At 34.8% G+C, this 144,179-nt stretch overlaps 1 protein-coding gene across 1 annotated transcript; it reads right to left on the bottom strand.

Moving 5' to 3' along the window:
• Positions 1–35,514: 35,514 nt before the first annotated feature.
• Positions 35,515–139,604, bottom strand: LOC139900516 (uncharacterized). Its single transcript, XM_071883283.1, has 3 exons — positions 139,172–139,604; positions 35,939–36,739; positions 35,515–35,654 (listed from the first exon to the last, which is right to left on the bottom strand). Exons 1-3 carry the CDS (start codon positions 139,602–139,604, stop codon positions 35,515–35,517), a joined length of 1,374 nt encoding a protein of 457 aa, XP_071739384.1.
• Between the last annotated feature and the right edge of the window lie 4,575 nt (positions 139,605–144,179).

The raw sequence follows: 144,179 nt of genomic DNA, 5'->3' as shown, positions 1-144,179 counted from the left end.
TGTCCGATCGAGTGTATATGGTAATTTATAGGGACGCCCAATTGTAAATCTTTATATTAACATTAACAAACTATCATTTAGTTAAATAAATATAAAGCCCATTAATAGCCCATAGTCTAATTTCCACAAGTGTCGTTCTTTTGTCCAAACCCCAATTATGGTACAAAGCCCAATTACCCAATTTTAGTAATTAGCCCAACATCATGATTACTTCGGATTAAATAAGCATAATAATAACTTAGCTACGAGACATTAAATTAAAAAGGTTGAACATAACTTACAATGATTAAAAATAGCGTAGCGTTACACGGACAGAATTTCGACTTACACCCTTACAACATTTGCTAACATACCCTTATTATTAGGATTTAAAATTAAAATTAAAATTAAAATATAAATTATATATATATTTACGTATATATTGAGAGAGAGATAGATTATGGTTTTTTTGCGATCAGAATTCGTTTGCTTTTATAGGGAGTTTTAGTTTTTGGGGCTCCGCGACTCGCGTCATTTTTTGCCTTCAAACTCCGCGAGTCGCGGAGTTTGAAATTCCAGCTCACTCCAAATTGGATCTTAGTCTGCCGACGGTTTTAAATATTAATATAATATATATATAATTTTTAAGAATTATTTATATATTATATTATATTCATGTGCATAGTTGACTTGTAATTTTTAGTCCGTTGCGTCGAGCGTTGAGAGTTGACTCTGGTCCCGGTTCCGGATTTTCGAACGTCCTTGCGTACAATTTTATATTTTGTACTTTGCGTTTTGAATCTTGTACTCTTGTAATTTCGAGACGTTTCTTATCAATAATTGGAACCTCTTTGATTGTATTTTGTACTTTTGAGCTTTTTGATCGTTTGCGTCTTCAATTCGTCGAATCTGTCTTTTGTCTTCACCTTTTATTATTTAAACGAATATCACCTTTAAATAGAACAATTGCAACTAAAAGCTTGTCTTTCTTGAGGAATAATGCTATGAAATATATGTTCGTTTTTAGCATTATCAAATATTCCCACACTTAAGCGTTGCTTGTCCTCAAGCAATATCGTCTTGAAATACTAGAATCACTTCTTTATTCTTCACACTTTGTACATCAGTGATTTCTATACGGCGGTATAAACAATGGTAGTAACGATATGGTTTACAGTCCCACATGACTATAAAAATTTAGATCCATTAAGGAAATTGGATCTTTATGAAAACATTTGATCTTTTGAAAATTAAATCTAGTTTTTACCCTAGATAAGTTTTCGGGAATAACCCTTCACCGGTGTTTGCAAATTCTTTTTGTGGGTTTGGTGGGTTTCAGATTTGAAAATTTTAGCTCAAAACTTATGGTTTTGTGTCACCCACTCGCTAACCTTGTATTTGGAAAGCAACACGTCCAGTTTACTTGTCCCGTATATTACCTTTCGGTAAACTACCGTCCGGTTGTAAAGGAAAGCGTTGAACAAGCAACTGTTAAGGAAACAAAATTTTAAAATATTATTCATTTAAATTGTTTTAATAAATAAAGATTTAATAAAAAATATATATAATAAAAATATTATGTATGTTTGTAGTTTATCTTATGTACAAAATAGGGTAAAACAACGCACTTTCAAAGATTAAGTTCAGCAAAAGCAACTAATTTTGACGATAAGACGCAAAACATATGTGAAATTACAACAAAAGAAATGAACGATGAGGCGCGCCATCTATCATTCGACGAGCTTAGAAATTTCAAACTGGGTATTTTTAATCACTTTTCTACACTAATCACCCTCATGAATTTATAATTATAGTCTAATTTCATGCAAATGAGGGCATTGCAAGATCTCAAGTGTGGGGAAGGGTTGTAAATTCTCTCGGGTTTACACTTAGTTTAATTGCCAAATTTTGTGAAAATTTGAAAAATTTTCAACTAAATGAATTCAAAATCATGTTTATACATATTTATGAAAGATAAAACTAGGTTATAATACCGAAATTATTGTTACCTCGGAGAGAACATAAATGGAGAAACAGCCCAAAACCTTAGAATTCATTTAAAATGGAATAAAGGAGAATAAAAAGGCAAATAAAAAAATAAATAAAAGCTAAGTGTGGGAAGAATTTACCAAGTTATTTAAAACACATATCACATATGTTTGTACAAGATTATTACAGGTGCTTTTGTTTTGGACGATTTTAATCAGTTTTACCTAATTTACTGTAATATATTTGAAAGAAAGATGGATCTACACGATGAATTAATTCCATCATTAAAAGGAAGTAAAGTCTTCCGAAAAATCTAGAAAAGTCATCTCTAAAATCAGCAGGAAATCCACGGACCTCAGCATCAAACAGGGTCGCCAAGTGGTCAGACTTATCCTAACCATGAGAGGATCTATCTCGTAAAATGGGGAGGGCGCTGTGCAAATTAGCTTGATAAGACTAATGAATCAGAACCCCAGAAAGGATAATCTCCTCAAAGATTAAAAATCAGCTTTTAAGCCTGATATTACTCAATCCTTGAGATTGACCTTAAAGATTGAGAATTCAAACTCATGGAATTCAATGATATCTAAACTCGAGCTTGAACGAGAAAATATTTTGATCAAAATTAAAACCGATTTGTTTTCTAAAAACCCATTTTCAATGCGTTCATTACCATTGAACGTAAAATCCTAAGAATTCACCGAAATTAATTAGGTCACCTGAACCAATTCGGGTGTCAACCGTAAGAACGGTGGTTGTATAGCATGGTCGAAGACAGGACCTTGTGCCAGACCGAAAAATTATAGGTGATCTTTAATATTGCTCTTACAAAGGATAGTAATTGCATCCGACACGTTTTAGACCATGAACAAAAGCATGTCACGAGACATTGCCTTAACAGTTGCTTGTTCAACGCTTTCCTTTACAACCGAACGGTAGTTTACCGAAAGGTAATATACGAAGCAAGTATACTGGACGTGTTGCTTTCCCAATACAAGTTAGCAAGTGGGTGACACAAAACCATAAGTTTTGAGCTAAAATTTTCAAATCTGAAACCCACAAAACCCACAAAAACATTTTGCAAACACCGGTGAAGGGTTATTCTGGAAAACTTATCTAGGGTAAAAGCTAGAATGAATTTTCAAAAGATCAAATGTTTTTATAAAGATCCAATTTCCTCAAAGGATCTAAATTTTCATAGTCATGTGGGACTGTAAACCACATCGTTACTATCATTGTTCATACCGACGTATCAAAATCACTGATGTATAAAGTGGGAAAATAAAAAAGTGATTCGAGTGAAGTGTGATTTAATTTCAAATTCTGTATTACTTGAGGACAAGCAACGTTCAAGTGTGGGGATATTTGATAATGCTAAAAAGGAACATATATTTAGTATCAATATCCTTCCAATATGTAAAGCTTTTAGTTGCAATTGTTCTATTTTTATGTAATATTAGTTTAAATAAATAAGTGCGAAGACAAAAGAAGAAAATGACGATTTGAAAACGCAAATAACCAAAAAGCTCAAATGTGCAAGATATAATTCAAGTGGTTCAATTTATTGATAAGAAACATCTCAAAATTACAAGAGTACGAGCCGCAAAATGCAAAGTACAAGATATTAAATTATACGAAAGGAAGTTCGAAAAACCGGAATCGGGACCTGAGCCAACTATCAACGCGCGACGCAATGGAGCTAAAATTACAAGTCAACTATGCACAAGAATATAATATAATATTTAAATAATTATATAAATTATTTATATATTATATATTATATTAAATAACGTCGACAAACTAGCAAACAAAAAATATGTGAGCTGGATCTGACGGCCATGCGATCGCATGGGAAATAGGCATAAAACTCACGCGAGTGCATGAGCCCATGCGAGTGCATGAGATTTGCACTAAAATCTCATGCGACCGCATGAGTTACTGTAGCAGGCCACATTCTTTAAATACAACAACTTCTAGACGAATTTTTTACACAAATATCAATCTTTTTCTTTCTCTTTACATGTAAAATATATATTTATAATTATAATTTTAATTTTAATTTAAGTTAATAATAATAAGGTTATTGTAAGAATGTTTTACGGGTTTTAAGTCGAAATTCTGTCCGTGCAACGCTACGCGATTAATCACCACTGTAAGCTATGTTCTTCCTTTTTAAATTAATGTCTCGTAACTAAGTTATTATTATGCTTATTTGAGCCAAAGTAATCGTGATGTTAGACTAAATATTAAGACGGGGTTATTAGATTTTGTACCATAATTAAGGTTTGGACAAAAGACCGACACTTGTGGACATTGGACTATGACTATTAATAGATAGGGGGTATTGTCTAATTGAGCGACAACTCATTGGAACATGTCAAACCTATCTTCAAATTAGTTAATCTAATAATTATTAAAATGATTATGTATGTCCTATTTAGTGACGTTTATACGACATCTTTTACGATTATTTAATTAATTATTCGGGTTGGGTAATTGATTATTCATTCTGATCAAGTGGGTAAATTAATATTCATATCTCATTAAAACATGAGTGGATTACATACAAGGATAATTGGTGTAATTGTTAACAAAGTATTAAAACCTTAGATTACGCGCAGTCGATAACCTGGTGTAATTATTAACAAAGTATTAAAACCTTGTTACTGTTCGAATCCATAATTAGTTGGAATATTTGACTTCGGGAATAAGGTTAATTTGAAGAGCATTTTATAATTATGACCGATGGACTATTATGGACAAAAACCAAATAGGTATCAAATAATCCAGGTCAAAGGACAATTAACCCGGGTAATAAATTAAAATCAACACGTCGAACATCATGATTACGGAAGTTTAAATAAGTATAATACTTTTATTTCATATTTCATCGAACCTTTATTTACTGTCATTTTAATTACTGCAATTTACTTTATCGCAATTTAAATTTTGTCATTTATATTATCATCATTTATCTTTATGCTTAAAATATAAAATCGACAAACCGGTCATTAAATGGTAAAAACCCCCTTTTATAATAATAATACTATATATAATTATATATATTTTGTATAAATATAGTTGTTAAAAATATAGCGTTAAACTCAGCCGTCTCCCTATGGAATGAACCGGACTTACTAAAAACTACACTACTATACGATTAGGTACACTGCCTATAAGTGTTGTAGCAAGGTTTAGGTATATCCACTCTATAAATAAATAAATAATCTGTGTAAAATTGTATCGTATTTAATAATATTTCGCAATAAAAATATAACTATTTCGTATACACCTCTGCACACATCAACAGGACATAGCAAGCGGTCTACCATCAATTTCTATACTAGCTCCAGACACATACGTTGTGACTGAAACCGTCTTACCATCAGCTACCTCTACTATAACAGGCTCAGGCAGCACAGTAGCAGGTAACCCTAACTTAGTACAGAAATCTATAGACATAAATGTCCTATTTGCACCCGAATCAAATAATACTCTAGCAGGTATTGAGTTGATTAAAAACATACCGGTTATGACGTCATCATTATTAGTTTCGGCCTTGACTATAATCTAAAAGTCCCTTGCTTCCGCAGTCGGTGGGTTCTTTCTCTTCTGTCCACTAGAGGCTGTAGAACCCCCGACAGATTCCGAACGCGCCCCTGACCCTGCCCCGGAACTTCACCCTTTGACGCCTGACAACTAGCTGAACGGTGACCCGGCTGATGACAACTCCAACAGGCATTTTTCCTGAAGGAACACCCCTGAGATTCATGACCTACCATTCCACATCTCAAACATCTTCTTGTTGCCTCTGAACACTGACCACTATGTGAAGACTTACAACCTTTACACCATTCTTTCTTTCCAGAACCTGAACCACCTTGATTACCCTTACCCTTTTGCCTAAACCCAAACGATTTCTTTGACTTAGAACCTGACTGACTGGTAGCCTGACAACCCTGCGGCACCACATTCCCTATATTCATACCCCTTGTTGCTCTAACATCACTTTCAACCATCTTTGCCATCATAAAAGCTTGAGACAACGTCGGCGCTGACCTCACAAAGGTCCTGTACTCTGGAAAGATCATATTCGAGAAAAATGCTGGATTCTTGATTGTTCATCAGGCACCCATTGTTGCACAAACCTTAACTTGTCCATGTACTTCTCAATTACTTCATCAATTGACATCTGCGGCGTCATCCACATTTCAAGGAACTCCATCTTAATTCTGTTCATATCAAACACATTGCAATACTGCTCACATACTTTTGCATAAAACTTCTCCCAGGTGATCATTGTAACTTGCTCTGGTGGAACACTAGCTATCACAGAATCCCACCACACCATTGCTCTATCTTTTAAAAATCTGCTCGCATAAGTCACCTTCAGTTCTGGCTCACACTGGCAAGCCTCAAATGCCTTTTCAACCTCCCGTAACCAATTGAGAGTCACAGTTGGGTCAGGACTTCCTGAAAACAGAGACAGTCCACAATCTATGAATTGTTTAAAAGTGCATCTCTTAGGTGGCTGGTACTGTTGTTGGGATTGTTGTTGTGGAAATGATTGGTGATACATAGGTGGCTGAACTTGGTTCATCATCATGGGATTTTGATACTGATTATAATTCTGTGGTGGCATGACATATTGAGGGAATTGATTCTGGAGTGGGTATTGATACTGGTTCTGGTGCATTTGCGGTACGGTGTGAGATTGAGCAGTAGCAAAACCCGATGGTATATCCTCATTACCCGACTGTCTAGCTAACTCAAGCTCAGTAATCTTTTCCTGAGCTTCTTTAAGCTTACTTTCAAGCTCATGCACATAATCAACCTCGTAAACTACCTCCTCATCCTCCACATCTGGAGCACTGAACGTTCCGGGGTGGATCGGGTTCGTAACGTTCGCATCCCTGTTATCTGCCATCTGTGTTACAAAACACTCGCACAAAAGCTTAGTGGATAACTGTTAGTTTCCTAAACACTAACATGCACAACATCCTACATTCACTTAGCCACACCCCACAAACATGTTTGACTTAACTCAGGGTTTAGGAACAAATACGCCCACGTACTTGCTGCTAAACCACGCTCTGATACCACATTTGTAACACCCTGATTTTTTTTATCACAGCGGAAGACTGAATTTACATAAATACGCTTAGATAACAATTACAAACCATAGTTATCAAATCAACTTAGTTAACGTTGTTACAACATTTCAAAACGACGGTGTTACATAAAACATTTCAAAATCAGAAAACATCAGAGTTAAGCTTGTAGTCAAACATATCTTCTAGTCCGTCCGTAACACCCTTCTAACCAGCAGTACCTAAACCTGCAAGGGGTGAAAATGTGGGGGAATTAGCACAACTGCTAAGTGAATGGATACTATCTAACAGACCAATCATAAGCAACTGAACTTGCAAGGGTCACAATTATGCTAACTTCCTGAACTAGCATATAACAACAACTGACAATATGAGGATCGACGGCTTGTACGAGCACACGACTTAGTTGATCAAGCTACAGTCAACCGATAGTCCACTTTACTGATTTCACTGCATAACCATCCAGATGAAACACATGCGTCCTTCTATGCTATACTGAACAATCAGTAACATCATGACCCGAGCAGGCTACCACAGTCGACCTCACATCAACCCTACCTTGCCACCTCAGTGGGTTCCCAACCTTGCCGCCTCGATTGGTGTCCAACTAACATTGCGCACATAAGATCACAGATAAACGGTCACGCAATCTTCCTAACTAGCATGGCAATATCTAACTACACATGGCAATCATGCAGTATATAAACATAAATGTAAAGAGTCTGAACAAGTAGCATGTCAGCTACTTAATACTCTATTCGAAGATAGACCCACTTACCAAATACCAGCAACTAGCTCAGATAATCTATCACTGAGCGGCTTCCTTATCCTTATCACCTAAACATAAGGCAAATCAAGTTAGTTTCTGTCCGTTAGCACAAAACAGCACAGTACAGAAAATCAGTCACAAAAAGCGTCGCTAAAAAGTCTACTTAACACTTATACATTTTCAGAATTTACATCCTGATAATCATAAGTCACGCGGACAGCATAACGGCTAGACATCAACACTTGGTAAAATATTCTGCCCTCAAAGACACACGGTCGACTGACTAACACGGTCGGTCGACTGTGTCTACATACTCGGTCGAGTGTCCACTCACACGGCCGACTTAGTAAAATAAATCATCTGGTCAGAACTCAGACACACTCGGTCAAGTGTGTAACTCAACCGGTCGATCGTCTACACGGTCGGTCGAGTGTCAAGAGACACTCGGCCGAGAGTGTTCATCTGATGAAGAAGATGAACACAGCTACAGGTTTAACCCAAAATTTGCCATTTCTTGCTCTAGAGCTCGTTTCTTACCTCAAAACTGACCAAATCGAATACACTAAACATCAATAAGCATAAACCCACAAGATTTTGACACAAACAACATCAAAATCAACCAATTTACACTAAAACCCACTTTTAACAAACTTAACACAAAAACTCCATTTTCTCAAAGATTAAATCTTGATACACTATGATTCTTACCTCAAAAGATTCAGTAAACAATAAAGAACAATATAATATGAATGATTTGAGCTCTAGAACACAAATTAGCAATCTAGGGTTTGAGATTGAAGAAGAAGTGAGTACGGGTGAGTTTGGGATTTTTTCAAGAAACTTTAAGAAATAGCTGGTCCAAGGCTTATATATGTGGGTTAATTACAATACCCCATCACACATGGGTATTTATCAGTTATCAGATATCGCATTTAATTTGACTGCCCTAACGAAGTCCAAATTAAATAAACGAACCTGTTCTGTGACCCTTGTCATAAACTGCTCTTAACTAAATAATAAAATAATATTACACATATAAATAAAATATAAGCATAAATAATCGCACAAATATGCCCAAGGGTATAATAGTCATCTTACTTCTAGGCCCGAACTGAGGATGTTACAGAGTGACTGATCAAGAGGATGATGCAGCAATCTAACTTGACGTATCCTTTCAGAAATAGCTGCTTATCTTTGCTCATGCAATTCAGGTACAGTAATCTCCAGTCTGTAAGCCTCTCTTTCGTCTGGATTCATCCTTTTTAGATCTGAACCTTGTGCAACTGAATCATCTTCCTAAGTTGTGTGTTTATCATGACATTTTAGGGAAGATGGAGGATACATCTGTGATTCTGGGATGCCAGACGAACCTACTGCATAAAAATCATTACGTTCATCTACTGTCCTGTCAAAGTAAGCAAGGGTCCGGGCAGAGACAGGTGATTGAACAAATAAATGATCTCCTCTGCCCCAGACTATAAAATCAGTAGGATCAACAGTATCAGCATCTTGTTTAGCACCCAGCTCATCCACCTTTGCTGGGTCTTCACCACTTGTTACACCCAGCCGCATACTTCTGGCAGGGTCTTCAATCACAGCACTCCTTGCTGTGTCTTCAGTACCAGCTGACTAATTAGTATCAGCTGACATAACTGCCACAGTATCTTCATCAGTTGCCTCAAATAAGGGTCCTTTCCTTAGGGGCTGGTTGTCCCTAGGAGAATATTTCACCCTTTGTTTATCGATAGGCATGGGTTCAGATGATGGTTCTTGTGTTGATACTGATTCTTGTGGAGGCAGATAAGGGACAATTGCTAAGTGCTCCACCTTAGCAGTAGACACATCAGTCTCTGATGGTTCATCATCATCATCAAGGTTGATGATATCTGCTGATGTGTCTGTGTAGCTAGCTGAGCAGTAAATGTAGATTGAGAGGATTGGCTGGTTTCTAGTATAGCATCAAGCCACTTCATAAATACGTCAGCCCTAACTCCTCCTAACTCAGTAGAAGCTAAGTAATCTTTCATCTCTTCAAGAGTCATCTTCTTAATTCTATCAGCTCGCTCAGCATACAACTTGGCTTTCTTTTTATCATATTTAATCATGAACTTAGCATTTCTTTTCAAGGTAGCCCTTTTATGTTCATCAATGCTGATTATTTCATCATCAATTTCACGCTTCTCCGGAGTGAGAGTTCGTCTACGCTCAATTTTAAGTCTTTTTAAAGCAGCATATGCCTCAAACTTAGCGTTGAAAGCAGCATCAAGTTCCTGCCGTCTCTTCTGATGTCTCTCCATTTTTCTTTTCATTTTCCTTTCAATAGTTTGAGAAATAATAAAAGATTCAGCAACAGCCAACTCAGAAACATCACTAGGCTTACTGTCAGAACCAATATCATCTACATATGTGGCAGACACACTGGGTAGAGATTCACCAGCAGTCTTGACACCTGCTTCAGTATGAGCTTTGCTGGGCTTAGTACCAGACCATCATCATCACCATCTCTCCTTTGCTGCTTTGGAGCCTTTTCATGCTCATGCTCCCCCTCAGATTGTTTTCTCTTTTTAGATTTCTTTTTAGACTTCTTCTCCCCCTTTTTGTCATCAGCAGGGTTAGAAATGGGAGCTGGGGAGACTTGTGCATCAAGATCACTATCTAACTCAGGAACAGATTAAGAAAATCTGCTCCAGTCAGCATCAGCAGGAGATAGATGGGCACCAGGATCCACACTAGCAGCGATAATAGGATTACCTTCATGGGGTGGTGGAGGTGGAAGGTCAAAATCTGACTCATCACCATGATTACCATCATTTTTACCTTCACCCGAAGGTTTAGAACCACTGGTATCCTTGTTAGTATCATTATCAGCATCATCATCGAGATCCACTAGTTGTTCTTTGGAAAAAGTCACATTATCATGAATGACTGGCTCTTCCTTACCAGTACCTTTATCAGCATTACCATCAGATGAAGAAGATGATGAGGAAGAAGCTGACGAATCAGAAGGTACTGGCGAATTAGGAAGTTTCTGCATGATGTACTTACCAGTAGCAGGATCTCGAATGAACTTGAGAGGCCTCCATGTACCAGGCCATGGAGAAGCAGCTGGAGCCATACCAAAGTAATGGTAGTATGGCTGTTCATTAACCTGTTGAAGAGTGGCCAGCCTCTCATAAACTTCTTCCCTTACTGGGCAATCAAGCTGAGATAATAGTTCAGTCAGCTCCTCTCAGGGTAGATTGCTGGCTGATACCAAGGCACTTTGAGGATCAATCGTCAGCTGATCCACCAGCAAGGAAATCCTAGGAGTGATAGATGCTCCCCTATAGATGAAGTTAGGTACAACTTCATCAGGATCTGGTACCTGACACACATATGGTTTCTTCTCAGTAGAAGCAGTAGCCTGAGAAGAATCATGGGTGGTAGTGGCAGAAGTACCAGCATCCAAAGTAGGTTCCGTAGAACCAGTAACAGTAGCTGATAACTGCTCAGTAGATGGAATAATAGGTGTAGAAGCACCAGTATCCATTTGAGGTTCCTTTGGAACATAGCCGACATCCTAAAAAAATGAATGCTAGGAAGAATCATCATCAGGATTTGAGCCACCACTAGTAACCACTTCAGTAGTAGTCACAGTCGGAGGAGTAACAGTGGTAGTGGCAGCAGCATCAAAATCAAGAACCTCCTTAACAATATTATCGATAACCTTTTCAAGTACAGGAGGAGGTTCCATTATCATCTCATCAACCACTTCAGAATCAGTGGTTGAAGTAGCAATACCGGAGACAGTAGGAGGAGTAGCAGAAATATTAGCAGTAGCTAGCTCCTCATTAATAGTAAGATCAGTGGAACCAGCAGCCACAATGTCTCCAGTAGAGCCAGCAACAGTAGAGGCAACAACACTAGAATCAGTACCAGTAGATAAATCAGTAGCACCAACACCAGTACTAGAAACAGAGAGCTCATCAGTAGAAATAATAACATTCTTTTCTTGCTCCCCCTCTGCATGTTCATCTACCCTGCTAAGAACTGAAACAAAAGAACATTTTATGTTAACAACTGTAGAACCAAATAAATTTGACTCAACAATTGCATCTGTTGTTGGTCTCTGAGGACAGACTGGTGATTTAGTTAGCCCTTCGATTGAGACATAACTATGTGTCTGTAAGTATAGCTGTGACTCTGCTGACTCACTGGCAACACATGTTGACCCAGATTGTGTAAGAGTTCTGGCTGGTAATGATTTAGGAGTATGACTCTTAGCATGATCCAAGTAACATTTGGATTTTACAGTAGCCTGAGCTAGTTCAACATGATGAGGAGCCAGTTCAAGTCTGCTTTGGGGGTCAATTATGTTCTTTGCTGGTTGTACTGTCAGCAGAAGATATTTTTAATTAAGTTAGAAATTTCTGCTGTTTGGTCTAGAGACGCACCAGGTTCCATAGCAGCTTTTTTTTCAGAAGCAGCAGTTGAGACTGGGGTAATCCCTCCTGTGGTGTGCTTGGAGCCAGCTTTAGCTCGTTTGGATTTGCCTGTTACCAAGAAATAGATAAGCAACGGATTCCAATACTAGAATTGGGTAGTCAGTATATAAGACTAGGGATGTTCTTTATTATCAGAGCGCACTAGATTCTAATACAACTACTGCTTTACCAGTATGTGAGACGGTGGCTGTACTAGTTGAGGTAGCTGGCTTCTTCCTTTTCACAGCTGGCTTACACTGAGGTCCCTCCCCCTCAGCTGGTGCAACACCAGAGGCAGTCGTTTGGTGAACTCCACCCCGAGCAACAAGATACTCGAGCATGCCTGGTGTTAAACCAGTATATGGAGTAGCAGGATCATCTTTTGGCATTCCCCCTTGTTTCAGAGGCAGATCAAATGATTCATCAGCAATCTGCTGGTAAGCTTCACCCAGCTCATTTTTGAAAACAAGGCTCAAGAACCTTGGAAAGGGGATTAGGTGTGTTCGTTTGGGTGCAAACACCATTTCCCTTAGCCTTAAGTAAATTTCACCGGCATAATCGATATTATGGTTAAACAGCAACCCGTGACCACTCTTTAGCTCAAAATCTGAGCACTGGTCAAAACTCCCTGACTTCTGGCTGATGCACTGAGTCAGTAATCCAAAGAAGTAATACCATAGAGGTGGCATATGCTTCCTTAAGGGCGTATGAGCCACTGGTCGATTGAACCCTATAATTTCCAGTACCTCCCTTCTAAACTCATCACTGGTATTAACAAATGGTCCACTTGGCAGATGAAGAGCTCGTCAGATGGCATCAACGGTGATTGAGCCAGAGCTAATGGTGGCAGTATACCAGAATCTGGCCAAGCAGGCTGGATAAAGATGTGAAGGTACACCTGTAATTGCTCGATCCAGAGGTGATTGCCGTATATAATCGATTAACGTTTTATAGCCCATGTTGGCTTTGGATTTGGGAATGGACAGGGCATGAGCAGCATTGCCTCTCCATAGGCGAATGGTTATGTATTCTGGAGCATTTGCAGCCCTAACAAGGTTGGGGTACAGGTTGAACAGAGGACCCTATACAACTTGTTCCTCTATGACGGTTTGTGGTTGTTGTTCTAGTTATTGTGGTTCCACCAATTGTTGTTGCTGTTATTGTTCTTCTGGCTGGTTCTCAATAGGAGGTGATTGGTGTTGTTCTGCCATTGATGAATTGTTGAAGATGATTGTATGAAAGATTTGAAGATTTGGGATTTTAGAGAGAAGAGTGTGTATTTGAAAGGTAAATCAAAGAGTTAATAACCAAAGGTTATTATGTGAAATGGATCGCCTTATTTAACCTTTCGGATTAGTGGAAAAAGTGCAGGAGAGAGAAAGTGGCAACTATCATCTGCAGGCGCGTGGGCAGATGTGACAGACTGGCATGTTTTCGAGGGGACACAGACTGTTGACATGACGTATAATCGACTTAAACACTCGTACCTCCTATTAAGCATTAAATGCAGCAGGTTTAAATTGAAAAAATGAAGTTAAAGACCAGAAAATAAAATTTGTATTAAATACAAAAATTCTTTGTTACATTTAATATGTCATGAATTTAATTTTAAATCATTGGGAGTAAATGAGTTGTTGTTTTAAGGTATCATTAAATGTTGTGAGCTATTTATTATTTCATTTTGACATTGAATAACCATGATATAGAAGACCTTGTTGTGCTGATTGTTTGACATGTAGGCAATAAGTAAGAAATATGTGACTTACTGGTTTGCCCTACATATTGTAGAACCAGCACACCAACAAAATTGTCTTTTATTTTAGAGTTCAAGCATACCCAGCTCAGAGATGAGATAGTTAAAACATTTCTCATCTAAGGGCTTTGTGAAGAGATCTGCTAACTGCTGGTCTGTTAAAATAAAGTGTAGCTCCACATCTCCTTTTTGAACATGATCCCTTATGAAATGATATCGAACGTCAATATGCTTTGTTCTCGAGTGCATCACAGGATTGTTGGTAATAGCAATTATACTGGTGTTGTCACAGTAGATTGGAGTTTTTGTAACATGAACACCATAGTCCTTCAGCTGGCTTTGCATCCATAGTACTTGAGCAGTACAACTACTAGCAGAAACATATTATGCCTCAGCACTAGATGTGGACACAGTATTTTGCTTTTGCTCATCCAGCTGACTAGCTTATCACCCAGTAACTGGCAACCACCAGTAGTACTTTTCCTGTCTATCTTACACCCTGCAAAGTCAGCATCTGAATACCCAATTAGCTCAAAATCCTGGTCTTTGTGATACCAAAGACCACGTTTAGCAGTACCTTTCAGATACCTAAATATCCTTTTTACTGCTAGCAAGTGTGACTCTTTAAGATCAGCTTGATATCTGGCACAGAGGCATGTGGCAAACATAATATCTGGTATGTTGGCTGTGAGATAAAGTAGGGATCCAATCATACCTCTATATTCAGTGATATTGACTGGTTCACCATTGGAATCAGCATCTGTTTTTATGGATGCTGCCATTGGAGTCCCTATATCTTTTAAACAGGTCAGACCAAATTTCTTTAACATATCTTTGATATATTTATCTTGACTTATAAAAATTCCATCATCAAGTTGTTTAATCTGCAGTCCAAGAAAGTACTGAAGATCTCTTTGTAAACTCATTTCATATGTCTTTGACATAAGTTTTGAAAAATCTTGACAATGTGTTTCATTTTTAGAACCATAAATAATATCATCCACATATATCTGTACCAGCAAGAGATCACCATCTATCTCTTTTGAGAACAGAGTTGTATCAATTGTTCCAACTTTAAAACCTAAACCAGTGAGATACACAAGAAGTGTCTCATACCATGCTCTTGGAGCCTGTTTAAGGCCATAAAGGGCTTTGTCTAACTTGTAGACATGGTCTGAATATTTACTACTTACAAAACCAGGTGGCTGCTTGACAAAGACTTCTTCTTGCAGCTTCCCGTTGAGAAATGCAGATTTAACATTCATCTAGAATACCCTAAAGTTCATCTTAGCAGCATATGCCAAGAATAATCTTATAGCTTCCATCCTAGCCACTGGTGCATACGTTTCTCCGTAGTCCAATTCTTCTTCCTGTCGAAACCCTTGAGCTACTAATCTAGCTTTGTTTCGAATCACAATCCCATCTTCATCCATCTTGTTCTTAAACACCCACTTGGTACCAATGATTTTCTTTGATTTATCTTCTGGTTCAGGTACCAATTTCCATACTTTATTCCTATCAAACTGAGTAAGTTCATCTTGCATTGCTCCTACCTAGCTAGGATCTTTAAGTGCTTCTTCAGGTCATGTGGGCTCAATGGTAGACACAAAGTTTACATGCATACAGAAATTGCTGGTTGCATGTATTCTAGTTTTAACACCACTAGTCAGATTACCAATAACTTGCTCAATAGGATGCTCCTTTTTCCATCTATTGTTATGAACATGTGAGCTTATCATGGAACACACAGCATCTTGATCATCAGCTGGTTCAGAAGTATGAGCAGCAGTTGGAGACAGTTGTTCAATATGAGTGTAACCAGTACCAGCATGTGATCCTTCAGAACTAGTAGACCTATGCTCAAGTTGTAAGACTTCGGTAGAGCTAGTAGGTCCACTTGGTTTGGACACAGATGAAACAGAGTGTTCCATCTCATCATCAGATTGGAGAGGGATTTGCTACTGGTTCTTCTTCATCATCTAGAGCATGCGGAGTGGGCTCTTCAAACAGTAACACTTCATCTTCTTGACCAGTAGATGAAGTAGGGGCAGTTTCATCAAATGTAACATTAATGGATTCTTCAAAACAACCCCTTATTTTATTGAAAACCCTATATGCCTTTGACATGTTGGAATATCCAAGGAATATACCTTCATCAGCCTTAGCATCAAACTTGCCTAGCTGATCCCTATTGTTTAGAATGAAATAGGGAGTGCCAAATACATGAAGAAATGAAATTGAGGGTCTTCTTCCTTTGAGAATTTCATAAGCAGTTTTCTGATGTCTTTTCACTATTAAAGATCTATTCTGGGTAAAACATGCATCTGTCCAGTATGAATTTTTCAGCCCAGACTCAGCCAACACAGATCTTGCTGCTTCAATGAGAGTTCTGTTTCTTCTTTCTGCAACACCATTCTGTTGAGGTGTTCTCACAGCAGAGAAATTCTGTGAAATACCTTTGTTAGCACAAAATTCTTCCAATGTTGCATTTCTGAATTCTGTACCATGATCACTTCTAAGTTGTTTCACCAGTTGCCCATTCAGTAGTTCCATTCTTTTGATAAAATTGATAATTTCATCAGCAGCTTCACTCTTTTGCTTCAAAAAGAATACCCATGTGTATCTGGAATATTCATCAACAATCATCAGTGTATACTTCTTCCCACTGCAGCTGGCTATATTGACAGGACCAAAAAGATCCATATGAAGTAGGTGAAATGGTTTCTCAACAGATGAAATCTTCTTTGATTTGAATGAGGCATGGTGATGTTTCCCTTTTTCACAACCAGGACACAATCTGTCCTTCACATAAGACATTGTGGGTAGCCCCGACACCAAACTTTTACTAGATAATTTGTGAATATCTTTAAAGTTGAGATGTGAGAGTCTCTTGTGCCATAAACATTTGAGGTTGTCTGCTGCCTTTGAATAAAAACAAGTATCAGTTGTTGTGACGACTGTGTTCATGTCAATTTGATACATGTTCTCATGTCTTTTTACTGTCAGCAGTGGCTTCCCTGTCTTATCAAAAATAGTGCCAATTTTTCTTCTGAATTGGACTATCTTACTTTTACTTGTCAGTTGGCTTATGCTGAGTAAATTATGTTTAAGCCCAACGACATATGCTACATTTGTAAACCTAACATTCCCATTTGTTAAAGTACCAAAACCCTCTGTGTAACGCAACTGAATTATCTCCATATGATACAACTGGACCATCTTTTTCTTGATAGTCCATTAGCAGGGACTTACATCCGGTCATATGTCTCGAACATCCACTATCGAGATACCAGATTTGCTTGTTTTGAATGCCCTGCACAGTAGCTTAGAGATTAGTTCTTTTTGGGAACTCATCCAAGGATGGGTTTTGGAAGAGTCATCTTTGATGCTTTCTTCCATGCTGCTTCGTTGGTTTGAGGGGTAGCAACATTGGGGTTCATAACATGGGTACATTGATGGGACAAGTGAGCTTTGCTGTCATATTTGTAGCATTTTCTCACTTTTAGTCTCGAGCTTCACAGTCAGTAACTTAACAATGGATGTTTCAGTACCTAACTCTAATGTTTTAGCTTTTCCCTTATGGGCAGCTTTTGGCTTGGAACCAGTACCATTATCACGATCTGCTGCCTTGCCTTTGGGGTTTGACTTACAAGTGTGGGAAGTTACTGGTTTATCATCAGCTGCTGATTGACCCGCAGAATTTACTTTAGACTTCCCAGCATTTTGATTTGCTGGTTTGTCTTTCTTTGCTGGTTGGTCAGTATGACTTTCATCAATAGGCTCAGCAGGTAGACAGCTAGAAGTTGTAACTGACATAAGGTTTCTTTTGTTGTTCTCAGTTATTTCATTCTTGATTCGTCTTTCTTTGGGAGTCATATAGTAAATGCTTAAGGGATCAGTAGTTTCATCAATTGAAGTACTGGTTTCCTTAGCTTTTACTTCACTCACCAAGATCTCTTTCATGGACGGTGGTGGGGTCACTGTAGGTCTGACAAACTTATTTGATAAGACCTTTTTACCCTTAACTATCTTAGCAAAAGTATTTGGTAAGTGTTCATGCATATTTTTTCCAAGGGAAAACATACAGACGGACATCAATGCGAAAGGATTTTTTTAGGCGTCAACGTCGTTGTTCTTCGGTCCGGTTACCGTGAATAACCCGTACCCGAGATGATGATCTCGGGAGGGTGGCCAACGAATTGCCCGCCGGTCAATAGTCGGACCCTATCAACGGCAAACGGAGAAAAAACCCTACAAGACCCGTAGGTAAAAACCCTAGAGTTGCGATCGTGAAGACGATTGTGGAGAAGATCCGGCGATAACTACCTTGTGCGTTGCGGACTTGCGGTGGCGGCGTTGCGGTGTGATCGAATGATCGTATGAGGTGGTGCTTTCATTGAGAGAGTAAGAGTTGTATGCGATTGGGAGATTGTGAACTTGATGTAGGTTTTGCCCCATATTTATAGATGGGAATTAGGGTTAATTGACTTGGGGCCCAAGTTAATTGTGTAGACCCTAATTGGGCTAAACCCTACGTCATCAAGTCCCCCAAGTTCGGTATGATATTTTTTTCAAGTATCTTATCGAACTTCTCATTATGCTGCGGAAAATAAGTTCACATGAGCCTGCGCAAACAACTGTGCGTAAACCCGCGAACAGATGCGTAAAGAACCGCATGCAGAGTGCGCAGGGAAACCGCGTGAACTACCATGCGTAAAAATGCATGAAAATTGGGTCTAAAGTCGCGGACAACTGTGCGCAAAGTGTGCGTTGCGCAAGCGCGCGAACATCTGCGCTAAATATTCATGTACTTAAACCGCATATAACGAATTAAAAGCTCCATAAGAAAAGACAAACCTTCTCAAACCGAATGATAGACGGTAGAAACACAAGACATAATGCATCGTGCCCCACGGTGGGCGCCAAATGTTCATGCATATTTTTTCCAATGGAAAACATACACACGGACATCAATGCGAAAGGGTTTTTTTAGGCGTCAACGTCGTTGATCTCCGGTCCGGTTACCGTGAATAACCTGTACCCGAGATGATGATCTCGGGAGGGTGGCCAACGAATTGCCCGCCGGTCGATAGTCGGACCCTATCGACGGCAAAGGGAGAAAAAACCCTACAAGACCCGTAGGTAAAAACCCTAGAGTTGCGATCGTGAAGACGATCATGGAGAAGATCCGGCGATAACTTCCGTGTGCGTTGCGGACTTGCTGTGGCGGCATTGCGGTGTGATCGAATGATCGTATGAGGTGGTGCTTTCATTGAGAGAGTAAGAGTTGTATGCGATTGGGAGATTGTGAACTTGATGTAGGTTTTGCCCCATATTTATAGATGGGGATTAGGGTTAATTGACTTGGGGCCCAAGTTAATTGTGTAGACCCTAATTGGGCAAAATCCTACATCATCAGTAAGATAGCTTCAGGATCAGTTTCAAGAATGGGGTCCATAAAAGCAACTTCTGCTAGAGCAGCAGCAGCAGCATAATCACCAGCAAAGAAGGCTTCAACTTGGGCAGGCACCTGCTCATTTACACATTTAGCTGTGCGTTGAGCATATGTACACCATGAAGCAACAACCTTTTTGAGATCGTTTAGCTAGTTCTTAACATCTGCTGCCTCAACGTGAAGAGACTTTAAAGCAAAATTTTGTTTTTCTAGTTTTGAAATTTCATCCTTTAAGATTTTAATTTCATCAGTTTTGCCTTTAAGTTTTTCATTTAAATATTTGTTATCGTTTTTCAAAACTTCTTCACGTTTACTGCCTCTACATAAATCAAGTCTTAGGTAGTCAAACATTTCAGCTTTTTCATCATCAGTATAAGTTCGAAAGTTATCAACCTTATACAGCATTTCAGATTTCCATTGAGGTGAATCCTTCTTCAGGTCAGCTTCCCTCATATCAGCCACAAATGTACTACCATTATCATCCTTATCAGACTCCTCGACCTCCTTGGCCATCAAACACAGCTTTCTACCAGAAGCATAACCAGCACCATCATCATCAGTATCACTGTCAGACAATGAAGAAGAGCTGGTTTCATCCCAATCATGATGCTCAGCAACTAAAACCTTTTCTGGCTTCTTTCCCTTCTTATCAGCCTTAGCACTTTCCTTAATTTGAGCCTTCATAGTTTTGTATTTGTTCTTGTACTTATCAGCTTTTGAGAAGGAGTTAGCATGTAAGGTTGAAGGTTTTCTGGACATGCATTCAGCAGTAAAATGTCCAACCTTCCCACAATTGTAACACTCAGATTTAGGACCCTTGACTGACTTGCTGCTATACCTAGCACTTGGTTTCTTACTCCCTTTGAATGACTTGTTGGTCCTATTACGATTGAACCTTTTGAACTGCATAGCCAGTAAAGCCATACCTTCGGCAAACCCTTCTACATCATCTTCATCATCACTGCTTTTTTCTGACCCAGTACCATTATCCACCTCATCCTCAGCTGACTCTTCTTCTGCCATCAACTTTTGAACCAGTAAAGCTTTCTGAGCTTTCTTTTTAGCAGCAGCAATAAGAGCAGTGTCATCTGACTTAGAATATTTTGAAGTGGTGGGGGCAGACTTAAAATTTTCTTTCAGGTTAAGTTCAAACTTTGCTTCTGCCTTCTCATGGTTCCACAGTGTACTGTAGAGAGAAAACATGTTGAAGTTCTTTAAGGTCTGAGTGGTTCTTAATGGGTCAGTAACAGGTTTCCATTTAGCAGGCAGTGAGTCAATGAATTTGTTTACTTGTTCAAAATCAGTATATGTGATTTGTAAAGTAATCAGGTCAACAATCAAGGAGTTAAACCTAATGAAGGTTTGCTTAAGGATTTCACTCTTGTAGGCAAAGAACATTTCATATTCTCTTTTCAAAGCAATCATCCTGTTATGCCTTACCTCACCCATACCCTCATAGGTGACATCTAGATAGTCCAACATAAGCTTAGCATTCAGCTTTCCCTTAATCAGTTTGAACAATGGGTTAGGTACAGTTATAGCTAACAAGGTTCTGATCTTAGGGTCAAGTCCAACACGACGTTTATCCTCAGCATCCCATCTAGAAGGGGTAACTTCTCTGCCAGGAATGGCAGGAGTGTCAGCTGTAGCTGGAACACTATCAATAGTCTCAGTAGGGATAAATGGACCATCTATGGCAATGCCATGCATGAGTGGGTCAATAGACTCAAAGTGAAGCATGAATCTTGCCTTCCAAGTTTCATACTCATCTTCATCGAATTTGGGTGGTCTATTGGATGAGACATTTTCAAGGTAAGCTGTATTTGAATATGCAGCCATGTGAGAATTCAGATCCAAGATATTAAATTATCAAGACTGAAGCTCTGAAACCAGTTGTTGGTCCCTTGATAAACAACAGGAGTATTGTAGAGGAGGGGGGGTGAATACAATTTCTTTCAATTAACTTAACAGTTAAACACCATTAGTATTCAAGCATGTAAATTAAATAGAGTCACATGTAAGTTTTCAACGGTTTATTCTTTATTGATTAAATCACAAAGAATTACAACTATCCTTGGCGGAATAATAGTTGGTTGATACAAATTTACCTAGATTATAGCTATGAGGATAACTTAAAGTTATTACACTTTTTGGACTCTAAATAATAAAACTCACACCACTAGTTGTTACAATAGTGGATACATTAATTTATACTAGTCCAATTATCCGTGTAATTGATCTATTATCCACTGGTACATAGAATGTCTGTACTTGTGGGGACAATTGCATCAGAGAGCGTGCTCTCCTCTTTCCTCTTTGGTAGCTATTTGCAGGAACACCCCAATTCGGTATGGCACCACTATTTGTTTAAACAAATAGAATGTTGTGTTCCCTAGGCATTGACAAAGTATAACATATGTCTGCACATGCGTTAAACTTCTGCATTCCCACGTGGTCTTGTAAGGTCATTTGTCAGCCGCCGACGCGTGTCCTTTTCTGTTCAACTTTGTCTTTGACTTCTGTTGAATAGTACACTTGATGTAGACCACTCAGGAAACCAACATGCTTGTAATGAAGCATGGTTGTCTTGTGTTGTATGCTGCTTACCAGGTTTACTGGTTCTTCTCATGCTGAGTTACTTGATATAGTTGAATTGCTGGGTACTAATCTTGTGCTGATTTGAAGAAAACTCTCTACCTTGTGCTGGTAGACTAGGCAGCATACTAAAACACTCGACACAGCAATATTTGCTGTCTATAAATAAACAAACTTGTGCTGGCTGCACATAACATTTTAGTGCAAATAAATTACAGTTTTGTCATAATTAAATCCTTAATTATTTTGGGGACTCAACAATATTATTATTATGACATTAGTATTACTACAAAGATTATTATTTATTATCAAAAGTATTATTATCATTAGTAAATATAAATATTGTTATTATTATTATTATTATTATTATTATTATTATTATTATTATTATTATTATTATTATTATTATTATTATTATTAAAATAATTAATATTATTATTATTATAAAATAATACAACTTTTGGTTCATTATTATTATTATCGATATTATATTATTTAATCAAATAAATATTTGATACAAATATATATTTATTACATGTAATACAATTATAATACATATCATTATATTTTTATCATTAAAATGATATTATGTAAACGTTATACAAATTATAATACTTAATATATAAAATCTATTTTTATCATATATTAACATAAGTTTTTTTTATCGTTAATACATTATAATAAATGATGAAATAATTTAATAAACATTTACTATATAAATATTAATTAGTTAAAATATGTAGAATAAATGTAAGTTATTTAATTATTAAAAAAACATAAAATTCAGTAAAATAACATATAGATTTCAAATAAATATATATAAACTAGTTACATTGATTTATCTAAAGATTCCGAATATGACAATCTAATCAGTTATGTGATAATTTGAATTTTGTAAATTATCGATTCATTCAACTATCAAGACTTATACTCTGGTAATATAATTATATAATAAACATGTATAGATTTTGAAAGTCATTTTTGAATTAGATGACTTGCGTTAACTTTTGCATGATAATCTCGAGTATTAGGATTGTGATACAATATGACCTGACCTAAATTGTTAGACAGATATTGACCAACATATAAATATAAATATACTTAATATAGGTTCGTGATTACGAGGCCAACCCTGCACTTGTTCAGTGCCGTCATATGCATTATTGCTACGAAATACAGTATTGTGAGTTTCATTTGCCCTTTTTAAATGCTTTTGCAATATATATTTTTGGGACTGAGAATACATGCGCTGCTTTTATAAATGCTTTGCAAAATAGACACAAGTACTTGAAACTACATTCTATGGTTAGATTATTATACCAGATATCACCTCTATTAGCTTGGTTTAGATAAGAATTAGTGTTTATTATAATTGCCACTAATTGACGCGAATCCTAAAGAAAGATAAATTCTCTACAGACGAGTGGTTCTGTCGATCTATTCTCTACAGACGAGTGGTTCTGTCGATCTATTCTCTACAGACGAGTGGTTCTGTCGATCTATTCTCTACAGACGAGTGGTTCTGTCTCTACAGACGAGTGGTTCTGTTTATCCTTGGGGATATTTTGATGCATTTTGTTAATATGGGTTATCAGGTGTTCAATTCATATGAATGATTTTTATACACAGTTTATGTGTATTGATTAAACGAAAATCTTGTGGTCTATTAAAATTATGAATTGATTATTGATAATAAACTAATGAACTCACCAACCTTTTGGTTGACACTTTTAAGCATGTTTATTCTCGGGTATTAAAGAAATCTTTCACTGTGCATTTGCTCATTTTAAAGATATTACTTGGAGTCATTCATGACATATTTCAAAAGACGTTGCATTCGAGTCGTTGAGTTCAACAAGATTATTATTAAGTCATTTATAATTTGAGTATATTATGAAATTGTATGCATGCCTGTCAACTTTCGATGTAATGAAAGTTTGTCTTTTAAAAACGAATGCAATGTTTGTAAAATGTATCATTTAGAGGTCAAATACCTCGCAATAAAATCAATTATTATGTAACGTTTATAATCGATATGAACGGGGCATTTCACCGAGTGTTCTTATGATGATTTGAAGCAACTTTGATGAAAAAATCAACATAATCCATAGTTATCACGTAATGAAGACGAGGATGGGGATGTATTGTAAAAAAAAATATAAAATTATCAGGTCATAATTACTATTTATCATGTCAAAAGTATAAAATTTGATAATAACACATAACTTATAAGTTTATGTACTACAATAGTATTATTTTGGGTATATAGCCTACAATGGAACAAAATAGAAAATATATGACATATTTATGGCTTAAACCCTACTATATATGTGAGAATTTAGATTAAAGGGTTTAAACAGTTAGGTTATATATTTTCTCAAATGTCCCGATGTCTCCCATTACTCATTTGCGTCTCACTGTCGGCTACATACTTTCAAAAGTTAAACCACTTTACGTTTTTTACCTACAACCCAAACAATTGATGACGTGCCCTATGAGTTGGCATTGAGTTATCATGACACGTCGATTGGTAGAATTTTATTTTATTTTTTATTAATGATATTTATATTTATTTCCCTATCTTTTTTATTTTTTTTTATTCCATGAAATTTTTTTAAGTTATTTTTTGTATTATTTGTTTTTCATCAAACACAAGGATATTACGAATGTGAATCCGTGATTAAATTAAATTACTGTGTTTTGAAAGGTATACAATGAGATGGAAACTATTAATTGCAAAAAGGAAACAATTATTGATGAACATCATCACTTAAATGCGATTACTAAAAGGAAACAGTTAATTGCAAATCAAACAAATGGATTTGCAAATCGTTTCCATCTTATGAACATCATCATCATCATCATCTTCTGAACTCTCGTTGCTACAAATGGGTTTTGAAAATCATCCTAATCATCAAACTGAACAAATGGGTTTTGCAAATCGTCAAATCGTCAAATCCGTAAATCGATTTGCAAATGGGTTTTGCAAATCGTCAAATCCGTAAATCGTAAATCGAACAAATGGGTTTTGCAAATCGATTTGCAAATCGTCAAATTGAACAAATGGATTTTGCAGGTTGCAGGTTAAATAACTAAACATAAATTCGTAATACCACTTACCATACGAGAACCATGGTTGAGTTTCAGAACTTTAATGGTTTAATTTGTTGTTCTAAAATTTAAAGGTTTGATTTAATTTTGAGAGTTAAGGGTTTTTGGGTTTTAGGGAAGAACATAATGGAGAAGAAGAGTATTCAGGCAAGTATCCATCCATCATCCATTCCATGTCATATTTAAAAGAAAAACAAAAAATTCCATATAATCATTTTTAACTAATTTAGCCGGTAACAAGTCATTTTTTGTTTACACTGGTACACTTTTTGAAAGTATATAGCTGACATGAGACATAAATGGGTATATGAGCGACATCGAGACATTTGAAAAAGTATATATATAGCCTATCTGTAACTTTAACCCATTTGTATATGTACTATTTGAAACATTTTAATGCTTTTTACCTACCGTTGTACTTACTATATATTTGACAATTTCGATTGAAATACTGGAAAAGTCCATTCAATTTTTAATGGAAATTATGTTTTGTGAATGCAATTTCTAAGTCGTTTTCACTGAATCAAATTAAAAGTTATCATCAAACAAGCACCTCCATATATCACTCCCCATGGTTAACGGTGACAAAAATCGAATTTTCTTACAAACCTTTCAGTATAAACAATAACAAACTTTTCAATATACACAATAACGTAGCTGACATTTCATCAGCTTTAAGTAGATGTCGTCTACGCTTGGTTGAAACGGGGCGTGTACTTCTCCCAAGCCTCCTACATGGCATACCAATGACGAAAATGAAGCCCTGATGAGGTTTTTTTTTTTTTTTTTTTTTTTTTTTTTTTTTTTGCTTCAAGTGAGGTGTCACTCAAGTTTAAAATGAAGACAATGAATTGACAGTGACATGTCACTTTTTGATTGGTGAAGAGATTTATTTTATAGAAATTAATTATAACCTTGACTCCTTGAGAGACTCTTGAACCGCCTTTGTGGTTCGATGGTTTAACCACAATATCTTGAGTATATTGGGCACGTTTGGAGGTCAAGGGTTCGACCATTGGCCCTGTAAAAGGTCTGTGAGGGAAGTTTTACCATTCTGACATTCTGTATACAGGAATTTGGCCCGATCCACATGCTTGTATGGATTGATGGATCATGTCTCTGTTATGCGGTTGGGACTTCCGCCCGGAAACGCGTGTGTTCGTGGAAAATGATCGAGTGAGTCAGGGGCGGAGCCAGGATTCTGAAGCAGTGGGTGTACAATATAAATATCAAAGTACACAATATAAATGTAATATAATGATAAGTATAATAACATGGTGAAAAAAATATACTACGTATAAGAAATAATTATCAACTGAAATCAGATTAATTATTGTTTATTTATATCTATATAAACTTAAATACGGAGTACTAGTAATACCTAAGTTAGAAAACAGAAAAGGGATAGAAAATGAAAATTATTGTAGAAAATGAGAGGGGTGTTAGACAAGGAGATCCACTCTCTCCCTTTTTGTTCATTATCACCCCGGAAGGTCTTAATTGGTTGGTAAAAAATGCGGTATCGAATAATCTATTTAGTGGGGTGGAAATTGGTCACGACAAAATCAATATTTCTCATTTTCAATATGCGGACGATACCATTTTCTTTGGTACTTGGAGTATGGATAACATTGATAATTTAATGAAACTTCTTAGGTGTTTTGAGTTGAGCTCCGGTTTAAAGGTCAACTATAATAAGAGTAACTTATTTGGGGTGAGAATTGATAAAGTAGAGGTTGAAGAGATGATGAATCTTTTTGGGTGTAAGGTCGGTACTTTCCCGTTTATTTACCTAGGCCTTCCGGTTGGTGCAAAAATTAGTAAAATGGCTAGTTGGAAACCGGTTGTTGAAAAGTTTGAAAAGAGGTTATCGGATTGGAAAGCCCGTGTGATGTCTTTCGGTGGACGTTTAACCCTTGTGAATTCGGTTCTAAATAGTTTACTGTTGTATTACTTTTCGCTCTTCCGTGCTCCGCCTACCGTGCTTAAAAAACTTGAGAATGTGAGACGTAAATTCTTTTGGGGTGGGGCGGGAGACGAGTCAAAAATCTCGTAAGTAAAATGGGATGATGTCATCCGTCCCTTGGCGTATGGCGGACTAAATGTGGGTTCTCTTTTTGTTAAAAATTTAGCACTAATCGGCAAGTGGTGGTGGATGTTTTATACCGAATCCGCTTCCTTATGGGTTAGTGTTATTAAAAGCATTTATGGGGTTTCGGGTTCTCTTATTTCGGGTGGGAATACTTCTATTGCATATACTAATACCATATGGAGCAATATTGTTAAAACAGGTGAAGACATCGATCGTCTCGGGGCAGACTTCTCCAAATCGTTCTCGAGATCGATTGGTAATGGCAACAACACTCGTTTTTGGGATGATTCTTGGGTTACGAAAGCTCCCTTGCGTGACGTTTTTAAAAGCATGGTGCGGCTTGAAATGAATCATAGTGCTAAAGTCTCGGATTGGATTGTTCGTGATGGTGAAAGATATAGGTTCGTGTGGAATTGGTCGAGAGAAGTAAGTGGACGTACGTTGTGTGACAACCCGGAAATTTCTAACCAAATTTAAACTTTAATCGTTATATGTTTCCGACACGATAAGCAATATTTGTTAAGTTAAATTTCAAGAATTTTAAACTATGTTCATACATTCATTCAACCTCGACCAAGTTCCAACAATTCACGAACCATTAAACGAATATGATTATATATGTATATGTGTATATATATTATAACTTGAAACGTAAACAAAATATTAGATTAAATACTTTATATGATTGTATCTGTTTCAAAATGTTTATCAATGAAATTAGAAGATAAGATCAAATGATTGAATTATCAGATATATTGAATTATGATTACAAGTCTCTGTTGAAAGGCCCGCGTTGATTTGAGAAATCTTTCCATTTTAACAATATTCGAAAAATGGTAAAGTGATTTATAAATAAGAACAAATTGTCAATCATTGAGAACTAGACAAAGGATAGTAGAAGATTGAATCTCATAAAGACTCGATTGATCTATTTAGTTTCAAACGTACAAAAACGTTTTTAGTTTAAAAAGAACTTTATTATTAAAACGTATATAACTTTTATAAATATCTAGAACCACTTTTGACAACTCATTACTTAACTAGTATGATAAAGATAACGATATTTATATTTTATTTTATTAAATATATATAACGATTTAAATTAATATTATATATATTTATACGCGTATTATACGTACATAGTTTTATACTTTTACTATACTTAAACTTTACCTTTACTTTATTTTTACTTTACTTTAATAATTCACTTTAATAATTCATACTTTAATAATTCATTTTAATAATTCATACTTTAATAATTCACTTTAATAATTCATACTTTAATAATTCACTTTAATAATTCATACTTTAATAATTTACTTTAATTTAATAATTTATACTTTAATAATTCACTTTAATAATTCAAAAATCTATTATAAATAGAATTCAATAGGTTTCATTATTTCATAGAAACTTGAAAATATTTTTCTCTAAACTCTCTCAATCGATTTACATATATATATTTACTCCGTATTATTTCAAGATATTATTAGTATACATAAAATATTACGACGGAGTGCTGTCCGATTGATTCCGAAATTGTTTTTCGAGTGGGATAGGATTAAGGAAATTATGGGTTATAGCTATGGAGGTGATTGAGTATGGTTCATGGGTATGCTCGTAAAGTCAATATAGTGTTTATCATTTCCGTTGCGTCTACGTACCTTTCCTGCAATATTGAATCTCAATATTGATACGTAAGCACTCATAATTTAACTTTTACATACTAATAGTGTATCCCTGACTAGTGCTCGAGTATTTAGGATTATGCATGCTTGTACTTTTGATATTGCCCTTAGACAGGTTAGGTTGAATCTTGAATTAGTTACATTTGCGGTTGAGATAAGGTATAAGATATGCATGTCCTTGGAAAGCTAGCGAAAAATTAAGAACTTTTCCTTTAGATATCGAATGGTTTCGATGAACGGATTAGAAGTTATAATCAATTGAATTTTTGATATTTTTATTAAAAATGATTATTATTATCGTCGTTTTTATCGTCGTTCTAGTTTTATCTTATTATTATCATTATTATTATTTTTATCAATAAAAGGGATTTATCATTAAAAATTGTTATTTTTTTTATTATTACTATCGTTAAAGTTATAATTAGTATTATTATTATTATCCAATTATTATTATTATTATTATTATTATTATTATTATTATTATTATTATTATTATTATTATTATTGGTATTATTATTATTATTATCATTATTAATATATATATCATTATTTAAAAATAGTTATTTTTATTGTTATTATTATTATTACTATATTATCATTAAGATAATTATTAGTATTATCGTTAATAATGTTATAGTAACTATCATTATTAATATTAATGTAATTAAAACAAATATTTGTAACACCTAATTATTTTGATTACTATTATTATCATTATTATGAACACGATATAAAAGACGATTAAAAGCTATTAAACGAAACGATTAGGAAATAATGGGTAAGAGTATCATGATGAAATTAAAATATTATAAGATATTGATTTAGATAAAATTATCATTCTTATTATTTTTATCATTACTATTATTATTAAAAGTATCGTTAGTATTAAAACTATCATTTTAACAAAAATTATCATTTTAATAGAAATGTCATTGTTACTATAAAATATCATTATTATTATTATTTTAAATAGAATTATTATTTTAAAGATAATATTAAAAATTATCGTAAATATTAAAGTTATCATAATTAGAATTATCGTTTTATCATAATGTCATCTTAGTAATTATAAATATTGATATTTTTATAATAATAATTATTATTACAAAATAATACAACTTTTACTTACTATCATTATAGATATTATTTTATCAAATAAATATGTGATACAAACATATTTTACTACGTGTAATAACTTACTTTAATAATACCTATCATACTATCTTTATGATATTAAATGAACCCTATAAATTTTATTACTTAATATATATAAAAGTATATTTTATTATATAAATTTAATATAAAATTTTATTTATTAATAAATAAATTATATTATTTACTCTAATAAATCTTTTAAAAATATTTAAAAATATAAAACGACGATATTTAAACTATATATTAATCATGTATAGATTTTTGGAAATTATTTTGAGTCAAATTTACTTTTGTTGACTTTTGCATATTAGTCTCGAGCATTAGGATTGTGGTACACTATGACTTGACCTAATTTGTTAGACAAATATTGACCAACACATAAATATATAATTAATTTAGGTCCGTGAATCCGAGGCCAACCTTGCACTTATTCAATGACGTTATATGTATTTTTACTACGAAATACAGTATGGTGAGTTTCATTTGCCTTTTTACCCTTTATATTTTTGGGACTGAGAATACATGCGCTTTTATAAATGTTTGACGAAATAGACACAAGTAATTGAAACTACATTCTATGGTTGAATTATCGAAATCGAATATGCCCCTTTTTATTAAAGTCTGGTAATCTAAGAATTAGGGAACAGACACTCTAATTGACGCGAATCCTAAAGATAGATCTATTGGGCCTAACAAACCCCATCTAAAGTACCGGATGCTTTAGTACTTCGAAATTTATATCATGTCCGAAGGAGGATCCCGGAATGATAGGGGATATTCTTATATGTATCTAGTTAATGTCGGTTACCAGGTGTTCACCATATGAATGATTATATTTGTCTCTATGCATGGGACGTATATTTATGAGAACTGGAAATGAAATTCTTGTGGTCTATTAAAATGATGGAAATAAATGATTATGATAAACTAATGAACTCACCAACCTTTTGGTTGACACTTTAAAGCATGTTTATTCTCAGGTGTTAAAGAAATCTTCCGCTGTGCATTTGCTCATTTTAAAGATATTACTTGGAGTCTTTCATAGCATATTTCGAAGAACGTTGCATTCGAGTCATTGAGTTCATCAAAGATTATTATTAAATCAATTTATAGTTGGATAGTGGATATTATGAAATGGTATGCATGCCTGTCAATTTTCGATGTAAAGAAAGATTGTCTTTTAAAAACGAATGTAATGTTTGTAAAATGTATCATATAGAGGTCAAATACCTCGCAATGTAATCAACTATTGTGAATCGTTTATAATGTATATGAACGGGTCCTTTCACGTTGGGTGAACAAGCTGAACTTAAAAGGGTCTTATCCTCGGTCATATTGTCGCACGAAAATGAGGATTCGTGGGTTTGGAGACTAGGTGGGTGTGGTAAGTTTTCTACTTCCTCTCTTACGAATCTTATCATGTCTACCATGTTTCCGAGCCATGCGTCCCCTCTTCCTACACAAGTTAATCGACTTATTCCAAAGAAAGTTAGCGTTTTTATTTGGAGGGCAAAACGGAAATGATTGCCCATTTTAGTGGAACTTGATAAGCGGGGTATTGATCTCAACACCGTTCAATGCCCCCTTTGCGATTACGACATTGAAACCGTTGATCATGTTACAAAGTAGGTATATACGAAACTGAGCATTGCAATATAATTGTAAACATAACAATAAGCTGAAACGTAAAAACGATCAAACCAAATTGAAGGGATGAACCAGGCTTGTGTTTCACACAATTCCCTTAAACAGGTTCGTTATCTGTTCCCAGGGCACACCGGTTCGAAGCAGCGTACTGCCAGACTTATAACACTTGCCTAAAAAAGAGTCGGATGCGTGAAACTGAGATGAAACAGATTCGTGTACTGTGTAGCTGCAGGTTTTTGTTGTGTGTTTAGTTTCTGCAGATTGAGGCACTATTTATTTACAGAAAAGTTGCAGCTTAATCATTCCAACAAGTGAGTGGGTAATCATTCCAGCTTAATGATATATATTATATCATGATCAACCATTCCACTCAATCATTCCAACAAGTGAGTGGGCATCTAATCAATCACTTGTTGTGGGTCTCTAACAGCTCATCACCAAATTGGACAATCATGATCCAACTACAACTGTATAGACCAAAAAATAAATCGTATTGCAAAAACAGGCCTCGCATGGGCCGGAATTTTCGGAGCTGCATTCGTGTCCCCAGGTCGTGCGGGCACGCCCATTGGATCACAGGAAATCCCAAGTTTTTGCACCCCCCCCCCGCCCCCCCGCGCGAGAGTAGGTGCTAGAGTAAAATATGGCATAAGGTCTTGACATAGGTTTGGAGATAAGAACTTATATACCTCTCATAAGTCTATCTCCACTCCTATGTGGGACAAGATGTATTCCACTAGATTTCCATATTCTTGCATCAAACACACAACATTGAGACTCGATATCTCATTCACATTATATCCGTTTTGGACACACTTAAGCTCGTTTTAAAGTCCTCGTCAAGGACTACAAAATCCACTAAATAGCTACTAATATGTATTACGTTATCATATATTAATATGTGTCCAAAGTTTGGTAAAAACCATTTGTTTTATCCAAAATTTCCAACAATCCCCCACATGAATGGAGATCGCTCTCAGAAACAACAATCTTCCGATTAAATTTCAGCAGTTGAATCTTGCATACGATAGGTAGGTGTTACCCTTTGAACCTTCGCTTATGAAATGCACTTAGTCTACTGGCTCTGAGTAGATGACGATGTCTTTGAACTCGTCTGCCGTTTGTGTAGGCGACAATACGCTTCACACAAGACTCTCCCTGACAAAGTCAAGTCCTCATAGTTATGTTCGTTATGGTGATGAACATTTGTCTGGTTCTGCGAGAGCTTATCAAATATTGTGCCCCAACAATACCCTTCGAAGCGACCCCACTTCTCTCTCACATAGGTGATTCACCACATCGTGGCTACTGATTAACCACGCATGGTTATTTCAGTTGAAACATTAAAAGCCATAGGCTTATCCTCTTACTTGTCACTTTTAGGAATAGACTAGGAAGTCTACTCTTAATTAGTAAACTCCCTTTAAAAGGTGTAGGGGTTGCTAGTTTAGTAATTAACTCCCCCACAGTGACTTCACCAGATCATACAAGTAGGTTGTCCTATTGAACTCAGATCTTGGGATCTCCAGTCAACTGAGTTAGGTTTTCCTTCATATAAACTTAGCCTTTCATGGGCTTTAGTCCCATTCCCACGCACGACTTATACACTAACTCTCTGCTTAAGCCTTTTGTCAGCGGATCCGCAATATTATCCTCTGACTTCACATAGTCAATAGTGATAATTCCTGTAGAGATTAGTTGTCGTACTGTATTATGTCTACGTCGTATATGTCTATTCTTACCATTATACATTGTGCTATGAGCTCTACCAATCGCCGATTGGCTATCACAATGTATACTTATGGCCGACACCGGCGTAGGCCATCTTGGTATATCTTCAACGAATTGACGTAGCCATTCTGCCTCTTCACCAGCTTTGTCTAAAGCGATGAATTCTGATTCCATCGTGGATCTAGCAATAACTGTTTGTTTAGACGATTTCCACGATATAGCAGCACCTCCAAGTGTGAGTACATATCCACTTGTCGCTCTGGAATCATTTGTATCAGATATCCAGTTTGCATCACAATGACCTTCGATCACTGCAGGATATCTGTTATAATACAACCCGTAATCCCTAGTGTATCTTAAGTACCGAAGTAACCTAGTCATACACCTCCAGTGAGACGTAGTTGGATTATTCGTGTATCTACTTAGCTTGCTTACAGCATATGCTAAGTCGGGTCGAGTACAACTCATTAGATACATTAAGCTGCCAACAATTCTTGAGTACTCTAACTGGTTAACAGTTTCTCCTCTGTTCTTAGCTAGATGTTGACTCGTGTCAATGGGAGTTCTAGCTACATTAGAGTCATTTACATTGAATTTCTCAAGTATTTTATCCACATAATGGGTTTGACTTAGAACAAGTCCACTTTGGGTTCGTGTGATTTTTATTCCCAATATCACATCTGCCAAACCGATGTCTTTCATGTCAAACTTCGATTTTAACATGTCTTTTGTAGATTTAATCATCTTCTCATTACTACCAGCAATGAGCATATCATCTACATATAGACAAAGGATAACATATCCATCTGGTGTGTCTTTCACATAAACACACTTGTCACATTCATTGATCTTAAATCCTAAATCAAGCATGACATGATCAAACTTCTGGTGCCATTGTTTGGGAGCTTGTTTTAGTCCATACAAGGACTTAACGAGTTTACAAACTTTCCTTTCTTGTCCAGGTGCTTTAAACCCCGCGGGTTGTTCCATGTAAATCTCTTCTTCGAGATTTCCGTTTAGGAAAGCGGTTTTCACATCCATTTGATGTACTTCCAAGTTTCTAATGGCGGCAATGGCAAGTACCAACCTGATTAAGGTTATTCGCATTACCAACGAATATGTATCAAAGGTAATCTATACCTTCTCGTCGTCTATAACCTTTGATCACCAACCTTGCCTTATATTTATCAATGGTACCATCTGGCTTTAACTTCTTCTTGAAGATCCATCGATAACCTAGTGGCTTTCATCCATCCCGGAGGAAGATCTACTAACTCCCAAGTATGCTTTTGTAAAATAGAATCTATTTCACTTTTAATGGCCTCCTTCCATTGAGGTCCTTCAGAGGAAGACACCGCTTTACGGTAAGTTGTAGGTTCATTTTCAACCATGTAAGTGTGAAAATTAAGACCGAATGATTTTTCTGTCCTTGCTCTTTTGCTTCGTCTCAGCTCAAGCTCTTCTTCCTCAGATTCTACTAGTTCCTCATGAACTTGTTCATGAGGTGTCTCAACTTTAACATGTTCATTTGCAATGCACGGAAATACATTTTCAAAGAACGAAGCATTTCTTGATTCCATGATCGAACCTTTATATATATCCAAAATCTTGGATTCATGCACAAGGAACCGATAAGCCGTACTGTGTTCAGCATATCCAATAAATATGCAGTCAAAAGTCTTTGACCCTATCTTTTGTGCCTTAGGTAGTGGAACAGCTACCTTTGCTAGGCACCCCCACACTTTGAGGTACACATATGATGGTTTTCTTTTCCACCATAACTCGTATGGGGTTTCATATCTTTTCTTTTGGGGTATCTTATTTAAAAGATAGTTTGCCGATAGGATGGCATCCCCCCACATTGACTGGCTTATACCCGAACTCACCAACATGGCATTCACCATTTCTTTCAAGGTTCTATTCTTTCTTTCAGCAGTGCCATTTGATTGGGGTGAGTAAGGTGCAGTGAATTCATGTCAAATGCCATTTTGCGCACAAAATTCAGCAAAAGGTGCAACATATTCGCCACATCTATCACTGCAGACAACCTTGATTTTCCGTTCAAGTAGATTCTCAACTTCATTTTTATAAGCAATAAATTTCTCAATTGCTTCATCTTTACTTTTCAATAAGTAAACATAACAATACTTCGTGCTATCATCGATAAACGTAATGAAGTACTTGTTACCATTCCTTGTTGGAATGGATTTCAAATCACACACATCAGTGTGAATCATATCAAGGGTTCGGTTATTCGTTCAACCGATTTGAAGGATGATCTTGTTAATTTGGCTTCAACACATGTTTTACATTTATAGTTTGAGTCAATGTGTAACGTTGGTATGCAATTCAATTTAATTAAGCAACGAATGGAATTAAAATTAACATGACCTAGTCTACCATGCCACACATTAGAAGACTCAAGCAAATAAACAGAAGTAGTACTTGTTTTATTAGCTTCAGTGTTAATAACCATTGCATTTAGCTTAAACATGCCATTAAAGGCATAACCCTTACCAACATAAACACCACTTTTGGTCAACACGACCTTATCAGACTCAAACACAATTCTAAAGCCAAACTTATTCAATAACCACCCAGACACAAGATTCTTACGAATCTCAGGAACATACAACACATTAGTCAAAGTAAGTTCCTTTCCAGATGTCATTTTCAGGATCACATTTCCTTCACCCTTGATATCAGCTGTAGCAGAGTTTCCCATAAACATCTTATCTCCACTAGTAACCTCTTTGAAAGTGTTAAAGAGGCTCTTATCAGCACACACATGACGGGTAGCCCCAGTATCAACCCACCACTCTCTGGTATTAGAACCAATCAGATTAACCTCGGAAATCATAATAGTAAGGTCAGAAATCATAGCAACCAAGTTGTCAGCATCATCAACCATGTTAGCTTGTTTAGAAGTGTATTTCTTTGGCTTAGTGCACTGATCAGCACGATGACCCGGCTGGTCACAATTAAAGCATTTTCCAAAGAACTTTTTCTTCTTAGCAACACCCCCTTTAGGTCCAAAATTGAACCCTTTTCCCTTGTTACTCTTCTCAGTCTTCCCTTTGCTCTTGCTACCTTTTGAGGATTGACCGTGTTCAACAATATTAACCATTGCTGAAACAGGGGTAATGCTCCTTTTAAGAGCAACTTTGTTGTCTTCCTCAATATGAAGACGGACCACAAGGTCTTCAACGGTCATTTCCTTTCGCTTATGTTTCAAATAATTTTTGTGTAACGACCCAACCCGTTATCCATCCAAAAACGTGCCAATAAAAAAAATTTCTGGGACAGTTCACCTGGACGGCGTCTAGTTGTGAAGACCAGGACGGCGTCCAGCCGTCTGGGACGGCATCCAGTTGTACTAAAAAGTTCTGATCAGTTTTTCAAACACACGCGAGCGGAAAACCCGCTTCCCGACACTTTTAAACCAAAACACATTCACAATATGTTATAATAATTAAAACTAAGAGTTTTCCATAATAAAACCGAGTTTTACAACCCCGAGCCCACATCGACCCAAATTACTACCAAGTGACCATTGCGACCCATTTAGTTAAATTCAAAACATAAACCGAGCATGGGATTGGGGATACGCTACCCAATCCTAAATAAATCCAAAAGAAAGTCTTCTAAAGCAACTACGCAAGTCCGCTAGTTCCCACGCTTACCCGAGCCACCGCTTCCATGCAAATCTATAAAAATGTAAACAACGAGATGGTAATCTAATGCTTAGTGAGTGAGAATATACTACATACATATATATATGTATAAAATGGACACGCCACACAAATAACCAAATACCGTATACCGGAGCATCCAAGCATAAAGGCAAGCTAGACTAAGCATACCATACGATCACTAAGCAACAAACTAAGATACAATGACAAATATAAGTTCACCCACGACGATGTGAACAATGCCAATAAGCTACACCCGGAGGGCTAGCTACATCACAACAATACATTTATATATATATATATATATATATATATATATATATATATATATATATATATATATATATATATATATATATATAAACGTCCAAGGTTAACCTCTTAACCCAATACCGAAAACCAAATACCACAATGAAGATTGGCCGAACTACACGAGCCTTAGTAAATCCGCATCCACACGAGACTACTATCTTCACTAACACAACATCGAGGTTGGCCGAACTACATGAGCCTTAGTGAATCCGAACTACACGAGATCACTACCTCAATAAGATGACCGAACTACACGCGTCATCGTGAATCCGAACTACACGAGACTCACTTCCGATAAGATGACCGAACTACACGCGTCATCGTGAATCCGCATCCACACGTGATCCACTTCTCCAACTCAAAACCCACGGTCACGGGATTATAAAATCCACCACATCGGGATTATCCACATCACAACAATATCAACCCTTCGCCATTGGGGTTATATACTCCACATCACAAACACGTGTGATAACGTACACACAAAACGTGTACCTCGCCAAAGGTGGTCAACCAAAACGCACAACCGTGCCAATTGGACCTAAACGCAAGTCCATCAAATCCATCTATATGTGAAGTGAGCTCTATAACCGAGAATCACTTCACCCGACCCGCACCCATCCTACACATACACATGTACATAGGATATTAACACTCACCTTGTCGCCTTGATGAATGTTACCGAATAATCCGCAACTCGCCGATGGAATGTACCTTTCCATTATCACAATTCAACAACATAATTAGGGTGTATTTACAAACCAACCCAATTTACACCTAGTGCAATTTCGACCCAAATGCACTTCCAAGCACAAACCGCGCTCAAACTAACCAATAAATCACTAACACGAGTGATAATGGTCCTAATACACCGATTAAACCCGAACACAAGTGTTAAACACGTGTCTTACCCATTTAGACACCAAAACCCTAATTTTGACCCATTTCAAAATTAGTCAACCAAACACACCCAAAAGTGTTCCCACACTTCCATAATCACTAAACCTAGTGATTAGACTCAAGATTAAAGCCTAATCAAGGCCAAATCGTCAACCAACCCAAAACCCATTTCATCATCTAAGAGGGCTTCACAACAAACTAGCTCAAAATCCTAACTTAAATATCAAATCTAACAATTGAAATTCGGAGTTTGAGCTTACCAATACTACCACAACGTAGCTAGGAGCGAGATGAACAACTTTAGAATCCGAGCTTTGGTGAGAATCCGACTCCTTCTTCTCCAAATTAAGCTCTCTCTATCTCTCTAAACCCTTACTCTCTCACTAGATACGGATGAGAGTGTTTGTGAGGATGAAATGTGATCCACAAATGACCAATGGATCAGTTTTGAGGGTTCCAAACCGACACCCAAGTGAAATTACCCATTTACCCCTTTTTAAAATCTAAAATATCACAGCTGGCCCGACAGGCCAACTGGACGGCGTCCCAAATATTGGACGGCGTCCCAAATATTGGACGGCGTCCAGCTCTTCTTTGCTGGACGGCGTCCCGAATCCTGGACGGCGTCCCGATCAACTGAAATGGAAACAGGGTCTTACAACTCTCCCCCACTTAGACATGATCGCGTCCTCGCGATCTGCGCCACTTAACCAAACGAACCACACTCAACGGTCCTCAAACATAAGTCCCAATCTGACTTTCCTAGACAATTCTTCCTAATGAATCGCCTTTAACAACCAAAATCGTTGATGTGGTAGCGGAGTGGTATAAAATAGTTATTAATTTTAGCAGAAAATACTATTAAATACGATACAATTTTACACAAGATATTTATTTATTTATAGAATGGATATACTTAAACCTTGCTACAACACTTATAGGCAGTGTACCTAATCGTACAGTAGTGTAGTTTTAGTAAGTCCGGTTCGTTCCACAGGGAATCTTTTTAAACAAAGCTTAACGCTATATTAGTTTACTTTTATAAAAATACAAATATATATATATATATAAGTAATATTATTATTATAAAGGGGGTTTTTACCGTTTAATGACTGGTTTGTCGATTTTAAAACTTTAGTCGCAGTTAAAACCAAATGTAAAATATTAAAAATAAATACAAGACTTAAATTAAAGCATAAAGTAAATAACGATAATGAAATTGAGAATAATAAAAGTGCGATAAAATAAACTTGCGATAATTAAAAAGTACGATAATTAAAAGTGCAATTAAATACAATAACAATAAAAATGCGATAATTAGAAGTGCAATTAAATATAAAATAAAGGAAATTAAATATGAAATAAAAGAATTATGCTTATTTAAACTTCCGTAATCATGATGTTTGATGTGTTGATTTTAATTTTATGCCCATGGGTTAATTGTCCTTTGTCCTGAATTTTTTAATATGTCCGTTTGGTTTTTGTCCATAACAGTCCATCAGTCATAAATATAAAGTGCGAGTGTCCTCATCAAATTATTCTTATACCCGAAGTTAAATATTCCAACTAATTGGGGACTTAAACTGTAACAAGATTTTAATACTTTGTTTAATAATTACACCAGGATGTCGATTGAGTGTAACCCAAGGTTTTAATATTTTGTTATCAATTATACCAAGTGTCCTTGTACATAATTTCACCCCTGTTTTAATTATTCTAGTGGCTATTAATCCATTCCCGTGTCCGATTAAATGAACGATTATTCGTACATATAAATACCCCGCCCATCGTGTCCGATTGAGTGTATATGGTAATTTATAGGGACGCCCAATTGTAAATCTTTATATTAACATTAACAAACTATCATTTAGTTAAACAAATATAAAGCCCATTAATAGCCCATAGTCTAATTTTCACAAGTGTCGTTCTTTTGTCCAAACCCCAATTATGGTAAAAAGCCCAATTACCCAATTTTAGTAATTAGCCCAACATCATGATTACTTCGTTTTAAATAAGCATAATAATAACTTAGCTACGAGACATTAATGTAAAAAGGTTGAACATAACTTACAATGATTAAAAATAGCGTAGCGTTACACGGACAGAATTTCGACTTACACCCTTACAACATTCGCTAACATACCCTTATTATTAGAATTATAATTAAAATTAAAATTAAAATATAAATTATAAATATAAATATATCGTATATATGGAGAGAAGAGAAAAATGGATGATGATTACGATCAGAATGCGCGAGCTTTATAGGGATTTTCTGAAATTGGGGCTCCGCGACTCGCGGCCTTTTTGGCCTTCAAACTCCGCGAGTCGCGGAGTTTGAAATTACAGCTCCGATACTTTGGAGTCTTTCTTGCCGACGGATTTATAAATATATATAATATATTAAATAATTATAAGAATTATTTAAATATTATATTATATTTATGTGCATAGTTGATTTGTAATTTTTAGTCCGTTGCGTCGAGCGTTGAGAGTTGACTCATGTCCCGGTTCCGGATTTTCGAACGTCCTTGCGTACAATTTAATATCTTGTACTTTGCGTTTTGAATCTTGTACTCTTGTAATTTCGAGATGTTTCTTATCAATAATTGGAACCTTTTTGATTGTCTTTTGTACTTTTGAGCTTTTTGGTCGTTTGCGTCTTCAATTCATCGAATCTGTCTTTTGTCTTCACCTTTTATTATTTAAACGAATATCACTTGTAAATAGAACAATTGCAACTAAAAGCTTGTCTTTCTTGAGGAATAATGCTATGAATTATATGTTCATTTTTAGCATTATCAAATATTCCCACACTTGAGCGTTGCTTGTCCTCAAGCAATATCGTCTTGAAATACTAGTATCACTTCTTTATTCTTCACACTTTGTACATCAGTGATTTTCTATACGGCGGTATAAACAATGGTAGTAACGATATGGTTTACAGTCCCACATGACTATAAAAATTTAGATCCATTAAGGAAATTGGATCTTTATGAAAACATTTGATCTTTTGAAAATTAAATCTAGTTTTTACCCTAGATAAGTTTTCCGGGATAACCCTTTACCGGTGTTTGCAAAATATTTTTGTGGGTTTGGTGGGTTTCAGTTTTGAAAATTTTAGCTCAAAACTTATGGTTTTGTGTCACCCACTTGCTAACCTTGTATTTGGAAAGCAACACGTCCAGTTCACTTGTCCCGTATATTACCTTTCGGTAAACTACCTTCCGGTTGAAAGAAAAGCGTTGAACAAGCAACTGTTAAGGCAATGTCTCCTGACATGCTTTTAATTATGGTCTATAATGTGTCGGACGCAATTACTATCCTTGGTAGGAGCAATAGTAAAGCTCACCCTTATAATTTTTCGGTATGGCACAAGGTCCTGTCTTTGACCACTATGCAACCACCGTTCTTACGGTTGACAACCGTTTTAGTTCAGGTGACCTAATGAATTCCAGGTGAATTCCTAGGATTTTACGTTCAATGGTAATGAACGCATTGAAAATAGGGTTTTCAGAAAACAAATCGGTTTGTAATTTTGATCAAAATATTTTCTCGTTCAAGCTCGAGTTTAGATATCATTGAATTCCATGAGTTTGAATTCTCAATCTTTAAGGTCAATCTCTATGATTGAGTAATATCAGTCTTAAAAGCTGATTTTTAATCTTTAAGGAGATTATCCTTTCTGGGGATCTGATTCATTAGTCTTATCCGGCTAATTTGCATGGTGCCCCCCATTGTACGAGATAAATCCTTCTCATGGTTAGGATAAATCTGATCACTTGGCGACCCTGTTTAATGCTGAGGTCCGTAGATTTCCTGCTGATTTTAGTGATGACTTTTCTGGATTTTTCGTCAACCTACAGCTGGCCTGGACGACAACTTCATGACCTAAATCAAGAAGCGCGTTTCTTTTTCGGAAGACTTTACTTCCTTTTAATGATGGAATTGATTCATCGTGTAGATCCATCTCTTCTTTTCTTTCATCGGGTAAAACAGTTTAGTTTAGTCCAAAGCAAAAGTATTTTCAGTTATTTGTTACAGATATATGTGACATATGTTTAAGATAACTTGGTAAATTTTCCCACACTTGGCTTTTATTTTCCTTTTTATCGTCCTCTATTCCATTTTAAATGAATTTTAACATTTTGGTTTGTTTCTCAATTTATGTCCTTTCCGAGGTAACAATAATTTCGGTGTTAAAACCTAGTTTTATCGTTCATAAATATGTATAAACATGATTTTGAGTTCATTTAATTGAAAATTTTGAAAAATTTTACTAGAATTGGGTAGTCAGTATATAAGACCAGGGCTGTTCTTTATTATCAGAGAGCACTAGATTCTAATACAACTACTGCTTTTACTAGTATTTTTAATGGTAACCAAGTGTATAAAGTAAAAAATTTTAAAATCCGAAAGAATTTAACCCCTTCCCACGCTTAAAATCTTGCAATGCCCTCATTTGCAAGAAATCAGGAATAATTTAAATTATTGAGGGTGATTTGTGTGAAAATGATTAAATTTTTACCAAAGTTTCCAAATATATTGGCGTTTGTTTGCTGAATGATAAATGGTGCACATCATTTGTTCATTCCGTCTTGTTGTTATTTCACATATATTTTGCATCTTGTCGTCAAAATTAGTTGCTTTTGCTGAACTTAATGCCAGTCTTTAGAAATGCGTTGTTTTACCCTGTTGTGTACATAAGATAAACTGCAAACATATATACATATTTTTGAAGTTTGGTATATTACCCCACATTCAAAAATTATTAAAATCTAAGAATAAAAGTTAGACAATTATAAAAACTATTACAATATTAACAAAAGTATTAAACGTATCAATCATTACAAATTACAAAATAAATAAAACTAAGTATACTAGGGATGATACTGGTACCAATAGGGGTTCCAGGCATAACCATAGGTGCTATAGAATGCTTCGGCAAGGTCATACGTAGGATACGGTGGCTGCATCTCTATAGACCAGGGAGGGAAGATGGGTTTCGGTGTAGGAATATAGTTTCTACCTATATGTTGGCAATGAGCTATGATTTGGTTCTGATGAACTTGCCAATCTTCAAATGCTCTCTGTCTAGCATTTTCGTACTCCTGAGAAGCTATAAACCTTTGCATTTCTTGCATCTCATTCCCCCCTCCTACATTACCTTACTGTTGGTTTCTCTCAACTTGTGGATGTCTACCATTGTATGGTACTGCGGCGTTATTTCGCCTTTTCAAAACTTTCGCACCATGGTATACATTTAAACCTATAGTATCGCGGGGTTCTGGTTCTTCTACTAATAATCCCCCCCGACTTATATCCACACCGAGATATTCACCAATCAAAGTAATAAAAATACCACCTCCTATTATGCTATGCGGTCGCATCCCCCGAACCATAGCTGATAAATAATAACCCACACAATACGGTATACTTACAGCGCTTTGTGGGTCTCGAATACACATATGGTAAAACAAATCCTGTTCATTTACCTTTTCCTTGTTTTTACCCCTTTGTGTAATCGAATTAGCTAAAAACCTGTGAATCACTCTTAATTTGGCTCTATCTATATCCAAATAAGAGTAATTTCCCCCTTTGAAACGGTGATGGCTTGTCATTTGACTCCACACACCGTGTGTATCAAAATTTTCATCTATCTTTCTACCGTTTAGTATCAACCCTCTACAATTGGCAGATGCTAATTCCTCAGGCGTATATATACGTAAAGCCTGAGCCATGTCCAGTAAAGACATGTGGCGCATCGAACCGCCTAACAAAAATCTAATAAAAGAACGATCGGTTAAACTAGCTTCCCGATCATTCAACTCTATACTACATAACAATTCTTTACACCATACTTTATATACAGGTCTACGCATGGTGAATAAACGTACCCAGTCATTAAAAGTAGAATTACCATACCTCTGTACAAGTAATTCCCTAATTGGCCCGGCCAATTCTACAGCTTCTAAGGGTCCCCATTCTATGACCCTTGGTACCTCAACAACCTTAGAATGAAGAGTATGCAAACCCCTTTGATATTTTAGATAATCTATCCAAAGTCTGTCAAATCTCAGGTTCGGGTGCAACTCTTCCAAGTGCATATCAGAAAAGGTCATGACTGGATGAGGTATATCCTGCTTGTAGTAGTTATCCACCTCCTGTTGTTCCGCATTCTCAGCAGGAGCATTGCGGGCTTGTGATGAAGATTCACCCCTTTCAGTCTGCAAAACACATCAAACACAATTTTTGTGCATCCAAATATGCATTAGTGTTAGCAAAATCATCAATCAAAATAATCACAATGACATGATCAATTTATATCAAACTTAAGCTCATTTTCACATTTTTATCAAATCTACACTTTTTCAGATAAGCATATACGAAAATGTTTGCCAAGTTCATAAGCATTCAACTCAAATAACATGTCAAAATAATCATTACTATCAATTAAACAAGTTTCAAATGGCATTATCTCTCAAAAATCAAATTCATGAATTTTTAGACTTGAAAAAGTCTACTTTAATTCTCAAAATCATGTTTAGGCTCAAAGTTTGGATCATTTAACTACCTAAACATGTTACACTACTTATTTTAGCAACAATTCATGACAAAAATCGGCCATAACCTGTTTATATCAAAAAGCCCCAAATTTGCTCAAGAACACAAACCCTAGATTACTCAAAATTTGAAGTTTAAGGCTTCTAATCATGTTAAATAGCATCAATCTAGGTTATACAAGCATAATACATAAACAATTTAAGCATAATTACACTAAAAAGCATCAAAATCAAATTGGGGAAAAAATTGCTCAAGAACACCAAATTTCGAATTAAATGGTGTTTAGGTGTAGAAATTTACCGTTTTTCTTGAGTAATTCCTAGATAGCATCCTTCTCAACATGATTTTAGTAAAAGATTTGGTGATTAACGGTTAAAAATTGTGATTTTTGGGGGTGTTTTTGGGTATTTTTTTCGGAGTATTTCGCAGGTTTTCGGTTTTGGGGAGTGAAACTGAGCTGTTTCAGCTCGTTTTATGTTTTTCTGTAATCCGGTCCTCCCGCGAGTCGCGGCCTATTAAGCCTTCAAACTCCGCGACTCGCGGAGTTTGCTTTTTTTTTTATAATCATTAACTTATAAAACAATTAAGTACTTAATTTTAAAATTTTGTTTCCCTTGTTATTTAGGACGAGGTCGTTTCGGATCGATGTCCTAGTCCGTCCCTCGACAAAATTTTAAAATTTGTCTTTTTGTAGCGATTGTTTTAAAAGCTAAGATTTTTGGGTTTTTTAATGTTTTTGGCATACTTTAATTCAATAAGATTAAAAACAATGATAATAAAAGTTCTCGTCCCTCCCTCGGGTAAAGCAATTTCGGTTCAAAGACCTAGTCTTCAACTTACGACGAATTTTAAAAATCATATTTTTAACTTAATGAGATAAAGTAAATTTTTGTTTTTAAATTCACACAACTTAAATATAAAATTCAAAATTAATATTAAAAATTCACACCAAACTTAAAATTTGAAATGCATAAAATTAAAAATTCATATTATAAATTCACACCAAACATATATTAATTTTTCAAATATTTACAATTTTAAATATATTGTTTTTACAAAGTTTACAATATTAATTTAAGATTTAAATATTAATTTTAAAAACATGGTAAAAATAAAATTAAAAATCTTTTTGTCTTTTTATCCCACTTTAATCAATCAAATATTATCAAAAATATGCGCCCCTCTTTTCGGTAAAGTAATTTCGGTTCCAAAACCTAATTTAACTCATGACGAATTTTTGAAATATTTTGGGTTGATTGTTTAAAGATATTTATACCTTAAGAATAAACGTTAAATTTCGCAGTGATGTAATAAATTTTTGAATGATATCAATAATTTCGGTCGCCAAACCTAATTTTATTCAATACCAATTTAATACTTTTTAGCGAACAAATTAGCGTTTATTATCAAAAGGTTAAAAATAAAAATAAAAATAAAAACTGTACAGACATACCTGTGAAATAGATTTCTTAGTTATATGATCTATCCCATTCATAAGATAGTCGGTTTAATTGGTTTTCCATGGCTACATAGGCGTAACCTCAAGCATTCAGTGTCTTTTCTTCTAAACATATGAACGGTCCGTCTCTGCATAAAGTAACAAATTCAGTGTTTGAATAGGTTTGATTATTTGAACATTTACCTCCATGTGACCATTTTCCGCATTTGTGACATCGTTCTAGGTGTCGTGCTCTTCTTTTCGCTGCGGATTTTGATTTTCCTTTACCAAATTGTAACATATTATCTTCGCATCTGGATTCTTTTCTAACTCCGTCCATTCTTTCTCTGATTACTGATACTAATTCACTCGGTAGTATGTCATTATTACGTTTAGTGATCAAAGCGTGTAGCATTAGACCATGGTTTAGTTCACAGGCAGTCTTCATTTCGTAAAAACCTAAAAAAAAATAAAAATTCAGAATGGGGGGAGAAGACTAGTTCTTTAGGGTCTGCTAGGGAAAGACCATTCGGGTTCCATTTTCGAGAACTACACGAAAACAGACAATCTAACTCTAACAGAAATACATATTATCCTTTAAAGACTTGATTCTCCCCACACTTAGTTAGCTGTGGTGTCGAAATTGTGATTAACTTCGTTGTCGACTTCCATCGGACCATGTATGTAATGTTTAACTCTGTGACCATTAACTTTAAATTCAATCCCATTTGAATTTATTAATTCTATCGTTCCGTATGGGAAAACTCTTTTGACCATGAATGGTCCAGACCATCTTGATTTCAATTTTCCAGGAAATAGCTTGAATCGTGAATTGAAAAGAAGAACTCTGTCTCCTTCTTTAATTTCTTTTGAACTTCTGATTCTTTTATCATGCCATTTCTTCGTTCTTTCTTTATAGATTAACGAATTTTCGTATGCTTCATGTCTTAATTCTTCTAATTCGTTTAGTTGACTTAATCGTAGACGTCCGGCTTCATGTAAATCAAGATTACATGTCTTCAAAGCCCAAAATGCTTTGTGTTCAATTTCTACTGGAAGATGACATGCTTTTCCATAAACAAGTCTAAAAGGTGTGGTTCCAATTGGAGTTTTGTAGGCTGTTCTAAAAGCCCAGAGTGCATCCTCCAATTTAATGGACCATTCCTTCGGATTTGATCCTACGGTTTTCTCTAGAATACGTTTTAAAGCTCGGTTGGTGTTTTCAACTTGTCCACTTGTTTGTGGATGATATGCGGTGGAGATTTTATGAGTTACTCCATATCTTTTAAGAACTTTCTCAAGTTGATTATTACAGAAATGAGTACCCCGATCACTTATTAAAGCTTTCGGTGTTCCAAACCTTGCAAAAAGACGTTTTAAAAAGTTGACTACAACTCGTGCATCGTTAGTTGGGAGAGCTTGTGCTTCCGCCCATTTAGATACATAATCAATGGCTACGAGTATATATAGATTATTATGAGATTTTGGAAATGGACCCATAAAGTCAATACCCCAAATGTCAAATACTTCACATACTTGGATGACATTTTGTGGCATTTCATCACGTTGACTTATTTTTCCGGCCCTTTGACATGCATCACAGGATTTGCAAAGAAGGTGTGCGTCTTTGTAAATTGTAGGCCAATAGAATCCAGCATCATAAACTTTTCTTGCTGTTAGTTGAGGCCCATAATGCCCTCTTGTTGGTCCTGTGTGACAATGGTTTAATATTTTACTAGCTTCATCTCCAAATACACATCGGCGTATTATTCCATCGGGACAACTTTTAAACAGATGTGGATCTTCCCAGAAATAGTGTTTTATATCACTGAAGAATTTCTTTCGTTTTTGGTACGATAATCCTTTTTCAAGGAATCCACATACTAAATAGTTTGCATAGTCTGCAAACCATGGAATTTAATTATAATCTATCTTCAATAGATATTCATCAGGAAAGTTGTCTTGTATGGCCGATTCATTTAGAACTTCTAATTCGGGATTTTCAAGACGAGAAAGATGATCGGCAGCGAGATTTTCTGCTCCTCTTTTATCTCGGATTTCAATATCGAACTCTTGTAAGAGTAAGATCTAACGGATTAATCTTGGTTTGGCATCTTGTTTCGAAAATAGGTATCTAAGAGCAGAATGGTCGGTATAGACCACCGTTTTTGCTAGAACGAGATATGAACGAAATTTATCAAAAGCAAAGACAATAGCAAGGAGTTCTTTTTCAGTAGTTGTGTAATTTGTTTGTGCTCCTTGTAAAGTCTTACTAGCATAATATATAGGTTGAAATCGTTTTTCAATCCTTTGTCCTAAAACGGCTTCCATTGCAAAATCACTTGCATCGCACATTAGTTCAAATGGTAGATTCCAATTTGGTGTTATCATGATCGGCGCATTAGTGAGTTTCTCTTTAAGAATATTAAAAGATTTGATGCATTCATCTGAAAAGATGAATGGAGCATCTTTTTCTAGGAGTTTATTCATAGGAGTGGCAATTTTAGAAAAATCTTTTATGAAACGTCGGTAAAAACCGGCATGCCCTAGAAAATTCCTAACTCCTCTAACATTGGTGGGATGTGGAAGTTTAGCAATTACATCTACTTTAGCTCTATCCACTTCAATTCCTTCTTTTGAAATTTTATGTCCAAGAACGATGCCTTCTTTAACCATGAAATGGCATTTCTCCCAATTAAGTACTAGATTTGATTGTTCGCATCTAATAAGCATTCGTTCCAGATTAACTAGACATGATTCAAATGTATCACCGAAGACTAAAAAGTCATCCATGAAAACTTCCATGCATTCTTCTATCATGTCGTGAAAAATCGCCATCATACACCTTTGAAAGGTTGCAGGGGCGTTGCAAAGTCCAAATGGCATGCGTTTGTAAGCAAAAGTACTATAAGGGCACGTGAATGTGGTTTTCTCTTGATCTTCGGTTGCTATTGGAATTTGAAAATACCCGGAAAATCCATCAAGAAAACAATAGTAACTATTTCCGGCTAATCTTTCCAACATTTGATCAATGAAAGGTAAGGGAAAGTGATCTTTTCTGGTGGCGTCATTTAATTTCCTATAATCAATACATACACGCCATCCTGTTACAGTCCTAGTAGGAATAAGCTCATTTTTCTCATTTGTAATGACAGTCATGCCACCCTTCTTAGGCACGCATTGAACTGGGCTTACCCATGGACTATCAGAGATTGGATAAATTAGACCTGCATCTAGCAGTTTAATAATCTCTTTCTTAACTACATCTTGCATATTAGGATTTAGTCTTCGTTGGCGTTGCACATACGTTTTATGACCTTCTTCCATAAGGATTTTATGTGTGCAATACGAAGGACTTATTCGTTTAATATCATGAATCTTCCATGCAATGGCTGGTTTATGAGCTTTCAACACAGAAATGAGTTGTGATTTCTCATTTTCAATAAGAGAAGACGATATTATTACAGGTAATTCAGATTCACCATGTAAATAAGCGTATTCCAAATGGTTTGGAAGTGGCTTTAACTCTAATTTCAGAGGTTCTTCTATCGATGATTTGTATCGATATCTGTCTTCTTCTTTTAGCATTTGAATTTCTTTTGTTGTTGGTTCATATCCATTAGCTATAAGTGTAGCTAACATTTCAGCTTCATCAATTGGTTCATTACCTTCTCCTAAAGAACATTCTCCTGTTCCTTGTAATTCTGGAAATTCTTCTAATAATTCTGCATGTACATCTATAGTTTGAATATAATAACATGTATCATCTGCAGATTGTGGTTGTTGCATTGCTCTATCAACTGAAAAGGTAACACTCTCATCCTCTATACTTAGGGTCAGTTTCTTACCGAACACGTCTATCATTGCTTTAGCCGTGTTTAAGAATGGTCTTCCTAATATGAGAGGAACTTGAGAATCTTCCTCCATGTCCAGAACAACAAAATCTACTGGAAATACTAAAGTACCAACTTTAACTAGCATGTTCTCCATTATCCCTCTAGGATATTTTATTGATCTATCGGCTAGTTGTATGCTTATTCTGGTTGGTTTCAATTCTCCAAGGTCTAGTTTAGTGTATAGTGAATACGGCATTAGATTTATACTAGCACCTAAGTCTGCCAATGCTTCTATTGAACTAAGACTACCCAGAAAACATGGAATTGTGAAACTTCCTGGATCAGATAGTTTTTCTGGTATCTTATTCAACAGCACTGCTGAACAATTAGCATTCATAGTAACAGCCGAGAGTTCTTCCATTTTCTTTCTATTTGAGATTAGATCTTTCAAGAATTTAGCATATCTAGGCATTCCTGAAATCACATCAATGAAAGAAAGATTTACATTTATCTGTTTAAACATATCCAAGAATTTGGATTGCTCGGCTTCAAGTTTCTCTTTCTTCATTTTACTCGGGTAAGGAAGTGGTGGTTGGTATGGTTTAACATAAGGTTTAGCCTTAACTGTGTTATCTTCATTAACCTTTTCAACTACCGGTTCTTTTTCCTTATCTTGATCAGGTTGTGGTTCTTGTGGAGTAGGAATAGCTTCATCAGAAGTTATAGGTATTTCAGGTGGTTTAAGTGTTGTACCACTTCTTGTGGTAATGGCTTTAGCTATTTCATTCCGGGGGTTGGCATTTGTATCACTAGGTAGACTTCCTGGCTTTCTTTCACCTATTAACCTTGCTAGGTTACTTACTTCTTGTTCCAGATTTTGAATAGAAGCTTGTTGATTTCTAAATGCTTGAGCATTTTGTTCATTGGTTTGTTTCTGAGATGTGAAAAACTGCGTTTGAGTTTCAACTAGCTTTGTCATCATATCTTCTAAATTCGGCTTTTTATCATCGGTTTGTTGTGGTGGTTTGTTTTGAAAATTCGGTCTTTGCTGATTGTAATTATTATTGGATACTTGTTGATTGCTAGGACCTTGTTGGTTGTTGTATGGAATATTTCTGTTATAATTCTGGTTTTGATTGTAAATCGGTCTTGGCGGTTGATAATTATTCTGATAATTATTTCCAGACCTTTGGTTTATGTATGAAATATTCTCTCTTTGTTCCATTGTTAATTCAATACTGAGACAATCTTTTGTCAAATTTGGTCCTCCACACTGCTTACAACTAATTCGTATTGAGTGAATATCCTTAGTCATCTTTTCCATTCGTCTTTCCACAGCATCTATCTTTGCGGAAATGGAATCTAAGTCATGGCTAGAATCGGCTCTAGCTGCTTTAGATGATCTAACGATGTCTTTTTCTTGGTGCCACTCATGTGAGTGGGAAGCAGTGTTATCAATAATTTTGTAAGCATCAATTTCGTTTTTCTTCATAATAGAACCACCAGCTGCTATATCTATGTCTTTCCTTGTAGTGATGTCGCATCCTTGGTAGAATATTTGTACTATTTGACAGGTGTCTAAACCATGTTGCGGACATCCTCTTAACAACTTTCCATATCTTGTCCATGCCTCATATAGAGTTTCATTCGGTTTTTGTGTGAACGTAACAATTTCTGCTTGAAGTCTTACGGCTTTAGATGCAGGAAAGAATTGTTTAAGAAATTTGTCAACTAAAACATCCCATGTATCAATCGCCCCTTCAGGTAACGATTCCAACCAATCTTTGGCTTCTCCCTTTAAAGTCCAGGGAAATAACATGAGATATATCTGTTCATCCTCCACTTCTCGGATTTTAAATAGTGTGCAGATCCTATTAAAGGTACGTAGATGTTCATTTGGATCTTCCTTCGGCGCACCACTAAATTGGCATTGATTAGTCACCATGTGTAGAATTTGTCCTTTGATTTCATAATCTGGCGCATTAATGTCTGGATGAGTAATTGCGTGACCTTGGCCAGTGCGTTTAGCTCTCATTCGTTCTTCCATACTTAAAGGTTCCAGATTCTCCATAATTGAATTTGTTGAATCGGAATCATTAGAGGATTCTGATTTAATGGTTCGTTCCTCAACAATCTCTGTTTGAATGATTGGTGGTTCCGGAGGAAAGTTTAATGGTTCGGGATCTACGAACCGTTCCTGAATATTCTCCGGATTCTCAATTGTGAGGTCGGGTTCAAAAAATGGATTATCGGAAATTTGAACTGAAGTACTTGGTCGACTGGATGACGATTCTAAAGAAAAATCAACGGCGGTTATATTTGCTAAATGTCTTGATCTAGTTACAGGTGGTGAACGTACAAAAGGTGGTGAACGTCTTGCTCGGTGCATTCACTGAATATCCTATTAGTTTTTAAAAGGAAAGAAAAATTATAATAAGTTATCCAACCAATAGACTTTTCTGATTTTTCCCACGTTTCGAATAGCCAAAAGATGCAGCAGAGGGCAGGATTCGTTTGGTCTCAATATAATTGAGGACTGTTTGGCTCCAATAACCCGGTCCACGTACAAATCCAACTATTACTACGAACCAGAAAATTTTGATGTCTATTAATTTAACCACTTAAAATAAATTTTCGTAATTTTAAGAAATTTAGATAAGAAGTAGAATAAAAATCTATGTCCTAAAACTAGAATAGCGAGAAATAAGAAAGAAAAAGAGTTCGCCGGAAAAAGGTTGAAAAAGAAAAATGGTTGAAAAATAAAAGGTGACGGAAAAATAATAGAAACTTATAAAAACTTAAAAATACTTGACTAACCTAACCTTATTACTACAACTAACTTAAAATTATAATCGCAAATTGAGATAACTAATTGGAATGATAATTGGTACATAGTAAAAGGTGTCTAAAAATATTAAAGCTTACAGGAAAAACTATATCCCAAATGGAAATAACTTAAAAAGAAACTAAAACTTAAAAAGGCGTCGCAAAATTCTAAAGCACCTAAATCTTAGTCTAAAGAAAAAGCACTTAAGGAATTCTACGGCAAAGCCTAAAAATCTAGAAGTAAAAATAACTATGGTAAAAAAAAACTAAGTTTAAAACTAAATATGAGCGAAAAATACAAATATTACGTTAAAACGATTAAAAAGGGACAAAATATAAAAATATATAAAAAGTTGTAAAAAGTACAATTTTTATAAAAATATTATTTTTATATTATTTATTTATTAAAACTACTAATTTTACAATTTAATAAAACTAATTAATACTAAATACATAAATTAAATAAAAAAGTAAAAGTTAAAATAAAACTAATAATAATAATAATAATAATAATAATTAGGGTTAAATAATAATAATAATAATTAATTACCCCGTAATAAATGCAGGATTAGGGCTTCTGTCGCATGTCAGGTTTTCTCCGCGAGTTGCGGTATTCAAGGCAGTAAAACCCGCGAGTCGCGGGGTTCAGAAATTCAACTGACAGCTTTTAATTTCGACGCGTTTTTATTTTTTTTTTTATTTTCTATTTTCTGTTTTATAATTTTCTGTTTTATAATCTAAAAGTTATATATAAAAACTTATATTTTTACAAACTAAAGATACTTTATAAAACTTAAATATTTAACAAAATCTTAAAAATATACAAATTTTCTGTTTTTTTTTTAATATTTTCGAATATTTAAAACGTATTTTTACAAAAACGTACTAAAAGTAAAATTTTTTTTTTTATATATATATATAGCGTTGCGCTTTCGGCTTTTAAGATAGTCCCCGGCAGCGGCGCCAAAAATACTTGATGTGGTAGCGGAGTGGTATAAAATAGTTATTAATTTTAGCAGAAAATACTATTAAATACGATACAATTTTACACAAGATATTTATTTATTTATAGAATGGATATACTTAAACCTTGCTACAACACTTATAGGCAGTGTACCTAATCGTACAGTAGTGTAGTTTTTAGTAAGTCCGGTTCGTTCCACAGGGAATCTTTTTAAACAAAGCTTAACGCTATATTAGTTTACTTTTATAAAAATACAAATATATATATATATATATATATATATATATATATATATATATATATATATATATATATATATAAGTAATATTATTATTATAAAGGGGGTTTTTACCGTTTAATGACCGGTTTGTCGATTTTAAAACTTTAGTCGCAGTTAAAACCAAATGTAAAATATTAAAAATAAATACAAGACTTAAATTAAAGCATAAAGTAAATAACGATAATGAAATTGCGAATAATAAAAGTGCGATAAAATAAACTTGCGATAATTAAAAAGTACGATAATTAAAAGTGCAATTAAATACAATAACAATAAAAATGCGATAATTAGAAGTGCAATTAAATATAAAATAAAGGAAATTAAATATGAAATAAAAGAATTATGCTTATTTAAACTTCTGTAATCATGATGTTTGACGTGTTGATTTTAATTTTATGCCCATGGGTTAATTGTCCTTTGTCCTGAATTTTTTAATATGTCCGTTTGGTTTTTGTCCATAACAGTCCATCAGTCATAAATATAAAGTGCGAGTGTCCTCATCAAATTATTCTTATACCCGAAGTTAAATATTCCAACTAATTGGGGACTTAAACTGTAACAAGATTTTAATACTTTGTTTAATAATTACACCAGGATGTCGACTGAGTGTAACCCAAGGTTTTAATATTTTGTTATCAATTATACCAAGTGTCCTTGTACATAATTTCACCCCTGTTTTAATTATTCTAGTGGCTATTAATCCATTCCCGTGTCCGGTTAAATGAACGATTATTCGTACATATAAATACCCCGCCCATCGTGTCCGATTGAGTGTATATGGTAATTTATAGGGACGCCCAATTGTAAATCTTTATATTAACATTAACAAACTATCATTTAGTTAAACAAATATAAAGCCCATTAATAGCCCATAGTCTAATTTTCACAAGTGTCGTTCTTTTGTCCAAACCCCAATTATGGTACAAAGCCCAATTACCCAATTTTAGTAATTAGCCCAACATCATGATTACTTCGTTTTAAATAAGCATAATAATAACTTAGCTATGAGACATTAATGTAAAAAGGTTGAACATTGATAATGCTAAAAACGAACATATATTTCATAGCATTATTCCTCAAGAAAGACAAGCTTTTAGTTGCAATTGTTCTATTTACAAGTGATATTCGTTTAAATAATAAAAGGTGAAGACAAAAGACAGATTCGACGATTTGAAGACGCAAACGACCAAAAAGCTCAAAAGAACAAAAGACAATCAAAGAGGTTCCAATTATTGATATGAAACGTCTCGAAATCACAAGAGTACAAAATTCAAAACGCAAAGTACAAGATATTAAATTGTACGCGAGGACGTTCGAAAATCCGGAACCGGGACCAGAGTCAACTCTTAACGCTCGACGCAACGGACTAAAAATTACAAGTTAACTATGTATATAAATATAATATAATATATAATTAATTATATTAATTATATATATATATTATATATATATATTAAAAACCGTCGGCAGCAAGAAACTCCAAGGGTCTGAGCTGTAATTTCTATCTCCGCGACTCGCGGAGTTTTAAGGGCATTTTGCCGCGAGTCGCGGAGCCCCAATTTTCAACTCTGGCTATAAAGCCAACCGAATTCTGATCAAATTTTATATCTTTTTTCTTCCTCTTCATACGTAAAACTTATATTTATATTTATAATTTATATTTTAATTTTAATTATAATTCTAATAATAAGGGTATGTTAGCGAATGTTGTAAGGGTGTAAGTCGAAATTCTGTCCGTGTAACGCTATGCTATTTTTAATCATTGTAAGTTATGTTCAACCTTTTTATATTAATGTCTCGTAGCTAAGTTATTATTATGCTTATTTAAAACGAAGTAATCATGATGTTGGGCTAATTACTAAAATTGGGTAATTGGGCTTTGTACCATAATTGGGGTTTGGACAAAAGAACGACACTTGTGGAAATTAGACTATGGGCTATTAATGGGCTTTATATTTGTTTAACTAAATGAAAGTTTGTTAATGTTAATATAAAGATTTACAATTGGGCGTCCCTATAAATTACCATATACACTCGATCGGACACGATGGGCGGGGTATTTATATGTACGAATAATCGTTCATTTAACCGGACACGGGAATGGATTAATAGCCACTAGAATAATTAAAACAGGGGTGAAATTACATTCAAGGGTAATTGGTGTAATTGTTAACAAAGTAGTAAAACCTTGGTTTACACGCAGTCGATAACCTGGTGTATTCATTAAACAAAGTATTAAAACCTTGTTACAATTCGAATCCCCAATTAGTTGGAATATTTATCTTCGGGTATAATAATAATTTGACAAGGACACTTGCAATTTATATTTATGACTGATGGACTGTTATGGACAAAAACCAGACGGACATATTAAATAATCCAGGACAAAGGACAATTAACCCATGGGCATAAAACTAAAATCAACACGTCAAACATCATGATTACGGAAGTTTAAATAAGCATAATTCTTTTATTTCATATTTAATTTCCTTTATTTTATATTTAATTGCACTTCTAATTATCGCACTTTTATTTATTTTATTTTATCGCACTTTTAATTATCGTACTTTTTAATTATCGCAAGTTTATTTTATCGCACTTTTATTATTCGCAATTTCATTATCATTATTTACTTTACGCTTTAATTTAAGTCTTGTATTTATTTTATATTTTACATTAGGTTTTAACTGCGACTAAAGTCTTAAAATCGACAAACCGGTCATTAAACGGTAAAAACCCCCCTTTATAATAATAATATTACTTATATATATATTTGTATTTTTATAAAAGTAAACTAATATAGCGTTGAGCTTTGTTTAAAGATTTCCCTGTGGAACGAACCGGACTTACTAAAAACTACACTACTGTACGATTAGGTACACTGCCTATAAGTGTTGTAGCAAGGTTTAAGTATATCCATTCTATAAATAAATAAATATCTTGTGTAAAATTGTATCGTATTTAATAGTGTTTTCCTAGTAAAATAATAACTATTTTATATACACCTCGTTGCACATCAAGTATTTTTGGCGCCGCTGCCGGGGAAAAACTCTTAAAAGCCGGAAGCGCAACGCTAAGATAAAAAAAAAAAAAAAGATTTTTAGTTACTTTTATTAAAATTCGTTTTTGTAAAAATACGTTTTAATTATTGAAAAATATAAAAAGAAAAACAAAAATATATGTATTTTTAAGATTTTGTTAAATATTTAAGTTTTATAAGTTTCTTTATTTTTTTTAGTTTATAAAAATATAAGTTTTAATATCTTTTATTTAATTAAAAAACAGAAAACAGATATAAATAAAATAAACAGAAAAAAAAAACGCGTAAAAAGATAAATCTGTCAGCTCAAATTCTGAACCCCGCGACTCGCGGGGTTTTCTTCTTTAATTGCCGCGACTCGCGGAGGCCATCTGACACGCGACAGGAAGCCCTAAAACTGCATTAATTACGGGTTATTATTTATTATTATTATTTAAACCTTATTATTATTATTATTATTATTATTATTATTATTATTATTATTATTAGTTTTAGTTTTAATTTTACTTTTTATTTAATTTGTTGTATTTAGTTTTAATTAGTTTTATTAAATTGTAAAATTAGTAATTTTATAAAATAAATAATATAAAAATAATATTTTTATAAAAATTGTACTTTTTACAACTTTTTTGTATATTTTTATATTTTGTACCTTTTTAATCGTTGTAGCGTAATATTTGTATTTTTTAGCTCATATTTAATTTTAAACTTAGTTTTTGCTATAGTTATTTTTACTCCTAGATTTTTAGGCTTTGCCGTAGAATTCCTTAAGTGCTTTATCTTTAGACTAAGATTTAGGTGCTTTAGAATTTTGCGACGCCTTTTTAAGTTTTAGTTTCTTTTTAAGTTATTTCCATTTGGGATTTAGTTTTTCTTGTAAGCTTTAATATTTTTAGACACCTTTTACTATGTACCAATTATCATTCCAATTAGTAATTTCAATTTGCGATTATAATTTTAAGTTAGTTGTAGTAATAAGGTTAGGTTAGTTAAGTATTTTTAAGTTTTGATAAGTTTCTTTTATTTTTCCGTCACCTTTTATTTTTCAACCATTTTTTTTTTCTTTTTCAACCTTTTTCGACGAACTCTTTTTCTCTCTTATTTCTCGCTATTCTAGTTTTTAGAACTTAGAATTTTTTCTACTTCTTATCTAAATTTCTTAAAATTACGAAAACTTATTTTAAGTGGTTAAATTAATAGACATCAAAATTTTCTGGTTCGTAGTAATAGTTGGATTTGTACGTGGACCGGGTTATTGGAGCCAAACAGTCCTCAATTATATTGAGACCAAACGAATCCTGCCCCTCTGCTGCATCTTTTGGCTATTCGAAACGTGGGCAAAATCAGAAAAGTCTATTGATTGGATAACTTATTATAATTTTTCTTTCCTTTTTAAAACTAATAAGATATTCAGTGAATGCACCGAGCAAGACGTTCATCACCTTTTGTACGTTCACCACCTGTAACTCGATCAAGACATCGTTTAACAAATATAACCGCCGTTGATTTTTCTTTAGAATCGTCATCCAGTCGACCAAGTACTTCAGTTCAAATTTCCGATAATCCATTTTTTGAACCCAACCTCACAATTGAGAATCCAGAAAATATTCAGGAACGGTTCATAGATCCTGAACCATTAAACTTTCCTCCGGAACCACCAATCATTCAAACAGAGATTGTTGAGGAACGAACTATTAAATCAGAATCATCTATTGATACCGATTCAACAAATTCAATTATGGAGAATCTGGAACCTTTAAGTATGGAAGACCGAATGAGAGCTAAACGCACTGGCCAAGGTCACGCAATTACTCATCCAGACATTAATGCGCCAGATTATGAAATCAAAGGACAAATTTTACACATGGTGACTAATCAATGCCAATTTAGTGGTGCGCCGAAGGAAGATCCAAATGAACATCTACGTACCTTTAATAGGATCTGCACACTATTTAAAATACGAGAAGTGGAGGATGAACAGATATATCTCATGTTATTTCCCTGGACTTTAAAGGGAGAAGCCAAAGATTGGTTGGAATCGTTACCTGAAGGGGCGATCGATACATGGGATGTTTTAGTTGACAAATTTCTTAAACAATTTTTTCCTGCATCTAAAGCCGTAAGACTTCAAGCAGAAATTGTTACGTTCACACAGAAGCCAAATGAAACTCTATATGAGGCGTGGACAAGATATGGAAAGTTGTTAAGAGGATGTCCGCAACATGGTTTAGACACCTGTCAAATAGTACAAATATTCTACCAAGGATGCGACATCACTACAAGGAAAGATATAGATATAGCAGCTGGTGGTTCTATTATGAAGAAAACCGAAACTGATGCTTACAAAATTATTGATAATACTGCTTCCCACTCACATGAGTGGCACCAAGAAAAAGATATCATTAGATCATCTAAAGCAGCTAGAGCCGATTCTAGCCATGACTTAGATTCCATTTCCGCAAAGATAGATGCTTTCGAGAGACGAATGGAAAAGATGACTAAAGATATTCATGCTATACGAATTAGTTGTGAGCAGTGTGGAGGACCACATTTGACAAAAGATTGTCTAAGTATTGAATTAACAATGGAACAAAGAGAGAATATTTCATACATAAACCAAAGGCCTGGAAATAATTATCAGAATAATTATCAACCGCCAAGACCGATTTACAATCAAAACCAGAATTATAACCGAAATATTCCATACAATAACCAACAAGGTCCTAGCAATCAACAAGTATCCAATAATACTTATAATCAGCAAAGACCAAATTTTCAAAACAAACCACCACAACAAACCGATGATAAAAAGCCGAATTTAGAAGATATGATGACGAAGCTAGTTGAAACTCAAACGCAGTTTTTCACATCTCAAAAACAAACCAATGAACAAAATGCTCAAGCATTTAGAAATCAACAAGCTTCTATTCAAAATCTGGAACAAGAAGTAAGTAACCTAGCAAGGTTAATAGGTGAAAGAAAACCGGGAAGTCTACCTAGTGATACAAATGCTAACCCCCGGAATGAAACAGCTAAAGCTATTACCACAAGAAGTGGTACAACACTTAAACCACCTGAAATACCTGTAACTTCTGATGAAACTATTCCTACTCCACAAGAACCACAACCTGATCAAGATAAGGAAAAAGAACCGGTAGTTGAAAAGGTTAATGAAGATAACACAGTTAAGGATAAACCTTATGTTAAACCATACCAACCACCACTTCCTTACCCGAGTAAAATAAAGAAAGAAAAACTTGAAGCCGAGCAATCCAAATTCTTGGATATGTTTAAACAGATAAATGTAAATCTTCCTTTCATTGATGTGATTTCAGGAATGCCAAGATATGCTAAATTCTTGAAAGATCTAATCACGAATAGAAAGAAAATGGAAGAACTCTCGGCTGTTACTATGAATGCTAATTGTTCAGCAGTGCTGTTGAATAAGATACCAGAAAAACTATCTGATCCAGGAAGTTTCACAATTCCATGTTTTCTGGGTAGTCTTAGTTCAATAGAAGCATTGGCAGACTTAGGTGCTAGTATAAATCTAATGCCGTATTCACTATACGCTAAACTAGACCTTGGAGAATTGAAACCAACCAGAATAAGCATACAACTAGCCGATAGATCAATAAAATATCCTAGAGGGATAATGGAGAACATGCTAGTTAAAGTTGGTACTTTAGTATTTCCAGTAGATTTTGTTGTTTTGGACATGGAAGAAGATTCTCAAGTTCCTCTCATATTAGGAAGACCATTCTTAAACACGGCTAAAGCAATGATAGACGTGTTCGGTAAGAAACTGACCCTAAGTATAGAGGATGAGAGTGTTACCTTTTCAGTTGATAGAGCAATGCAATAACCACAATCTGCAGATGATACATGTTATTATATTCAAACTATAGATGCACATGCAGAATTATTAGAAGAATTTCCAGAATTACAAGGAACGGGAGAATGTTCTTTAGGAGAAGGTAATGAACAAATTGATGAAGCTGAATTGTTAGCTACACTTATAGCTAATGGATATGAACCAACAACAGAAGAAATTCAAATGCTAAAAGAAGAAGACAGATATCGATACAAATCATCGATAGAAGAACCTCCGAAATTAGAGTTAAAGCCACTTCCAAACCATTTGGAATACGCTTATTTACATGGTGAATCTGAATTACATGTAATAATATCGTCTTCTCTTACTGAAAATGAGAAATCACAACTCATTTCTGTGTTGAAAGCTCATAAACCAGCCATTGCATGGAAGATTCATGATATTAAAGGAATAAGTCCTTCGTATTGCACACATAAAATCCTTATGGAAGAAGGTCATAAAACGTATGTGCAACGCCAAAGAAGACTAAATCCTAATATGCAAGATGTAGTTAAGAAAGATATTATTAAACTGCTAGATGCAGGTTTAATTTATCCAATCTCTGATAGTCCATGGGTAAGCCCAGTTCAATGCGTACCTAAGAAGGGTGGTATGACTGTCATTACAAATGAGAAAAATGAGCTTATTCCTACTAGGACTGTAACAGGATGGCGTGTATGTATTGATTATAGAAAATTAAATGACGCCACCAGAAAAGATCACTTTCCCTTACCTTTCATAGATCAAATGTTGGAAAGATTAGCCGGAAATAGTTACTATTGTTTTCTAGATGGATTTTCCGGATATTTTCAAATTCCAATAGCACCCGAAGATCAAGAGAAAACCACATTCACGTGCCCTTATGGTACTTTTGCTTACAAACGCATGCCATTTGGACTATGTAACGCCCCTGCAACCTTTCAAAGGTGTATGATGGCGATTTTTCATGACATGATAGAAGAATGCATGGAAGTATTCATGGATGACTTTTCAGTCTTCGGTGATACATTTAAATCATGTCTAGTTAATCTGGAACGAATGCTAATTAGATGCGAAAAATCAAATCTAGTACTTAATTGGGAGAAATGCCATTTCATGGTTAAAGAAGGCATCGTTCTTGGACATAAAATTTCAAAAGAAGGAATTGAAGTGGATAGAGCTAAAGTAGATGTAATTGCTAAACTTCCACATCCCACAAATGTTAGAGGAGTTAGGAGTTTTCTAGGGCATGCCGGTTTTTACCGACGTTTTATAAAAGATTTTTCTAAAATTGCCACTCCTATGAATAAACTCCTAGAAAAGGATGCGCCATTTATCTTTTCAGATGAATGTATCAAATCTTTTAATATTCTTAAAGAAAAACTCACTAATGCACCGATCATGATAACACCAAATTGGAGTCTACCATTTGAACTAATGTGCGATGCAAGTGATTTTGCAATGGGAGCCGTTTTAGGACAAAGGATTGAAAAACGATTTCAACCTATATATTATGCTAGTAAGACATTACAAGGAGCACAAACGAACTATACAACTACTGAAAAAGAACTCCTTGCTATTGTCTTTGCTTTTGACAAATTTCGATCATATCTCGTTCTAGCAAAAACGGTGGTCTATACCGACCATTCTGCTCTTAGATACCTATTTTCAAAACAAGATGCTAAACCAAGATTAATCCGTTGGATCTTACTCTTACAAGAGTTTGATATTGAAATCCGAGATAAAAAAGGAGCAGAAAATCTCGCCGCTGATCATCTTTCTCGTCTTGAAAATCCCGAATTAGAAGTTCTGAATGAATCAGCAATACAAGACAACTTTCCTGATGAATATCTATTAAAGATAGATTATAAAGAAATCCCATGGTTTGCAGACTATGCAAACTACTTAGTTTGTGGATTCCTTGAAAAAGGATTATCGTACCAAAGACGAAAGAAATTCTTCAGTGATATAAAACACTATTTCTGGGAAGATCCACATCTGTTTAAAAGTTGTCCCGATGGAATAATACGCCGATGTGTATTTGGAGATGAAGCTAGTAAAATTTTAAACCATTGTCACACAGGACCAACAGGAGGGCATTATGGGCCTCAACTAACAGTAAGAAAAGTTTATGAAGCTGGATTCTATTGGCCTACAATTTACAAAGACGCACACCTTCTTTGCAAATCCTGTGATGCATGTCAAAGGGCCGGAAGAATAAGTCAACGTGATGAAATGCCACAAAATGTCATCCAAGTATGTGAAGTATTTGACATTTGGGGTATTGACTTTATGGGTCCATTTCCAAAATCTCATAATAATCTATATATACTCGTAGCCATTGATTATGTATCTAAATGGGCGGAAGCACAAGCTCTCCCAACTAACGATGCACGAGTTGTAGTCAACTTTTTAAAACGTCTTTTTGCAAGGTTTGGAACACCGAAAGCTTTAATAAGTGATCGGGGAACTCATTTTTGTAATAATCAACTTGAGAAAGTTCTTAAAAGATATGGAGTAACTCATAAAATCTCCACCGCATATCATCCACAAACAAGTGGACAAGTTGAAAATACCAACCGAGCCTTAAAACGTATTCTAGAGAAAACCGTAGGATCAAATCCGAAGGAATGGTCCATTAAATTGGAGGATGCACTCTGGGCTTTTAGAACAGCCTACAAAACTCCAATTGGAACCACACCTTTTAGACTTGTTTATGGAAAAGCATGTCATCTTCCAGTAGAAATTGAACACAAAGCATTTTGGGCTTTGAAGACATGTAATCTTGATTTACATGAAGCCGGACGTCTACGATTAAGTCAACTAAACGAATTAGAAGAATTAAGACATGAAGCATACGAAAATTCGTTAATCTATAAAGAAAGAACGAAGAAATGGCATGATAAAAGAATCAGAAGTTCAAAAGAATTTAAAGAAGGAGACAGAGTTCTTCTTTTCAATTCACGATTCAAGCTATTTCCTGGAAAATTGAAATCAAGATGGTCTGGACCATTCATAGTCAAAAGAGTTTTCCCATACGGAACGATAGAATTAATAAATTCAAATGGGATTGAATTTAAAGTTAATGGTCACAGAGTTAAACATTACATACATGGTCCGATGGAAGTCGACAACGAAGTTAATCACAATTTCAATACCACAGCTAACTAAGTGTGGGGAGAATCAAGTCTTTAAAGGATAATATATATTTCTGTTAGAGTTAGATTGTCTGTTTTCGTGTAGTTCTCGAAAATGGAACACGTATGGTCTTTCCCTAGCAGACCCTAAAGAACTAGTCTTCTCCCCCCATTCTGAATTTTTATTTTTTTTAGGTTTTTACGAAATGAAGACTGCCTGTGAATTAAACCATGGTCTAATGCTACACGCTTTGATCACTAAACGTAATAATGACATACTACCGAGTGAATTTGTATCAGTAATCAGAGAAAGAATGGACGGAGTTAGAAAAGGATCCAGATGCGAAGATAATAAGTTACAATTTGGTAAAGGAAAATCAAAATCCGCAGCGAAAAGAAGAGCACGACACCTAGAACGATGTCACAAATGCGAAAAATGGTCACCTGGAGGTAAATGTTCAAATAATCAAACCTATTCAAATACCGAATTTGTTACTTTATGCAGAGACGGACCGTTCATATGTTTAGAAGAAAAGACAATGAATGCTCGAGGTTACGCCTATGCAGCCATGGAAAACCAATTAAACCGACTATCTTATGAATATAATAGATCATATAACTAAGAAATCTATTTCACAGGTATGTCTGTACAGTTTTTATTTTTATTTTTATTTTTAACCTTTTGATAATAAACGCTAATTTGTTCGCTAAAAAGTATTAAATTGGTATTGAATAAAATTAGGTTTGGCGACCGAAATTATTGATATCCTTCAAAAATTTATTACATCACTGCGAAATTTAACGTTTATTCCTAAGGTATAAATATCTTTAATCAATCAACCCAAAATATTTCAAAAATTCGTCATAAGTTAAATTAGGTCTTGGAACCGAAATTACTTTACCGAAAAGAGGGGCGCATATTTTTGATAATATTTGATTGATTAAAGTGGGATAAAAAGACAAAAAGATTTTTAATTTATTTTTTTACCATGTTTTTAAAATTAATATTTAAATCTTAAATTAATATTGTAAACTTTGTAAAAAACAATATATTTAAAATTGTAAATATTTGAAAAATTAATATAAGTTTGATATGAATTTATGAAATTTTAAATTAAGTTTGGTGTGAATTTTTAATTTTTAAAATATGAAATTTTAATTTTATGCATTTTAAATTTTAAGTTTGGTGTGAAATTTTAATTTTTAATTTTGAATTTTATATTTAAGTTGTGTGAATTTAAAAACAAAAATTTACTTTATCTCATTAAGTTAAGAATATGATTTTTAAAATTCGTCGTAAGTTGAAGACTAGGTCTTTGAACCGAAATTGCTTTACCCGAGGGAGGGACGAGAACTTTTATTATCATTATTTTTAATCTTATTGAATTAAAGTATGGTAAAAACATTGAAAAAAAAACCCAAAAATCTTAGCTTTTAAAACAATCACTACTAAAAGACAAATTTTAAAATTTTGTCGAGGGACGGACTAGGACATCGATCCGAAACGACCTCATCCTAAATAACAAGGGAAACAAAATTTTAAAATTAATTACTAAATTGTTTTAAGAAGTTAAAGATTATAAAAAAAAAAAAAAAAAAAAAAAAAAAAAGAGTAAACTCCGCGACTCGCGGAGTTTGAAGTACAAAACCTCCGCGACTCGCGGAGGGACCAAATTACAGAAAAAAAATATAGAGAGCTGCACGAACTGATCAGCTCCCACACACAAAACTGCAAAAATACAGCTCGAAAAAACCCCGAAAACCAGCGAAAATCACCCCCAAAAATCTCAATTTTTAACCGTTAATCACCAAATTTTTTGCTAAAATCATGTTGAGAAGGATGATATCTAAGAATTACTCAAGAAAAACGGTAAATTTCTACACCTAAACACCATTTAATTCGAATTTTAGTGTTCTTGAGCTATTTTTTCCCCAATTTGATTTTGATGCTTTTTAGTGTAATTAGACTTAAATTGTTTATGTATTATGCTTGTATAACCTAAATTGATCCAAACTTTGAGCCTAAACATGATTTTGAGAATTAAAGTGGACTTTTTCAAGTCTAAAATTCATGAACTTGATTTTTGAAAGATAATGCCATTTGAGACTTGTTTGATTGCTAGTAATGATTATTTTGACATGTTATTTGAGTTGAATGCTTATGAACTTGGCGAAAATTTTCGTATATGCTTATTTGAAAAAGTGTAGATTTGATAAAAATGTGAAAATAAGCTTAAGTTTGATATAAATTGATAATGTCATTGTAATTATTTTGATTGATGATTTTGCTGACACTAATGCATATTTGGATGCACAAAATTTGTGTTTGATGTGTTTTGCAGAATGAAAGGGGTGAATCTTCATCCCAAGCCCGCCATGCTCCTGCTGAGAATTTGGAACAACAGGAGGTAGATAACTACTACAAGCAGGATGTACCTCATCCAGTCATGACCTTTTCCGATATGCATTTGGAAGAGTTGCATCCGAACCTGAGATTTGACAGACTTTGGATAGATTATCCAAAATATCAACGGGGTTTGCATACTCTTCATTCCAAGGTTGTTGAGGTACCGAGGGTCATAGAATGGGGACCCTTAGAAGCTGTAGAATTGGCCGGGCCAATTAGGGAATTACTGGTACAGAGGTATGGTAATTCTTCTTTTAATGACTGGATATGTTTATTCACCATACGCAGACCTGTATATAAAGTATGGTGTGAAGAGTTGTTATGTAGTATAGAGTTGAATGATCGGGTAGCTAGTTTAACCGATCGTTCTTTTATTAGATTTTTGTTAGGCGGTTCGATGCGCCACATGTCTTTACTGGACATGGCTCAGGCTTTACGTATATATACGCCTGAGGAATTAGCATCTGCCGATTGTAGAGGATTGATACTAAACGGTAGAAAGATAGATGAGAATTTTGATACACACGGTGTGTGGAGTCAAATGACAAGCCATCACCGTTTCAAAGGGGGAAACTACTCTTATTTGGATATAGATAGAGCCGAATTAAGAGTGATACATAGGTTTTTAGCCAATTCGATTACACAAAGGGGTAAGAACAAAGAAAAGGTAAATGAACAAGATTTGTTTTACCATATGTGTATTCGAGACCCACACAGCGCTGTAAGTATACCATATTGTGTGGGTTATTATTTATCAGCTATGGTTCGGGGGATGCGACCACATAGCATAATAGGAGGTGGTATTTTTATTACTTTGATTGGTGAATATCTCGGTGTGGATATAAGTCGGGGGGGATTATTAGTAGAAGAGCCGGAACCCCGCGACACTATAGGTTTAAATGTATACCATGGTGCGAAAGTTTTGAAGCGGCGAAATAACGCCGCAGTACGATACAATGGTAGACATCCACAGGTAGAGAGAAACCAGCAGCAAGGTAATGTAGGAGGGGGGAATGAGATGCAAGAAATGCATAGGTTTATAGCTTCTCAGGAATACGAAAATGCTAGACAGAGAGCATTTGAAGATTGGCAAGTTCATCAGAACCAGATCATAGCGCATTGCCAACATATAGGTAGAAACTATATTCCTACACCGAAACCCGTCTTCCCTCCTTGGTCGATAGAGATGCAGCCACCATATCCTACGTATGACCCTGCCGAAGCATTCTATAGCACTTATGGTTATGCGTGGAACCCCTATTGGTACCAATATCATCCTTAGTTTACTTATTTTTTTTTATTTTGTAATTTGTAATTATTGATATGTTTAATACTTTTGTTAATATTGTAATCATTTTTATAATTATCTAACTTTTATTCTTAGATTTTAATAATTTTTGAATGTGGGGTAATAAACCAAACTTCAAAAATATGTATATATGTTTGCAGTTTATCTTATGTACACAACAGGGTAAAACAACGCATTTTCAAAGACTGGCATTAAGTTCAGCAAAAGCAACTAATTTTGACGACAAGATGCAAAATATATGTGAAATAACAACAAGACGGAATGAACAAATGATGTGCACCATTTATCATTCAGCAAACAAACGCCAATATATTTGGAAACTTTGGTAAAAATTTAATCATTTTCACACAAATCACCCTCAATAATTTAAATTGTTACTGATTTCTTGCAAATGAGGGCATTGCAAGATCTTAAGTGTGGGAAGGGGTTAAATTCTTTCGGATTTTAAAAATTTTTTACTTTATACACTTGGTTACCATTAAAAATACTAGTAAAGCAGTAGTTGTATTAGAATCTAGTGCTCTCTGATAAAAAAGAACAGCCCTAGTCTTATATACTGACTACCCAATTCTAGTAAAAATTTTTCAATTAAATGAATTCAAATCATGTTTATACATATTTATGAACGATAAAACTAGGTTTTAACACCGAAATTATTGTTACCTCGGAAAGGACATAAATTGAGAAACAAGCAAAAATGTTAAAATTCATTTAAAATGGAATAGAGGACGATAAAAAGGAAAATAAAAGCCAAGTGTGGGAAAATTTACCAAATTATTTTAAACATATGTCACATATATCTGTAACAAATAACTGAAAATACTTTTGCTTTGGACTAAACTAAACTGTTTTACCCAATGAAAGAAAAGAAGAGATGGATCTACACGATGAATCAATTCCATCATTAAAAGGAAGTAAAGTCTTCCGAAAAAGACACGCGCTTCTTGATTTAGGTCATGAAGTTGTCGTCCAGACCAGCTGTAGGTTGACGAAAAATCTAGAAAAGTCATCACTAAAATCAGCAGGAAATCCACGGACCTCAGCATTAAACAGGGTCGCCAAGTGGTCAGATTTATCCTAACCATGAGAAGGATTTATCTCGTACAATGGGGGGGCACCATGCAAATTAGCTGGATAAGACTAATGAATCAGATCCCCAGAAAGGATAATCTCCTTAAAGATTAAAAATCAGCTTTTAAGACTGATATTACTCAATCCTATAGATTGACCTTAAAGATTGAGAATTCAAACTCATGGAATTCGATGATATCTAAACTCGAGCTTAAACGAGAAAATATTTTGAAAAAAAAAATTACAAACCGATTTGTTTTCTGAAAACCCTATTTTCAATGCGTTCATTACCATTGAACGTAAAATCCTAGGAATTCACCTGGAATTCATTAGGTCACCTGAACTAAATCGGGTGTCAACCGTAAGAACGGTGGTTGCATAGTGGTCAAAGACATGACCTTGTGCCAGACCGAAAATTATAAGGGTGAGCTTTACTATTGCTCCTACCAAGGATAGTAATTGCGTCCGACACGTTATAGACCATAATCAAAAGCATGTCACGGGACATTGCCTTAACAGTTGCTTGTTCAACGCTTTCCTTTACAACCGGACGGTAGTTTGCCGAAAGGTAATATACGGAACAAGTAAACTGGACGTGTTGCTTTCCAAATACAAGGTTAGCAAGTGGGTGACACAAAACCGCAAGTTTTGAGCTAAAATTTTCAAATCTGAAACCCACCAAACCCACAAAAATATTTTGCAAACACCGGTAAAGGGTTATTCCGGAAAACTTATCTAGGGTAAAAACTAGATTTTCAAAAGATCAAATGTTTTCATAAAGATCCAATTTCCTCAATGGATCTAAATTTTTATAGTCATGTGGGACTGTAAACCATATCGTTACTACCATTGTTTATACCGCCGTATAGAAATCACTGATGTACAAAGTGTGAAGAATAAAGAAGTGATTCTAGTATTTCAAGACGATATTGCTTGAGGACAAGCAACGCTCAAGTGTGGGAATATTTGATAATGCTAAAAACGAACATATATTTCATAGCATTATTCCTCAAGAAAGACAAGCTTTTAGTTGCAATTGTTCTATTTACAAGTGATATTCGTTTAAATAATAAAAGGTGAAGACAAAAGACAGATTCGACGATTTGAAGACGCAAACGACCAAAAAGCTCAAAAGAACAAAAGACAATCAAAGAGGTTCCAATTATTGATATGAAACGTCTCGAAATCACAAGAGTACAAAATTCAAAACGCAAAGTACAAGATATTAAATTGTACGCGAGGACGTTCGAAAATCCGGAACCGGGACCAGAGTCAACTCTTAACGCTCGACGCAACGGACTAAAAATTACAAGTTAACTATGTATATAAATATAATATAATATATAATTAATTATATTAATTATATATATATTATATATATATATTAAAAACCGTCGGCAGCAAGAAACTCCAAGGGTCTGAGCTGTAATTTCTATCTCCGCGACTCGCGGAGTTTTAAGGGCATTTTGCCGCGAGTCGCGGAGCCCCAATTTTCAACTCTGGCTATAAAGCCAACCGAATTCTGATCAAATTTTATATCTTTTTTCTTCCTCTTCATACGTAAAACTTATATTTATATTTATAATTTATATTTTAATTTTAATTATAATTCTAATAATAAGGGTATGTTAGCGAATGTTGTAAGGGTGTAAGTCGAAATTCTGTCCGTGTAACGCTACGCTATTTTTAATCATTGTAAGTTATGTTCAACCTTTTTATATTAATGTCTCGTAGCTAAGTTATTATTATGCTTATTTAAAACGAAGTAATCATGATGTTGGGCTAATTACTAAAATTGGGTAATTGGACTTTGTACCATAATTGGGGTTTGGACAAAAGAACGACACTTGTGGAAATTAGACTATGGGCTATTAATGGGCTTTATATTTGTTTAACTAAATGAAAGTTTGTTAATGTTAATATAAAGATTTACAATTGGGCGTCCCTATAAATTACCATATACACTCGATCGGACACGATGGGCGGGGTATTTATATGTACGAATAATCGTTCATTTAACCGGACACGGGAATGGATTAATAGCCACTAGAATAATTAAAACAGGGGTGAAATTACATTCAAGGGTAATTGGTGTAATTGTTAACAAAGTAGTAAAACCTTGGTTTACACGCAGTCGATAACCTGGTGTATTCATTAAACAAAGTATTAAAACCTTGTTACAATTCGAATCCCCAATTAGTTGGAATATTTATCTTCGGGTATAATAATAATTTGACAAGGACACTTGCAATTTATATTTATGACTGATGGACTGTTATGGACAAAAACCAGACGGACATATTAAATAATCCAGGACAAAGGACAATTAACCCATGGGCATAAAACTAAAATCAACACGTCAAACATCATGATTACGGAAGTTTAAATAAGCATAATTCTTTTATTTCATATTTAATTTCCTTTATTTTATATTTAATTGCACTTCTAATTATCGCACTTTTATTTATTTTATTTTATCGCACTTTTAATTATCGTACTTTTTAATTATCGCAAGTTTATTTTATCGCACTTTTATTATTCGCAATTTCATTATCATTATTTACTTTACGCTTTAATTTAAGTCTTGTATTTATTTTATATTTTACATTAGGTTTTAACTGCGACTAAAGTCTTAAAATCGACAAACCGGTCATTAAACGGTAAAAACCCCCCTTTATAATAATAATATTACTTATATATATATTTGTATTTTTATAAAAGTAAACTAATATAGCGTTGAGCTTTGTTTAAAGATTTCCCTGTGGAACGAACCGGACTTACTAAAAACTACACTACTGTACGATTAGGTACACTGCCTATAAGTGTTGTAGCAAGGTTTAAGTATATCCATTCTATAAATAAATAAATATCTTGTGTAAAATTGTATCGTATTTAATAGTGTTTTCCTAGTAAAATAATAACTATTTTATATACACCTCGTTGCACATCAAACATAACTTACAATGATTAAAAATAGTGTAGCGTTACACGGACAGAATTTCGACTTACACCCTTACAACATTCGCTAACATACCCTTATTATTAGAATTATAATTAAAATTAAAATTAAAATATAAATTATAAATATAAATATATCGTATATATGGAGAGAAGAGAAAAATGGATGATGATTACGATCAGAATGCGCGAGCTTTATAGGGATTTTCTGAAATTGGGGCTCCGCGACTCGCGGCCTTTTTGGCCTTCAAACTCCGCGAGTCGCGGAGTTTGAAATTACAGCTCAGATACTTTGGAGTCTTTCTTGCCGACGGATTTATAAATATGTATAATATATTAAATAATTATAAGAATTATTTAAAAATTATATTATATTTATGTGCATAGTTGATTTGTAATTTTTAGTCCGTTGCGTCGAGCGTTGAGAGTTGACTCATGTCCCGGTTCCGGATTTTCGAACGTCCTTGCGTACAATTTAATATCTTGTACTTTGCGTTTTGAATCTTGTACTCTTTTAATTTCGAGATGTTTCTTATCAATAATTGGAACCTTTTTTATTGTCTTTTGTACTTTTGAGCTTTTTGGTCGTTTGCGGTCGAATCTGTCTTTTGTCTTCACCTTTTATTATTTAAACGAATATCACTTGTAAATAGAACAATTGCAACTAAAAGCTTGACTTTCTTGAGGAATAATGCTATGAATTATATGTTCGTTTTTAGCATTATCAAATATTCCCACACTTGAGCGTTGCTTGTCCTCAAGCAATATCGTCTTGAAATACTAGTATCACTTCTTTATTCTTCACACTTTGTACATCAGTGATTTTCTATACGGCGGTATAAACAATGGTAGTAACGATATGGTTTACAGTCCCACATGACTATAAAAATTTAGATCCATTAAGGAAATTGGATCTTTATGAAAACATTTGATCTTTTGAAAATTAAATCTAGTTTTTACCCTAGATAAGTTTTCCGGGATAACCCTTTACCGGTGTTTGCAAAATATTTTTGTGGGTTTGGTGGGTTTCAGTTTTGAAAATTTTAGCTCAAAACTTATGGTTTTGTGTCACCCACTTGCTAACCTTGTATTTGGAAAGCAACACGTCCAGTTCACTTGTCCCGTATATTACCTTTTGGTAAACTACCTTCCGGTTGAAAGGAAAGCGTTGAACAAGCAACTGTTAAGGCAATGTCTCCTGACATGCTTTTAATTATGGTCTATAACGTGTCGGACGCAATTACTATCCTTGGTAGGAGCAATAGTAAAGCTCACCCTTATAATTTTTCGGTATGGCACAAGGTCCTGTCTTTGACCACTATGCAACCACCGTTCTTACGGTTGACACCCGTTTTAGTTCAGGTGACCTAATGAATTCCAGGTGAATTCCTAGGATTTTACGTTCAATGGTAATGAACGCATTGAAAATAGGGTTTTCAGAAAACAAATCGGTTTGTAATTTTGATCAAAATATTTTCTCGTTCAAGCTCGAGTTTAGATATCATTGAATTCCATGAGTTTGAATTCTCAATCTTTAAGGTCAATCTCTATGATTGAGTAATATCAGTCTTAAAAGCTGATTTTTAATCTTTAAGGAGATTATCCTTTCTGGGGATCTGATTCATTAGTCTTATCCGGCTAATTTGCATGGTGCCCCCCCATTGTACGAGATAAATCCTTCTCATGGTTAGGATAAATCTGACCACTTGACGACCCTGTTTAATGCTGAGGTCCGTGGATTTCCTGCTGATTTTAGTGATGACTTTTCTGGATTTTTCGTCAACCTACAGCTGGCCTGGACGACAACTTCATGACCTAAATCAAGAAGCGCGTTTCTTTTTCGGAAGACTTTACTTCCTTTTAATGATGGAATTGATTCATCGTGTAGATCCATCTCTTCTTTTCTTTCATCGGGTAAAACAGTTTAGTTTAGTCCAAAGCAAAAGTATTTTCAGTTATTTGTTACAGATATATGTGACATATGTTTAAGATAACTTGGTAAATTTTCCCACACTTGGCTTTTATTTTCCTTTTTATCGTCCTCTATTCCATTTTAAATGAATTTTAACATTTTGGTTTGTTTCTCAATTTATGTCCTTTCCGAGGTAACAATAATTTCGGTGTTAAAACCTAGTTTTATCGTTCATAAATATGTATAAACATGATTTTGAGTTCATTTAATTGAAAATTTTGAAAAATTTTACTAGAATTGGGTAGTCAGTATATAAGACCAGGGCTGTTCTTTATTATCAGAGAGCACTAGATTCTAATACAACTACTGCTTTTACTAGTATTTTTAATGGTAACCAAGTGTATAAAGTAAAAAATTTTAAAATCCGAAAGAATTTAACCCCCAAAAATACTTGATGTGGTAGCGGAGTGGTATAAAATAGTTATTAATTTTAGCAGAAAATACTATTAAATACGATACAATTTTACATAAGATATTTATTTATATGGATCTACTTAAACCTTGCTACAACACTTATAGGCAGTGTACCTAATCGTACAGTAGTGTAGTTTTTAGTAAGTCCGGTTCGTTCCACAGGGAATCTTTTTAAACAAAGCTTAACGCTATATTAGTTTACTTTTATAAAAATACAAATACAATATATATATATATATATATATATATATATATATATATATATATATATATATATATATAAGTAATATTATTATTATAAAGGGGGGTTTTTACCGTTTAATGACCGGTTTGTCGATTTTAAAACTTTAGTCGCAGTTAAAACCAAATGTAAAATATTAAAAATAAATACAAGACTTAAATTAAAGCATAAAGTAAATAACGATAATGAAATTGCGAATAATAAAAGTGCGATAAAATAAACTTGCGATAATTAAAAAGTACGATAATTAAAAGTGCAATTAAATACAATAACAATAAAAATGCGATAATTAGAAGTGCAATTAAATATAAAATAAAGGAAATTAAATATGAAATAAAAGAATTATGCTTATTTAAACTTCTGTAATCATGATGTTTGACGTGTTGATTTTAATTTTATGCCCATGGGTTAATTGTCCTTTGTCCTGAATTTTTTAATATGTCCGTTTGGTTTTTGTCCATAACAGTCCATCAGTCATAAATATAAAGTGCGAGTGTCCTCATCAAATTATTCTTATACCCGAAGTTAAATATTCCAACTAATTGGGGACTTAAACTGTAACAAGATTTTAATACTTTGTTTAATAATTACACCAGGATGTCGACTGAGTGTAACCCAAGGTTTTAATATTTTGTTATCAATTATACCAAGTGTCCTTGTACATAATTTCACCCCTGTTTTAATTATTCTAGTGGCTATTAATCCATTCCCGTGTCCGGTTAAATGAACGATTATTCGTACATATAAATACCCCGCCCATCGTGTCCGATTGAGTGTATATGGTAATTTATAGGGACGCCCAATTGTAAATCTTTATATTAACATTAACAAACTATCATTTAGTTAAACAAATATAAAGCCCATTAATAGCCCATAGTCTAATTTTCACAAGTGTCGTTCTTTTGTCCAAACCCCAATTATGGTACAAAGCCCAATTACCCAATTTTAGTAATTAGCCCAACATCATGATTACTTCGTTGTAAATAAGCATAATAATAACTTAGCTACGAGAAATTAATGTAAAAAGGTTGAACATAACTTACAATGATTAAAAATAGCGTAGCGTTACACGGACAGAATTTCGACTTACACCCTTACAACATTCGCTAACATACCCTTATTATTAGAATTATAATTAAAATTAAAATTAAAATATAAATTATAAATATAAATATATTGTATATATGGAGAGAAGAGAAAAATGGATGATGATTACGATCAGAATACGCGAGCTTTATAGGGATTTTCTGAAATTGGGGCTCCGCGACTCGCGGCCTTTTTGGCCTTCAAACTCTGCGAGTCGCGGAGTTTGAAATTACAGCTCAGATACTTTGGAGTCTTTCTTGCCGACGGATTTATAAATATATATAATATATTAAATAATTATAAGAATTATTTAAATATTATATTATATTTATGTGCATAGTTGATTTGTAATTTTTAGTCCGTTGCGTCGAGCGTTGAGAGTTGACTCATGTCCCAGTTCCGGATTTTCGAACGTCCTTGCGTACAATTTAATATCTTGTACTTTGCGTTTTGAATCTTGTACTCTTGTAATTTCGAGATGTTTCTTATCAATAATTGGAACCTTTTTGATTGTATTTTGTACTTTTGAGCTTTTTGGTCGTTTGCGTCTTCAATTCGTCGAATCTGTCTTTTGTCTTCACCTTTTATTATTTAAACGAATATCACTTGTAAATAGAACAATTGCAACTAAAAGCTTGTCTTTCTTGAGGAATAATGCTATGAATTATATGTTCGTTTTTAGCATTATCAATCGTCACACACGATTTATCAAATCACAATCCGAGCACTAAACCTTGCTCAATCCCTCACATCGGGAAAAACTCACCCAATCTCGAACCGAGGTAGCAACCCCTAGCATACCATACCAAGTAACACCGTTAGTAAACACCACTCATCAAAATAGAGTCAACCATTTAAACCGATGAAGACCGAATAGAAGCAAATATTTACGGATAACACTCACCACTTAACGTCCCTTGTAGTGCGCAACACGACCAATATGCAACTACCGTAACATCATAATCCAACGGCTAAAACCGATTGCGCCCAACGACCATGGCAACGCAAATCTCAAGGTGTACAAAATCGACTATCGTCACACCCGTAACATCATGTGAGCGAAACACGGCTATCGCATCACTAATCATACAACACGGTCCTCACGACCCCACCATTAGCGTATAAAATAACCAATAGATCAAACAATATGGTCCTTACGACCCCACCATCGATGTATAAAACAACCGATAGATCAAACAACATGGTCCTTACGACCCCACCATCGGTGTATAAAACAACCGATAGATCACACATCCAATAACATGAAGGCTGGCCGAAAACTACACGCGCCTTAGTGAATTCGCAACCACACGCGACTCACTACCTCCACCGCACAACATTCGGGATTGGCCGAACTACACGCGCCTTAGTGAATCTGAACTACACGAGAGTCACTATCCCAAAAGAATAACCGCAACCACACGCGTCACTTGTGAATCCGAACTACACGAGACTCACTCCTCAATACAATGACCGAAACCACACGAGTCATTTGTGAATCCGAACTACACGCGACTCACTTACACAATACAATGACCGAAACGACACAAGTCATTTGTGAATCCGAACTACACGCGACTCACTTCCACAATAAGATGACCGAAACTACACGCGTCATCGTGAATCCGCAAACACACGCGATCCACTTCCAAATCTCAACACCGGATGAAGTCAGCGGACCCCGTCAACGGTCATGCTTCACCGATATAACACTACACCCATGATGAAGTCAGCAGACCCCGAAGGTCATGCTTCACCAATATGGCACTACTCCCATGATGAAGTCAGTGGACCCCGAACGGTCATGCTTCACCAATCACATACTGATAATGCTAAAAACGAACATATATTTCATAGCATTATTCCTCAAGAAAGACAAGCTTTTAGTTGCAATTGTTCTATTTACAAGTAATATTCGTTTAAATAATAAAAGGTGAAGACAAAAGACAGATTCGACGAATTGAAGACGCAAACGACCAAAAAGCTCAAAAGTACAAAATACAATCAAAGAGGTTCCAATTATTGATAAGAAACGTCTCAAAATTACAAGAGTACAAGATTCAAAACGCAAAGTATAAGATATTAAATTGTACGCAAGGACGTTCAAAAATCCGGAACCGGGACCAGAGTCAACTCTCAACGCTCGACGCAACGGACTAAAAATTACAAGTCAACTATGCACATGAATATAATATAATATATAATTAATTCTTAAAATTAATATATATATTATAATATATTTAAAAATCGTCGGCAAACAAAGAGCCAAAGCTGGGTGAGCTGTAAAAACAAACTCCGCGACTTGCGGAGTTTGAAGAAGAAAAAGGCCGCAAGTCGCGGAGATCACCTGGACTCAATTCCCTATAAAAGCCAGCGCAGTTCGACGTAAAAAAATATCATATAAATCAATCTCTCTCTCAATATATATTTTAATTTTAATTTTAATTTTAATTTCTAATAATAAGGGTATGTTAGAGAATGTTGTAAGGGTGTAAGTCGAAATTCTGTCCGTGTAACGCTACGCTATTTTTAATCATTGTAAGTTATGTTCAACCTTTTTAATTTAATGTCTCGTAGCTAAGTTATTATTATGCTTATTTAAATCGAAGTAATCATGATGTTGGGCTAATTACTAAAATTGGGTAATTGGGCTTTGTACCATAATTGGGGTTTGGACAAAAGAACGACACTTGTAGAAATTAGACTATGGGCTATTAATGGGCTTTATATTTGTTTAACTAAATTATAGTTTGTTAATTTTAATATAAAAGTTTACAATTGGACGTCCCTATAAATAACCATATACACTCGATTGGACACGATGGGCGGGGTATTTATATGTACGAATAATCGTTCATTTAACCGGACACGGAAATGAATTAATAGTCACTAGAATTATTAAAACAGGGGTGAAATTATGTACAAGGACACTTGGCATAATTGTTAACAAAGTATTAAAACCTTGGGTTACACTCAGTCGACATCCTGGTGTAATTATTAAACAAAGTATTAAAATCTTGTTATAGTTTAAGTCCCCAATTAGTTGGAATATTTAACTTCGGGTATAAGGATAATTTGACGAGGATACTCGCACTTTATATTTATGACTGATGGACTGTTATGGACAAAAACCAGACGGACATATTAAATAATCCAGGACAAAGGACAATTAACCCATGGGCATAAAACTAAAATCAACACGTCAAACATCATGATTACGGAAGTTTAAATAAGCATAATTCTTTTATTTCATATTTAATTTCCTTTATTTTATATTTAATTGCACTTCTAATTATCGCACTTTTATTTATTGTTATTGTATTTAATTGCACTTTTAATTATCGTACTTTTTAATTATCGCAATTTTATCGCACTTTTATTTATCGCAATTTCCTTATCGTTATTTACTTTACGCTTTAAATTAAGTCTTGTATTTATTTTTAATATTTTACATTAGGTTTTAACTGCGACTAAAGTTTTTAAAATCGACAAACCGGTCATTAAACGGTAAAAACCCCCCATTATAATAATAATATTACTTATATATATATTTGTATTTTTATAAAATAAAACTAATATAGCGTTAAGCTTTGTTTAAAAGATTCCCTGTGGACCGAACCAGACTTACTAAAAACTACACTGCTGTACGATTAGGTACACTGCCTATAAGTGTTGTAGCAAGGTTTAAGTATATCCATTCTCTAAATAAATAAATATCTTGTGTAAAATTGTATCGTATTTAATAGTATTTCCTAGTAAAATATAAGCTATTTCATATACACCTCGCATAACACTAAGTATTTTTGGCGCCGCTGCCGAGGAACTTAAACGCCGAAAGCGCAACGCTAAATATTAAAAAAAAGATTTTTATTTTTAGTTTACTTTTATAAAAAATACGCTTTTGTAAAAATACGTGTTAATTATTCGAAAACATAAAAAGAAAACAAAAATATAAATATTTTTAAGAGTTTGTTAAATATTTAAGTTTTATAAAGTTTCTTTATTTTTATTTTATAAAAATATAAGTTTTATTTAAATATTTTGTTTTTATTTAAAACATAAAATCAAAGAAAAAAAATATATATATATATAAATCTATTTTTAAGATTTTTATAAAATTATAGAGTATTTCTTTTTTTTTTTTAGTTTTTAAAACATAAGTTTTTATTTAGTTTTTATAAATATTTTATTTAATTATTAAAACAGAAAATATAAAACATAAAAAAAAACACAAAAACGCGTCGAATTTAAATCAGCCTGTCATCTGAAATTTGGAATCCCGCGACTCGCGGCGTTTATTGCCACGTGGTACCGCGACTCGCGGAGCCGTCTGACACGGGCCACACAGGAACCCTAACAGCATTAATTACGGGATAATTATTATTATTATTAATTATTAATTTTAAAACCTAATTAGGGTTTGATTAGTTAATTAATTTTAATTAATTTAGTTTTATTTATTTAATTTGTAATATTAAGTTTATTTAGTTTTATTAATATATAAAAATTAATAATTTTATAAAATAAATAATATAAAAATAATATTTTTATAAAAATTGTACTTTTTACAACTTTTAGTATATTTTTATATTTTGTCCCCTTTTTAATTGTTTTAGCGTAATATTTGTGTTTTTCGCTAGTCTTTAGTTTTAAACTCAGTTTTTGCCATAGTTATTTTTATTTCTAGATTTTTAGGCTTTGCCGTAAAATCCCTTAAGTGTTTTTTCTTTAGACTAAGATTTAGGTGCTTTAGAATTTTGTGACATCTTTTTAAGTTTAGTACCTTTTTAAGATATTGCCATTTGGGATATAGTTTTACCTGTAAGCTTTAATATTTTTAGACGCCTTTTACCTATGTATCAATTATCATTCCAATTAGTAATCTCAATTTGCAATTTTAATTTTAAGTTAGTGATAGTAATAAGGTTGGGTTAGTCGAGTGTTTTTAAGTTCTATAAGTCACTCTTTTTCTTTCATATTTTTCGACGCCTTTTATTTTTCAATCTTTTTCTTTTTCGACCTTTTTCGACGCGCTCTTTTTCTTTCTTATTTCTCGCCATTCTAGTTTTTAGGACATAGATTTTTATTCTACTTCTTATCTAATATTTCTTAAAATTATGAAAAATTGTTTTAAGTGGTTAAATTGATAGACATCAAAATTTTCTGGTTCGTAGTAATAGTTGGATTTGTACGTGGACCAGGTTATTGGAGCCAAACAGTACTCAATTATATTGAGACCAAATGAATCCTGCCCCTCTGCTGCATCTTTTGGCTATTCGAAACGTGGGCAAAATCAGAAAAGTCTATTAATTGGATAACTTATATAATTTTTCTTTCCTTTTAAAAACTAATAGGATATTCAGTGAATGCACCGAGCAAGACGTTCACCACCTTTTGTACGTTCACCACCTGTAACTAGATCAAGACATTTAGCTAATATTACCACCGTTGATTTTTCTTTAGAATCGTCATCCAGTCAACCAAGTACTCCAAGTCAAATTTCCGATAATCCATTTTTTGAATCCGACCTCACAATTGAGAATCCGGAGAATATTCAGGGATGATTCGTAGATCCTGAACCATTAATTTTTCCTCCGGAACCACCAATCATTCAAACAGAGATTGTTGAGGAACGAACCATTAAATCAGAATCCTCTAGTGATTCCGATTCAACAAATTCAATTATGGAGAATCTGAAACCTTTAAGTATGGAAGACCGAATGAGAGCTAAACGCACTGGCCAAGGTCACGCAATTACTCATCCAGACATTAATGCGCCAGATTATGAAATCAAAGGACAAATTCTACATATGGTGACTAATCAATGCCAATTTAGTGGTGCGCCGAAGGAAGATCTAAACGAACATCTTCGTACCTTTAATAGGATCTGCACACTATTTAAAATAAGAGAAGTTGAGGATGAACAGATATATCTCATGTAATTTCCCTGGACTTTAAAAGAAGAAGCCAAAGATTGGTTGGAATCGTTACCTGAAGGGGCGATTGATACATGGGACGTTTTAGTTGAAAAATTTCTTAAACAATTCTTTCATGCATCTAAAGCCGTAAGACTTCAAGGAGAAATTGTTACGTTCACACAGAAACCGAATGAAACTCTATATGAGGCATGGACAAGATTTGGAAAGTTATTAAGAGGATGTCCGCAACATGGTTTAGACACCTGTCAAATAGTACAAATATTCTACCAAGGATGCGACATCACTACAAGGAAAGACATCGATATAGCAGCTGGTGGTTCTATTATGAAGAAAACCGAAACTGATGCTTACAAAATTATTGATAACACTGCTTCCCGCTCACATGAGTGGCACCAAGAAAAAGATATCGTTAGATCATCTAAAGCAGCTAGAGCCGATTCTAGCCATGACTTAGATTCCATTTCTGCAAAGATAGATGCTGTCGAGAGACGAATGGAAAAGATGACTAAGGATATACACTCAATACGAATTAGTCGTGAGCAGTGTGGAGGACCACATTTGACAAAAGATTGTCTCAGTATTGAATTAACAATGGAACAAAGAGAGAATATTTCATACATAAACCAAAGGCCTGGAAATAATTATCAGAATAATTATCAACCGCCAAGACCGATTTACAATCAAAACCAGAATTATAACCGAAATATTCCATACAACAACCAACAAGGTCCTAGCAATCAACAAGTATCCAATAATACTTACAATCAGCAAAGACCTAATTTTTAAAACAAACCACCACAACCCGATGATAAAAAGCCGAATTTAGAAGATATGATGACAAAGCTAGTTGAAACTCAAACGCAGTTTTTCACATCTCAAAAACAAACCAATGAACAAAATGCTCAAGCATTTAGAAATCAACAAGCTTCTATTCAAAACTTGGAACAAGAAGTAAGTAACATAGCAAGGTTAATAGGAGAGAGAAAACCGGGAAGTTTACCTAGTGATACAAATGCTAACCCCCGGAATGAAAGCTATTACCACAAGAAGTGGTACAACACTTAAACCACCTGAAATACCTGAAAATTCTGATGAAGCTATTCCTACTCCACAAGAACCACAACCTGAACAAGATAAGGAAAAAAGAACCGGTAGTTGAAAAGGTTAATGAAGATAACACAGTTAAGGATAAACCTTATGTTAAACCATACCAACCACCACTTCCTTACCCAAGTAAATTGAAGAAAGAGAGACTTGAAGCCGAGCAATCCAAATTCTTGGATATGTTTAAACAAATAAATGTCAATCTTCCTTTCATTAATGTGATTTCAGGAATGCCTAGATATGCTAAATTTCTGAAAGATCTAATCTCAAATAGAAAGAAAATGGAAGAACTCTCGGCTGTTACTATGAATGCTAATTGTTCAGCAGTGCTGTTGAATAAGATACCAGAAAAACTATCTGATCCAGGAAGTTTCACAATTCCATATTTTCTGGGTAGTCTTAGTTCAATAGAAGCATTGGCAGATTTAGGTGCTAGTATAAATCTAATGCCGTATTCACTATACGCTAAACTAGACCTTAGAGAATTGAAACCAACAAGAATAAGCATACAACTAGCCGATCGATCAATAAAATATCCTAGAGGGATAATGGAAAACATGCTAGTTAAAGTTGGTACTTTAGTATTTCCAGTAGATTTTGTTGTTCTGGACATGGAAGAAGATTCTCAAGTTCCTCTCATACTAGGAAGACCATTCTTAAACACGGCTAAAGCAATGATAGACGTGTTTGGTAAGAAACTGACCCTAAGTATAGAGGATGAGAGTGTTACCTTTTCAGTTGATAGAGCAATGCAACAACCGCAATCTGCAGATGATACATGTTATTATATTCAAACTATAGATTCACATGCAGAATTATTAGAAGAATTTCCAGAATTACAAGGAACAGGAGAATGTTCTTTAGGAGAAGGAACTGAACCAACTGATGAATTTGAAATGTTAGCTACACTAATAGCTAATGGATATGAACCAACAACAGAAGAAATTCAAATGCTAAAAGAAGAAGACAGATATCGATATAAATCATCGATAGAAGAACCACCGACATTAGAGTTAAAGCCACTTCCAAACCATTTGGAATACGCTTATTTACATGGTGAATCTGAATTGCCTGTAATAATATCGTCTTCTCTTACTGAAAATGAGAAATCACAATTCATTTCTGTGTTGAAAGCTCATAAACCAGCCATTGCATGGAAAATTCATGATATTAAAGGAATAAGTCCTTCGTATTGCACACATAAAATCCTTATGGAATAAGGTCATAAAACGTATGTGCAACGCCAACGAAGACTAAATCTGAATATGCAAGATGTAGTTAAAAAAGAAATTATTAAACTGCTAGATGCAGGTTTAATTTATCCAATTTCTGATAGTCCATGGGTAAGCCCAGTTCAATGCGTGCCTAAAAAGGGTGGCATGACTGTCATTACAAATGAGAAAAATGAGCTTATTCCTACTAGGACTGTAACAGGATGGCGTGTATGTATTGATTATAGGAAATTAAATGACGCCACCAGAAAAGATCACTTTCCCTTACCTTTCATTGATCAAATGTTGGAAAGATTAGCCGGAAATAGTTATTATTGTTTTCTTGATGGATTTTCCGGGTATTTTCAAATTCCAATAGCAACCGAAGATCAAGAGAAAACCACATTCACGTGCCCTTATAGTACTTTTGCTTACAAACGCATGCCATTTGGACTTTGCAACGCCCCTGCAACCTTTCAAAGGTGTATGATGGCGATTTTTCACGACATGATAGAAGAATGCATGGAAGTTTTCATGGATGACTTTTTAGTCTTCGGTGATACATTTGAATCATGTATAGTTAAATTGGAACGAATGCTTATTAGATGCGAACAATCAAATCTAGTACTTAATTGGGAGAAATGCCATTTCATGGTTAAAGAAGGCATCGTTCTTGGACATAAAATTTCAAAAGAAGGAATTGAAGTGGATAGAGCTAAAGTAGATGTAATTGCTAAACTTCCACATCCCACCAATGTTAGAGGAGTTAGGAATTTTCTAGGGCATGCCGGTTTTTACCGACGTTTCATAAAAGATTTTTCTAAAATTGCCACTCCTATGAATAAACTCCTAGAAAAAGATGCTCCATTCATCTTTTCAGACGAATGCATCAAATCTTTTAATATTCTTAAAGAGAAACTCACTAATGCGCCGATCATGATAACACCAAATTGGAATCTACCATTTGAACTAATGTGCGATGCAAGTGATTTTGCAATGGAAGCCGTTTTAGGACAAAGGATTGAAAAATGATTTCAACCTATATATTATGCTAGTAAGACTTTACAAGGAGCACAAACAAATTACACAACTACTGAAAAAGAACTCCTTGCTATTGTCTTTGCTTTTGATAAATTTCGTTCATATCTCGTTCTAGCAAAAACGGTGGTCTATACCGACCATTCTGCTCTTAGATACCTATTTTCGAAACAAGATGCCAAACCAAGATTAATCCGTTAGATCTTACTCTTACAAGAGTTCGATATTGAAATCCGAGATAAAAGAGGAGCAGAAAATCTCGCTGCCGATCATCTTTCTCGTCTTGAAAATCCCGAATTAGAAGTTCTAAATGAATCGGCCATACAAGACAACTTTCCTGATGAATATCTATTGAAGATAGATTATAATTAAATTCCATGGTTTGCAGACTATGCAAACTATTTAGTATGTGGATTCCTTGAAAAAGGATTATCGTACCAAAAACGAAAGAAATTCTTCAGTGATATAAAACACTATTTTTGGAAAGATCCACATCTATTTAAAAGTTGTCCAGATAGAATAATACGCCGATGTGTATTCGGAGATCAAGCTAGTAAAATTTTAAACCATTGTCACACAGGACCAACAGGAGGGCATTATGGGCCTCAACTAACAGCAAGAAAAATTTATGATGCTGGATTCTATTGGCCTACAATTTACAAAGACGCACACCTTCTTTGCAAATCCTGTGATGCTTGTCAAAGGGCCGGAAAAATAAGTTAACGTGATGAAATGCCACAAAATGTCATTCAAGTATGTGAAGTATTTGACATTTGGGGTATTGACTTTATGGGTCCATTTCCAAAATAATCTCTATATTCTCATAGCCATTGATTATGTATCTAAATGGGCGGAAGCACAAGCTCTCCCAACTAACGATGCACGAGTAGTAGTCAACTTTTTAAAACGTCTTTTTACAAGGTTTGGAACACCGAAAGCTTTAATAAGTGATCGGGGAACTCATTTCTGTAATAATCAACTTGAGAAAGTTCTCAAAAGATATGGAGTAACTCATAAAATCTCCACCGCATATCATCCACAAACAAGTGGACAAGTTGAAAATACCAACCGAGCTTTAAAACGTATTCTAGAAAAAACCGTAGGATCAAATTCGAAGGAATGGTCCATTAAATTGGAGGATGCACTCTGGGCTTTTAGAATAGCCTACAAAACTCCAATTGGAACCACACCTTTTAGACTCGTTTATGGAAAAGCATGTCATCTTCCAGTAGAAATTGAACACAAAGTATTTTGGGCTTTGAAGACATGTAATCTTGATTTACATGAAGCTGGACGTCTACGATTAAGTCAATTAAACGAATTAGAAGAATTAAGACAAGAAGCATACGAAAATTCATTAATCTATAAGGAAATAATGAAGAAATGGCATGATAAAAGAATCAGAAGTTCAAAAGAATTTAAAGAAGGAGACAAAGTTCTTCTTTTCAATTCACGATTCAAGCTATTTCCTGTAAAATTGAAATCAAGATGGTCTGGACCATTCATAGTCAAAAGAGTTTTCCCATACGGAACGATAGAATTAATAAATTCAAATGGAATTGAATTTAAAGTTAATGGTCACAGAGTTAAACATTACATAGATAGTCCAATGGAAGTTGACAATGAAGTTAATCACAATTTCGATACCACAGCTAACTAAGTGTGGGGAGAATCAAGTCTTTTAAAGGATAATATGTATTTCTGTTAGAGTTAGATTGTCTGTTTTCGTGTAGTTCTCGAAAATAGAACCCGAATGGTCTTTCCCTAGCAGACCCTAAAGAACTAGTCTTCTCCCCCCATTCTGAATTTTTATTTTTTTTAGGTTTTTACGAAATGAAGACTTCCTGTGAATTAAACCATGGTCTAATGCTACATGCTTTGATCACTAAACGTAATAATGACACACTTCCAAGTGAAATAGTATCATTAATAAGAGGTAAATTGGACGGAGTAAGAAAAGAATCCAGATGCGAAGATAATAAGTTACAATATGGTAAAGGAAAATCAAAATCCGCAGCGAAAAGAAGAGCACGACACCTTGAAAAATGTCACAAATGCGGAAAATGGTCACACGAAGGTAAATGTTCAAATAATCAAACCTATTCAAATACCGAATTTGTTACTTTATGCAGAGACGGACCGTTCATATGTTTAGAAGAAAAAACGTTAAATGCTCGAGGTTACGCCTATGTAGCCATAGAGAACCAATTAGTCCGACTATCTTATGAGTGAGCTAGAGCATATCACTAAGAAATATATATCACAGGTAAGTTTGTACAGTTTTTATTTTTATTTTTATTTTTAACCTTTTGATAATAAACGCTAATTTATTCGCTATAAAGTATTAAATTGGTATTGAATAAAATTAGGTTTGGCGATCGAAATTATTGATATCATTCAAAAATTTATTACATCACGGCGAAATTTAACGTTTATTCTTAAGGTATAAATATCTTTCATCAATCAACCCAAAATATTTCAAAAATTCGTCATGAGTTAAATTAGGTCATGGAACCGAAATTACTTTACCGAAAAGAGGGGCGTATATTTTTGATAATATTTGATTGATTAAAGTGGGATAAAAGCCAAAAAGATTTTTAATTTAATATTATAAACTTTTTAAATTAATATATTTAAATTTGTAAATATTTGAACAATTAATATTTTTAATATAAGTTTGTATAAAAACAAAAATATAATATAAGTTTGGTATGAATTTATAATATGAATTTTTAAATTAAGTTTGGTGTGAATTTTTAATTTTTAAAATATGAATTTTTAATTTTATGCATTTTTAATTTAAGTTTGGTGTGAATTTAAAAACAAAAATTTACTTTATTTCACTAAGTTAAAAATATGATTTTTAAAAATTCGTCGTAAGTTGAAGACTAGGTCTTTGAATCGAAATTGCTTTACCCGAGGGAGGGACGAGAACTTTTATTATCATTATTTTTAATCTTATTGAATTAAAGTATGCCAAAAACATTAAAAAAAACCCAAAAATCTTAGCTTTTAAAACAATCGCTACAAAAAGACAAATTTTAAACTTTTGTCGAAGGACGGACTAGGACATCGATCCGAAACGACCTTGTCCTAAAACAAAGGAAAACAAAATTTTAAATTTATTTTATATTTGTTTTATAAGTTAAGGTTTATTTAAAAAAAAAACAAACAAACACCGCGACTCGCGGTATTTGAAAGAGCCAAACGCCGCGACTCGCGAAGGGTCCAAAATACTGAAAAAAAATAAAAACGCCAGAGCAGATCAGATTGCACACACTCCACAAAATATACTGCGAAAAACACCCAAAAATCATCTCTAAAATCCGAATTTTTTCACCATTAATCATCAAATCTTTCACAAAATCATGTTGAGAAGGATGTTATCAAGAAATTACTCAAGGAAAATGGTAAATTTCTACACCTAAACACCATTTAATTCGAAAATTGGTGTTCTTGAACAATTTTTTCCCCAATTCGATTTTGATGCTTTTTAGTGTAATTATGCTTAAATTGCTTATGTATTATGCTTGTATAACCTAGATTGATGCTATTTAACATGATTAGAAGCCTTAAACTTCAAATTTTGAGTAATCTAGGGTTTGTGTTCTTGAGAAATTTGGGGCTTTTTGATATAAACAGGTTATGGCCGATTTTTGTCATGAATTGTTGCTAAATTAAGTAGTGTAACATGTTTAGGTAGTTAAATTTCCAAACTTTGAGCCTAAACATGATTTTGAGAATTAAAGTGGACTTTTTCAAGTCTAAAATTCATGAACTTGATTTTTGAGAAATAATGCCATTTGAAACTTGTTTAAATGCTAGTAATGATTATTTTGACATGTTATTTGAGTTGAATGCTTATGAACTTGGCGAACATTTTCGTATATGCTTATTTGAAAAGTGTAGATTTGATAAAAATATGAAAATGAGCTTAAGTTTGATATAAATTGAACATGTCATTGTAATTATTTTGATTGATGATTTTGCTGACACTAATGCATATTTGGATGCACAAAAATTGTGTTTGATGTGTTTTGCAGACTAAAAGGGGTGAATCTTCATCCCAAGCTCGCAATGCTCCTGCTGAGAATGCGTAACAACAGGAGGTGGATAACTACTATAAACAAGATATACCTCATCCAGTTATGACATTTTCTGATATGCACTTGGAAGATTTGCACCCGAACTTGAGATTTGACAGACGTTGGATAGATTATCCAAAATACCAAAGAGGCTTGCACACTCTTCATTCTAAAGCTGTTGAAGTACCTAGGGTAATAGAATGGGAACCGTTAGAAGCTGTAGAATTGGCCAGGCCAATTAGGGAATTACTTACACAGAGGTATGGTAATTCTACTTTTAACGATTGGGTACTTTTATTCAATATGCGTAGACCTGTATATAAAGTATGGTGTGAAGAATTGTTGTGTAGTATAGAAATAAATGATCGGGTAACTACTTTAACCGATCGATCTTTTATTAGATTTTTGTTAGGAGGTTCGATGCGCCACATGTCTTTACTAGACATGGCTCAGGCCTTACGTATATATACGCCTGAGGAGTTAGCATCTGCCGATTGTAGAGGGTTGATATTAAATGGTAGAAAGATTGATGAAAATTTTGATACACATGGTGTATGGAGTCAAATGACTAGCCATCACCGATTTAAAGGGGAAAATTACTCTTATTTGGATATAGATAGAGCAGAGTTAAGAGTAATTCATAGGTTTTTAGCTAATTCGATTACACAAGAGGTAAGAATAAGGAAAAGGTAAATGAACAGGATTTGTTTTACCATTTGTATATTCGAGACCCACAAAGCGCTGTAAGTATACCGTATTGTGTGGGTTATTATTTATCAGCTATGGTTAGGGGGATGACACCGCACAGTATAATAGGAGGTGGTATATTTATTACACTAATTGCTGAGTATCTCAATGTGGATATAAGTCGAGGGGAATTATTAGTCGAAGAACCAGAACCCCGCGATACAATAGGTTTAAATGTATACCATGGTGCGAAGGTTTTGAAAAGGCGAAATAACGCCGCAGTAGCATACCATGGAAGACATCCACAGGCTGAGAGAAATCAACAGCAAGGTAATGTGGGAGGGGGAAATGAAATGACAGAAATGCAAAGGTTTATAGCTTCACAAGAGTACGAAAATGCTAGACATCGAGCATTTGAAGATTGGCAAGTTCATCAAAACTAAATCATAGCTTATTGCCAACAAATAGGTAGAAACTATATTCCTACTCCAACGCCCATATTTTCTCCCTGGTCTATAGAGATGCAACCACCGTATCCTACGTATAACCCAGCCGAAGCATTCTATAACACATACGGTTATGCATGGAACCCCTACTGGTATCAGTATCATCCCTAGTCTACTTAGTTTTATTTATTTTATTATTTGTAATGTTGATATTTATGTTAATATTGTAATAGTTTTATAATTTTCTAACTTTTATTATTAGATTTTAATAATTTTTGAATGTGGGGTAATATACCAAACTTCAAAAATATATATATATATATATATATATATATATATATATATATATATATATATATATATATATATATATATATATATATATATATATATGTTTGCAGTTTATCTTATGTACACAACAGGGTAAAAAAATGCATTTTCAAAGACTGGCATTAAGTTCAGCAAAAGCAACTAATTTTGACGACAAGATGCAAAATAAATGTGATATAACAACAAGACGGAATGAACAAATGATATGCACCATTTATCATTCGGCAAACAAACACAAATATGTTTGGAAACTTTGGTAAAATTTAATCATTTCTACGCTAATCACCCTCAATAATTTAAATTGTTACTGATTTCTTGCAAATGAGGGCGTTGCAAGATCTTAAGTGTGGGAAGGGGTTAAATTCTTTCGAATTTTTAAAATTTTTATCTTAAACACTTGGTTACCATTAAAAATACTAGTAAAGCAGTAGTTGTATTAGAATCTAGTGCTCTCTGATAATAAAGAACAACCCTAGTCTTATATACTGACTACCCAATTCTAGTAAAATTTTTCAAAATTTTCAATTAAATGAACTCAAAATCATGTTTATACATATTTATGAATGATAAAACTAGGTTTTAACACCGAAATTATTGTTACCTCGGAAAGGACATAAATTGAGAAACAAACCAAAATGTTAGAATTCATTTAAAATGGAATAGAGGACAATAAAAATGAAAATAAAAGCTAAGTGTGGGAAAATTTACCAAGTTATTTTAAACATATGTCACATATTTCTGTAACAAATAATTGACGATACTTTTGCTTTGGACTAAACTAAACTGTTTTACCCGATGAAAGAAAAGAAGAGATGGATCTACACGATGAATCAATTCCATCATTAAAAGGAAGTAAAGTCTTCCGGAAAAAAACACGCTTCTTGATTTAGGTCAGGAAGTTGTCGTCCAGACCAGCTGTAGGTTGACGAAAAACCTAGAAAAGTCATCTCTAAAATCAGCAGGAAATCCACGGACCTCAGCATAAAACAGGGTCGCCAAGTGGTCAGATATATCCTAACCATGAGAAGGGTTTATCTCGTACAATGGGGGGCACCGTGCAAATTAGCTGGATAAGACTAATGAATCAGATCCCCAGAGAGGATAATCTCCTTAAAGATCAAAAATCAGCTTTTAAGACTGATATTACTCAATCCTAGAGATTGACCTTAAAGATTGAGAATTACAAACTCATGGAATTCGATGATATCTAAACTCGAGCTTGAACAAGAAAATATTTTGATCAAATTAAAACCGATTTGTTTTCTGAAAACCCTATTTTCAATGCGTTCATTACCTTTGAACGTAAAATTCTAGGAATTCACCTGGAATTCATTAGGTCATCTGAACCAAATCGGGTGTCAACCGTAAGAACAGTGGTTGCATAGCATGGTCAAAGACAGGACCTTGTTCTAGACCGAGAAAATTATAAGGGTGAGCTTTACTATTGCTCCTACAAAGGATAGTAATTGCGTCCGACACGTTATATACCATAATTAAAAGCATGTCAGGGGACATTGCCTTAACAGTTGCTTGTTCAACGCTTTCCTTTACAACCGGACGGTAGTTTACCGAAAGGTAATATACGGAGCAAGTATACTGGATGTGTTGCTTTCCTAATACAAGGTTAGCAAGTGGGTGACACAAAACCATAAGTTTTGAGCCAAAATTTTCAAATCTAAAACCCACCAAACCTACAAAAAGAATTTGCAAACACCGGTGAAGGGTTATTCCGGAAAACTTATCTAGGGTAAAAGCTAGATTTAATTTTCAAAAGATCAAATGTTTTCATAAAGATCCAATTTCCTTAATGGATCTAAATTTTCATAGTCATTTGGGACTGTAAACCATATCGTTACTACAATTGTTTATACTGCCGTATAGAAATCACTGATGTACAAAGTGTGAAGAATAAAGAAGTGATTCTAGTATTTCAAGACTATATTGCTTGAGGACAAGCAACGCTCAAGTGTGGAAATATTTGATAATGCTAAAAATGAACATATATTTCATAGCATTATTCCTCAAGAAAGAAAAGCTTTTAGTTGCAATTGTTCTATTTACAAGTAATATTAGTTTAAATAATAAAAGGTGAAGACAAAAGACAGATTCGACGAATTGAAGAAGCAAACGACCAAAAAGCTCAAAAGTACAAAATACAATCAAAGAGGTTCCAATTATTGATAAGAAACGTCTCAAAATTACAAGAGTACAAGATTCAAAACGTAAAGTATAAGATATTAAATTGTACGCAAGGACGTTCGAAAATCCGGAATCGGGACCAGAGTCAACTCTCAACGCTCGACGCAACGGACTAAAAATTACAAGTCAACTATGCACATGAATATAATAAAATATATAATTAATTCTTAAAATTAATATATATATTATAATATATTTAAAAATCGTCGGCAAACAAAGAGCCAAAGCTGGGTGAGCTGTAAAAACAAACTCCGCGACTCGCGGAGTTTGAAGAAGAAAAAGACCGCAAGTCGCGGAGATCACCTGGACTCAATTCCCTATAAAAGCCAGCGCAGTTTGACGTAAAAAAATATCATATAAATCAATCTCTCTCTCAATATATACGTAATATATATATATTTATATTTTAATTTTAATTTTAATTTTAATTTCTAATAATAAGGGTATGTTAGCGAATGTTGTAATGGTGTAAGTCGAAATTCTGTCCGTGTAACGCTACGCTATTTTTAATCATTGTAAGTTATGTTCAACCTTTTTAATTTAACGTCTCGTAGCTAAGTTATTATTATGCTTATTTAAATCGAAGTAATCATGATGTTGGGCTAATTACTAAAATTGGGTAATTGGGCTTTGTACCATAATTGGGGTTTGGACAAAAGAACGACACTTGTGGAAATTAGACTATGGGCTATTAATGGGCTTTATATTTGTTTAACTAAATTATAGTTTATTAATTTTAATATAAAGGTTTACAATTGGACGTCCCTATAAATAACCATATACACTCGATCGGACACGATGGGTGGGGTATTTATATGTACGAATAATCGTTCATTTAACCGGATACGGAAATGAATTAATAGTCACTAGAATTATTAAAACAGGGGTGAAATTATGTACAAGGACACTTGGCATAATTGTTAACAAAGTATTAAAACCTTGGGTTACACTCAGCCGACATCCTGGTGTAATTATTAAACAAAGTATTACAATCTTGTTACAGTTTAAGTCCCCAATTAGTTGGAATATTTAACTTCGGGTATAAGGATAATTTGACGAGGATACTCGCACTTTATATTTATGACTGATGGACTGTTATGGACAAAACCTGACGGACATATTAAATAATCCAGGACAAATGACAATTAACCCATGGGCATAAAACTAAAATCAACACGTCAAACATCATGATTACGGAAGTTTAAATAAGCATAATTCTTTTATTTCATATTTAATTTTCTTTATTTTATATTTAATTGCACTTCTAATTATCGCACTTTTATTTATTATTATTGTATTTAATTGCACTTTTAATTATCGTACTTTTTAATTATCGCAATTTTATCGCACTTTTATTTATCGCAATTTCCTTATCGTTATTTACTTTACGCTTTAAATTAAGTCTTGTATTTATTTTTAATATTTTACATTAGGTTTTAACTGCGACTAAAGTTTTTAAAATCGACAAACCGGTCATTAAACGGTAAAAACCCCTTTATAATAATAATATTACTTATATATATATTTGTATTTTTATAAAATAAAACTAATATAGCGTTAAGCTTTGTTTAAAAGATTCCCTGTGGACAGAACCGGACTTACTAAAAACTACACTACTGTACGATTAGGTACACTGCCTATAAGTGTTGTAGCAAGGTTTAAGTATATCTATTCTCTAAATAAATAAATATCTTGTGTAAAATTGTATCGTATTTAATAGTATTTCCTAGTAAAATATAAGCTATTTCATATACACCTCGCATAACACCACATACGCACTTTTAGCCTCGAACAACGAGTATTGCAACATCTCGCTCTGCTACACTATAGTGAACCCTAACGGATACCACTAACCATCCACACAAACGAGCAAGAACCACCTATATCAAACATAGGTACAAGGCAATAATCCTCTAGAAAAGAATCCGACATATACATCCCTTAATCGAGGGATTTCACCTTGCTCGCCAAATACGTCCATTATCTCTCAATGAGATTTACCACATTACCACCTCGATGATAATTTACAAATCCAAATCATAAGTACAATTTAGCCAAATTTGTACTCCACCACAAATCGACCAAAACTAGGTCCCGACACAAAATCCGGATCTACCAAAAGCATCGTCTGAAGTCTCACACCAAAACCTCCTCGTGCGGGAGTGTAACTCCCCCACTTGGAATTACGTTCCATAACCACAACTTGTACACCCGTACAATGCTACCAAAAGTAGACTTTACCAATAATTGGGTTCACACGACCCATCACAATATCCTGCTCCAACCTTGAGTATACTAAGGATCTTAACCTATCCTTAAACACTTCGAACGAAAAGTGTACCACAAATTACACAAACTATACTCTCGCAATCATCCAATTGCTTTAGTTTGTCAACTTTCACCCAGTCACTCATGTACCTAAGGGTTTCACTCGGTACCCTAAGTACAATGTAACCGCAACATAATCGGAGTCGAACACCATGCTAGTAGGTATAAAAGAGGCACCTAATGTCGCGTCACGTAGACTCCTTTACCAACATTCATCGAGATCAACACTCGATTTCTCGGGTTTCATCCCACCCGTTGAACCTCATGGTCCATCAACTTCAACACAAAAGCGAATACGCGCTTAACAACCGAACACCAAAACCCATTTCCATGGCTTGGTAGAAACATTTCCCAAATACTAAGGAATGCTTGGTTGCACCAAGTCTTACGCCCTTCGCCCGACAATCAAACGTCACCATAGGGTACTTCCATTAGGAACGTCACCCATATTAATAACATGCACAACATAATGCATCTAATAAACTCAAACTCAATGGCACATAATAAATAATCAAAGGACATATTTATTAAAACGAAACATACCTTAACGTCTTCTTGCCACACCCGTCCCCGCTAACTCGGGACATTCCGACTTACGATGTCCTTCTTCTTGGCAATGGAAGCACACCATGCCATCACCCTTTGGTACCGAACATTTCCAAGACTTGTGACCCCTCACGCCATAATTGTAACACCTAGACGCACTAGAATCCAATATACTCATCCGCGTACCACCCGTGCTCACACTCGGACCCTTAGTCCTCTTACTTGGAGCACCATACGAAACAACCCTTCTCTCACTTGAAGGTTCACCCATCTTCGATCGCGAATACGACTCGAAACCTCTAACCAAGTTGAATAATTCCGCAAACAATTTCGCTTGACCTCGGCTAATTTTACTCTTCAAGTCATCATTCAAGGTTCGATAGAAATCCTCCATCAACAAATGATCATTCCCCAAATACTCCGGGCAAAAACGAGCCTTTGCCGTAAAGGTCGTCTTGAGAGTATTCAAATCCATAGGACCCTGTTGCAAATTTCGCAACTCATTACGCATTTCTGACAAATCGGCTGAAGTTCAGAACTCCTCAAAGAATTCCTTCTTAAACTTGTCCCAAGATAACGCCATAAATGGTTCACCACCTACAAGATCAATCTTACCATCCAACCAATCCTTTACCCTACCCCGTAGCAACCTAGTAGCGAGTCTTGTCCTCTTCTCAGGAGGGCATTCAATAGTACAAAAACACCCTTCGACATCCGAGATTCAAGTTGTGCTTATCAAAGGATCCGGTTTTATGTCATACATCAGGGATTTAGTCCTCATGAAGCTCTTAAGACAATGCTCCATTTCACCACTACTCCGAGATTCGGAATACTTCCTATCCATTTCTTCTCGAAACGCACTCATTTACTCCGCAACGGCGGCCGCAACTCTAGCGTTAAACTCCAAATCGTTCGTATCGATCCCGTTTCCCATTGCCATTCTAAGGAATGCAAAAGCGATTAGATCACGAACGTATAAAGCACACACACAATATCGCCCTCATCTTGCTAAACACTCATCGTACATCACTTGCTAGACACGATTTGCACCCGTAATAAGGTTTGCAAATCCTTATTACGCACACACGCCGTATCAACTCGTTAGTACAACGACCGCCTCGCTCGATGATATAAATAAACACAAACAAATTTCTACGCAATATAAACACACGCGAGCATTATTATCACAACACAATAGTATATTAATAATATCCGCATTACTAATATAACGTTAGTCCACCTACAAAGAAGGCACTAACTATAACCTATTATGACCCGTAATCCTACAAGTCGCGCAACAAATTAAGCACACATAAAAGTCTAAGTCTAGGCACCTATCTCAAGTCACCTAAATCCCTTAGACCATGCTCTGATACCACTTGTAACGACCCAACCCGTTATCCATCCAAAAACGTGCCAATAAAAAAAAATCTGGGACAGTTCATCTGGATGGCGTCCAGTAATCTGGACGGCTGATGTTATGCGAGGTGTATATGAAATAGCTTATATTTTACTAGGAAATACTATTAAATACGATACAATTTTACACAAGATATTTATTTATTTATAGAATGGATATACTTAAACCTTGCTACAACACTTATAGGCAGTGTACCTAATCATACAGTAGTGTAGTTTTTAGTAAGTCCGGTTCGTTCCACAGGGAAAAATCTTTAAACAAAGCTTAACGCTATATTAGTTTTAATTTATAAAAATACAAATATATATAAGTAATATTATTATTATAAAAAGGGGGGTTTTTACCGTTTATTGACCGGTTTGTCGATTTTAAAACTTTAGTCGCAGTTAAAACCTACAGTAAAATATTAAATAAATAAAAGACTTAATTTAAAGCGTAAAGTAAATAACGATAATGAAATTGCGATAAATAAAAGTGCGATAAAATAAAATTACGATAATTAAAGAGTAGGAAAATTAAAAGTGCAATTAAATACAAAGACAATAAATAAAAGTGCAATTAAATACAATAACAATAAATAAAAGTGCGATAATTAGAAGTGCAATTAAATATGAAAATAAAGGAATTATGCTTATTTAAACTTCCGTAATCATGATGTTTGACGTGTTGATTTTAGTTTATTCCCATGGGTTAATTGTTCTTTGTCCTGGATTATTTAATACGTCCATACGGATTTGTCCATAATAGTCCATCAGTCATAAATATAAAGAGCGAAAGCCTTTGTCAAATTATTCTTATTCCCGAAGTCAAATATTCCAACTAATTGGGGATTCGAATTGTAACAAGGTTTTAATACTTTGTTTAATGAATACACCAGGTTATCGACTGCGTGTAAACCAAGGTTTTACTACTTTGTTAACAATTACACCAATTACCCTTGAATGTAATTCACCCCTGTTTCAACAAGTCTATTAACTATTAATCCAGTTCCGTGTCCGGTAAAATGAATAATTATTGGTATTTATGGATATCCCGCCCACCGTACCCAGTCAAGCGTATGTGGTTATATATAAATACGTCAAATTATAAGTTTGTATATTAAATTAACAAGGTATTGTTTAGTTAATATAAAACCCATTAATAGCCCATAGTCTAATTTCCACAAGTGTCGTTCTTTTATCCAAACCCCAATTATGGTACAAAGCCCAATTACCCAATTTTAATATTTTTAGCCCAACATCATGATTACTTCGGTATTAAATAAGCATAATAATAATTTAGCTACGAGACATTAATGTAAAAAGGTTGAACATAACTTACAATGATTAAAAATAGTGTAGCGTTACACGGACAGAATTTCGACTTACACCCTTACAATATTCGCTAACATACCCTTATTATTAGAATTAAAAATTAAAATTAAAATTAAAATATAAATATATATATATACGTTTACATATAGATAGAGAGATTGATATATGGATATTTAAAACGTTCAGAATGCGTTGCCTTTTATAGGCATTTTCGAATTTGGCTGCTCCGCAACTCACGGCACTTTTGCACTACAAACTCCGTAACTCGCGGAGTTCGTAAAACCAGCTCACACAAGTTTGGATCCTAGTCTGCCGACGGTTTTAATATAAATATAATATATATATAATTTATATAATTAATTATATATTATATTATATTTATATACATAGTTAACTTGTAATTTTTAGTCTGTTGCGTCGAGCGTTGAGAGTTGACTCTGGTCCCGGTTCCGGATTTTCGAACGTCCTTGCGTACAATTTAATATCTTCTACTTTGCGTTTTGAATATTGTACTCTTGTAATTTTGAGACGTTTCTTATCAATAATTGGAACCTCTTTGATTGTATTTTGTACTTTTGAGCTTTTTGGTCGTTTGCGTCTTCAATTCGTCGAATCTATCTTTTGTCTTCACCTTTTATTATTTAAACGAATATCACTTGTAAATAGAACAATTGCAACTAAAAGCTTGTCTTTCTTGAGGGATAATGCTATGAAATATATGTTCGTTTTTAGCATTATCAAATATTCCCACACTTGAGCGTTGCTTGTCCTCAAGCAATATAGTCTTGAAATACTAGAATCACTTCTTTATTCTTCACATTTTGTACATCAGTGATTTCTATACGGCGGTATAAACAATGGTAGTAACGATGTGATTTACAGTCCCACATGACTATAAAAATTTAGATCCATTAAGGAAATTGGATCTTTATGAAAACATTTGATCTTTTTGAAAATTAAATCTAGCTTTTACCCTAGATAAGTTTTCCGGAATAACCCTTCACCGGTGTTTGCAAATTATTTTTGTGGGTTTAGTGGGTTTCAGATTTGAAATTTTTAGCTCAAAACTTGTGGTTTTGTGTCACCCACTTGCTAACCTTGTATTGAGAAAGCAGCACGTCCAGTATACTTGCTCCGTATATTACCTTTCGATAAACTACCGTCCGGTTGTAAAGGAAAGCGTTGAACAAGCAACTGTTAAGGCAATGTCCCCTGACATGCTTTTAATTATGGTCTATAACGTGTCGAACGCAATTACTATCCTTGGTAGGAGCAATAGTAAAGCTCACTCTTATAATTTTCCGGTCTGGCATAAGGTCCTGTCTTCGACCATGCTATGCAACCACCGTTCTTACGGTTGACACCCGATTTGGTTCAGGTGACCTAATGAATTCCAGGTGAATTCCTAGGATTTTACGTTCAATGGTAATGAACGCATTGAAAATAGGTTTTCAGAAAACAAATCGGTTTGAAATTTTGATCAAAATATTTTCTCGTTCAAGCTCGAGTTTAGATATCATTGAATTCCATGAGTTTGTAATTCTCAATCTTTGAGGTCAATCTCTAGGATTGAGTAATATCAGTCTTAAAAGCTGATTTTTGATCTTTAAGGAGATTATCCTTTTTGGGGATCTGATTCATTAGTCTTATCCAGCTAATTTGCACGGCGCCCTCCCCATTTTACAAGACAGATCCTCTCATGGTTAGGATAAGTCTGACCACTTGGCGACCCTGTTTGATGCTGAGGTCCATGGATTTCCTGGTGATTTTAGTGATGACTTTTCTAGATTTTTCGTCAACCTACAGCTGGTCTGAACGACAACCTCATGACCTAAATCAAGAAGTGCGTTTCTTTTTCGGAAGACTTTACTTCCTTTTTATGATGGAATTGATTCATCGTGTAGATCCATCTTTCTTTCAAATATATTATAATAAATCGGGTAAAACTTTTTATTTTCGTCCAAAACAAAAGTATTTTCAATTAATTGTACAAAAATATGTGATATATGTTTTGAATAACTTGGTAAAAATTTCCCACACTTGGTTTTTATTTTCCTTTCTTTGCCTTTTTATTCTCCTCTATTCCATTTTAAATGAATTCTAACATTTTGGTTTGTTTCTCAATTTATGTCCTTTCCAGGGTAACAATAATTTCGGTGTTAACACCTAGTTTTATCGTTCATAAATATGTATAAACATGATTTTGAGTTCATTTAATTGAAAATTTTGTAAAATTTTACTAGAATTGGGTAGTCAGTATATAAGACTAGGGCTGTTCTTTATTATCAGAGAGCACTAGATTCTAATACAACTACTGCTTTACTAGTATTTTTAATGGTAACCAAGTGTATAAAGTAAAAATTTTAAAATCCGAAAGAATTTAACCCATTCCCACACTTAAGATCTTGCAATGCCCTCATTTGCAAGAAATCAGTAACAATTTAAATTATTGAGGGTGATTAGCGTAGAAAAATGATTAAATTTTACCAAAGTTTCCAAACATATTGTTGTTTGTGTTGAATGATAAATGATGCACATCATTTGTTGCTTTTGCTGAACTTAATGCCAGTCTTTGAAAATGTGTTGTTTTACTCTGTTGTGTACATAAGATAAACTACAAACATATATACATATTTTTGAAGTTTGGTATATTACCCCACATTCAAAAATTATTAAAATCTAATAATAAAAGTTAGAAAATTATAAAAACTATTACAATATCAACATAAGTGTTAAATGTAGTAACATTACAAAAATAAAATAAATAAAACTAAATAAACTAGGGTTGATACTGATACCAGTAGGGGTTCCATGCATAACCGTATGTGTTATAAAATGCTTCAGCTGGGTTATAAGTAGGATACGGTGGTTGGATCTCTATAGACCAGGGAGGAAATACGGGCTTTGGAGTAGGAATATAGTTTCTACCTATATGTTGTCAATGAGCTATGATGTGATTTTGATGAACTTGCCAATCTTCAAATGCTCGATGTCTAGCATTTTCATACTCTTGTGAAGCTATAAACCTTTGCATTTCTATGATTTCATTTCCCCCTCCCACATTACCTGGCTATTGATTTCTCTCAACCTGTGGATGTCTTCCATTATATTGTACAGCGGCGTTATTTCGCCTCTTCAAAACCTTAGCACCATGATATACATTTAAACTAATTGTATCGTGGGGTTTCGGTTCTTCGATTAATAATCCCCCCGACTTATATCCACATCGAGATACTCAGCAATTAATGTAATAAATATACCACCTCCTATTATACTGTGCGGTCTCATCCCCCTAACCATAGCTGATAAATAATAACCCACACAATAAGGTATACTTACAGCGCTTTGTGGGTCTCGAATACACATGTGGTAAAATAAATCTTGCTCATTTACCTTTTCCTTATTTTTACCTCGCTGTGTAATCGAGTTCACTAGAAACCTATGGATTACTCTTAACTCAGCTCTATCTATATCCAAATAAGAGTAATTTCCCCCTTTAAATCGGTGATGGCTAGTCATTTGACTCCATACACCATGCGTATCAAAATTTTCATCAATCTTCCTACCATTTAATATCAACCCTCGACAATCGGCAGATGCTAGCTCCTCAGGCGTATATATACGTAAGGCCTGAGCCATGTCTAGTAGAGACATGTGGCACATCGAACCTTCTAACAAAAATCTAATAAAAGTTCGATCGGTTAAACTAGCTACCCGATCATTTATTTCTATACTACACAATAATTCTTCACACCATACTTTATATACAGGTCTACGCATGTTGAATAATCGTACCCAATCGTTAAAAGTAGAATTACCATACCTCTGTATAAGTAATTCTCTAATCCGTTCGGCCAATCCTACGGCTTCTAACGGTTCCCATTCTATTACCCTAGGTACTTCAACAGCTTTAGAATGAAGAGTGTGCAAGCTCCTTTGGTATTTTGGATAATCTATCCAACGTCTGTCTAATCTCAAGTTCGGGTGCAAATCTTTCACGTGCATATCTGAAAATGTCATAACTGGATGAGGTATATCTTGTTTGTAATAGCTATCAACATCCTGTTGTTCCGCATTCTCAGGAGGAGCAATGCGAGCTTGGGATGAAGATTCACCCCTTTCAGTCTGCAAAACACATCAAACACAATTTTTGTGCATCCAAATATGCATTAGTGTCAGCAAAATCATTAATCAAAATAATTACAATGACATGTTCAATTTATATTAAACTTATGCTCATTTTCATATTTTTATCAAATCTACACTTTTTCAAATAAGCATATACGAAAATGTTTGCCAAGTTCATAAGCATTCAACTCAAATATCATGTCAAAATAATCATTATTAGCAATTAAACAAGTTTCAAATGACATTATCTCTCAAAAATCAAGTTCATGAATTTTAGACTTGAAAAAGTCCACTTTAATTCTTAAAAATCATGTTTAGGCTCAAAGTTTGGATCATTTAACTACCTAAACATGTTACACTACTTAATTTAGCAATAATTCATGACAAAAATCGGCCATAACCTGTTTATATCAAAAAGCCCCAAATTGCTCAAGAACACAAACCCTAGATTACTCAAAATTTGAAGTTTAAGGCTTCTAATCAGGTTAAATAGCATCAATCTAGGTTATACAAGCATAATACATAAATAATTTAAGTATAATTACACTAAAAAGCATCAAAATCGAATTGGGTATAAAATTGCTCAAGAACACTAATTTTCAGATTAAATGGTGTTTAGGTGTGGAATTTTCCCTTTTTCTTGAGTAATTCCTTGATAGCATCCTTCTCAACATGATTTTGTGAAAGATTTGATGAAAAATGGCTAAAAATTGCGAATTTGGAAGGCTTTTTTCGTGTGTTTTTCGCAGTTTTTGGGTGTTGTTATGTTGGGGACTGGTCTGATCGATCCCTTATTTTTTTTTTTCTGGATTTTAGACCCTCCGCAAGTCGCGGTGTTTTTCCTCTTCAAACTCCGCGAGTCGCGGAGTTCCTTTTTTTTTTTTTATAAAAATCTTAACTTATAAAACAATTAATTAATTAATTTTAAAATTTTGTTTCCCTTGTTGTTTAGGACGAGGTCGTTTCGGAACGATGTCCTAGTCCGTCCCTCGACAAAATTTTAAAATTTGTCAATTTAAAGCGCGGTTTTAAAAGCAAAGATTTTTGGGTTTTTTTTATGTTTTTAGCATACTTTAATTCAATAAGATTAAAAATAATGATAATAAAATTTCTCGTCCCGCCCTCGGGTAAAGCAATTTCAGTTCAAAGACCTAGTCTTCAACTCACGACCCACGAATTTTAAAAATCATATTTTTAACTTAGCGAAATAAAGTAAATTTTTGTTTTTAAATTCACACCAAACTTAAATTTAAAATGCATAAAATTAAAAATTCATATTATTAAAAATTCACACCAAACTTAAATTTAATTTTTATTTTTATACATACAAACTTATATTAAAAATATTAATTTTTCAAATATTTACAATTTTAAATATATTAATTTAAAAATTGCACAATATTAATTTAATATTTATATATTAATTTTAAAAACATGGTAAAAATAAAATTAAAAATCTTTTTGGCTTTTATCCCACTTTAATCAATCAAATATTATCAAAAATATACGCCCCTCTTTTCGGTAAAGTAATTTCGGTTCCATGACCTAATTTAACTCATGACGAATTTTTGAAATATTTTGAGTTTGATTGATTAAAGATATTTATACCTTAAGAATAAACGGTAAATTTCGCAGTGATGTAATAAATTTTTGAATGATATCAATAATTTCGGTCGCAAGACCTAATTTTATTGAATACCAATTTAATACTTTATAGCGAACAAATTAGCGTTTATTATCAAAAGGTTAAAAATAAAAATAAAAATAAAAACTGTACAAACTTACCTGTGATATATATTTCTTAGTGATATGCTCTAGCCCACTCATAAGATAGTCGGACTAATTGGTTCTCCATGGCTACATAGGCGTAACCTCGAGCATTTAACGTTTTTTCTTCTAAACATATGAACGGTCCGTCTCTGCATAAAGTAACAAATTCGGTATTTGAATAGGTTTGATTATTTGAACATTTACCTTCGTGTGACCATTTTTCGCATTTGTGACATTTTTCAAGGTGTCGTGCTCTTCTTTTCGCTGCGGATTTTGATTTTCCTTTACCAAATTGTAACTTATTATCTTCGCATCTGGATTCTTTTCTTACTCCGTCCAATTTACCTCTGATTAATGATACTATTTCACTTCGAAGTGTGTCATTATTACGTTTAGTGATCAAAGCATGTAGCATTAGACCATGGTTTAATTCACAGGAAGTCTTCATTTCGTAAAAACCAAAAAAAAATAAAAATTCAGAATGGGGGGAGAAGACTAGTTCTTTAGGGTCTGCTAGGGAAAGACCATTCGGGTTCCATTTTTGAGAACTACACGAAAACAGAAAATCTAACTCTAACAGAAATATATATTATTCTTTAAAGACTTGATTCTCCCCACACTTAGTTAGCTGTGGTATCGAAATTGTGATTAACTTCGTTATCAATTTCCATCGGACTATCTATGTAATGTTTAACTCTGTGACCATTAACCTTAAATTCAATCCCATTTGAATTTATTAATTCTATCGTTCCGTATGGGAAAACTCTTTTGACTATGAATGGTCCAGACCATCTTGATTTCAATTTTCCAGGAAATAGCTTGAATCGTGAATTAAAAAGAAGAACTCTGTCTCCTTCTTTAAATTCTTTTGAACTTCTGATTCTTTTATCATGCCATTTCTTCGTTCTTTCCTTATAGATTAACGAATTTTCGTATGCTTCATGTCTTAATTCTTCTAATTCATTTAATTGACTTAACCGTAGACGTCCAGCTTCATGTAAGTCAAGATTACATGTCTTCAAAGCCCAAAATACTTTGTGTTCAATTTCTACTGGAAGATGACATGCTTTTCCATAAACGAGTCTGAAAGGTGTGGTTCCAATTGGTGTTTTGTAGGCTGTTCTAAAAGCCCAGAGTGCATCCTCCAACTTAATGGACCATTCCTTCGGATTTGTTCCTACGGTTTTCTCTAGAATACGTTTTAAAGCTCGGTTGATATTTTCAACTTGTCCACTTGTCTGTGGATGATATGCAGTGGAGATTTTATGAGTTACTCCATATCTTTTAAGAACTTTCTCAAGTTGATTGTTACAGAAATGAGTTCCCCGATCACTTATTAAAGCTTTCGGTGTTCCAAACCTTGCAAAAAGACGTTTTAAAAAGTTGACTACAACTCGTGCATCGTTAGTTGGGAGAGCTTGTGCTTCCGCCCATTTAGATACATAATCAATGGCTACGAGAATGTAGAGATTATTATGAGATTTTGGAAATGAACCCATAAAGTCAATACCCCAAATGTCAAATACTTCACATACTTGAATGACATTTTGTGGCATTTCATCACGTTGACTTATTTTTCCGGCCCTTTGACAAGCATCACAAGATTTGCAAAGAAGGTGTGCATCTTTGTAAATTGTAGGCCAATAGAATCCAGCATCATAAACTTTTCTTGCTGTGAGTTGAGGCCCATAATGCCCTCCTGTTGGTCCTGTGTGACGATGGTTTAAGATTTGATTGGCTTCATCTCCGAATACACATTGACGTATTATTCCATCTGGACAACTTTTAAGCAGATGTGGATCTTCCCAGAAATAGTGTTTTATATCACTAAAGAATTTCTTTCGTTTTTGGTATGACAATCCTTTTTCAAGGAATCCACAAACTAAGTAGTTTGCATAGTCTGCAAACCATGGAATTTCATTATAATCTATCTTCAATAGATATTCATCAAGAAAGTTGTCTTGTATGGCCGATTCATTTAGAACTTCTAATTCGGGATTTTCAAGACGAGAAAGATAATCAGCGGCTAGATTTTCTGCTCCTCTTTTATCTCGGATTTCAATATCGAATTCTTGTAAGAGTAAGATCCAACGGATTAATCTTGGTTTGGCATCTTGTTTCAAAAATAGGTATCTAAGAGCAGAATGGTCGGTATAGACTACCGTTTTAGCTAGAACGAGATATGAACGAAATTTGTCAAAAGCAAAGACAATAGCAAGGAGTTCTTTTTCAGTAGTTATGTAGTTTGTTTGTGCTCCTTGTAACATCTTACTAGCGTAATAAATAGGTTGAAATCATTTTTCAATCAATTGTCCTAAAACGGCTCCCATTGCAAAATCACTTGCATCGCACATTAGTTCGAATGGTAGATTCCAATTTGGTGTTATCATGATCGGCGCATTGGTGATTTTCTCTTTAAGAATATTAAAAGATTTGATACATTCATCTGAAAAGATGAATGGAGCATCCTTTTCTAGGAGTTTATTCATAGGAGTGGCAATTTTAGAAAAATCTTTTATGAAACGTCGGTAAAAACCGGCATGCCCTAGAAAACTCCTAACTCCTCTAACATTGGTGGGATGTGGAAGTTTAGCAATTACATCTACTTTAGCTCTATCCACTTCAATTCCTTCATTTGAGATTTTATGACCAAGAACGATGCCTTCTTTAACCATGAAATGGCATTTCTCCCAAGTAAGTACTAGATCTGATTGTTCGCATCTAATAAGCATTCGTTCAAGATTAACTAAACATGATTCAAATGTATCACCGAAGACTGAAAAGTCATCCATGAAAACTTCCTTGCATTCTTCTATCATGTCGTGAAAAATCGCCATCATGCACCTTTGAAAGGTTGCAGGGGCGTTACAAAGTCCAAATGGCATGCGTTTGTAAGCAAAAGTACCATAAGGGCATGTGAATGTGGTTTTCTCTTGATCTTCGGGTGCTATTGGAATTTGAAAATATCCGGAAAATCCATCTAGAAAACAATAGTAACTGTTTCCGGCTAACCTTTCCAACATTTGATCAATGAAAGGTTAGGGAAAGTGATCTTTTCTGGTGGCGTCATTTAATTTTCTATAATCAATACATACACGCCATCCTGTTACAGTCCTAGTAGGAATAAGCTCATTTTTCTCATTTGTGATGACAGTTATGCCACCCTTCTTAGGTACGCATTGAACTGGGCTTACCCATGGACTATCAGAGATTGGATAAATTAAACATGCATCTAGCAGTTTAATAATTTCTTTTTTAACTACATCTTGCATATTAGGATTTAGTCTTCGTTGGCGTTGCACATACGTTTTATGACCTTCTTCCATAAGGATTTTATGTGTGCAATACGAAGGACTTATTCCTTTAATATCATGAGTCTTCCATGCAATGGCTGGTTTATGAGCTTTTAGCACAGAAATGAGTTGTGATTTCTCATTTTCAGTAAGAGAAGACGATATTATTACAGGTAATTCAGATTCACCATGTAAATAAGCGTATTCCAAATGGTTTGGAAGTGGCTTTAACTCTAATGTCGGTGGTTCTTCTATCGATGATTTGTATCAATATCTGTCTTCTTCTTTTAGCATTTGAATTTCTTATGTTGTTGGTTCATATCCATTAGCTATTAGTGTAGCTAACATTTCGGTTTCATCAATTGGTTCAGTTCCTTCTCCTAAAGAACATTCTCCTGTTCCTTGTAATTCTGGAAATTCTTCTAACAATTATGCATGTGAATCTATAGTTTGAATATAATAACATGTATCATCTGCAGATTGCGGTTGTTGCATTGCTCTATCAACTGAAAAGGTAACAATCTCGTCCTCTATACTTAGGGTCAGTTTCTTACCAAACACGTCTATCATTACTTTAGCCGTGTTTAAGAATGGTCTTCCTAATATGAGAGGAACTTGAGAATCTTCTTCCATGTCCAGAACAACAAAATCTACTGGAAATACTAAAGTACCAACTTTAACTAGTATGTTCTCCATTATCCCTCTAGGATATTTTATTGATCTATCGGCTAGTTGTATGCTTATTCTTGTTGGTTTCAATTCTCCAAGGTCTAGTATAGTGTATAGTGAATACGGCATTAAATTTATACTAGCACCTAAGTCTGCCAATGCTTCTATTGAACTAAGACTACCCAGAAAACATGGAATTGTGAAACTTCCTGGATCTGATAATTTTTCTGGTATCTTATTCAACAGCACTGCTGAACAATTAGCATTCATAGTAACGGCCGAGAGTTCTTCCATTTTTTTTCTATTTGTGATTAAATCTTTCATAAATTTAGCATATCTAGGCATTCCTGAAATTACATCAATGAAAGGAAGATTTACATTTATCTGTTTAAACATATCTCGGCTTCAAGTTTCTCTTTTTTCATTTTACTTGGGTAAGAAAGTGGTGGTTGGTATGGTTTAACATAAGGTTTAGCTTTAACTGTGTTATCTTCATTAACCTTTTCAACTACCGGTTATGTTTCCTTATTTTGTTCAGATTGTGGTTCTTGTGGAGTAGGAATAGCTTCATCAGAAGTTACAGGTATTTCAGGTGGTTTAAGTGTTGTACCACTTCTTGTGGTAATGGCTTTAGCTGTTTCATTCCGGGGGTTAGCATTTGTATCACTAGGTAAACTTCCCAATTTTCTTTCACATATTAACCTTGCTAGGTTACTTACTTCTTGTTCCAAATTTTGAATAGAAGCTTATTGATTTCTAAATGCTTGAGCATTTTGTTCGTTGGTTTGTTTATGAGATGTGAAAAACTGCGTTTGAGTTTCAACTAGCTTCGTCATCATATCTTCTAAATTTGGCTTTTTATCATCGGTTTGTGGTGGTTTGTTTTGAAAATTAGGTCTTTGCTGATTGTAAGTATTGTTGGATACTTGTTGATTACTAGGACCTTGTTGGTTGTTGCATGGAATATTTCGGTTATAATTCTGGTTTTGATTGTAAATTGGTCTTGGCGGTTGATAATTATTTCCAGGCCTTTGGTTTATGTATGAAATATTCTCTCTTTGTTCCATTGTTAGTTCAATACTGAGACAATCTTTTGTCAAATGTGGTCCTCCACACTGTTCACAACTAATTCGTATTGAGTGTATATCCTTAGTCATCTTTTCCATTCGTCTCTCGACAGCATCTATCTTTGCGGAAATGGAATCTAAGTCATGGCTAGAATCGGCTCTAGCTGCTTTAGATGATCTAACGATATCTTTTTCTTGGTGCCACTCATGTGAATGGGAAGCAGTGTTATCAATAATTTTGTAAGCATCATTTTCTGTTTTCTTCATAATAGAACCACCAGCTGCTATATCTATGTCTTTCCTTGTAGTGATGTCGCATCCTTGGTAGAATATTTGTACTATTTGACAGGTGTCTAAACCATGTTGCGGATATCCTCTCAATAACTTTCCAAATCTTGTCCATGCCTCATATAGAGTTTCATTCGGTTTTTGTGTGAACGTAACAATTTCTCCTTAAAGTCTTACGGCTTTAGATGACGGAAAGAATTGTTTAAGAAATTTTTCAACTAAAACATCCCATGTATCGATCGCCCCTTCAGGTGACAATTCCAACCAATCTTTGGCTTCTCCCTTTAAAGTCCAGGGAAATAACATGAGATATATCTGTTCATCCTCCACTTCTCTTATTTTAAATAGTGTGCAGATCCTATTAAAGGTACGAAGATGTTCATTTGGATCTTTCTTCGGCGCACCACTAAATTGACATTGATTAGTCACCAAGTGTAGAATTTTTCCTTTGATTTCATAATCTGGCGCATTAATGTCTGGATGAGTAATTGTGTGACCTTGGCCAGTTCGTTTAGCTCTCATTCGGTCTTCCATACTTAAAGGTTCCAGATTCTCCATAATTGAATTTGTTGAATCTGAATCACTAGAGGATTCTGATTTAATGGTTCGTTCCTCAACAATCTCTGTTTGAATAATTGGTGGTTCCGGAGGAAAAATTAATGGTTCAGGATCTATGAATCGTCCCTGAATATTCTCCGGATTCTCAATTGTGAGGTCGGGTTCAAAAAATGGATTATCGGAAATTTGAATTGGAGTACTTGGTCGACTGGATGACGATTCTAAAGAAAAATTAACGGCGGCAATATTTGCTAGATGTCTTGATCGAGTTACAGGTGGTGAACGTACAAAAGGTGGTGAACGTTTTGCTCGGTGCATTCACTGAATATCCTATTAGTTTTTAAAAGGAAAGAAAAATTATATAAGTTATCCAATTAATAGACTTTTCTGATTTTGCCCACGTTTCGAATAGCCAAAAGATGCAGCAGAGGGGCAGGATTCGTTTGGTCTCAATATAATTGAGTACTGTTTGGCTCCAATAACCCGGTCCACGTACAAATCCAACTATTACTACGAACCAGAAAATTTTGATGTCTATCAATTTAACCACTTAAAATAAATTTTCGTAATTTTAAGAAATTTAGATAAGAAGTAGAATAAAAATCTATGTCCTAAAAACTAGAATGGCGAGAAATAAGAAAGAAAAAGAGCGCGTCGAAAAAGGTCGAAAAAGAAAAGGGTTGAAAAATAAAAGGCGTCGAAAAATAAGAAAGAAAAAGAGTGACTTATAAAACTTTAAAACACTCGACTAACCCAACCTTATTACTATCACTAACTTAAAATTAAAATTGCAAATTGAGATTACTAATTGGAGTGATAATTGATACATAGGTAAAAGGCGTTGAAAAATAAAAATAAGAAAGTAGTGCGTTGAAACTTAAAAAGGAACTAAAAACTAAAAACTAAAAGTTGCGTCTAAAAATATTAAGGCTTACAAGTAAAACTATATCCCAAATGGCAATATCTTAAAAAGGTACTAAAACTTAAAAAGGCGTCGCAAAATTCTAAAGCACCTAAATCTTAGTCTAAAGAGAAAGCACTTAAGGGATTTTATGGCAAAGCTTAAAAATCTAGAAGTAAAAATAACTATGGCAAAAAACTATATTTAAAACTAAATACGAGCGAAAAATACAAAAAATTACGCTAAAACAATTAAAAAGGGACAAAATATAAAAATATACTAAAAGTTGTAAAAATTACAATTTTTATAAAAATATTATTTTTATATTATTTATTTTATAAAACTATTAATTTTATAAACTAATTAAACTAATTAAACTAAATAATACAAATAATAAATAAACTAAACTAAATAATATAATATATATATAACCTAATTAGGGTTAAAGTAAAAATAAAATAATTAAACTCCGTAATTAATGCTAATTAGGGTTCTGTGTGACCTGTCAGGGAGACCTCCGCAAGTCGCGGTGAACCCAGTTCAAAAACTCTGCGGGTCGCGGAGGGTGCAGTTTCAGTTCAGAAACAGGTCAAGTTTCGACAGGTTTCGGTTTTTTTTTTTTAAATAAAAACAAAATATTTAAATAAGACTTATATTTTTAAAAATAAAGAAACTTTATAAAACTTAAATATTTAACAAACTCTTAAAAATATTTATATTTTTGTTTTCTTTTTATATTTTTGAATTTTTAAAACGTATTTTTACAAAAGCTTAATTTTTTTTTATATAGCGTTGCGCTTCCGGTTTTTAAGCTAGATTAAAACTTCCCGGCAGCGGCGCCAAAAATACTTGATGTTATGCGAGGTGTATATGAAATAGCTTATATTTTACTAGGAAATACTATTAAATACGATACAATTTTATACAAGATATTTATTTATTTATAGAATGGATATACTTAAACCTTGCTACAATACTTATAGGCAGTGTACCTAATCGTACAGTAATGTAGTTTTTAGTAAGTCCGGTTCGTTCCACAGGGAAAAATCTTTAAACAAAGCTTAACGCTATATTAGTTTTAATTTATAAAAATACAAATATATATAAGTAATATTATTATTATAAAAGGGGGGTTTTTACCGTTTATTGACCGGTTTGTCGATTTTAAAACTTTAGTCGCAGTTAAAACCTAATGTAAAATATTAAATAAATAAAAGACTTAATTTAAAGCGTAAAGTAAATAACGATAATGAAATTGCGATAAATAAAAGTGCGATAAAATAAAATTACGATAATTAAAGAGTACGAAAATTAAAAGTGCAATTAAATACAAAGACAATAAATAAAAGTGCAATTAAATACAATAACAATAAATAAAAGTGCGATAATTAGAAGTGCAACTAAATATGAAAATAAAGGAATTATGCTTATTTAAACTTCCGTAATCATGATGTTTGACGTGTTGATTTTAGTTTATTCCCATGGGTTAATTGTTCTTTGTCCTGGATTATTTAATATGTCCATACGGATTTATCCATAATAGTCCATCAGTCATAAATATAAAGAGCGAAAGCCTTCGTCAAATTATTCTTATTCCCGAAGTTAAATATTCTAACTAATTGGGGATTCGAATTGTAACAAGGTTTTAATACTTTGTTTAATGAATACACCAGGTTATCGACTGCGTGTAAACCAAGGTTTTACTACTTTGTTAACAATTACACCAATTACCCTTGAATGTAATTCACCCCTGTTTCAACAAGTCTATTAACTATTAATCCAGTTCCGTGTCCGATAAAATGAATAATTATTGGTATTTATAGATATCCCACCCACCGTACCTAGTCAAGCGTATGTGGTTATATATAAATACGTCAAATTATAAGTTTGTATATTAAATTAACAAGGTATTGTTTAGTTAATATAAAACTCATTAATAGCCCATAGTCTAATTTCCACAAGTGTCGTTCTTTTATCCAAACCCCAATTATGGTACAAAGCCCAATTACTCAATTTTAATATTTTTAGCCCAACATCATGATTACTTCGGTATTAAATAAGCATAATAATAATTTAGCTACGAGACATTAATGTAAAAAGGTTGAACGTAACTTACAATGATTAAAAATAGCGTAGCGTTACACGGACAGAATTTCGACTTACACCCTTACAATATTCGCTAACATACCCTTATTATTAGAATTAAAAATTAAAATTAAAATATAAATATATATATATATATACGTTTACAAATAGATAGAGAGATTGATATATGGATATTTAAAACGTTCAGAATGCGTTGCCTTTTATAGGCATTTTCGAATTTGGCTGCTCTGCAACTCGCGGCACTTTTGCACTACAAACTCCGCAACTCGCGGAGTTCGTAAAACCAGCTCACACAAGTTTGGATCCTAGTCTGCCGACGGTTTTAATATAAATATAATATATATATAATTTATATAATTAATTATATATTATATTATATTTATATACATAGTTAACTTGTAATTTTTAGTCCGTTGCGTCGAGCGTTGAGAGTTGACTCTGGTCCCGGTTCCGGATTTTCGAACGTCCTTGCGTACAATTTAATATCTTGTACTTTGCGTTTTGAATCTTGTACTCTTGTAATTTTGAGACGTTTCTTATCAATAATTGGAATCTCTTTGATTGTATTTTGTACTTTTGAGCTTTTTGGTCGTTTGCGTCTTCAATTCGTCGAATCTGTCTTTTGTCTTCACCTTTTATTATTTAAACGAATATCACTTGTAAATAGAACAATTGCAACTAAAAGCTTGTCTTTCTTGAGGGATAATTCTATGAAATATATGTTCGTTTTTAGCATTATCAACGGCGTCTAGTTGTGAAGACCAGGACGGCGTCCAGCCGTCTGGGACGGCGTCCAGTTGTACTAAAAAGTTCTGATCAGTTTTTCAAACACACGCGAGCGGAAAACCCGCTTCCCGACATTTTTAAACCAAAACACATTCACAATATGTTATAATAATTAAAACTAAGAGTTTTCCATAATAAAACCGAGTTTTACAACCCCGAGCCCACATCGACCCAAATTACTACCAAGTGACCATTGCGACCCATTTAGTTAAATTCAAAACATAGACCGAGCATGGGATTGGGGATACGCTACCCAATCCTAAATAAATCCAAAAGCAAGTCTTCTAAAGCAACTACGCAAGTCCGCTAGTTCCCACGCTTACCCGAGCCACCGATTCCATGCAAATCTATAAAAATGTAAACAACGAGAGGGTAAGCTAACACTTAGTGAGTGAGAATATACTACATACATATATATGTATAAAATGGACACGCCACACAAATAATCAAATACCGCATACCGGAGCATCCAAGCATAAAGACAAGCTAGACTAAGCATACCGTACGATCACTAAGCAACAAACTAAGATACAACGACAAATATAAGTTCACCCATGACGATGTGAACAACGCCAATAAGCTACACCCGGAGGGCTAGCTACATCACAACAATACATTAATATATATATATATATATATATATATATATATATATATATATATATATATATATATATATATATATATATATATATATATATATATATATATATATAACAATATATAAACGTCCAAGGTTAACCTCTTAACCTAATACCGAAAACCAAATACCACAATGAAGATTGGCCGAACTACACGAGCCTTAGTAAATCCGCATCCACACGAGACTACTATCTTCACTAACACAACATCGAGGTTGGCCGAACTACACGAGCCTTAGTGAATCCGAACTACACGAGATCACTACCTCAATATGATGACCGAACTACACGCGTCATCGTAAATCCGAACTACACGAGACTCACTTCCGATAAGATGACCGAACTACACGCGTCATCGTGAATCCGCATCCACACGTGATCCACTTCTCCAACTCAAAACCCACGGTCACGGGATTATAAAATCCACCACATCGGAGTTATCCACATCACAACAATATTAACCCTTCGCCATTGGGGTTATATACTCCACATCACAAACATGTGTGATAACGTAAACATAAAACGTGTACCTCGCCAAAGGTGGTCAACCAAAATGCACAACCGTGCCAGTTGGACCTAAACGCAAGTCCATCAAATCCACCTATATGTGAAGTGAGCTCTATAACCGAGAATCACTTCACCCAACCCGCACCCATCCTACACATACACATGTACATAGGATATTAACACTCACCTTGTCGCCTTGATGAATGTTACTGAATAATCCGCAACTCGCCGATGGAATGTACCTATTCCATTATCACAATTCAACAACACAATTAGGGTGTATTTACAAACCAACCCAATTTACACCTAGTGCAATTTCGACCCAAATGCACTTCCAAGCACAAACCGCGCTCAAACTAACCAATAAATCACTAACACGAGTGATAATGGTCCTAATACACCGATTAAACCCGAACACAAGTGTTAAACACGTGTCTTACCCATTTAGACACCAAAACCCTAATTTTGAGCCATTTCAAAATTAATCAACCAAACACACCCAAAAGTGTTCCCACACTTCCATAATCACTAAACCTAGTGATTAGACTCAAGATTAAAGCCTAATCAAGGCCAAATGGTCAACCAACCCAAAACCCGCCAAGTGAAAAGAATAACTAGTCACCATAAACCTATTTCATCATCTAAGAGGGTTTCACAACAAACTAGCTCAAAAACCTAACTTAAATATCAAATCTAACAAATGAAATTCGGAGTTTGAGCTTACCAATACTACCACAACGTTGCTAGGAGCGAGATGAACAACTTTAGAATCCGAGCTTTGGTGAGAATCTGACTCCTTCTTCTCCAAATCAAGCTCTCTCTCTCTCTCTCTCTCTCTCTCTCTCTCTAAACCCTTACTCTCTCACTAGATATGGATAAGAGTGTTTGTGAGGATGAAATGTGATCCACAAATGACCAATGGATCAGTTTGAGGGCTCCAAACCGAAACCCAAGTGAAATTACCCATTTGCCCCTTTTTAAAATCTAAAATATCACAGCTGGCCCGACATGCCAACTGGACGGCGTCCCAAATATTGGACGGCGTTCAGCTCTTCTTTGCTGGGCGGCGTCGCGAATCCTGGACAGCGTCCCGATCAACTGAAATGGAAACAGGGTCTTACATTTTGAAATCAACCCAGCTTGGTGGCAGTTTCTCAATCATAGCTGCAACTTGGAAACCCTGACTAATTACCATTTTTTTCGCATGTATGTCATGAATAATGACTTGTAATTCTTGGATTTGACTCATAACAGTCTTAGAGTCAACCATCTTAAAGTCCAAGAATTTAGCCACTGCCCATTTTGTAGTGACCTGAACTTTTCCATGTTTATATATATTAATTGAGATTGATATTTACATGATTAAATGTTTCCAACATGTTAAGCAATCAAACTTGTTAAGACTTGATTAATTGAAATATGTTTCATATAGACAATTGACCACCCAAGTTGACCGGTGATTCACGAACGTTAAAACTTGTAAAAACTATATGATGACATATATATGGATATATATAGTTAACATGATACTATGATAAGTAAACATATCATTAAGTATATTAACAATGAACTACATATGTAAAAACAAGACTACTAACTTAATGATTTTTAAACGAGACATATATGTAACGATTATCGTTGTAAAGACATTTAATGTATATATATCATATTAAGAGATATTCATACATGATAATATAATAATTTAAAATCTCATTTGATATTATAAACATTGGGTTCACAACATTTAACAAGATCGTTAACCTAAAGGTTTCAAAACAACACTTACATGTAACGACTAACGATGACTTAACGACTCAGTTAAAATGTATATACATGTAGTGTTTTAATATGTATTTATACACTTTTGAAAGACTTCAATACACTTATCAAAATACTTCTACTTAACAAAAATGCTTACAATTACATCCTCATTCAGTTTCATCAACAATTCTACTCGTATGCACCCGTATTCGTACTCGTACAATACACAGCTTTTAGATGTATGTACTATTGGTATATACACTCCAATGATCAGCTCCTAGCAGCCCATTTGAGTTACCTAACACATGTGGGAACCATCATTTGGCAACTAGCATGAAATATCTCATAAAATTACAAAAATATGAGTAATCATTCATGACTTATTTACATGAAAACAAAATTACATATCCTTTATATCTAATCCATACACCAACGACCAAAAACACCTACAAACACTTTCATTCTTCAATTTTCTTCATCTAATTGATCTATCTCAAGTTCTATCTTCAAGTTCTAAGTGTTCTTCATATATTCTACAAGTTCTAGTTACATAAAATCAAGAATACTTTCAAGTTTGCTAGCTCACTTCCAATCTTGTAAGGTGATCATCCAACCTCAAGAAATCTTTATTTCTTACAGTAGGTTATCATTCTAATGCAAGGTAATAATCATATTCAAACTTTGGTTCAATTTCTATAACTATAACAATCTTATTTCAAGTGATGATCTTACTTGAACTTGTTTTCGTGTCATGATTCTGCTTCAAGAACTTCGAGCCATCAAAGGATCCGTTGAAGCTAGATCCATTTTTCTCTTTTCCAGTAGGTTTATCCAAGGAACTTGAGGTAGTAATGATGTTCATAACATCATTCGATTCATATATATAAAGCTATCTTATTCGAAGGTTTAAACTTGTAATCACTAGAACATAGTTTAGTTAATTCTAAACTTGTTCGCAAACAAAAGTTAATCCTTCTAACTTGACTTTTAAAATCAACTAAACACATGTTCTATATCTATATGATATGCTAACTTAATGATTTAAAACCTGGAAACACGAAAAACACCGTAAAACCGGATTTACGCCGTCGTAGTAACACCGCGGGCTGTTTTGGGTTAGTTAATTAAAAACTATGATAAACTTTGATTTAAAAGTTGTTATTCTGAGAAAATGATTTTTATTATGAACATGAAACTATATCCAAAAATTATGGTTAAACTCAAAGTGGAAGTATGTTTTCTAAAATGGTCATCTAGACGTCGTTCTTTCGACTGAAATAACTACCTTTACAAAAACGACTTGTAACTTATTTTTCTGACTATAAACCTATACTTTTTCTGTTTAGATTCATAAAATAGAGTTCAATATGAAACCATAGCAATTTGATTCACTCAAAACGGATTTAAAATGAAGAAGTTATGGGTAAAACAAGATTGGATAATTTTTCTCATTTTAGCTACGTGAAAATTGGTAACAAATCTATTCCAACCATAACTTAATCAACTTGTATTGTATATTATGTAATCTTGAGATACCATAGACACGTATACAATGTTTCGACCTATCATGTCGACACATCTATATATATTTCGGAACAACCATAGACACTCTATATGTGAATGTTGGAGTTAGCTATACAGGGTTGAGGTTGATTCCAAAATATATATAGTTTGAGTTGTGATCAATACTGAGATACGTATACACTGGGTCGTGGATTGATTCAAGATAATATTTATCGATTTATTTCTGTACATCTAACTGTGGACAACTAGTTGTAGGTTACTAACGAGGACAGCTGACTTAAAAAACTTAAAACATCGAAATATATTAAAAGTGTTGTAAATATATTTTGAACATACTTTGATATATATGTATATATTGTTATAGGTTCGTGAATCAACCAGTGGCCAAGTCTTACTTTTCGATGAAGTAAAAATCTGTGAAAGTGAGTTATAGTCCCACTTTTAAAATCTAATATTTTTGGGATGAGAATACATGCAGGTTTTATAAATGATTTACAAAATAGACACAAGTACGTGAAACTACATTCTATGGTTGAATTATCGAAATCGAATATGCCCCTTTTTATTAAGTCTGGTAATCTAAGAATTAGGGAACAGACACCCTAATTGACGCGAATCCTAAAGATAGATCTATTGGGCCTAACAAACCCCATCTAAAGTACCGGATGCTTTAGTACTTCGAAATTTATATCATATCCGAAGGGTATCCCTGAATAATGGGGATATTCTTATATATGCATCTTGTTAATGTCGGTTACCAGGTGTTCACCATATGAATGATTTTTATCTCTATGTATGGGATGTGTATTGAAATATGAAATCTTGTGGTCTATTATTATGATTTGATATATATAGGTTAAACCTATAACTCACCAACATTTTTGTTGACGTTTTAAGCATGTTTATTCTCAGGTGATTATTAAGAGCTTCCGCTGTCGCATACTTAAATAAGGACGAGATTTGGAGTTCATGCTTGTATGATATTGTGTAAAAACTGCATTCAAGAAACTTATTTTGTTGTAACATATTTGTATTGTAAGCCATTATGTAATGGTCGTGTGTAAACAGGATATTTTAGATTATCATTATTCGATAATCTACGTAAAGCTTTTTAAACCTTTATTCATGAAATAAAGGTTATGGTTTGTTTTAAAATGAATGCAGTCTTTGAAAAACGTCTCATATAGAGGTCAAAACCTCGCAACGAAATCAATTAATATGGAACGTTTTTAATCAATAAGAACGGGACATTTCAGTTGGTATCCGAGCGTTGGTCTTAGAAAACCAGAATTTTGCATTAGTGTCTCTTATCGAGTTTGTTAGGATGCATTAGTGAGTCTGGACTTCGACCATGTTTACTTGAAAAATGATTGCTTAACAAATTTTGTTGGAAACTATATATTTTTAACATGTGAATATTATGTGATATATTAATCTCTTAACGCGTTTGATATTATGTGATAGATGTCTACCTCTAGAACAAGTCCCATTGACTCACCTAAAAATAATGAAGAGTCAAATGTAAATTGGAATGATTCGTGGACTGATTCACAAGTTCCCAAAGAGGAACCGGAAGAAGAGTCGGAACCGGAAGAAGAATCGGAACCGGAAGAAGAATCAGAACCGGAAGAAGAATCGGAACCGGTGGGGAAAATAATAAAACGGTTAAGTAAAAGAAAATCCTCAACCAACCGACCAAGGTTAATTATGGTCAATGGTGTTTCCGCCAAGGAAGCAAAATATTGGGAGGATTACCAATTCTCCGATGAATCGGATTCCGATGAGAATTCCGATGATGTTATAGAAATTACCCCAGCTGAATTTAAAAAGGCAAAAGAAAATAATAAGGGAAAGGGCATAAAAATAGAGAAATCTAATTCCAACCCCGATGAACTTTATATGTATCGTCAACCCCCGAAGTCCTTAAGTTGTAACAATGACCCGGGAACCTCTAAACCACCAGGTTTTTCTAAACCAATGTGGAAAACGAGGGCTCGTATTAGGGGAACATCATATATTCCTAGAAACTTGGCAAAACGAACCAAAACTGAAGAAGAAGAAACAAGCGAGTCGGAATAAGATAGTTGTATTCGTGTGGTGTAATATATGTAATATAGTGTGCTTATGCTTTATGATATATGTAAAAATTGCTTGTATTAATTGTAACATCCCGCCTTTTCCATTTACTTTTCCGTTATACTAATTTAAACTCCGTTATATGTTTATAACATCTCCCGTTAATACGCGTTTTAAATTATCTCGTTTAGGTAATTCACACACTCGATCCAAATTAGAGGGACTAAACTTGCCAAGAGGCCAAAGATTTGACTAGGTCAACTAGTCAAACCTTCAACCTCCTCCTCTCATTTCAACATCTCCATCTTTCTTCTACTCCCTTTTTCTCTCAAGAACACCAACAAGAATTCATCATCTAAATTCGGATTAGGAAGCTAGCAACAAAACAAATTGCAAATTCGTGATCCTTGCATCTTCCTCTTCGATTCCATACCGATTTCATTACATTTGGGTAACTTTCTAAAATCACTAGATTTTGTGTTCTTGATGTTTTTAACTTATAAAAGTGTTAATTAGTGTCTATGGCTCAAGTCTAACATGAATATATGATTTATATGCTCGATCTCGTTGTTTTAGTGTAACTAGCATGAACTTGAATTTTGTTGTGTTGTTCTTGAATTTAGGATGATCATATGTTGTTAGATGTTAAAAGTTGATGTTTTAATTGTGTTACTAGCATCACTAGCTTCAATTTGATGTGTAGGTTGCCTTAGAAAACTTCATGAACTTGATTATTGATTTTGGTGAATTTGGGTTAGGGTTTGATGAACTTGAAATGGACTTTTGATGCATTGAATGCCATGGATTATTATTGGTAAGTGTTTAATTGGATTGTATGCTCGATTACCTACAAAACGGCATGTTATATGTATGCATTAAATGCCCGAATCATAAATGTGCACTTATCAAATTTGTGTATTAAATGTGTGCATTAATTGATCATTTACTTTCGAAAGCCGATTGTTACAAATAACAATTTTGGTTGGTGAAATGTATTTAGATGTGTTCTTTGTCAAATTACCTTTCTAACGATATAAGATACGAGTTCTAAGTATTAGCGGTTTGCGAGTTATGCTTGAAAGTGTTTGGAATTGAGACTTGGACATTTGAGACTGACCAGGTACCAGTTCCCGTGTATTGTCGCGGCGCGACAATTTGGGGCCGCGGCGCGGCCTAAGCCGTGTCCAGTTTCTGACCTCCTTGGTCAAAATACGAAAAATGTTTGGCACACTATGGACCTTCGATTCACATGAGACTTGTTCTAACATGCTTATATATGAATAAAAACCTCAGAAAAATAGTTCGGGACCCGACCCGAACGTGTTGACTTTTGTTGACTTTGACCGACCAAAGTTTGACTTTTTGTCAAACTTAACCAAATGATTATGCAACCTTCCTAACTTGTTTCTGTACTTGTATCTTGCATGAAACTTGACAATTTGATTCACATGCTACATAATCGAGTCGTAACGAGCCATAGGACTAATTGAACATCTTTGACCTATCGTGTTTACCGTTATTGATACGACCTATTTGTTTAGGTCAAGACTAGCACTATCCTTCGCACACGTTATTTTTGTGAAGTACTTTTCGTACGTGCACTCAAGGTGAGATCATAGTCCCACTTTTACTCTTTTGCACTTACATTTGGGATGAGAAAAACATAAACGTTTCGTTTTACTAAGTGAACACAAGTACAGGAAAACAAACATTCTACATACGAGTTTGAACAAAAATCCTCAATTCGATTATCATTAGTTACAATTGCCGGGTGTAAGCGAGAACTTATGTTATATGGCCATATGGGTTTGACAAACCCTCATTCAAACGGTTCGCTACCGTTTACGAATGAAATATATTTTCGAGAAACAGTGTATGTTCAAACACTATTGTGATGGGGTTCTATGGAAGGAATGTTAAGCATTGATAATTGGGTGCTCGTGAAACAAACTTTTGGAATGTATTACTATTATCTCATTGTTGCAAATCTTGTGGTTCACTTGTACTTACTTACTCAAACCTATGATTTCACCAACGGTTTCATTGACAGATTTCTATGTTTTTCTCAGGTCCTTGAACGATACATGATACATGCTTCCGCTTTTATTTTGATACTTGCATTGGATGTCGAGTATATATGCATACATGGAGCGTCTTTTGGCTACTTTTAAATTGTGTCGCATAAGTTTCATTTGTACTTATAACTTTGTAACGCAACTTGTGGTGGAACTATTCTTGTAAACTTTGAACAATCTTTACATTTGAAATGAATGCGACATATCTTTTGGTCAAACGTTGTTTTAAAGACTTATGACCACGTAACGGGACCTAAGTAGACGGCGCCGTCAATGACGATTTTGTCGGGTCGTCACAGATGGTATCAGAGCGTTGGTTGTAGGGATTTAGAGTTCATTGGTGTCGACCCCGAGTCATAGGGTACATTGGTGAGTCTAGACTACAACCGGCATATAGACTTGAAGTAGGAATTACTTGACTACTTGTGCATTTATACTCGAACGCTTCTACTCATATCTACTCTTAGTTCATCTTAATCTCACGTTGTTTAATTTGATTGACACGCCACCTTGACTATATGAAATGATGTCGAATGCACATATGAATCAGGGTAATATAATTTCCGGGATTATATTACGGTGACTCATATGAACGTTCCAACATTATGACATAAAGAATTTAAGGCGAGTCGAAGAAAAACTTCTCTTTATCTTTATTCTATATCACGGTTAGTATTATTGAGAATACTAATCAATGATATTCTTGTGTCTTGAAGGAACAATGGCTCCTCGTCGTGTACGCCGCAATGAAACTCCCGAACAAGCTCTCGAACGGATGATAGCTACCGCCGTAGATGCGGCCATGGCCGGTCACTCATCCAACAACAACAACAATAATAACAACAACCACAACAACAACAACAACAATGGAGCCGGTAACTCAAACGAGGGATGCTCCTATAAAGCTTTCATGGGGTGCAACCCTCACACTTTTGATGGAACCGGGGGACCGGTCGTGCTCACCCGATGGTTTGAGCAAACGGAAGCCGTCTTTAGCATAAGCGGTTGTCGGGACCAAGACAAGGTCAAATACTCCACTCACACCTTCGCCGGTGTCGCTCTTACATGGTGGAATACTTATGTACAATCGGTGGGTACCGATGAAGCTCACGCCCTCTCTTGGGCCGACTTGAGGGAAAAGATGATTGTCGAATATTTCCCTCGTGAAGAAACCCGAAGGCTCGAACAAGAGCTAAGAACTTTAAAGGCGATCGGAAGTGATCTCAAGGCTTACAATCAATGATTTTCCGAACTAGCCTTGATGTGCCCAAATCTTGTGAACCCCTAAGCTTTAAGGGTTGAACTTTACATGGATGGTCTTCCAAAGAGTATCAAACACGGAGTAATGTCATCCAAACCCACTAATCATCAAGAAGCTTTGAACATGGCCCGCAAATTGATAGAAACAGTTGACGAAATCGTAGTTCCGGCACCTAAGGCCGAGGATAAATCGGGCGGCAACAAAAGAAAGTGGGAACCCTCCCAATCAAACAACAACAACTTTGCTAAGAAGCCTTACACCTCCGACGGCAAGAAGGGTTATGCCGGGAACCTACCTCTTTACAACAAATGCAACAAACATCACTTTGGCGAATGTAGTAAGTTAATTTGCCACCGGTGCCAAGGAGTTGGTCATAAGGCCAACGATTGTAAAAGTGCCACTCCCGTCGCTCGAAAGTGGCCCAATGCACCAAAGACGGGCACTTGTTACGAATGTGGCCAAACGGGTCATTATAGAAATGCATGCCCAAAGAAGAAAGATAACCCCAATACGCGCGGACGAGCTTTCAACATCAACACCGAGGAAGCCCGAGATGATAATGAATTGGTCACGGGTACGTTTCTTCTCAACAACACTTATGTTACTTGTTTATTCGATTCGGGTGCCGATAAGAGTTTTGTATCCAAGACTTTGACTCATTCTTTTAACACTCCACCTCTTCCATTAGATACCACTTATACCATTGAAGTGGCTAATGGGAAACTATTAAGTGCCGACACATATTACCAGGGGTGTACGTTAAACATTTTGGGTAAGGAATTTGAAATTGACTTGATACCCATGGAACTAGGAAGCTTTGATGTAATAATCGGTATGAATTGGTTAGTCAAAACGAAATCTCACATCCTTTGTGATCTTAACGCAATCCGAATTCCTATCGAGAGTGGTGAACCTTTGATGGTTTATGGCGATAAGAGTTGCACCAGACTCAACCTCGTTTCGTGCCTTAAGGTTAGAAAACTACTCCGTAAGGGTTGTTTTGCGATCCTTGCCCACGTTAAGAAAGTCGAGTCCGATGAGAAGCATATCGATGATGTGCCAATTGTTAGTGACTTTTCCGATGTATTTCCCGACGAATTGCCGGGTCTTCCACCTCATCGACCGGTTGAATTCAAAATCGATCTTATTCCGGGAGCCGCACCCGTAGCACGTGCACCGTATATACTTGCTCCATCCGAAATGCAAGAATTGCAAAGTCAAATCCAAGAACTACTTGACCGTGGTTTTATCCAACCTAGCCATTCACCTTGGGGCGCTCCGATTTTGTTTGTTAAAAAGAAATACGGATCCCTACGAATGTGCATTGATTATCGTGAACTAAATAAATTGACGGTTAAGAACCGATATCCTCTTCCTCGCATCGATGACCTCTTTGATCAACTACAAGGGTCTTGTGTATATTCGAAAATCGATCTCCGCTCGGGTTATCATCAATTAAGGGTTAAGGGGGAAGATGTCTCCAAAACTGCTTTCCGGACTCGTTATGGTAGTTATGAATTCCTTGTCATGCCATTTGGTCTCACTAATGCACCGGCGGTGTTCATGGATCTTATGAACCGCGTGTGTAAACCGTATCTCAATAAATTCGTTATTGTGTTCATCGATGATATATTGATCTATTCTAAAAATGAAGAAGAGCACGAACAACATCTCCGACTTGTGCTTGAACTCTTGAGACAAGAACGACTTTATGCCAAATTCTCCAAGTGTGAATTTTGGTTGAAGGAAGTTCAATTTCTTGGTCATGTTGTAAGTGATCAAGGTATTAAAGTCGATCCCACGAAAATTGAAGCCATTAGTAAATGGGAGACTCCTACTACTCCTACTCACATTCGTCAATTCTTGGGTCTCGCCGGGTACTATCGTAGATTCATCGAAAACTTCTCTTTGGTTGCACGTCCTCTAACCGCATTAACTCACAAGGGAAAGAAATTCATTTGGACGACCGAGCAAGAATCCGCGTTTCAAATCTTGAAAACGAAGCTAACCACCGCTCCTATCTTGTCACTTCCCGAAGGCAATGATGACTTTGTTGTATATTGCGATGCCTCGAAACATGGTTTTGGGTGTGTATTGATGCAACGAACGAAAGTCATTGCTTATGCTTCTCGACAACTCAAAATTCATGAACGAAACTACATGACGCATGATCTCGAACTCGGAGCCGTTGTCTTTGCACTTAAAATGTGGAGACACTATCTTTATGGAACCAAGAGTACTATCTTTACCGACCACAAAAGTCTCCAACACATTTTCGATCAAAAGCAACTAAACATGAGACAACGACGGTGGATTGAAACTTTGAACGATTACGATTGCGAGCTTCGTTACCATCCCGGGAAGGCAAACGTAGTAGCCGATGCCTTAAGTCGAAAAGAAAGAGCGGTGCCTCTTCGTGTCCGAGCCTTAAACATCACCATCCACACAAACCTTAATAGTCAAATTCGGGTAGCCCAAGACGAAGCTCTCAAGGATGAAAACATCTCTCTCGAACATTTGAACGTCCTCACCTCTCGATTCGAAGTTAAAGAAACCGGACTCCGATATTTCGCCGGAAGAATTTGGGTACCTAGTTATGGGGACTTGCGAAGCCTTATTTTAGATGAAGAGCATAAGTCAAGGTATTCGATTCACCCCGTTGCCAATAAGATGTACCACGACCTTAAACAACTATATTGGTGGCCGAACATCAAAAGGGACGTAGCTACTTATGTTTCCAAGTGTTTGACATGTTCCAAAGTCAAAGCCGAACACAAAAGACCGTCCGGACTACTTCAACAACCCGAGATCCCGCAATGGAAGTGGGAAAGAATAACGATGGATTTTATCACCAAACTACCAAAAATGACGGGCGGTTATGATACCATTTGGGTTATTGTTGACCGTCTCACCAAATCCGCACACTTCCTTGCCATGAAAGAAACGGACAAAATGGAGAAACTTGCACAACTTTACATTAAGGAGATCGTAGCCCGACACGGTGTACCTTTATCGATTATCTCCGACCGAGATGGCCGTTTCGTTTCTAGATTTTGGCGTACATTGCAAGAAGCGTTGGGAACGCGTTTAGATATGAGCACCGCATATCATCCTCAAACCAATGGACAAAGCGAACGTACAATTCAAACCTTAGAGGACATGTTACGAGCTTGCTTGGTTGATTTCGGAAAAGCTTGGGACAAGCACTTACCTCTCGCCGAGTTCTCTTACAACAATAGTTATCACGCGAGTATTAAAGCCGCACCTTTTGAAGCGCTATATGGCCACAAATGTCGTTCACCTCTTTGTTGGGCCGAGGTAGGCGACGTGCAAATCACCGGACCCGAACTCACTCACGAAACCACCGAGAAAATCGTTCAAATCCGAGATAGGCTTAGGACGGCCCGAAGTCGTCAAAAGAGCTATACCGACAAACGACGCAACGATCTTGAATTTCAAGTCGGTGACCGAGTAATGTTAAAAGTCGCACCTTGGAAGGGTGTAATCCGTTTTGGGAAACGCGGGAAGCTAAATCCGCGGTATATTGGTCCTTTCGAAATCTTGGAGCGTATTGGAACCGTTGCTTATCGTTTAGATCTTCCGCCTCAATTGAACTCCGTTCATCCTACCTTCCATGTATCTAACTTGAAAAAGTGTCTTTCCGAACCCGATATCGTCATCCCTCTCGAGGAACTTACTATTGATGACAAACTTCATTTTGTGGAGGAACCGGTTGAAATTGTGGACACCTCCGTCAAGACATTGAAACAAAGCCGAATCCCGATTGTTAAAGTCCGTTGGAACGCCAAAAGGGGACCCGAGTTTACTTGGGAAAGACAAGATCAAATGCAAAGGAAGTATCCTCATCTATTCGTGAATTCAGAAACGCAAGATCTCGAGGAAGAAACAACGACTACTACGCCTACTTAAATTTCGGGACGAAATTTCTTTTAAGGAGTAGGTAATGTAACATCCCGCCTTTTCCATTTACTTTTCCGTTATACTAATTTAAACTCCGTTATATGTTTATAATATCTCCCGTTAATACGCGTTTTAAATTATCTCGTTTAGGTAATTCACGCACCCGATCCAAATTAGAGGGACTAAACTTGCCAAGAGGCCAAAGATTTGACTAGGTCAACTAGTCAAACCTTCAACCTCCTCCTCTCATTTGAACATCTCCATCTTTCTTCTACTCCTTTTTTCTCTCAAGAACACCAACAAGAATTCATCATCTAAATTCGGATTAGGAAGCTAGCAACAAAACAAATTGCAAATTCGTGATCCTTGCATCTTCCTCTTCGATTCCATACCGATTTCATTACATTTGGGTAACTTTCTAAAATCACTAGATTTTGTGTTCTTGATGTTTTTAACTTATAAAAGTGTTAATTAGTGTCTATGGCTCAAGTCTAACATGAATATATGATTTATATGCTCGATCTCGTTGTTTTAGTGTAACTAGCATGAACTTGAATTTTGTTGTGTTGTTCTTGAATTTAGGATGATCATATGTTGTTAGATGTTAAAAGTTGATGTTTTAATTGTGTTACTAGCATCACTAGCTTCAATTTGATGTGTAGGTTGCCTTAGAAAACTTCATGAACTTGATTATTGATTTTGGTGAATTTCGGTTAGGGTTTGATGAACTTGAAATGGACTTTTGATGCATTGAATGCCATGGATTATTATTGGTAAGTGTTTAATTGGATTGTATGCTCGATTACCTACAAAACGACATGTTATATGTATGCATTAAATGCCCGAATCATAAATGTGCACTTATCAAATTTGTGTATTAAATGTGTGCATTAATTGATCATTTACTTTGGAAAGCCGATTGTTACAAATAACATTTTTGGTTGGTGAAATGTATTTAGATGTGTTCTTTGTCAAATTACCTTTCTAACGATATAAGATACGAGTTCTAAGTATTAGCGGTTTGCGAGTTATGCTTGAAAGTGTTTGGAATTGAGACTTGGACATTTGAGACTGACCAGGTACCAGTTCCCGTGTATTGTCGCGGCGCGACAATTTGGGGCCGCGGCGCGGCCTAAGCCGTGTCCAGTTTCTGACCTCCTTGGTCAAAATACGAAAAATGTTTGGCACACTATGGACCTTCGATTCACATGAGACTTGTTCTAACATGCTTATATATGAATAAAAACCTCAGAAAAATAGTTCGGGACCCGACCCGAACGTGTTGACTTTCGTTGACTTTGACCGACCAAAGTTTGACTTTTTGTCAAACTTAACCAAATGATTATGCAACCTTCCTAACTTGTTTCTGTACTTGTATCTTGCATGAAACTTGACAATTTGATTCACATGCTACATAATCGAGTCGTAACGAGCCATAGGACTAATTGAACATCTTTGACCTATCGTGTTTACCGTTATTGATACGACCTATTTGTTTAGGTCAAGACTAGCACTATCCTTCGCACACGTTATTTTTGTGAAGTACTTTTCGTACGTGCACTCAAGGTGAGATCATAGTCCCACTTTTACTCTTTTGCACTTACATTTGGGATGAGAAAAACATAAACGTTTCGTTTTACTAAGTGAACACAAGTACAGGAAAACAAACATTCTACATACGAGTTTGAACAAAAATCCTCAATTCGATTATCATTAGTTACACTTGCCGGGTGTAAGCGAGAACTTATGTTATATGGCCATATGGGTTTGACAAACCCTCATTCAAACGGTTCGCTACCGTTTACGAATGAAATATATTTTCGAGAAACAGTGTATGTTCAAACACTATTGTGATGAGGTTCTATGGAAGGAATGTTAAGCATTGATAATTGGATGCTCGTGAAACAAACTTTTGGAATGTATTACTATTATCTCATTGTTGCAAACCTTGTGGTTCACTTGTACTTACTTACTCAAACCTATGATTTCACCAACGTTTTCGTTGACAGATTTCTATGTTTTTCTCAGGTCCTTGAACGATACATGATACATGCTTCCGCTCTTTATTTTGATACTTGCATTGGATGTCGAGTATATATGCATACATGGAGCGTCTTTTGGCTACTTTTAAATTGTGTCGCATAAGTTTCATTTGTACTTATAACTTTGTAACGCAACTTGTGGTGGAACTATTCTTGTAAACTTTGAACAATCTTTACATTTGAAATGAATGCGACATATCTTTTGGTCAAACGTTGTTTTAAAGAGTTATGACCACGTAACGGGACCTAAGTAGACGGCGCCGTCAATGACGATTTTGTCGGGTCGTCACATTAATAAGTATTTTTTTTTATGAATCTAACTCTTGTCTATTTTACAGTATAAAAACACAAAATGGATAGACAACCCAATATTTTAAGAGACCTACCCGGAGATATGATTGATGAAATCTTGTCTAGAGTCGGTCAGAATTCTTCGGCACAACTATTTAAGGCGAGATCAGTTTGTAAGACATTCTAAGAACGTTCCAAGAATGCCTTGGTTTATAAAAGGCTTTCGTTCGAAAGATGGCGGATATCACATTGGGAAATCCATAAGTTACGATGTGTTTACTTTGACGCATATATTGCGGGGAACCCAAATGCTATTTTACGCAATGGGTTAAGAAATTATTTTGGCTCAATATATCCGAATATTGGACTTCGTGATTTAGAAAAAGCGGCTAACATGCAACATAAAGAAGCATGTTATGCTTACGGATTAGTAATGTTCGCTTCTCACCAAAGTGAGAACAAGAACATCGGGCTACAACTATTAAACAAAACGTTCCCACAAGTGACGGAGTCGGTAATTGGGGTAAGAAATGAGGTTTTTAGATTGTTACGGGACTGTTGGACATTACGTAACCCTCGTCCCTTTGATGACGTTACAACATGCTGTCTTATCAACGGCCATAACGGTTATGTTCCACAAGACCAAGGATGGGAAGTAATCCTAGTAAAACCAGAATGCATGACTTGTTTCTGGACGTATGAATTACGTGTCTTTATTACCTTTGCTGAACGACTTGTGTACTAGCTAGAATTATCTTCACAACCATCTTGTATCAAATTTATTGTGTGCTATATTTCATGCTATATGTAAAATAAGCGGTATTGTAAGTTTGTAAAATATTGTGTAAAAGTTTGAACGCGAAATATTATTATAATCAGTTTTTCATATAGAATTGAATTGTATATTAGCTACTAAGTATGAACTTAACGGGTAGGTACTACCCGAATTTAAACTTATAAAACGCTAATATGAAGAAAAAGCTTTTATAAATGAGTTCATATTATGCTACGAAATACTATTAACTACTCTTAATATTATGTATGATTAACTTGTTCCATTTGACTATTTTGAAGAAAATGGCACCGACTACTCGACACACTGTGAATATGAATGAAGAGGAATTCCGTACTTTTCTAGCTTCAAACATAGCCGCAGTACAGGCTGCGCTACATACCAACAATAACCTTGGATCTACCAGTACAGGAAATCGTGTAGGATGCACCTACAAAGAATTCACTGGCTGCAAACCTTTGGAATTTGATGGAACCGAAGGACCGATCGGATTGAAACGGTGGACCGAGAAGGTCGAATAGGTGTTTGCCATAAGTAAGTGTACTGAAGAGGACAAAGTGAAGTACGCTACGCATACCTTCACAGGTTCTGCGTTAACATGGTGGAATACCTATCTAGAGTAAGTGGGACAAGACGATGCGTACGCACTACCGTGGTCAGCATTCAAGCACTTGATGAACCAGAAGTACCGTCCCAGAACCGAGGTCAATAAGCTCAAGACAGAACTTAGAGGGTTATGAACCCAAGGATTTGATATTACCACGTACGAAAGACGATTCACAGAATTGTGCCTATTGTGTCCGGGAGCATTCGAAGATGAGGAAGAGAAGATCGACACGTTTGTGAAAGGATTACCAGAAAGAGTCCAAGAAGATATAAGTTCACACGAGCCCGCCTCCATACAACAGGCATGTAGAATGGCTCACAAACTAGTGAACCAGATTGAAGAAAGAATTAAAGAACAGACTGCTGAAGAGGCCAATGTGAAGCAAGTCAAAAGAAAGTGGGAGGAAAACGGTGATAAGAATCACCAATACAACAACAACAGCAATTACAACAATAATCGCAACAATTATCCCAACAATCGCAACATCAATCACAACTACAACAAACGGCCCAACAACAACAACAACAACAACAACAACAACAACAACAACAACAACAACAACAACAACAACAACAACAACAACAACAACAACAACAACAACAACAACAACAACTACAACAATCATCCTAACAACAATAATAACCGCAACAACAACAACAATCAGAAGCAGCTATGCCAAAGGTGTGAAAAGTATCACTCGGGGTTCTGCACCAAAATTTGCAACAAGTGTAAAAGAAATGGTCATAGCGCGGTGAAGTGTGAGGTCTACGGACCAGGGGTTAATAGAACGAAAGGAACAAATGGTGTCGGAATGAGTAATGGCGGAGCAAGTAGTGTCAGAGCAAGTTATGCCAATGTAGTTTGTTATAAATGTGGAAAACCGGGCAACATTATTAGAAATTGCCCGAACCAGGAGAACACGAATGGACAAGGCCGCGGAAGAGTTTTCAATATTAATGCGGCAGAGGCACAGGAAGACCCGGAGCTTGTTACGGGTACGTTTCTTATTGACAATAAATCTGCTTACGTTTTATTTGATTCGGGTGCGGATAGAAGTTATATGAGTAGAGATTTTTGTGCTAAATTAAGTTGTCCATTGACGCCTTTGGATAGTAAATTTTTACTCGAATTAGCAAATGGTAAATTAATTTCAGCAGATAATATATGTCAGAATCGAGAAATTAAACTGGTTAGCGAAACATTTAAGATTGATTTGATACCAGTAGAGTTAGGGAGTTTTGATGTGATAATCGGTATGGACTGGTTGAAAGAAGTGAAAGCAGAGATCGTTTGTTACAAAAATGCAATTCGCATTATACGAGAAAAAGGAAAACCCTTAATGGTGTACGGAGAAAAGGGCAACACGAAGCTACATCTTATTAGTAATTTGAAGGCACAAAAACTAATAATAAAAGGTTGCTATGATGTTCTAGCACACGTCGAGAAAGTACAAACTGAAGAAAAGAGCATCAATGATGTTCCCATTGCAAAAGAATTTCCCGATGTATTTCCGAAAGAATTACCGGGATTACCCCCACATCGATTCGTTGAATTTCAAATAGATCTTGTACCAGGAGCTGCACCAATAGCTCGTGCTCCTTACAGACTCGCACCCAGCGAGATGTAAGAACTGAAAAGCTAATTACAAGAATTTTTAGAGCGTGGTTTCATTCGAACAAGCACATCACCGTGGGGAGCTCCTGTTTTGTTTGTCAAGAAGAAAGATGGTACATTCAGGTTGTGTATCGACTACCGAGAGTTGAACAAACTTACCATCAAGAACCGCTACCCACTACCGAGAATCGACGACTTATTTGATCAACTACAAGGCTCGTCTGTTTATTCAAAGATTGACTTACGTTCCGGGTATCATCAAATGCGGGTGAAAGAAGATGATATTCCAAAGACTGCTTTCAGAACACGTTACGGTCATTACGAGTTTATGGTCATGCCGTTTGGTTTAACTAATGCACCAGCTGTGTTCATGGACCTTATGAACCGAGTGTGTGGACCATACCTTGACAAGTTTGTCATTGTTTTCATTGATGACATACTTATTTACTCAAAGAATGACCAAGAACACGGTGAACATTTGAGAAAGGTGTTAGAAGTATTGAGGAAGGAAGAATTGTACGCTAAGTTTTCAAAGTGTGCATTTTGGTTGGAAGAAGTTCAATTCCTCGGTCACATAGTGAACAAAGAAGGTATTAAGGTGGATCCGGCAAAGATAGAAACTGTTGAAAAGTGGAAAACCCCGAAAACTCCGAAACACATACGCCAGTTTTTAGGACTAGCTGGTTACTACAGAAGGTTCATCCAAGACTTTTCCAGAATATCAAAACCCTTGACTGCATTAACGCATAAAGGGAAGAAATTTGAATGGAATGATGAACAAGAGAAAGCATTTCAGTTATTGAAGAAAAAGCTAACTACGGCACCTATATTGTCATTGCCTGAAGGGAATGATGATTTTGTGATTTATTGTGACGCATCAAAGCAAGGTCGCGGTTGTGTATTAATGCAACGAACGAAGGTGATTGCTTATGCGTCTAGACAATTGAAGATTCACGAACAAAATTATACGACACATGATTTGGAATTAGGCGCGGTTGTTTTTGCATTAAAGACTTGGAGGCACTACTTATATGGGGTCAAAAGTATTATATATACCGACCACAAAAGTCTTCAACACATATTTAATCAGAAACAACTGAATATGAGGCAGCGTAGGTGGATTGAATTATTGAATGATTACGACTTTGAGATTCGTTACCACCCGGGGAAGGCAAATGTGGTAGCCGATGCCTTGAGCAGGAAGGACAGAGAACCCATTCGAGTAAAATCTATGAATATAATGATTCATAATAACTTTACTACTCAAATAAAGGAAGCGCAACAAGGAGTTTTAAAAGAGAGAAATTTAAAGGATGAAATACCCAAAGGATCGGAGAAGCATCTTAATATTCGGGAAGACGGAACCCAGTATAGGGCTGAAAGGATTTGGGTACCAAAATTTGGAGATATGAGAGAAATGATACTTAGAGAAGCTCATAAAACCAGATACTCAATACATCCTGGAACGGGGAAGATGTACAAGGATCTCAAGAAACATTTTTGGTGGCCGGGTATGAAAGCCGATGTTGCTAAATACGTAGGAGAATGTTTGACGTGTTCTAAGGTCAAAGCTGAGCATCAGAAACCATCAGGTCTACTTCAACAACCCGAAATCCCGGAATGGAAATGGGAAAACATTACCATGGATTTCATCACTAAATTGCCAAGGACTGCAAGTGGTTTTGATACTATTTGGGTAATAGTTTATCGTCTCACCAAATCAGCACACTTCCTGCCAATAAGAGAAGATGACAAGATGGAGAAGTTAGCACGACTGTATTTGAAGGAAGTCGTCTCCAGACATGGAATACCAATCTCTATTATCTCTGATAGGGATGGCAGATTTATTTCAAGATTATGGCAAACATTACAGCAAGCATTAGGAACTCGTCTAGACATGAGTACTGCCTATCATCCACAAACTGAAGGGCAGAGCGAAAGGACGATACAAACGCTTGAAGACATGCTACGAGCATGTGTTATTGATTTCGGAAACAGTTGGGATCGACATCTACCGTTAGCAGAATTTTCCTACAACAACAGCTACCATTCAAGCATTGAGATGGCGCCGTTTGAAGCACTTTATGGTAGAAAGTGCAGGTCTCTGATTTGTTGGAGTGAAGTGGGGGATAGACAGATTACGGGTCCGGAGATTATACAAGAAACTACCAAGAAGATCATCCAAATTCAACAACGGTTGAAAACCGCCCAAAGTCGACAAAAGAGCTACGCTGACATTAAAAGAAAAGATATAGAATTTGAAATTGGAGAGATGGTCATGCTTAAAGTTGCACCTTGGAAAGGCGTTGTTCGATTTGGTAAACGAGGGAAATTAAATCCAAGGTATATTGGACCATTCAAGATTATTGATCGTGTCGGACCAGTAGCTTACCGACTTGAGTTACCTCAACAACTCACGGCTGTACATAACACTTTCCACGTCTCGAATTTGAAGAAATGTTTTGCTAAAGAAGATCTCACTATTCCGTTAGATGAAATCCAAATCAACGAAAAACTTCAATTCATCGAAGAACCCGTCGAAATAATGGATCGTGAGGTTAAAAGACTTAAGCAAAACAAGATACCAATTGTTAAGATTCGATGGAATGCCCGTAGAGGACCCGAGTTCACCTGGGAGAGTGAAGATTAGATGAAGAAGAAATACCCGCATCTATTTCCAGAAGATTCGTCAACACCTTCAACAGCTTAAAATTTAGGGACGAAATTTATTTAACGGGTAGGTACTGTAGTGACCCGAACTTTTCCATGTTTATATATATTAATTGAGATTGATATTTACATGATTAAATGTTTCCAACCTGTTAAGCAATCAAACTTGTTAAGACTTGATTAATTGAAATATGTTTCATATAGACAATTGACCACCCAAGTTGACCGGTGATTCACGAACGTTAAAACTTGTAAAAACTATATGATGACATATATATGGATATATATATAGTTAACATGATACTATGATAATTAAACATATCATTAAGTATATTAACAATGAACTACATATGTAAAAACAAGACTACTAACTTAATGATTTTTAAACGAGACATGTATGTAACGATTATCATTGTAAAGACATTTAATGTATATATATCATATTAAGAGATATTCATACATGATAATATCATGATAATATAATAATTTAAAATCTCATTTGATATTATAAACATTGGGTTAACAACATTTAACAAGATCGTTAACCTAAAGGTTTCAAAACAACACTTACATGTAACGACTAACGATGACTTAACGACTCAGTTAAAATGTATATACATGTAGTGTTTTAATATGTATTTATACACTTTTGAAAGACTTCAATACACTTATCAAAATACTTCTACTTAACAAAAATGCTTACAATTACATCCTCGTTCAGTTTCATCAATAATTCTACTCGTATGCACCCGTATTCGTACTCGTACAATACACAGCTTTTAGATGTATGTACTATTGGTATATACACTCCAATGATCAGCTCTTAGCAGCCCATGTGAGTCACCTAACACATGTGGGAACCATCATTTGGCAACTAGCATGAAATATCTCATAAAATTACAAAAATATGGGTAATCATTCATGACTTATTTACATGAAAACAAAATTACATATCCTTTATATCTAATCCATACACCAACGACCAAAAAGACCTACAAACACTTTCATTCTTCAATTTTCTTCATCTAATTGATCTCTCTCAAGTTCTATCTTCAAGTTCTAAGTGTTCTTCATATATTCTACAAGTTCTAGTTACATAAAATCAAGAATACTTTCAAGTTTGCTAGCTCACTTCCAATCTTGTAAGGTGATCATCCAACCTCAAGAAATCTTTGTTTCTTACAGTAGGTTATCATTCTAATACAAGGTAATAATCATATTCAAACTTTGTTTCAATTTCTATAACGATAACAATCTTATTTCAAGTGATGATCTTACTTGAACTTGTTTTCGTGTCATGATTCTGCTTCAAGAACTTCGAGCCATCAAAGGATCCGTTGAAGCTAGATCCATTTTTCTCTTTTCCAGTAGGTTTATCCAAGGAAATTAAGGTAGTAATGATGTTCATAACATCATTCGATTCATATATATAAAGCTATCTTATTCGAAGGTTTAAACTTGTAATCACTAGAACATTGTTTAGTTAATTCTAAACTTGTTCGCAAACAAAAGTTAATCCTTCTAACTTGACTTTTAAAATCAACTAAACACATGTTCTATATCTATATGATATGCTAACTTAATGATTTAAAACCTGGAAACACGAAAAACACCGTAAAACCGGATTTACGCCGTCGTAGTCACACCGCGGGCTGTTTTGGGTTAGTTAATTAAAAACTATGATAAACTTTGATTTAAAAGTTGTTATTCTGAGAAAATGATTTTTATTATGAACATGAAACTATATCCAAAAATTATGGTTAAACTCAAAGTGAAAGTATGTTTTCTAAAATGGTCATCTAGACGTCGTTCTTTCAACTGAAATGACTACCTTTACAAAAACGACTTGTAACTTATTTTTTCGACTATAAACCTATACTTTTTCTGTTTAGATTCATAAAATAGAGTTCAATATGAAACCATAGCAATTTGATTCACTCAAAACGGATTTAAAATGAAGAAGTTATGGGTAAAACAAGATTGGATAATTTTTCTCATTTTAGCTACGTGAAAATTGGTAACAAATCTATTCCAACCATAACTTAATCAACTTGTATTGTATATTATGTATTCTTGATATACCATAGACACGTATACAATGTTTCGACCTATCATGTCGACACATCTATATATATTTCGGAACAACCATAGACACTCTATATGTGAATGTTGGAGTTAGCTATACAGGGTTGAGGTTGATTCCAAAATATATATAGTTTGAGTTGTGATCAATACTGAGATACGTATACACTGGGTCGTGGATTGATTCAAGATAATATTTATCGATTTATTTCTGTACATCTAACTGTGGACAACTAGTTGTAGGTTACTAACGAGGACAGCTGACTTAATAAACTTAAAACATCAAAATATATTAAAAGTGTTGTAAATATATTTTGAACATACTTTGATATATATGTATATATTGTTATAGGTTCGTGAATCAACCAGTGGCTAAGTCTTACTTCCCGACGAAGTAAAAATCTGTGAAAGTGAGTTATAGTCCGACTTTTAAAATCTAATATTTTTGAGATGAGAATACATGCAGGTTTTATAAATGATTTACAAAATAGACACAAGTACGTGAAACTACATTCTATGGTTGAATTATCGAAATCGAATATGCCCCTTTTTATTAAGTCTGGTAATCTAAGAATTAGGGAACAGACACCCTAATTGACGCGAATCCTAAAGATAGATCTATTGGGCCTAACAAACCCCATCCAAAGTACCAGATGCTTTAGTACTTCGAAATTTATATCATATTCGAAGGGTGTCCCGGAATGATGGGGATATTCTTATATATGCATCTTGTTAATGTCGGTTACCAGGTGTTCACCATATGAATGATTTTTATCTCTATGTATGGGATGTGTATTGAAATATGAAATCTTGTGGTCTATTATTATGATTTGATATATATAGGTTAAACCTATAACTCACCAACATTTTTGTTGACGTTTTAAGCATGTTTATTCTCAGGTGATTATTAAGAGCTTCCGCTGTTGCATACTTAAATAAGGACGAGATTTGGAGTTCATGCTTGTATGATATTGTGTAAAAACTGCATTCAAGAAACTTATTTTGTTGTAACATATTTGTATTGTAAACCATTATGTAATGGTCGTGTGTAAACAGGATATTTTAGATTATCATTATTCGATAATCTACGTAAAGGTTTTTAAACCTTTATTGATGAAATAAAGGTTATGGTTTGTTTTAAAATGAATGCAGTCTTTGAAAAACGTCTCATATAGAGGTCAAAACCTCGCAACGAAATCAATTAATATGGAACGTTTTTAATCAATAAGAACGGGACATTTCACATTTCTTGGTACCAGCATCTTCAGTCTTGTACTTTCGCTCTAAAGACTCCCATAATTCTTTGGCAGTCTCTATTATGCAGTACACGTTATAGAGAGAATTCTCCAAACTATTCAAAACATAGTTCCGGTACAGGTAATCCAAATGTTTCCATGCCTCAACCGCGCTCACAGTTTGAACATCCCCATCAACAAGTTGGGGAGCGGTTTCAGTTAAGACCCTCGCAAGGTTCAACGTTGTCAGATAAAAGAGCATCTTTTGCTGCCAACATTTAAAGTCCATACCAGTGAACTTTTCAGGTTTCTCAGCATGAGAAACTACCACATTCGGTAGTGGTGCAACTGTCGCAGCAGTAGCGTTAACAGTGGAGGAGCTCGGGATCGATACTGTCGCACCAGTATTTGTAACAGCAACGGTAGTGGAATCCGGGTTCGACTGAGTATTCATTCTGAAAAAGAGTCGGAGAAACATTAGTAACAAGGCCGAAGTTACAAATGAGTGTGATTTGAATTCGTAAGTAATCTTTTGTACAGACAAAGATTATATACTAGAAAATCATAGTGTTTTATGTTCGTAAACTTAACTCTCATAAATGATGAGAAATAGCAACATCATGTTAATTAAATAATAATTAGAAAGCAAATAAACCAAGATACAAAACAACAATTAAATATGTTTAATTAACTCTCACATGCACACTGTGAAGCCTTTTAACAGAAAGTTATAAAATTGCATTCATATTGACAAAGTACTCCAACATGTTAGGCCATTACACATGCAAATATTAATATATTCAAGAGCACTAGATACCATATATTCGAACAAGTTTATGTGCATTTAACCTCAACATAAACAAAAATCTTAACCATTAGGAATCAGAGCCACATGCAATACATGTCACAACATACAACAATACTTTAATAAAGATCATGCTGTCGCATTCATATGACCCGATTATAAACGTGTTTTGCATACCGAATTTATGAAGGTTACGATAACAGCATATAAAACCCAACAGTTATATATGAATTATCGATGTGGCAAAATATAGATTATAAAGTGATCTAGAGCCGCATGAAGAAATCTAATTTATTCAGAACCTGTTTTTAGCTGTATCAAACAGTAGTACGACCAGATGTTAATCGAATTAAACTTATATACATACACGAATCAGGTTCAGTTTCGTACGGACTAAATAGTTTTCATGAACCGAATTTGTTTAAGAATGTTACAAAGTAGGTATATACGAAACTGAGCATTGCAATATAATTGTAAACATAACAATAAGCCGAAACGTAAAAACGATCAAACCGAATTGAAGGGATGAACCGGGCTTGTGTTTCACACAATTCCCTTAAACAGATTCGTTGTCTGTTCCCAGGGCACACCGGTTCGAAGCAGCGTACTGCCGGACTTATAACACTTGCCTAAAAAAGAGTCGGATGCGTGAAACTGAGATGAAACAGATTCGTGTACTGTGTAGCTGCAGGTTTTTGTTATGTGTTTGGTTTCTGCAGATTGAGGCACTATTTATTTACAGAAAAGTTGCAGTTTAATCATTCCAACAAGTGAGTGGGTAATCATTCCAGCTTAATGAAATATATTATATCATGATCTCACCAAGTTGGACAATCATTACAACTGTATAGACCAAAAAATAAAAAATAAATCGTATTGCAAAAACAGGCCCCGCACGGGCCGGAATTTTCGGAGCTGCATTCGTGCGGGCACGCCCATTGGATCACAGGAAATCCCAAGTTTTTGCACCCCCCCCCCCCCCTGCGCGAGAGTAGGTGCTGGAGTAAAATATGGCATAAGGTCTTGACATAGGTTTAGAGATAAGAACTTATATACCTCTCATAAGTCTATCTCCATTCCTATGTGGGACAAGATGCATTCCACTAGATTTCCATATTCTTGCATCAAACACACAATATTGAGACTCGATATCTCATTCACATTATATCCATTTTGGACACACTTTAGCTCGTTTTAAAGTCCTCGTCAAGGACTACAAAATCCACTAAATAGCTACTAATATGTATTACGTTATCATATATTAATATGTGTCCAAAGTTTGGTAAAAACCATTTGTTTTATCCAAAATTTCCAACAGATCATTCCTTATTATTGTGCGAAAAGGTTAAGGTTATTTGGGAAAAGGTCTTATTTTGGTGGGGTGTTAATTCGTCTTACCCTTCTTTGGACGATTTCCTAAGTGGTTCGTACCCTTCATCGGTATCGGATATTGGTTCTCAAATTTGGCAAGTGGTGCGATGGACAAGTGCGTATCTTGTATGGAAGAATAGAAACCAACTGGTCTTCAAAAAGTCGAGTTGGACTCCTCCGATTGCGTTAAGTGAAATACAAGTTAAGAGCTGTGAGTGGATCGCGAAGCGTTGTAAAAAGAAGAAAATCGAATGGCATGATTGATTACATAATCCTATCTCATGTATAATTTAATTTAATTATTTGCGATGTACTTAAAATGTGCGTGTTCCTTAGTTGCTTACGTTAGATTCTAGCTCAGTATCGTTCGTTTGTATCTAAGGATCACTACTCTTGTATTTGGACGTTTTCGTGTTTAATAATATTCTGCTTTCAAAAAAAAAAAAAAATTTGTAGAAAATGAGAGTAAGTATCGGTGCAATGACATGGTGGGACACGTTCTCGTTAGATACTTCCTTTCCGAATTAAATAAAATGCAAACTGCTTTCTATTTTTACTCCTTTAACACCCTCACAACCCATTTATGCTGTACAAAGAATACATGTAAAATATATACGGTTGAACTTTGACCACGTTGAGTGGTGGCACGTGCCACCGGTACGTATAGTGTAGCTCCGCCTCTGTGGGTGAGTGGTTTTCATCTCTATTAGTGATTCTAAACCCAGTTTTCTAAAAAAAATTAATTATAACAATTAATTGTAATAATAAAATAGAATATATGAGAATGTCTAAAATAACATCAACCATAAATATATGAATTTGTCACGTCTAAATAATTACACAATCCTTTTATCACCCAAAAAAATGTGTGACTATCTATAACAATATTAATATTCATAATATAATCATTGATGATCTTAACGACCGATTAATATTACAATCAGGATTCTAATGGGAAATACCAACACAAACAAAAATGCATTAGTAACTTTCATACGAACTTGTTGATTTGCTATTATTAAGAACTTAGGTAGTTCTGCTTTCAAGAACAAAGTTTAGATTAATGTACACAAAGAATTTGTAACTTTCTTTTTTGCCTCACTTTGCTAAACAATCAATCCCTCGGTAATAATCTGCTTCCTGTTTCGTCTCCTACCTGTATAATCAAAAATAAAAAGTCAGAAAGATACGTACCAAAAATTATACTCCATGGTCCCGAATAAAAACAAGACAAGAAGAAAAAATGACATACTTGATTGTTTGTTTCTATTTTTAACACCAGATATACGCGGAATAAAGACACCAGTTCCATTACTCGTACTCCTCCATAAGTTGGACAACCAAACAGGCGCAGAACACGTGGACTTCTCATTATAATTGCTCCAACAAAAGTAGCCTTCGGTTTGTGGCTCCAAGATGATCTTTTGTTTATTCGTCAACCTATAAGTTGATCTTCTATTCGTCAATGTACTTCCAATAAAATCTTCCTTATCATCATCGTCAATCAATCTCAGAATCTGCTTTTCAAGTTCAACATAAAAACAATCTAAATCGTTGTTTGTGTTTGTTTCGTGAGCATAGATAGTTCTTGCGTTTGTGTCCATGTTTAAACTCTGTGCGAGGTTTTTGTGAAGATTTGAAATGAGGTATAAATAGTTGTTGGTTTGAATGGTTATATATTAAAACGTGTACATGTATTTATAGTTCTAATTACTCGATTGAATTGAAGCGTATTTTAATTGTAGGTTGACCTTTCGTTGACAAGATTGGTAATTTGGAATTTAGTGTTGATAGTGTCTATTTAAAATGTATACGTGTAAAATTAATAACGATTCAATAAACATTGAATTTTAGTATCTTCCATATTTGGTTCATTTGAATTCCAACAAGCATTTGGTGGACCGTGCGATGGTGCGGTAAACTTATTTTTGGCAGTTCTTCATACTTGTTTTAAGAAAGGTTTGCATTGCACTGGTCACAAAAGGTTCGTAGGGAAGCTGTTACAACGATTATTACAAAAGCTACAGGTATTACAAAAGCTTCAGTTTCGATTTTGCGACATCTTTTTTTGCACGGTTTATGTTTCAAGAGGGTATGAATGTAAGATGTCGTCAACGTAGCCAACTGATCCGATATATTCTGTTTTGTTTTGTGCAATATGGTTAGTAACAGTAGTGTATTTAAATGTAAAATGGCCAGAAGACGTTGTTATCAAAGCTAAAAATACATAAACTTACATTAAAGCTCCTAATTTGCTCATTGAATGTCGGCATTGGTACTTGGCTCGTTGCATACCCTGATCCTGATTCAAGGGCAACACAACATTCATGACTTTTAAGTCAACATATACTAAATAACCTTTTAAGTTATGAAGCTCAATTATGAGTAATTGGATCATAAGAATGAGTAGGTTACAAAAAGGTAGAATTTTGGTTGGTAAATTGTAGAGAATTAGGAAATTCATGATACAACTGATGTGTATTTTCAATAAGAGTATTTATGACAACTTTCAAGATCTTAAAGTTGATTGATTGTTAAGTTTCCTTTTCATTGTATTGATTTAAAAAAAAAGTTCCCTTTTTATTGTTTTGGATTATATCAAATTTATTACACGTTGTAATTGTAATGTGTCAAAGTTACCATTGTGACGGCTTGCATCATGATGTGTTCACTGTTAGCATATACACTCCTATAAATGAGAGACTTCAAAGAGTTTAATTTGACTTCAATAGTCAAAAAAAATTTTCCTAGTAGTTGTGACTATCGAAACATTTTGTCTTATTTAGGTTGAACTCTAAAGTTGTTTAAAATACTCAGGTTACAAAGTTAGACATACCTTCGGCGTTTTATGTC

Source organism: Rutidosis leptorrhynchoides, chromosome 3 (genome assembly GCF_046630445.1).
Source record: "Rutidosis leptorrhynchoides isolate AG116_Rl617_1_P2 chromosome 3, CSIRO_AGI_Rlap_v1, whole genome shotgun sequence".
In the NCBI taxonomy this organism is placed as follows: Eukaryota; Viridiplantae; Streptophyta; class Magnoliopsida; order Asterales; family Asteraceae; genus Rutidosis; species Rutidosis leptorrhynchoides.
This window is presented reverse-complemented; position numbering and strand designations above follow the sequence as displayed.

What these genes read in the sequence shown, in the direction of transcription:
- LOC139900516 (XM_071883283.1), bottom strand. Translation starts at nt 139,604, where the DNA reads ATGAATACTCAGTCGAACCCGGATTCCACTACCGTTGCTGTTACAAAT. An exon ending in GTACAAGACTGAAGATGCTG is followed by an intron (nt 36,740 to 139,171) that starts GTACCAAGAAAT and finishes TGACCGTTGAAG; the next exon opens with ACCTTGTGGTCCGTCTTCAT. An exon ending in GTCTTCTAATGTGTGGCATG is followed by an intron (nt 35,655 to 35,938) that starts GTAGACTAGGTC and finishes TGAAAAGTAAAG; the next exon opens with ATGAAGCAATTGAGAAATTT.